Source organism: Aptenodytes patagonicus, chromosome Z, assembly GCF_965638725.1.
Source record: "Aptenodytes patagonicus chromosome Z, bAptPat1.pri.cur, whole genome shotgun sequence".
Lineage (NCBI taxonomy): Eukaryota > Metazoa > Chordata > Aves > Sphenisciformes > Spheniscidae > Aptenodytes > Aptenodytes patagonicus.
Window position 1 is genome coordinate 68,850,071 of NC_134982.1, and position 144,179 is coordinate 68,994,249.

Genomic DNA, 144,179 nt, shown 5'->3' on the forward strand with positions numbered 1-144,179 from the left:
CATATTGACTGGTCAATATAACAAAGGAAAGATGGGTACAAATAGTGGGCAGTATGTCTGGTGTATGCAAGAAGGTGATATGGCAGTGATAGTGTGCAGAGGCAGAGGATGAACTGCAGGTTATCCAGTGCTTGGGCTTTTTCACTTGGGCAATTTATACTCAACACAGTTCTGTGTTTGACAGACATTTTGGTTACAGGGCATGTGCTACACTTCTCATGCACAATTGTGTACTTACTTGCAACCTCAAAATGCATTTATAAACAGAGAAACAAGGTTATACAAAAGCTAATTATGTAACAGGCTATACTTGGGTACAGTTGATATACAGTTAGAAAGACATTTCTGAACTTACAATAGGAAATGCAATATAATTTGAGAAATTATTCCTATTATGTCATTAAGAAACCATTTCATGACAGACAATTAAGCCTTGCAGTTTGACGCTACAAATGCAGGGACTACATTTTTCACAGATCTTTCTGTCAAATTTTCATCAAGTAGGTTTTTAAAAGGCTAAGAAATATTTCAAGGGTACTAGGAGCTGAATCTTAAGTCTACATGCAGACAAAAGTTGTCTCACTATGAGATCCGTTCGCTAATCCATTAATTCATACCTACCATATGATGTGCTGACATTTTACTTTAGAGTATATTGCATGGCCATATTCTGACATTGCTGTAATGGTAGGTGATGAAACATGCAACAAATCACCTCTCAGACAACATGTTTCTGAGACAGTTACCATTTTGTTATAAATAAGTGAATGTTGGAGTATTTTTTTTACTGTTATGCTGTCAATCGTATTTTGTTATGCCATTGATCTTATGTCAGCTTGATGTTACGAAAAGGTTTCTGAAGGACAGTTACAGTGAAATGAATATTAAGTCTAAACTGTTTGTCTAACTTGTCTCCTTCATCTCCTTCATACACCAACTATGATGACTATAGTTATTTTATTCATTAGCAAGCTAGTAAACCAATGTATTTGCCCTCTAATAGGACACTGAAAGGCAAATAAATATTACTAAAATGCTGCTCTAATGCAGGACAAAGCATAGCGCACCATCCTGCTGATGAAATAAAGTACCATACTTGCAGTTTTGATACTGCATGTAGCTATATGCTGCCCATCTCAAATACCTGAAACAAACAAATGAATCAGCCAACCATGAAAAAACAAGGCTCCTAGCAAATGATTTTCATTCGTCAAAAGAGGAGAGCCAGAGATTACATGAAATTGGGAATTCACTACTGCTCTCCAATACCCTATTTATCACCTTTGGTACAGAACTACAGGACAAACACAGAGAGGTCTTATTCTGTCATCTTTGGGGGTGACAGAACATGATAAGCCATTCTTTGTATCTGTGGTGTCCACAGATACAGTTTTACTAGGATACACACTGGTTCACTAGCAAATGACTTCACTACCTTCTTTTGATCAGAAATTTCTGAGTGGACAGGGGAGGAACTTTTCTGCCAAGGGTTGTAATCAGAAGGGGTTTGTGCCTCTGTCAAAAGCTTTGGCTAACTGATATTTTCTGAAGATGTTTGCTGGAAAATCCCTGATCAGCTCTTCTGCCTCTGGGAAATGCTTATGCTTTGCTGACAGAAGCCCGACTTAGACTCATACCAGGAGGGATCTGCCTGGAGGATTATAAACCAAACAGAAGGAGTTATGGCACCTGGATTCTATAGCTACTAAGGATACAAATATGCAGAGCACACGCTTCAGCCAGCTGCAGATCACAGAATCAGCATTTCTCTAATAGGCATGACATCAGAGTGTACCACGTGTAGGCTTTGGGGCCCTAGGTAGGAAAGAAAGTACAAATTAGGAACAATAAAATCAGCAGTTTATACAACATGAGTTCACCATCTCCAGAGATAAAACCCTCCAGACACTACTTTTCATGCTTACATCAAGTTGGCCTCTCTTTTGCGCTAGCTAGCCCTGAGACTGCTTTCTGCCCCAATGTGCTCAGGAACCATGGATAGTCATATGAACAGCACATGTAGTGCTCACTCGAAACACCCACCCCTCCCCAGCTGTATTCAATTATCCAGTTATCTGGGATGGGAGTCTTCGACACAACATCAATTACCTAGCGGATATCTTTAACCACAGACCCTGAACATCTTCTGGCATCCCAATCCTATCTCATTTAGTAATCTCTATTGCCCTACGATACTTGCGTAATTTGATTCACCATGTGCTGTATAAGAATATACTCTGTAGAAACTGCTACCCTGCAGAAAGCAAGTGACTTTTAAATCCTCAGTCTCCAGAATATGCAACTTCTTTCTTCCAGGATTTGACAATACTTACACCTTGGTCTGTTTCAAATCCTTTCACATAAGTTCAGTTTTATCCCCCGCTTCAGCTAGATACTACAGATAGCTATGGCAGACTTTACACATCTCCAGTCAGTCAAGATCACTCAGCAGGATTGCTCCTTCTGCCATTCGCATGACCATAGTCAACACTCTTCACACTCTCAAAAATGCAAATTGCCAATTTGTTTTAAGCCCATCTACCAGACACAGGATATCTCCTTCTTACGCTCTCTTTCAGCACTCTGGCAATTGCAGCACATGTGTCTCTTCTCACTTTGCATTCAGATTTTTCATATGCACACAGACGACAGGAGGCCCAGTTAGAGGTATTGCTGTTCCTGGCTGACAGATATTTTTGGAGGTTTGGTTGTTTCTTTAAACAACACAGCTCAGGTCAGCTAGAGTGCTAGGTTTATTACTTTAGCTCAAAAATCAAAGTGTTGCCAAGTGACAGATAGGAACTGTGGAAAGAAACTCAGAATTTCATTTCTGTAAGTGCAAGCTTTTATTATTTCTATTTGTGGGTTTTTTTGCTGATCTCTCAATTGGCTCCATTTTATCCAGTAGTACTCTGTGCTTATCCAAAGCCTATAAGCAGGGTGCCTGGGACATTCAGTCATCTTAGTCCATGGTGGTTGTATGGCCAAATGTGACATCACTCTGAAGAGTGACTCAAAGACAGACATTTATCTCACTTAATTAAAGGCATTCAAATACTAAGTCAGTCTTCTAAGAGCTCTACTACCTCAACTTCCCCTGTAGTAAGTAGGATGGGACTGGTACTCCTGTAAATGAGATATCTATAATAGGTAGGATGAACCACATTCAGGCAGTCCCTCTCTCTTCTCACTGACCAAGGGAAGCCCAATGGTCAAGATGAACACAGCAAAAAACAGGCAAGAGAAACTGCATAGAAAGCAACTCTATTGTACTTAATCAAAATCCTCTTGAATGTCCACATTATTTACTTGCTAGTTCTGCAATTGCAGGAATTTAATTTGCACAATCTCATAATTTTTATGTCCCTGCCCATTGCAGGGGTGTTGGAACTAGATGATCTTTAAAGGTCCCTCCCAACCCAAACCACTCTATGATTCTATGATTGTCTTTGTGATAAAAATTTCTTTGGCAAACTTCCTATGACTTCCCTATGTTCTATTAGAATAGTCAGTAAAATAAATTCTCATGTATTTGGATCTTTCTCATCAAACTGTAGCAGTCCTCAAATGGAAATAGATCAATATAATAAAAATAAAGCAAATATATACATACATATTTGATATGAATAAATGTGTCAAGTAAAGATTGCCTAGTAGTCTGCTTTTGGATGTTGTGCTGTATGACACATTTGCAGAATGTGCTCATAGTTTACCAGAAATGAAGTTAATTCAGTAAGAGATTGCATTTTCTCTGAGAGATTCAAAGAACATTCAATAAAAGCATCATGATGGCTTTGAAAGAGTATGGACTAGGTCTTAGCAGATTACTCGGTAATTTGAACAGAGCTGACCACATTGCCAGTGTTTGATAAGTAACAATAAATGGTAATTTAAAATTGCATTTATGCTTTCTTTTTATTTCTACACATTTTAAAGCTGAAAAGGGATCACTGAACATTAAAGCAATTCTTGACTCAACTGATTGACTGAACTGAAATCCTGGTACTGGACATTGTCTCATTATCAAATGAACACCAAAAAGACCAATAAAACACCTAAAACTCAGAAGATGAAACAGTGAAGTATGAGAAGTATCTGCACTCAGTCTGTCCTATTAACACCATCTTTATTTCCTTTTTACAAAAAATAGAAATAACAACAGACAAAACATACTCAAAAAAATCAATGCTTTTGCCTTGGTCTCACTGAGGAGCTGAGCAGGCAGAGTCCTGGCTGAAACTTTGACAGTATACGCCATTGACAAAGGGAAATAAAGATATATGACAATATATCCATGCAAGACACAAAGTACAAAATGTGTTCTGTGGCCCAACAAACATTTTGGAGGTTGCCTGTGTCATAACAATTTTCATATTGTTACTTTTACTCACCCATGCCTTTACACAGCACAGCTTACAAACAAGTTACATATACACATTTATCATAAAAAAGTTTTGTCTAACTGCTACAAATTAAGGCATCCTAACAGCTGCTGTTTCGCTGGTGAGGGGTATGTCTCATATTAGTGTTTCAAAAGGATATATTTCAGGTATTTCAAACAAAGTGAGACATCATGAGATGTGGTTTAGAGGAAGAATTCCTGCAGCTCTGTCTCTTCAGTACTCTTTTGACTGTCGGATTTCCAGCTTTTCCTATTGATGTCATCATGCCTGGAAAGGAAAAGAAGAAAATTACTCATGGTAACACTAACAATATAGAGGGATTTGCCTTGTGTTTGTTCACCCTGTTTTATTCCATTTGCAAGTATTGAACTCTGAATTAATCTTTCTCTCTGGGCTTATTTCTCTAGACATGTACTACACAAAATACTTTTAATACTCTGGATTCTTGACTTTCTTGTAGCTCCTATTCTGAAATCAAAACTGGAAACCAATGAGACGATGAGGAGCATTTTAACTCAGGGCATTAATTAGTACACTGTCATAATGTTCTGGTAATAATGGACAGAATGTCCAAAAATTCCTTGTCCTTTAGGGAAAAGTACCATAGTGATAAAAAGATCCACTTCAACAAACATTAGACATATCCTGTTTGTTTCTGACTCCACTTGTAAGGGAATCATCTAGTCCCCATTAATAATCATCAGAGAGAAATAAACACTTTCAGAAGGTGATTCATTGGACTTACTTTATGTGTCTGCTTAAGCAGAAGATGGTGACAAAGGCCATAGGAAAAATGGCAAGCAGTAATTCTCTTTGTGACATAGGGTCTATATCTCTTTTAACATTGCAATTTACGTAAAATCTCAGTTCAAATCATTACGATTTTATTAGATACACAGATAAGGATAATTTCTCTATAGTCTTCATTTCCACACCAGGTAAACTTAAATTAAAAAAAAAAATTAAAAATCTATCTATTGTGTATGAGACTCAAATGATAGCTTGCCAATTAAAGCAGAAAAATTAAACACTAAATATTTGTAACACTCAGTTTCTTCACTTCCATTCATATGTCCTTGTTGTGAATCCCCAGTATGTTCCCTCTCTCTTCAATTAACCTTCCAGCTGAAGGATTTTTGATTAAGCATCAAGCCCACAGCAACTTGCAAGCAGATTAAAAGGCTCATTTTTAGTTATTACTGCTGAACAGTGAAACTCCTACAGTACAGTCGTGACTAGTTGGTTTGTTGCTGCAAAGGACAGATACTAGCGGGAGGTTAAAAACCCACAGCAAAAGGCAAGAGTATGTGTATAAAAAGTTTGTCTTAAACTCACATATTTGTGAGCCTGATTCTTGTAAACCAGAATAGCTTTATTCCAGTCTACAATCACCACAAAGAACCAAATATCCACAAGAGACTGATACTTAGGATGCTTAGATAACCTTGTGGTTACGTCAGGATTTAACAGAAACTGACCTTCTCAGGGACCACAGTTGTGGGTCCTAATAAGAGGGCATGAGGGATAATTTTATTTTAAAATTTCCTTCATTCATCTAAATTACTGTTGCCACATACCCAAAGCAACAGCAAAAGACACAGAATTGAGCTAGGGGAGGTAGAATTTGTAGGACTGAGTTTGAGGTGGTAAAAGAGGAACACTTAACTTTTTGCCATAACTGGTTTCTGGCACTTAACATGCATTGCTGTTATCAACAGCAATGTTTAGTGTTAACCGTGGAACTTTATTAAAGGATGCTTTCTAAGGCTAAGATAATTTGCATCAATTACGTACTGCATTAGCTTAGACTTGCAGTGCTGAAAGACCCTGTGGGTGAGTCCCCCACGTAGAGGCTCACTAGGCACTCCAAAGACCCCATTTTGCAGCTCTACAGTTGCACTGTGACCTCAAATACGATCATTTTTAGCTAATGCAGATGTCTCTAGGTGACAATGCTGAACAGACTTGCCTTTTACAACTGCGCCTGCTGACCTGAAGGAAATGTATTTCCAATATTACTAATTACTAACCAAACTTCTAGTATCTTCTGGTGCCTGTGTCACCACAGAAATACTAAACATCCCCTCATGCAACAGGCACTGATGCATGATCATAACAGTTCACAACAGAACAACTGTAAATTGTTTGGGACAAGGCCTAAATTACTTTCATATTGATTTTATACTGTACTAGTCTGAATCGTAACTATTTTATTAGACATACAGATAAGCATCCTTTTTCTAGAGTATATATTTGAAGTTGTAATTTATCCAGCACTAGGTCTGGCAGTGGGATATCTGTTAGGTTAGGTCCACTTACTATTTTAGAAGCATGCCCAGTTTACTATCTAACAGAAACCTGATGGTAGATTCTGCTGATGGCCCCTGATGTATGAACAAATTTTTGCTGTTGAAAGCTGCAGCTAATACAGGGTTTTGTATTGATATGGTGAGTTAGTGCTTATTTTAATGTACTGCAGATCTCAGATGATTTAAAGTGTGGGAAAGAACCATTCATTGGCATACATGTAAGATGGAAAAAACTACAAGCATTTGCTTGGAGTCGTAATACGCAAGAAACTAGCCAATCCTTCCAAAAGGGGAAAAATGTCCCAACCCATCCTGCACATCTGAAATTTACTCTAGGGCCTTAAGAAAAATAGGGTGTATCAAATTTTAAAAGGACACTAGAAAATCTAATACAATCCTCTACTATTAAGCTGTGACCAATTTGAAAAAGTAAACCACAAAGCCTTGATGTACTTGGGTATTTTGAATGAAAAAATAAAACAAACGAAATAAACAGAAGCTGAAGACAAAGAAGCTGGAAACTGGTAGACAGGAATGTCACCTGACTGAAGGTAGATTTTGTATAATGACTTCAGATTTCAGAAGATGCTAATAAAATCCCCTATATAAGGGTCTAGAGTTAAAATGGGTTTGGGACTGTGTCCAGAAATATAACCCCCTAATATAACAATCTACAAAGGTTTATAAACACCAAAGACCACACTGTCTCCCAGAAAGGTTCTTTTTCAAAATAGCTCTGAAATGGTAATTACACAGTCTCCCCAGACCACCCAGGGAAAATTCAGACAGTATCCAGGGGCTTGTAGTACACGTGATGGTGATGTTCTATTATTTAAATTTCACAGGCTACAGGGCAGCAAGCAGTGAACTAATGACAGGCACCCATTTTGTCATTCAAAAATCACAACACATGCTAAAAGGCATCACGAAGGCTGGCTTAGAAGCTCTGAGAGCCTTCAGGTCTACGTTCTGATTTCTGAAAAGCACAATACATCTTCCATTCTTAAGTGATTTTTGGAAATCTCATGCCACAGACTCTGGCACACAATTTGCCCACTTCTGTCCTAATCTGTGCGTACAATAACAGCCTCCTCAAGGTGTGCCCCTAGCGCAGTCTGCTCCTTGTTTCCTACTCTCTGGTTTTCCACACGCTCACTGCCACAGGGGGCAGCTTCAGGACATGATGCCCGGCTCAGCAGTGCCTGGAGGGACAACCAGGAGTTCAGGCTCTCCCCTCCCATCACCCCCCCAGCAGGTGACTCTGCAGCTCTGCAGTGGCAGCCAGACCTTCCGTCTCTCACTGCTTCTGGAGAAATGCCATGCTGCCAGGGATTTCTCACACAAGAGCATCTACACAAAGCAATACTGAATTACAGCTGGCTACATCCGGGAGATGGCTCTAACATGACGATGAGATTAATGGTTTTGTATTACTCCACGGTCTGGAGAGGCAGCTGGGTGTTTTGACTGGAGGCTGCCCACTGATGCTCCCTCAAACTGCTGCTGTGCAGTCAGTTTTCTGCACTGGAATTTCCCTCTTTGTTTTCAGGAGAGAATGAAACCTCTTGGAAACCTTACAGTTCTGTTTCTGGTTTCACATACACTGTGCCAATGACTTCAGAATAAGACTCCCATTTCCATTACGGAAATTGAGTTTTTAAATATGGGAAGGTCCTGGCATTAGAAAACAAGTGAACAGAAAAAAATTATTAGACATTTAGAAAAGAGTAACTTGAAAGTAATTTAGCATCCCAAACTGCAGAATGACTAATTTATAATTTTCCCAGAAGTATCTTCAAATGTATAATTTTGGTGTGAATAGCAATCATTTCCAGGCCTAATGAAAGGATTTACATCTCAGTTTAACAGAAAAAAAAATATAATCACAAGAATTTGTGAGTGTTAAGAGCTGAATAAAAATGACAGGTAATTTTTACAAAGCATTTGCTTATAAAATAAACACACATTTTGTCAAATGTTGTTTTTTCCAACATGTCTTTATGGACCTTGAGGGACAGGTCTCTATCTGCCGGAACAGTCCTGATGGAACACATCTAAATTAAGGAGTTTAAACACAGTCAAAGTTATCAGACTTTTAAAAAACAGATTTAACTTTGAAGTCTGAGGAAGAGTAAGAAAAATTTGTGAAAACAGGAGAGCACTAGACTTAAAGTACAGCATTCTGCCTCATGTTCTCTGTACTATCGATTTAGAGATGAACTGTGGTCTTTTTTCTCTCCTCATGAGAGGAAATTTAATTTCCATTCTCATTTGGTACTTGACTTCCATTCAACAGAGGCTGAATACTCAGCCAAAGTACGCTATACTCCCTGGTGGATTTACGAGTATGAATACTTTCTATACTGGCTTGGAACTGAAATCCTGTAGCCAGTTCAATGGTGACATCAGCAGAAATCCATCATAACTTTCTGCTTTTCTAGGAATTTAGATGTTCATATGTTCATCTATTTCCCTTCTTGTGCACCAATCAATGCCAGTATTTCAGTTATGACTAATGCTAGCAAACACATGCAATTTGAGAAAACAAAGCAACAGAGATGCTAAACATCACCATGCATAAGCACATACCAAGCATAGTTATACAGAAGTTCTTCATTCAGCATGCTAGAGGAAAGACTGGTGTAGCTGAAGTAAGAACCCTAAGGAAGTACAACATCATATCAGTTAAAAACATGCACTGAGCTTACCACATGCATAACACAGAATTCTACCATAACATGCACTCAAATAGCCACAATAACATTTTAACAGATTTCTTTTTGAGTTAGTAAATGAGGCTGAATCTGTTACCTCTTTGAGATGTGTGCTGTGGTCCTTTGGGTTGGTATGAAAATGTGTTCTTTCCACAATTTTGATGTTGGCAATGATGACATGCAAACATGGCCTTTTCACAGACAACATGCATTTTACATTGCAAGGGTCAATACTGTTAGAATTACCTCATCCATATCTTCAGTTTTCTTAGGGAACTATGAAAACTGCTCATGACCTTGCAATCTATCAGAACATCTTTGAAAACAGACTTTCCCTGTCACTATAAAATCCGAATCATTCTTTTGAAAAAAATTGCCATTGTGTTATGAAAATACTTCCATGTTAAACTGCTGTTCAACTAGACGGTGCATATCTTTAAAGGCTCAAATCAGTAGTTCATACTGTGATTCTGAGTAAACTTTAATAAATGCAGTCCCACTTCAATTTATTGTATTAGGTCTCCTTTGAATTTTTCATTTCATCTCACATTCTGCTATAGCACTACTGTTCTAGCAGTACCCACTAATACGGACTGCTCACTGTTTTCCAGTTCCCTCTTTCCACTGTTTCTTTTCCATACTCATTTTGCCTCCTCTATGCCTAAGATTTTCCTGTGTTTTTCTCCCATTACCTTGTCATACTTTTTACAGTATATAATTCACTATTCCTCCTCCTCTTGGCCTGCCTTATGTTCTTTTTTTAATCTTGAAATTATTCTTTCGCCTCATGTCTTTCCATCTACCTCTTCCCTCCCACCCTGTCTTTCACAGAGGATTAAATCATCTACCATTCCCTCTCACTCAACTCTTTATTGTATCTCCAGATGCTTGCACTTCTCCTCTCCACTCCACAAACACACTGCACTCACAGTATTTCCTACCTCTGTCTCTTTCGTTCAATACCTATTCCTTTCTCTCGGAAGATACATTTGTTCAAAGTATTTTCTGCTTTCTTTCAAACAAGAGAGCCAGCTTCCTAACTGGAGACACCCCTCTTTCTGTTGGGATCCCAGAAAGGGCACTCTGTTGACCGCAGAGAGGTGATGATCTGGATCCAGTACATTTTGCTACAGACCAACCATATGCTCTGCCACAAGAAGACTCTGTGCTAGGAGGAGAGGGGTGGGCAAAGAAGGCTGGGTACTGACAGCTTCAACACCTAGGAGATGGCTGTAGCTCCCACAGAAGCAGGAAAGACCATTTCTGCTATTTTTCCTCTTTATATTCTACCACTTATTTTTATGCTGTTGGCCTCATCAGTTTTGGCTATAGGACAGGACAGGGCTAGTTCTTCACTTATTTACTCCTCAGAAATCCCATGGATTCAAGTGTGACATTCTCATTGTATGACTTGTCATTCAGAACAACATCAAACATGATTTCCAGGTGAATCACGTCTCTGTGGAAAGCTTTCAACACATAACATGTGAACCATGTGCACTAAGAGTGCAGACTCTGTACACGAGCAATATCTGCCATTCCTTGGAAAAGCCTTCCAAAACTGAAACAGTGGATGGGCTTTCTACAGGTCAAATACAGTAAAGTATTTGTGTGCATCCTTTTGCTATAGAAAGGCAGGAAGAAGAAGCTGTCAAACCTATTCATTACTTAAAGAGACGAGAAAAAAAAGGCCCTTCCTCCTTTCAGAGCACTCACTGGCTTGTTTCTTCCTTTTGTGAGAGCTGCTGGACTTCCCTTGCTGTCTGCTGTCTTCCTTCCTAATGAGGTAAAAGGCAGCGTTGATGAGGTTTTGATCAGGTTTGCTGTTTGACAGTTGTTGTTGTTATTTTGGTTGCCACTAAGCGTCTCCATTATGGAACGAAAGGTTCCAAAAGGCCTTTTCAGCTGGTCCCCCGCTGGCTCTCCAGAGCTGGGTGGAGCCCGCACGAGTCCTTTGCCCCGGTCTTTATCCTTTTCCTCATTTAGTTCTGACTCTGCTAACTCCACCTGCACCACAGGCTCCTCGAAAGTTACTCGGAGTTTCAAATTTTGGGAGGTTCTGCGCTTTGAAGATGGAGACTTGAGAGCACTCTTAGGGCTGGTGGCAACCTTTTGAGCAGTGGCACTGTCTGTGCTGGACGGAGAGTTGTCTCCACAAAACTGGTTCTGAGGTACAGTACCAGACTGATACGGGGCTTCACTATCCGGATCGCTGCTCTCTGAAGTAGGGGAAGGACTGTGGCCATCCACAGACTTAGAGACCCTGATACCAAAAGGGAAGCGGCGTCCTGCTGCGGAAGTATGTTTCTTAATCATCAGGTGTAAACTCTCTGTGCTCTCAACACTCTCCACTATGGGCTGAGGCCTTGGTTTGTCAGTTCTTTTCACAGGGGTGTTCTTGTGGTCCTCAGAATTAGCTGAGTCTGTGTCAGACTCACTGAGTGACCTCTGCATCAGTTGCCTCAGTCTGGCTAACTTCAACTCCCTTTTCTCTGGCAAAATCTTCTTCACGTTCTTGGAGGATGCATGAGCATCCTGAAATTCCAAAGTCAGCTTTTCCTGCATACAGACATTTTCAGAGATTTCCTTCCCCAATAACTGTCGTAAGATTTTATCTGAGTCCTCATCTTTTATCTTGGCTCGAGTGCGACTAGAAGTTCCCAAGCTGCCAAGAATCTGAATCCCATCTTGGGTGTTCAATTTACTTTTTGGTGGAGACAATTCATCTGCTTCAGATGGTTTCCACTGGGGTTTGCCAGAAGCAGGAGACGATGGCAAGCTTAAAGAAAAAAAGAGGAGGAAATACCACAGCCAAGTTAATGCACATATAAAATGTGAAACTGCTATTTCCAGTGTACGTGTCTGTCTCAGCTTATTGTTACTTATCCTCTTCATCGCTACTCACATGGAATTCATTACCATGATGCCACAGAGAAGATTACACAGAGAAGGATGTAACCCTGCTTCCACTCCTAATTAGGATTTGAGTCTCTTCACTTTCTCTTACAAAGAAAACTCCTTGAAATTAAAACTTAGAATGGTTATTTCAACGCCAAAGATGACTTTCTAGGAAAACCTCAGAGAAACTACTGTTTCCTATTTGTGGGAGTCGACATGTTTTAAAAGGAAAAAAAAACCTGCAAGGCCAAATGCCTACTATCCAAGTCACATCATAATACAAAAGTAGCTTATTCTAATTACTGCGAAAGTACCGGCTCTCTGCATAGCAATGATTTCATAAATCTAAACTTCATCTGGTATTAATAATAGCCATATAAGACCTCATAAAAAGTCAGGGCCATTTGCACTGAAAACCTTTTCAGATATGAAATACTGAAAAGCATGAGAAAGGTGACATGAATTTATTTCAATACTATTAGAATAATAAATTAAATTTAGAACACCAAATGTTATATAGCGAGGAAACAGCAATCTCAAGTAAGTCTGATTTGCAAAGAACGTAAATTACAGAGACCATTTCTTTCCCTGTGACATATGCCAGAGCTCATAATACTCCACGTTCTTATGTTAAACCACTTTTCCTCTAAGCAAGGGTAAGGTGACAAAATTAAGGTTAGCGTGAGGCAGTGAACTTATAAATTTAATTTCTTTTTTTGCAAGCAACTTCTACTCTGATGAGTCCATAGTTTTCACAGTGTACAAAATTCACATGCCTATACTAGCCACCTCATCTTCAATTCATTTTGTGCTTTTTCTCCTGTGGCAAACCGAAACAGACATTGAAGAATATGCACGTATCTACAATAGTCATTCCTAGTAAAAGGGATAGGTTCTCTTAGATCTGCTACTGGCTCCTTGGATGATGATAATATCCACAAGTGAGTTCTAGCTGGAAGGAAAAGTAGTAGCCAACAATGAAATAAAATTTTAAATAATAGAGTATCATTTTCAGACTTGCTCACTTAACTAAAAAGATGTTGAAACCTACCCTTTTACAGGAATAATGAATGATGAGAGATCTGCTCTCACCTGATCTTATCTGATACTGAAAGTAAAACAGTCCTGGTGCTCACCAGTACTCAGATGCGAGACCACTTGGAAAGACCAGTCAGCAAAAGTCACAGAAACCAAATGAGCTGGAAGACAGCGTTTGGTCCCATTGTCCCTGTTGAGCTGGCAGACAGGGAAGACAAAGACCATGATTCTAAAAAAAAGGACAAAACAACTCTTTCCAGTGTGGTTTTCTACTTCAGCAGGAGTTTGGAGTTTACAGCCCTTTCCTAGCTGAAGTTCCTTTACACAAATGCATCTCCAATCCCAATGTCTTTGTTATCTACTTCTGTAACTATTTGCACTTGTCTGAAACACTGACACATGAAATTCAGGGACAATGGAGCACTTGTCCAGCAAAGCGCTTGAGATTCTGTGAGAATGGAAAAAAAGCAGTCATTGATCCTACAAGTTCATACTTGATGACCCAAAGCTCTGACCACCAATGCCTGCAGAAGCTTTTATGCTGGCTTTATACTTTAACATATATGTAGCTCTGTAACAACCCTGAAACAAGGAGAAGCACTGTATATGTCATACAGAGAGGAAACTAAATTAGAAGGTAATGATAAACCGAGTCCTATTTGCATGTGAGTTAATTTCAAAGTTGTCTTCAGATTGCTATCAGAGAGAAGTCGTGTGTTTGCTTGACTTCCATGCATCACACTGGAAGTCTATGATAGAAGTCAGAGAGATACCTTAGCAGACTCCAGATCCAGTCCTCTGCCTTTACTTTCCTCCTCTTTAATGTTACTCAGCTTGTGTCCATTTCTGGGACTTCTGACAGGATATGTAAACAATACATAAAATTTCTGGAGTTTTAACTTCTTGTACAAGCTACTGCAGGCAAAAGATTTAACGAGAGTAAGGAGTCTTATTAATCTGAAAGCAGGTTTTGTTGGTAACTGGCTTTATGAATTACTGCTGGCAGTAACGTACAGTGGACCACCACAAGGTCAAACTTTACAACTTTTCTAGGGGTTTCTAGGATCCTCTGCTATTCATCTAATACAGAATATATTCTATTCCACTGTAAATCTGATTTTCACTCTGCTGGGAAACAGGGACTATTCATTTCATACTCAAAATTTCCAATATTTATACAACATTACACACTGTCAAATTCTAGAAGCTCAGCTTCAAGCACATGAGGTAAAAAAACACATTTACTTCACAGAACACATCTACTATTTAGACAGGTCACAGCTTCTCCTGATAACCAATGTACCATGAAACTCTGCAAATCCAGGCTGCAGCATAATTCTAGTCACCTTACCTTGGGGACGTTGGCAGTGACTTGCCCTCTGACCGCTGGGCTTCTAAAAGCTGCTGGAGTTGGTTCTGTAACGTCACACGTTCCACTGTCTGCCTGCAAGAAAATGTAAGACTGTTTACCTTGAATTGTAAAACTGTCAGCATTAGTAAGCTACAGGATAACAGATACTACCTTCCAACTTTGTATTCAAAAAAGAAGTCCTCTTCACCTATACTTTACATAGTAAATAAAAAGAGAAATTATAAATAATAGCATAAACAGAGAGTTTGTTCTTGTCTCAATCCCTGTGGACATTTTGTGATCACTGTACAAGACCAACTGAGAGACGCTTACTTGTCAGAGGTTATTTATTATACTTCATATAAGGACAAGTGTGGGATCATAGGCAGCAGTTCATTGGAACTGAGTGACTCACAGAAAATAACAGTCCAGAAACAAAGATATGGCAGAGCAAACTTAGGGCCACTTGGTTCTTACTTGTTTGTGTAAAGGAAGCAGAAAGGTACAGATTAAGAAGTCACTTCCTACATTTGGTGGATGACTTTTACTCAGCTAAATGATAGCTAAGGCAACTGCTCTCTCCTTTTCTATCTGCAAATGAACTCAGAGAGGAGCCATTGCCCGCTGGGAAGGGCTGGTCCAATCTTCGTTAGCTGCAGGATGGAGCTAAGTACGACCTCTGTGTATTCAGGGGAGTAGGAAAAAACACACCTGCTTGCTGCCCAACCTTACCAAAGGTCCTACCTGTGCTCTGCACCCACCTTATACTCAGTAGTGCTGTACCTACCGCAGACTATCACTTTCAGTGTGGTGTTGTGATCTACGTTGCTTTGTAAATAACTTTAGAGACCGATGTTTAAAAATTGTAATAGTAGATATAAATCGTTAGTAATATGAAAGTAACATCCACACCAGAAACTCCATTTACCATAGAACTGTAATCACAGTCTCTGTTGTCCTGCCACATACTTATTTCCATAAGAAGGACTCAGTTGAACAAGATAACCTGGAAACCTTCAAGTAGTTCTATGAAAATGAAGGAATAGATCAATTTGCCACAAAAAGTTCCTCTCCCTCTCCCTGCTCCCATCCAATTTAGACCTTCCATTCATAGAATCATAGAATCAGAGAATCATTGAGGTTGGAAAAGACCTCTAAGATCATCGAGTCCAACCATTGACCCAACACCACCATGTCCACTAAACCATGTCCCTAAGTGCCTCATCTACTCGTCTTTTAAATACCTCCAGGGATGGGGGCTCCACCACTTCCCTGGGCAGCCTGTTCCAATGTTTAACCACTTTTTCAGTAAAGAAATTTTTCCTCACATCCAATCTAAACCTCCCCTGGCGCAACTTGAGGCCATTTCCTCTCGTCCTATCACTAAGTACTTCCACCTTTTCCATGTCCTGTGTAACCAGGTCCCCCATACTATTTCTTTACCCTGTTATCATTCTAACATCAAAACATCCCTTTAGCTTGTCGACTACCACAGATAACATTCAATCTTGTTTAGTGATCTGTAAGTTCCAGTGGCTCTAAACACTGCACAGAGTTATCGGGAAACTACTAGAAAACAAGAGACTTACAGCTTTTTGTTACTGTACATATGCTATCTTTCACCTGGAAAACAATTGGTACATTTGGTTTCATTCCCTGGTCCTGATCAAATGACCATGCGAAAATGACTTTTTATCTGCTTCTCCCAGGCTCTGCTTCTGTTGCTGTAGAAGTAATATGTTTTTAGTACTTTTATTCTTACTGGATCTGCAGAACTAATACAGTTCTCCGCTAATGAGCTGGACTCTTTCCTAGCTTGCATGCCATCAGCAGAAGAGTTAGCTGAGTTCCAAATGCAGTCTTTATAACTGGCAATGTCAAAGCCAGAAAGAATCCAGATGACTTTTTAAACTAGGGGTTGTACTTGCAGAGCTGGCAGAAAACAAACGTTTTACTTTTAACATATCAGAGTGGATCTGAAAAGTGCTATAGAAATAAGGGTGGGATCTTGACATACTGCCTTGCCATCACATTTTACAATACAACCATGGTTTATGTAGATCCTTTCTTCCTTTAATTTTCCATCTTCCTTCCTCTTGCCTACACACTTCCTTAGACTATTTTAAAATTACTCCTACCATCTGCCAACATTGGCTTATATTGCAACTCTCCAGATACTCTCTTTTAAGAGCCAGGGAAGTTTTCATCTGAGATTAGACTGTGATGCAATTTATCTGTTTTATTTGCCTTTCATGCTTCCTTCAACTTCTGTTTCTAAATATCTAAATAACGTAGCTAACAGCTTCTTATGCTTTTAGCTTTAATGGAAATCTCTGACACCTCTTCTGCTGAGTTAATGTTCTCATTCCACTTAAACATTTTATTGTGCTAAAAGAATTAAAGTTTCCTCCATTTTCACAGTTTAACTAGTTAGTAAATAGCTCACAGAAACCCACACATCTTGCCAGCACTATCCCTAAAGACATATAACATACACATATATATCTAAGATAACATTGAAAACAAGGGATCACAACTTCTTGGAATAGCAATATTGCTAAGTATTAAAACCAGACTGATTTAGGAGACAAGATCACTGTAGCTTCAGGGGTAAGAGGGTCTACCTACTTTATGATATTTAATGCCCAGATTCTGAGGGTCTTAGCTTAAGCAACATTCCCAGTAATATATAAGGACCCTTCTGTGTCTACTTAGACAACTGTGGACCCCAGCTACCTCCTAATGAAATCAGGGAGCTCAGTAACTGAACAGGGGACAGGCTGAGGTACTGTGGTCTACTGAAGTATCGTTCATAGTATGTTGCCTCACTTCTCCATTTTGTTTCAAATAAAAGAATGGCCATTCTACAAAGCAGAAAATAAAACAGCTTAACTAAGTAAAAAAGAGATAAACACTGTCAAGTTTATACTGTGTTTCTTACTGTATGTCTATATAACACTTACTACCACACAAAAACCCGCAAACAAACAAACCAGAAACTTGCACACACCTTACCATACCCCATACCACTACAGTAATTTTTTATTCAGCTATTTTTACGGCTATTCCTATGAAGTTTCAGGAACATAATGGATTTTGTTTACAGAACACAGAAAAGTGGTGGCAACAGAGGATATTCAACCACTTTCTCATCTTCATCTTTGGACTCATGGTTTGCTTTCATCTTTGCCTTGCCCGAGATTTTGGCTTGATAGTGTAACAAAAAGTTCAACAAGTGTCTCATTCATTAATTGCTTTGCACATCCAGGTCCATAAATGTAGGACAGTGCAACCCTTTGGGAATGCAGGTAGAACAGTCTGTCATCAAGCAGCGTTGTAAAAGAAGTCTAGGGAAGCATAAATTTTATGTCATTAGTTCTGACTTGGTCTCTTCAGGCCAGGAAAGCCCAAACAATACAAGTCATTACTGACCTGGCTGAACGGGGAGCTTTTGCTGGGACTCAGGAAAAAAAGGAGAGTTTACCGCTTGTGGAAGAAGGGGCAGGCAACTCAAGAAGAGTACAGGGATCTCGTTAGGTCGTGCAGAGAGGAAATGAGAAAGGCAAAAGCCCAGCTAGAACGCAATCTGGCCGCTGTCGTTAAAGACAACAAAAAAAGCTTTTACAAATATATTAATGACAAGAAGAGAGCCAGGGAGAATCTCCATCCCTTATTGGATGCGGGGGGGAACGTTGTCACTGAGGATGAGGAAAAGGCTGAGGTACTCAATGCCTTCTTTGCCTCAGTCGTTAACAGGCAGACCAGTTATCCTCAGGGTACTCGGCCCCCTGAGCTGGAAGACAGGGACGGCGAGCAGGATGAACCCCCCGTAATCCAAGAGGAAGCAGTCAATGACCTGCTACACCACCTGGATGCTCACAAGTCTATGGGGCCGGATGGGATCCACCCGAGGGTGCTGAGGGAGCTGGCGGAGAAGCTCACCAAGCCACTCTCCATCATTTATCAGCAGTCCTGGTTAACGGGGGAGGTCCCGGACGACTGGAGGCTTGCCAATGTGACGCCCATCTACAAGAAGGGCCGGAAGGAGGATCCGGGGAACTACAGGCCTGTCAGCCTGACCTCGGTGCCGGGGAAGATTATGGAGCGGTTCATCTTGAGGGCGCTCACAAGGCATGAGCGGGACAACCAGGGGATCAGGCCTAGCCAGCACAGATTCATGAAAGGCAGGTCCTGCTTGACCAACCTGATCTCCTTCTATGACCAGGTGACCCGCCTAGTGGACGAGGGAAAGGCTGTGGATGTGGTCTACCTGGACTTCAGTAAGGCCTTTGACACCGTCTCCCACAGCATTCTCCTAGAGAAGCTGGCGGCTCACGGCTTAGACAGGTGTACCCTGCGCTGGGTAAAAAACCGGCTGGACGGCCGGGCCCAGAGAGTTGTGGTGAATGGAGTTCAATCCAGTTGGCGGCTGGTCACGAGCGGTGTTCCCCAGGCCTCAGTATTGGGGCCGGTCTTGTTCAATATCAATGATCTGGATGAGAGGATCGAGTGCACCCTCAGTAAGTTTGCAGATGACACCAAGTTGGGCGGGAGCGTTGATCTGCTCGAGGGTAGGAAGGCTCTGCAGAGGGACCTGGACAGGCTGGATCGATGGGTCGAGGCCAATTGTATGAGGTTCAACAAGGCCAAGTGCCGGGTCCTGCACTTGGGTCACAACAACCCCATGCAGCGCTACAGGCTTGGGGAAGAGTGGCTGGAAAGCTGCCTGTCAGAAAAGGACCTGGGGGTGCTGGTTGACAGCCGGCTGAACATGAGCCGGCAGTGTGCCCAGGTGGCCAAGAAGGCCAATGGCATCCTGGCCTGTATCAGAAATAGTGTGGCCAGCAGGAGTAGGGAAGTGATCGTGCCCCTGTACTTGGCACTGGTGAGGCCACACCTCGAATACTGTGTTCAGTTTTGGGCCCCTCACTACAAGAAGGACGTCGAGGTGCTGGAGCGTGTCCAGAGAAGGGCAACGAGGCTGGTGAGGGGTCTGGAGAACAAGTCTTATGAGGAGCGGCTGAGGGAACTGGGGTTGTTTAGCCTGCAGAAAAGGAGGCTGAGGGGAGACCTCATCGCTCTCTACAACTCCCTGAAAGGAGGTTGTAGCGAGGTGGGTGTCGGTCTCTTCTCCCAAGTAACAAGCGATAGGACGAGAGGAAATGGCCTCAAGTTGTGCCAGGGGAGGTTTAGATTGGACGTGAGGAAAAATGTCTTTACTGAAAGAGTGGTGAAACATTGGAACAGGCTGCCCAGGGAAGTGGTGGAGTCCCCATCCCTGGAGGTATTTAAAAGACGTGTAGATGAGGCACTTAGGGACATGGTTTAGTGGGCATGGTGGTGTTGGGTTGACGGTTGGACTCAATGATCTTAGAGGTCTCTTCCAACCTTAATGATTCTATGATTCTATGAGCTGAAAGATGTGAAGACTCTGGCAAAATGTGATTCTATTGTTCTGTTTTTTTGCCTTCTTTTCAGGAATGGCTCCAATGAGTGTGATGGATTGGGATAACCTCTCTAGAACTGCTCTGTGTTGCCTTGATGACTGGAAGAGCTCATAAAAAGAGAATGAAAGATGGTACCTCCTTTGCTTTAGGACCTTTGAAGATAGGTCTTGCTAGGTGCTAGTCTAAGACAGTTTCTGCACTGCTGTTCTTGCACAGTATCAACCATTCCAGTCTTCCTGTGGCTGGGGACATACAGTGTTATCAGAGAGAGGCTCTTATCCCTGGCTAGTAAGGCACCCAGAATAAAAGAAGATTGCATAGTCACCTCATGTTTACAGCAGCTGAGGGAAGGCTGGGAAGCACATATGGGCTTTCTGTGTTGATATTGACCATTCACGTAATCCATCATGATACAGTCATAACTCCTCTGTCTCTAGAACAATGTCCATTAACACCAGCAGAGCTAGGTGGAGAAAGTACAGGAAAGCCAGCTCAGCTTCCCAAGTTGGAGCTATTCCTATGTAACAGCAGTTTGAAGTGACTTAGACTGCAAACTGGACTTCCATCTGTTGCCACCTGATACTTTCAGGATCTTCAGAGGTGCTGTAGCCAATGAATTCTCCTGCTATGCTAAAGGTAAGGCCCCCTGAGAAGCTACCCTAGGCATGTACTTTGTACCATCCTTGGATTTTTATGCAGGATAGAGTTGCAAAACAGGGCAAGAGTCTCCTTCCATCATCCACTCTGGCTCCTGAGCATGGGCCTCTGAACATGGTCCATTGCTTCTATGAGAGCCACTCACGGCCTGAGGCTTGCAGCCCAAATAGCCATGCAGAAGCTGTTCTTTTAAGCACAAAATAGCATATTTCACTGCCTCAGTAAACTACAACAGGGTTGCACAAGAGACTCACACCTCTTTGTAGAAGAGGAAGAAGAGGCTGCTGGTGCACTTACTGGAGCGAAATCGGAAGCCTGAAAAAACAGGCTGCTGAAGGGAAGCAGATTTAACTCCAGCTGAGACAAGCAAAGGAACCCATCAGGAGCCCGGTAAGAATAATTTAAATGACTTCCTATGCATGCAGTCTGTGAGATGACAGGGGGGAGACTTGGAAAAGTGTTAATGCTTTTGTCAGGAAAGTCAGGACTTAGACTATTTCTATGGGGGTAAACAGCCTGCTGACTGACATAACAAGTCTTTCTTTTCCATATGAGAGGTAACACATATCAAGTACTGGGAGAGCACTGAAGAGAACTGAAACATGGAGAATCTGTGGTTGCCATTTCTACTTCCTGGTGTGTGCGGTTTTTTTCTGCTGAGTTATAGGGAAAATAAATTTCATTACATATTGAGATTAGTCAGGTGTTAATACAGGCTACTCAGGATATAGCCTATGTTCTGTTTTTCCTTTATATCAGCTGATTTATATATTTTAGTATTTCTCAGCAAATGAACCGACTACAAAACACCTGGTACTTTGAAATGTCCAGAGAACAGTGTCAGACTGTAAAATTATGAAAACTGAAAACTATAATAATCTTTAGTTCACTGTTTGTATTTATGAGACTATAAATGTAAAAGAAGAGTGAAGATACCACAAAGAGAAAATGACTTTATAATATAAAACTTAGAGGTACAAACATAAAAATAAGCATACTTCAAATGCAGGAAGGTATTCTGTAATGACAGAGATGACTGCTACTACACACTCCTTTTGCTGTAAAAACAGTACAAAATAGATACCTGGTTATACCCAAAGAGTGAATTAATAATACAGATAATTTTTACCCTTATTTTCAAGACACCCGGTTTGAAACTAAAAATTGTATCACTGTAATTGGTTGGCCCCTGCTGGCAGCCAAGCACCCACACAGCCAGTCTCTCACTCCCCTTACCCCTCAGTACGATGGGGGCAGAAAATAGGAAGAACAGAAGCAAAAAGCTCGTTGGTCTTAATTCATTGCCAGTTAGCATAAATATTTCATTACTGATTCAGGTATTAGGAAACAAAAAAGGACAGACATTTAAAACACCTATCCTCCCCTTTTCCAGGCTCAACTTCACTCCCAGGTTCATCTGCACTCCAAGCCCCTCTTCTCCCCCATTCTCAGGCTTCACTCCAGACACCTATCTTACCCTCTTGTCATCATTGCAGGTTACAGCCAGTCTTTTCAGTGAGGCAACGAGCAGCACAGGTCAGAGTTCGTGCGTAGCAGTTTCTCTCTGCTGCTCATTCCTTCTCACTTTTTCCTGTGCTCTACTGTGGGTCCTTTACAGGCTGCAGTCCATTTGGGGAAGCACCAGCTCTGGTGTGGGCTTATCCATGGGCTGCAGTCCTTTCAAGGTGAGTACGTGTTCTAGTATGGGTACTCCATGGGCCACAGTCCCTTTGGGGGTGTGCCTGCTCCACCATGGTGCACGTCCTGCTCCTCTGACCTTGCTGTTCCCTCTGTTTGTCACTCTTCTGTTCCCTCCTCCTCTCTGGCATTTTCTGCCCCTTCTCAAATATGTTTTCGCAGAGGTGCCACCAACTTGGTTGATGGGCTTAGTTGTGTCCTGCAATGGGTCTGTTGCGGAGCTGGCTGGAACCAGTTGTGCCTGGCAAAGGGCAGCCCCTCACCTGTTCCCACAGAGGCCACCCCTGCAGCTCCCCTGCTAAAAGAGTTTTGTAATTTATACCCAGTACAATTACCCACATGCTGCTTGCATAAAAATATATGGTCTCCTCTAAACATGGGATTGTCAGAAGCCATTTTCATGCCTTGTGGTAGCTGACAAGCTCTTGATCATGTATCTAAGTTGGAACAATGTTAGGTCAGTGCTGATGGTTTCTAAGAGTCTTATGAGCCTATTGACATGCTAAGTCACAATAACTGCACCTACAATAAAAGCAAGCAATTGCATAAATTCATGTTTCAAAATAACAGGCTCTTTACAGAACTTTTGTTAAAAACCATACTAAAATATTAAAACCAGCTCCTGTGGAGAAAAAACAGAACATAAGGTATTTCCTGAGTAGCCACTGTGGGCTTTGGTGACCTTCCAAGTCCAAAAAAACTCCTCCAACTGCTATTTCCATTATTCCTCCCAACATCAACTCCCAGCACTGTAACTGGGAAGAGCCACTCACTGTATATAAAAGCATACTATGCAAACAGAAATTATGATCAGCAATGATGTGATCCAAAGGTATGCAAAAGGAAAAGGGACCGGATGACTTCATACATACTCTCTTCCACTCCCACTCCCTTCATCTATGTTCACAGCAAACTGCCACAAAGAGAACAGCTGAAAAACTGAGCTGCTAAAGGTGAAGGGGCAAATGATTGAGAGTAGGAAAGAGTGGAGAAATAACATAGAAATATGACTTGAAAATACCGTATATAAGAAGCACAAAACAGACACTGCTAATAGATAGGGGACAAAGTAGGGTTTTGTTTTAAGAATGATCCCTCTGCTAACAACGAAACACTTACTCCTTCAGCTGCTTAGTAAGCTTCACAACCTGAGAGGCCAATGACATACATGTCTCCACCACCACTAAGTAGCGGGAACACATGGTGTGCCCGTGCCGCTCAGCACTTTGTGAGGGTTTCTCTCCCACGTGGTTTTGCATGGTGACATTTGCTCCGTATTCAACCAATGTCTGTAAAAACACAAAAGGAAACATTGACACCTGTAAGTCTCTGCTGTGACTTCTGCTCAACCACAAGAACGGCTGGACGCAAAGCACTCCTGAATAAAATCCTTGAAAATGTTGGTCTAAGCCAATCATTTTTAAAAATCAGTCACTGACAAGTCTGTATGCAGCTTGAGCTCAAAACACATACCACTAAAATCTAACACTCATATGCAAGGATAACACAGAATAGTGAACTGTGGTTCAGAAGAACTATAAAAAGACTATATTCTTTCTTCCTCTCCCTTTGCAGTTCTGCTCCATTAATTTGTTTCCTGTTTATTTGTTTGTACAGCATAGCATGACTTGTAGCATTCATACAGTGAGTGGGACCACCAAATGAAAGCAGAGGCCTTACATTTAGGCACCTATTGATTCTCTCCTGAGCCACAGTAATAAACTTTTGCAAATGCACCTGTCTATGCATTACTGAACATTGTGCTAACTTTGCACATGGTAGACCTAGAGAAGAAGACACAAGCAAGTGCAATTCAAAGGACATCTATGCTAGATAACATCAGGGTCCAGGGCAGCATGAACACATTGCTAGCCAGTTTACAGAGGGTGGTGATGAGCCCTAATGGCTTACCAGGTCTGGCATCTGCTGTTCTTGGGATCTCCACACTGCAAGGCCTTGCAACACACCCTTAGAATCTCATTTTAGGAATGTCTTTGCTACAATATTTGCTGACTCCTTTTGTGGTTTAGCTCTCAATTTCCTACCACAGCAGAATCCCTGAGCTTAAAACACTCAACGCAGCAGTCACAATGTCCTGATTCCTTAGCCAAGTGATGTTTGGATACGAAAGGTATGGCAGATACTTTCCAACAACTTCTTTAGGTCAGACAGGCACAAATTTCTTTTTGCAGAAAGAAATCTGTACAATGAATTTTTCAATCTGGTTGGGGTTTTGGGGGGTCTGTTTTTTGGGGTTTTTTTAATGCTGAAAGACGTCTCATTGCTTTGCACTTGCTTGGTTACCCCCTATTTCCTTTTAAAGAGATACTCAAATATGTGTCAGTTTTACTCTTTAAGAAAAATAAATAATGGCTCATACTCTGATGTATACCCCTGTGTTACTCACAGCACTAGCAGAGAACCCCAGCCTGCTGCTGAAGAACTGTCCAGGTTGTAAGCATGACATTTGAGTTACCTCTGGGACTTGAATCCAGAGTGTTGTAAGGGCAAAAGAAGTTCTGTCAGGCTGGCCGCAAGACATCCAATAACTGAAGCAAGAATTGAGACCAAACCTTCACTCTTTCTGATCTGTTTGTGATAATCAGTGTTATGTGCTGTTTGCTTTACTGGAGAACCTAGAATAGGACCTAAATGTTCTCAGCAATGTTCAGACACACATTGCTCATAGCACTTTGGAAAAAATTCTGAACAAAACCATAATGCATCCAAAAACTACAGCATCGTTAACATTACACATACAGATGCAGAAGATGAATTGCATGGCTGAGCTCTTGGTTGACTTATCCAAGCAGAGCTGGTAAGCCACTGAGGATTGGAGTGGCCTTGTTGACTCAGAACAGCAGGCACAGAGACCTCTACATCTGCTGACGGAAAAGAGGAATGGTGGTCTGTCTGGTTTGCTAAATCTATACAGAAAGGAAACTTATGAACAGTCTTGCGCTGCATCTCATGTCCATAAATTTGGTATAATTTGCCAGTAAAGAAAATCAAGAAGGGAGAGTTATGACCCTGCAGAAAGCAATCTTACCGTCTGGAACATGATAGGAGTGTCACCTGCTCTTAACCACAGTGAATGAGCAGGCTGGGGAATCACTGACAGCTTGTGACCCTCCATCTTTTGTACTGCTACTTATCATCTCCCTGCCTCCTTTATCACTTCTTTCTTTTTACCAGATCATTCACTGTACATTGTTTTAATTTAGACTATAAGCTCACTGGGCAGAGGGCTTATTTTGTTTCACAGGACAACAAAGTATCAACTGCACTTAAGACTGTGAGGTGTTAATGAGGTGACATTACTAACATTGTATATTTTTGTTGTCATTAGTTATTTTCATGATTTATTTCTCATGGCTTCACGTCAACACAAAACACTTGTTGATCTGTGTGTTTATCTACAACAAAATAATCTTGAAAATTCTAAGCCATTTATTAAGTTTCATTCTTCACAGGGAAAGCAGGGCTATTCTCTTTTTGGTTTAGTTTTATCCATGAAAAAATGCCTGCAGATGTCACCACTCTGTTCAAAATCACCTACTCTCATTTCTCCTTCAAATGCATTGTAGGTCTTGGTAAGGCACTGTTGAGTTAGCAACCCTAAGCACACACCCTACCACAATGGTGCTCCCCACTAGTAAATCATAAGCATTTCTTCTATCAACTTTTTTCCAACTGATCATAGCAATTGTCTACAATACAATAATAAAACCACTAGATTTAGCATGAATGTGATGATTTGTTGATTTTATTCTCGTAAGGGTTTGTACAGGGTCCGTTCCTGACATCTTTAAAAGGAACACATGTCCCATCAATGAGAAAATGCAGAGATGGTCGTGTCCTCCAAATCTATTTGACTGTGTTCTTTTCAAGTCTATTCATTCAGCTCAAATGTCACCTGTTTTTCTTTTTTTATTGTGTGAGACTCTCAAACTGGCTTTTATGGAGTTATGCCCTCTCTGAGTCCAGATATATAAATAGACTGCTACAATAATAATAAGCATCTGTAGATTCAACATAACAGTGTGCACAAATATATTTAGCTCTCTGAAGAGGTTAGCTAACAATAACTGGCTAGCTGTATTTCTTTTAGGGTTGAACAAATACAAATCTTCTGTATTTGCAGTGGCCTAAGAGGTGCTGTGGATCAGTTCATGTGTGGTAACAGGATTAACATGTTTACTGATATATATCTGAGTCCTTAGACTCTGAGAAGTACTACTCCTTCTTAGACATGTTTTCCTCCCCTACTTGACTTGATCACTTTGATGTCTATTTCTTGCCTTTCTGCCATGTGGTTATTCTTTTATCTATTCTTCTCCAATGACTAAAAAATCTGTTTCTCAAATACCTTTCTGCAGTCTCCTGGAATAATTTTATTATTATTTCTTCTCCAAACAGCTTTCACTCAAAGTGACGACAACACCAAATACTGAAAAGTACTCCTGTGACTAATGGTTCTAGTAACTTTGACGGACAGAGGGTACATCTGCAATTCAACGCAAAGTTGAGATGCTTCACCTAGCCATGCAGTTCAACCCTACAGCTTTTTTGGTATGTCTGCATTGAACACTGATACTGTACAGAGGTATCCAAACTGGTTTATTCAGATCTGGCTCCCAAAAGTACTGTAGCTGTGCAAGCATTCTCAGCAGGACAAATTACTCTTTTCAGCAGCTCTATACAACACAACTATATTGCTTTCAGTGGCCAGGCTGATTCATTGAGAATTAGTTAGAAATGACGGTCACGCTGCATTGTTTAGCATAGATACATTCAAAGATTAGAAGTCTGGAAAGGATGGTTTACTCAAGGTGGAAATCCTTCAACATAGAAGAAACTTATCTGTTAGACTTCCCCTAAGCCGAAGAGCTACAACTACTCATTGGAAAAAAAAACAGAAGGAAAATATCAGAACCGTAAGAAGAGTACTCATATCTACACTGGCTGCCCTTTTGTAACATAAAAACACACACATTAGCTGCTTATGTATAAACAATATAATCACGCTTTCTTTTTGCAATACAACAATTACTTTAGGCTAACAATAGTGTAATTGAGAATAGAATCCAAAAACCAGAGCTTTTCAGTATTTCAGTCTGAGTCCTACTGGTTTAAAGTTCTTCCTTCTAGTATATTTTAATGTACCAATAATTATTCCCACTTGTAAGATCTCCTATATTCATTTGAATGGTTGTTGTCATTCAAGTTTGATGTAAAAAGGTTTCTGATACAGCTATCACTCTACCTGTATGCATCCCAGATAGCCATGTTGAGCAGCTATGTGAACAGCAGTATTTCCATCCTGGTCAACTTCATCCAGTGAAATCCCTTGTTCTTGCATAAACTGAAGAAGCCACAGAAGGATTTTCTCCTAAGGGGAGGGGCAAAGTGATGTCACAAAAGATAAGAAATAGTGAAAAGAGAAATGTACTAGAGGAATATTGGTACTGTCATCTGTTACTAATACTGTCCAATAATTCCTTGTTTTCAGTCTCTCTTAACTTTGTAGAACTTAGTGTATCATGGGTCTGTCTCTTTCCCTCCCCCGCCGCAAGGAAATAAGCTGAAATACTTTGTTTTATAAAAAGACATAATAGGAAAAATATGAGTTCTGTAACACATTCTGAGAAATTGTACATTAAAAAGCATGCATGCCTGTATGTTGGAGAGGAGACCTGAGGCAGAACAGCCTGTGTGTCAGTCTGAAAATCAGCTTGTGAAATTTGGTGACACTTCACAAGCCTTTTTGGAAAACTGAAACAGGAGTATCTGCAGATCACAGAGCTGAGCAGTTAGATTCTTCAAATCTATCATCATGCCCCAGCTCTGGGCTCTTGTGCAAGAGGAGAAGCAACACAACTAAAACCAGGAAATCTCTCTATCCTGAGCTCTTAGTGTATTGACTAATGGACCGTTTGTATGTGCCTGCATGTTGGGAAGGACAAACTTGCAAGGGAAAGTCTGGAAGCCAATACTGAGGTGCCAACTTAATTCTTTTTAACATGGCTTTTTGTGTGTGTATGCAAGTGTAATACACATTATATGGGAATTCTTTCCTAACAATGGAGAGTTTATATACATGCACTAAGCTTATTTTATTTCTTATTTTCCCCAGCAGCTTTATTTGGAAAAATCTTCTTCCCTCTAGGAACCTTCCATGCCTCTCCAGATTAAATTTCATTGTGCCCTGTTGAATGTGATACATATTGAAAATCTAGAATAAATCTATAGACTACATTAAAAAATGAGGTCCGTTAAAGGATAGCTGACTACACCTGTACTCCCAGTTTTTGCATCTGAATAGCTGAAAAGAATAAATTAGTTTCTAGGTTAAAACTTTTTTATTTAAACATGTATTTTTTTATTATCTTCCATTGATATCTATCATGTGTTATACTGGCTAGAAGCTCTAGTTCAAAAGGGCTTTGTAGATTCTAGTGTTGGTGAGGCAAACACCAATGGACAGACTTAACCTGCAGCACTTCAGTAGCTTCAGTGATACATAAGTACATAATCGCACACAGTTAGATATGTGGGTCTGTAAGAGTGAAGTGTACCTAAATAAAACAATACTGAAAGCATGTCTAGGACTCTGAGCAGTAATGAGGTAGGAAAGAGAAAGAATAAAAATGAGGAAAGGAAATTCTAGCTAGGAACTTTGGGTATAAATCTCTTTTTTTGTATAAAAGTACCACAGAAACTTTAATGTCAAGGAACAGGAGACGGTTCCTCAGACTCTTTTAGGTCTCCTCCAAACGATTCTGCCCATTCAAGCACCTGGATCTCTGTGTACTGCTTCAGAGGGCTAGTCTGTCTGGAACTTGTCTTCTTTATATTTCCACTTTAACAGCAGTTTTGTTTTTATTACAGAGTGAAGGAATAGGTATTTTTACTTCTCCTTGGCTGAATGCCCAATACAGCTGACAGCCAGCATGGAGAGATGACTTCAGATCACATATCCCTTTTAAAATAGTTTTGAGCAATTTCTCAAGATGCCTGTGGTGTTGGCCAGCAGTGAAGAAGGATTACACTACTCCTATGAATTGCCCTTATGTTTTAATAATTAAAAGAAAAATATTTTAGCAAAACTCCTCTGCAGAATTGGAAGACAACTATGGCTTTGAAATTATATATTTCTTTGGAACATAATAGGGACCAGAATGTTAAGCATGTTCTGTAATTTTATAATCACAATCAGCGTGGAGCAAATGATGGTTTCTAGTCATTTATCTTATCAACACGGAAATCAAGTGCCTGGATGGCTAAATGCAATCATCTGTACTCAGGACTGTCTGTGCATCAACTGTTCACAGGCACAAAGCCAGAGGCCTACTCAAACAGTTTGTGTTTCTCTCAAATGGCTATGTTTTTTAACAAATGTATCCTTGGGAAAAAAAAAGAAAACAAGAATTTTCTTCACTTACATCTAGGAAAAATGAAAACATCATAAATCAAAACATCTCATATATCACTTTAGTAAGACTCACATTATGTATTTGGAAGAAAAGTGTTCTTAGGAATAGGTTTATAATCATCAACTCAATTTATTCAGACAAAATGAAGGATAATAAGAAAATTCATGAGATTAAGATAATGGAAAATAATCACATATTTGTTATGTAACAGAAACTGATAAATACTGACAAATTATTCAGTATATCTGCTAATTTTAAAACCTACAACGGTCTTATGTTGTAGCAGTGGTTAACATCCCTCTGGCATATTCTAGACCTACAATAATTCAAACCTCCCTAAAAAAAGATTCTGGGAAAATGTCACAATACATAATTTCTGTTTTGGGACAGGGTGCAGACTTTGGCTCCATCAGCTGGCTTTTGGAGCAGAAAGAACAACTAACAAAGACCATTTAAATCATTAAATGGACTACAAATGGAAGGATTAGCATGGTGAAGAGTACTGACTCCACAGCTAATCCTAGCCACATCACTCAGTATTAATTAAATAAGCTGCCCTTCCCAGTATCCCTCCACAGTAGAGGAGCAGAAGTGAGTGAAAACAACACATTTTCCTTGCAAAAATGACATTGGACAAGAAGGCAAATATCCTGAGGTGCAAAAAAGGTGTGTTGTTAGGCATTTGCGTACCTGAATGTCACCACTCCTCCCCGCTGCACTCTCCAGCACTACACCACTGCCAAGCGGTGCACAGAACCCCTTCTAGGTCCTCAGTCATGCTGTAGTTCTGGTTCCCCGAAGTCCCCGTAGGCTCTCTGGAGCTCACAGGCAACAGACCCTTGGCATTCCCCACCCTCTGCCTCTTACCTGTGCAGTCCATGCTACCACAGCATCCATGTTGGAAAGAAATTACAGCCCTGTGAAGCTCTTAGTCAGGACCTACTATGTGAACCTAGGAGGACTGCACCACCATCTCCTTCCTGTCACATGGTGTCTGTGCCAGACACAGCTGGTACACAATCTGCCATGTACCCATGACTTATGCCTGGCATGGAGAGGCCTGCCAACAACCACGGTTGCTTCTTGCATAATCCTATGCTTAAAGAAGCCCCTGGTAGGAGGTATGCTGACCAGGCTACAGCTTGACTTTAAGCTCTTCTCCTCTTCCATCAGATGAACTTACACGGCCCCTCTCTCTCTGGACAAATATAATACTGTTGAGATGTCTTTGGAGTCAGGCCATGACTGTGGCTTGATGACCTTTGACATAGGAGCTTTGCTACGAACTCCCTTTTGCTGCCCATTCTAAATGATATTTATTGAAGAAAAATATAGTGCGCATGCCTAATGCCTGGGGAAACAATGGATGGACTGACTCTTTTAGAAAATGATTCAATAACAGGTCTTCCTTGTAAAAATATTACTCTTGTAATTCTGCCAAGACCAGTGTTTACATGGATTATCTCTCGTGTAAGTAATGGTAAAATAGATTAAAGCTTCGAGGATAGCGCCAACTACACATTTGAATTTCTCAAAGTTTTTTTCTTCTTAACACAGTTGGTAAGATAGTCTGGCATCCCTTCAGCCTCAACATTCCCTCATGTTTGCAAGATGTTTATGGATAATAATAAAAAAAAAAAATTGACATTACATGTGAACTTTCTTTGGCATTCAGCTAACTAAGAAAATTTGGCAGCAATTTATATATCACCTTTTTAAATTTCACGGGTGGCTGATTGTAGCTGGTGTTTCTTAACTGGTAGAGCTTCCGTCCTGCTCTGAAAAGAATCTAGATAAAGTGTGCCAGATCTGCTCCTGGCAGTAGACAGCATAGCTCACTGAAAAAAAAACAAAGCTTCACTGGATTTAGTTTGTATAAGTATCTTTAGAGATGAGGACAAAATTAGGCTAATCGATTGAAGATACGAATGTAAGTTCACATGAAACTTTCTCTTCCAAACTTTTTCTTCCCAGTAGCAAACATGCCTGTCTTGAATCCAGTTCTGATCTGGCTCCCAGCCTCCCTATATTCAGTGCTAGGTTTACAGGCCAAACTTGCTACGGAAAGCAGGACACAATCAATCGGTATATCCAGCAGGGTCCTAACTTGCATCAGTAACATCTGTGTAGTAGGTGAGTGGAGAAAAGACAATGGAGGTCTTTGCACAGCTTGAAAACAAGGGTGTCTGTGTGCCTATGGAAACAGCAGGAGAAAGGGTAGACTTCCAGCTCCACAGCCTTCCAAACTTGCTCCCTCTCTTTCCCTCCCCCTCCAGTAAATCCATGCTTGGACAGGATCAGTTAACAGCAGAAACGCACCACAATAATTGTATGGCATTGCATGAGACAACCACACTTGTACAGGAAAGAAGAATAATTCTCCTAGTGGTTACATTTTGCTTGTTCTCTCTTAACAAGTAAGAGAAAAAAAGCATTAGCACAAAAATAGTGGGTTTTCTGCATTTATCCTTGATGTCTGTTGAAGAAACTGGGTGATAAAGTGGTCCATCTGCCAAAGAGATTAGAGAAGAATAACTGATCACTATTCCTTGTGTAGATGATCCTGGAGAAGGTCCTTTCAAAAGGGGTTATTGCAAGGTCTACTTAGGAAAAACAGACTTTGTGGGAAGAGAATGTGGTGCGATTAAGTGGTATATGTTTCTCCAGACATTAGCAAAGCACCGAAATGCTGCCCTTCTGTGGTTTCTCATCATTAGATTTATAGATAAGTTAGGTGTGGAACAGGATTGGTTTACAACATATTTTTAGATGTAATTCTCAATAAAACTGGCTAGAGCTAGACAGATGATGTTCAAGTTTCACCACACTTCACTGCCAATATACTGAATTCCTAAATTGTCACAATTTGCCAAAATTTTTTGAGATTAGTCTCTCCTGGAAAGAGAATGTGAACTATCCCAAAATGTTTGATGATTTTCTGATGTGTCCTAGGAGTCCCCTAGGGATCATGACAGCTAACCTCCCTAGATGTTCTTGGGATTAATACGTTGGCCTAATATGCCAGCTAATCTTCTCCTAGCCATTACTTAAAGCTTAAAAAAAAAAAAGAAAAAAAATACTTAAGAGGGAAAATACTGAAAAAACCACACAGATTAAGTGGGAAAAGATTTTGCTATATTTGAACTAATTAAGAACACCTGTAATTAAAAGCCACAAAATGATAAAGATACTTTAAATTGGAATTCTTGTATGAGCATCTAAATAATCTAGTTGAAAAAGTAAATGAAAGTCATACCTGGCCATAGCAACCTGCATAATGAATAAGGCTTGGGTGGTCTTTTGAGCAACTTAATTCTGCAATAGCTTCTGTTTCGCTCACCATCCACCGAACGCACTCCAGCTGACCATTCTAAACAAATTAAAACAAAAATTTAAATTCCATCTCTTTCATTGCTAAACACATCTACAAACAGGGAAAAGCTTATCAGAATTACTAAAATGTTATGAAATTCCAGTTTGTTTGAAAATGTGTTCTTTTATCTGCCCTCATGTAATACGCTTGTTTATCTTGCTGTCCTGGATCAATTATAGTTTGGCTATTGATTATAGCGAAATAGGCAACATGAAAATGGCAGTCAAATAGTATTACATACACAATCTGGCCCCTACTCTCAGATTGTTCAGAGCAAAACCACAGTTCTGTTTCCATCACTTGTACAGCAAGGCTCAATGACTGAATGATTTGCTGGAGCAGAGTGAACAGTTTCCCTAAAAACTCAAGTCTTCATTGATCACTAATTAAATGCATGCTTCCTAAGTTATTCCTATGTGTGTAATCCTGTTGCAGATAGGACCTATCTGTAATAGAAACCATTCAAACACAAACAAGGAGGTGGTTCTTGCCCTGAACACCTTTTACAGCCTGGTCTCAAGATTCCCAAGCTGCTATGCACACTCCCAGTAGTTTGCAAGTTACTGTGAGGTGGGATGTAGATGCTGTGGAAACAGATGAACATTTTCTTCAGAGCATGCTTGCGGCCCAGTGTAAAGGCAAGAGTTTTAACAGCTTCTCTTGCTGCAGCCCCTTTTCAGCGATGGTACCTTGGTAAATGCTGTTTGGCATGACCTACATTCCGGACTGCTCTTACTTCATTTTCCAACTGTCATGTTCATAAAGGCTATTATATTCTTTATAGCTGAAACAAGTATTTCAATTGCTCAGTCAAAACCTCACAGAGGTCAACATACATAACATAAAAAGCTGTTTGTGTGCATAAAATGGAAACGGCTATCATGAGAAGGAAAGAAATATCCATTGCAAGTTTCAGTTTTATTTTTATAAAAACAAGAAGAATGTAATAAATATTAACCCATTTAAAATTATATGGGAGAAAGAAATATTGGAATAAAATTAATTTGATATTTGTCTTATTCCTTCCATATGTAATGTAGGTATATAAAAACAAAAATGCACACTATTTTACTTTAGTTACTTTCCTCTATTTCTCTCAATTTCAGTAATGAAATAAAACAATGAAACTACTTGTATTCTTTTTATTATGCTAGAAAAATCCTCGTCGTCATCATATTTGGGTTCAAATATTAGTAAGCATGACTAACAATTTTTTATTTTGTTTTCCTTTGTATCGCAACAGAGTAAAATATTTTTGTATTTTTAAAATTAAGGTAAAGAATTAATAAAATTAAGTACCTGCTAAATAAGATAATTTTGCTAATGTGGAAAGGATTTCTCCACAGTTAGTTAAAATAAACTATCAATATGACAGTGCGACTGGCCATAACATACTGCTCCATTTTCACTCTCTAGCCCATAGCTCAAGGTCAGAAAGAGGACTTAAATCAAAAGAATTCATTTTAATTAATTCATTCCTTACTGAGAAATGTTATGCATTATCACTAAATTGTTGAAATTCACTTCCATGGAAATTTATGTTCCTGCATACAAGTTTTCTTCCGTTCTCATAGTCACCATTCTTGTGGAACATAGGTTCACATCCCACATGGTGTAACATTATGGGAGTTACAATGGTATAAAGTAAGAGCAAGAAGAATAAAGTCCATTCTATCAGTGTGCAAAAACACTTTGGGAGTAAGGATCAAGAGCTACAAAGTTTAGTTATGCCAGATTACTTTAAGGCTCTCACAAAACTTTGCAATGATCCAGAACAAGTCCAGCCATGCAGGTCATCATTAGAAACACTTGGGCCTAAGCACCCTCACTTACATGAAGGAGTCCATTACATTTACACACTTCTCTGTGAATGTCAAAGCATGCTCAAGTATTATAGAAACTAAAGGAAACAATTATTAAAAAAGCCAACCTTTTGGAGAAAAAGACAAAAGGTTTTATTGGCTTATAAACACATTATATACCTAGGTTGAAAAAACAAGAAAGAAAACGATTTGCAATTAAAATTGTAAGACTTTAAATTGGCAGACTGTAACTATTCAGTGTGGACACGGGCTGAGGTATTGAAGCTAAATACCTTACTTTTATAATAGCACTTCATTAATGCATTTAATTTTCTATTCATATGCCTTGTCCCAGAAAAATAAAAAAAAATCAACCCTGAAACCTGCAGCAGGGCCCTGGGTCATTGAAATGACATCTCAAAGATGCAAACCTGCAGGTTGGAATCCAGCAGTCCTCTGACAGTTTCTAAAGTTTTCCCAAGAAGCAAATAACAATAAAACCCCAGAAGAAACAGAAACTTTTGTATTATATTTCACCCCTTTCCTTGTTTCTTCTTAAGGTACTTAGTGGCTAAAAGAATGGCATTCAACCATTCAATCTCCCTTACTAAAGAACCAGAATCAGTATGGATAAATTATCAGCCTTCCTGTACAGCACTATGTTTTATTTTAGCGCAGCAATATCAATAATTTTCACATTTTCCTACATAATAGGTTTTCCATTAATTTTTGCAGTTTCTGACAGGTTGTTCTGTAACATGTACATTTTAACTTTGATTCAATTGCCTAGCAATTGTTCTAGGCAACCAAGAAGTTTCACCTCCAGATGTGGGTCAGAGGTTTGTTATGCTTTGTAAACATGTTCTCACAGTTATCTTACAAGATTATACCCGTGTTTGTAAAAAGAACCAAAAAACTGTTACGCTCTCTAAAGAAACAACTGAGCCTGAGTTAAATGAAAGTTCCATAAAATATAACAATTTTTTTCAGAGTTGTGAATGTATATGCATTGACAACAACGTATAAAATGTCAGTGTTATACAGCTGATACTGTATCCTGCATAGTAATCCATTTTTATTTCCTTCTGTGGTACCAGCCAACAGTTCTTTCTGCTCTCACTTAAGAAAACGCTTGAAAAATAACATCCTGCTGGATGTATTACTTACTGCCATCACAGAAAGAAACTAAATGACCTTTATGTCACATTACAGTAGAGACAGAGACTAAGCTACCTTTATTGCTAATCCAGCTGGAGTTAGCTGCTCAATGTTTCGTTCATTCAAACAGTCTTCACCCATCAAAGAAGTGAGATGCTGCAGGCATTCTGCGTGTCCCTTTGATGCTGCTACATGCAACAGATTGTTGTCACATTCATCATGGATCTTATCCAGATTATCTGCTGCTAAATGTGGCTGTTAAAAAAGGCATTATGTTAGTTACAACTAAGGATAAAAAGATACACAGAACATTAAGCCTCACAGCCCAATATACAAGCCAATATACAAAACAAAGATGTTTCCCCATAGGCATGTTCTTTTATAACTCAAACCCAGGAGCTTTTCATTTCACTATACAGAACCTGGCTACTATTAGCAAAAGGATAAAGGCGAGATGCTCACTGGCTTGATTCACTGTGTAGTTTCTCTCCTTCTCATGTAATTGTCATACAACAGTGCAAGATCTTGAGTAGCTTTAAGTCTTTGTACTAGTTTGATCAATGAAGTAGTTGCAAAAATACGCACATTTTCATAATTTCTGTCTATTTTGCAGTTGGTTTCTCTCCTTTTTCTTTTTTTTTGGGGGGGTGGCATTATAGTAATGAGTAATTGAGCGGAAAACATCCATGACTCCTAAAAAAAGTTCCTGATTAATTTTGCTCATCACAAAAGTGGCAGCTTCTGTTAAGCACAGTGTAAAATGTAGTTAAAACACATGACAGAAGACTTCTATTTGGTAGCTTGTTTCCATGAAAAAACTGGTTATTTACCTGAAGTACTACACAACCATGACTTAATACATTATTTCTGCCCAAATCTAATTTTGAGAAAAAACAATTGGATTGAGAAACTCCAGAAGGAAAACGGAAGAAGGAAGACAAAGTTAAGGAGTAGCGATGATAAGTTCCTAGAGTTGCGCAGACCTGTTAGAGTACTGTTTGATGAGTCTACTTTATTCAGAGGTTTCTACCTGTTTGGAAAAAATATGCATTTTCTTTCCATCTATGTACCTATGATGACCTCTTTTTTTCCCCCCAATTCCTATTTCGAGGTGAATTTAATTTGCTTTTATTTCTTACTGAGCCATCTAATATTATCTTCTGCCTATGTCTAGTCTTTGAATATCTGCCTTTGTTCTTGCTGCTATGTTAACAGCGTGCCTTTGTGCTTGAGCTAGACTGGTAAACAGAAGCTAAACAAAAATCTAACAAGAACAGTTCTTACACATGCACTGTGCCTCCACCAGCCATTCTGAGTGGAGATCACATGGTTTGCACCATTGTGTTAACTTGCATCTATTTACTTTGGAAACCATCATTGATAGTGCCTGATCACAGTGCTAGAATTTACTAAAAAACTTCATATGGGTCAGAGGCCAATGAGGCTTTAGAGAAAGCTCCTGCCTGAGAATGCTGCTGCAACAAGACAGCATAAACACTCCCAAAAACTAATCAGAATACAACAGAAGTCCCTCTGTTCCCATCATCAGCCTCTAAATAATAACTGAGGTAAACCAGCAATAATTGAACAAAGTGACCCACAGATGTTGTGAAAGGCAAAACTCGATTAAGATTTAAATTCGATATTTAAATGATCTCCATAGTTAAAACGCCTGCCTTCTATACGATTTTGGTGTACTGTATAAACTAGCAATCTTGGCCATGTTTACATAAAACTAGTGTCTTGGTTTTGCTACATATTTGATTTAAAGATTAAAACTTTCCATTTGGAAGCCCATATGCTCAATTTCTAAGGAGCGTACAAGATAAAAAGGGCAGCGGTTCAAAAGACGCACTTCATCAGCTTTGCTGGCTTAATAAACCACATCACAGATCACCCTTATTCCATGTGTTTTACGAAAAAGATGATACTTACCAGTAAAGATATTTGGCCTTCCTTTACAATGTTTAAGATGCTCTTAATTTTTTTCACCTCTTCGCTCCTCTCTTCTGGGCCCCCCGAACTGCTCCAGTTCATACTCAGTTCCTCTAGTTGCTTGCTTTCTGCCACTGCCGTCTGCAGGTGGAAAGTCCTCAGGTGGCAGTTTGGCATAGTCTTCTCAGTTTTGTGAGCATGAGGATCAACAAATGTCCTGCTGAGGAAGCCCTTGCCCTGGGCTTCAGATTCATGGACTGAGCTACACTTAACTAAAGGCTGGGAAAGCTCTAATTCTTCTGTTAAATGCTTGTGCTGATCAAGGACAATGGGCTGCGTTTTTCTCAGCTGAGAGGCTTTCACAGGAGACAGCACACAGAACTGCGTCCCGCCAGCAGGCGAGCTCTCTGTGCTCCCTGCAGAGCAGGTCTTGCCACTAAGACCATTCACTGTGGAACATACACCCAAAAGTTTTTTCTCAGGAGCTACCTTTGTAAAAGGAACAAGTTGCTGGCTTGATTTAATATAAGGCACATCCAAAATTTCATCCATATCCAGGTCATAATGCTCCAGCTCCCCAAGCAGAACAGCAGGCTCGATGTTTTTGCTTTCAAGGCTCTCTCCTCCTGGGCTCTGGTCATCATTTGGAGGTGCAGATTGAGAATCGCTGCCTTTCTGATATTCTCCCTTCTGGTTCTTCTGGTCATCACTTTCATTGTTCTCAGAGCTTTCTGGCTGGTGCTTTAATGGGGAAACCCTCTTCACTGGTCTGAATTTATTGCATACATCTGCAATTCCTGTTGGTTTCTGTGCATTTCCGATAAGAGTTGAGACTCCACAGTTCCAGCTGCTGCTGGAAACTAGAGAAATAGAGGAATGTGATTTAGAAGTGATTACTACCAGACGTGTGACATAATACAGCATGCTTTAAAGATATACCTGTCCAAACACCGGAAACAAAAATTCATGGTAACATGCCACATTCATATCTAAGCAGATTTAATGGCATCTCTATCAAAACAGCTGAAGAATTTGACACTCCAGAAAAGAAACTTTCTTCAAACAGGACATACATTGTAATCACTTAGAAATAAAGTAATTTTAATCAAGTAATGGACGTCAATAAGAGCCTAGCAGCGTTTACAGTGGTCCTGCCCAACTATGCTAGTTTGCACTCTGCTTTTTTTTATTGCACAGAGATGCATCACAAGAGTAGAATGATTTTCTGGGAGGTCAACAAAAGGGTTAGTGAATACTTTTTAGTGGATTTGTTTTAAGAACAGTAACAACAATTTAATTTTTAAGGCCTATTATCTCTGGGAGATGTATTTTTCATACAAGAACTGGAAATTCGTATGAACAGTGACAGAGCTGGGACTGTTCAGCCTGGAGAAGGCAGGATCAGGAGGAATCTTATCCTTGTGTATAATTCCATGATGGGAAGCAATGAAGAAGAGGGAGCAAGGCTCTTCTCCATGATGCCCACTGACAGGACAAGAGGCAATGGGCACAAAGTTCCCTACACATGAAATTCCATCTGAACACAAGAAAACACTTCCTTACTGTGAGGCTGGTCAAACACTGGCACAGGTTGCCCAGAGACATTGTGGAGGCTCCACCTGTGGAGATACTCAAAATCTGACTGGACATTCCTGGACTTAACCTGCTGTAGTTGACCCTGCTTAAGCAGGGCCGTTGGACTAGATGATCTCAAGTGGTCGCTGCCAACCTAAACAATTTTGTGATTCTCTGATTTGAAAATTAAGCCTACTTATTCAGGTATGATGTTTCCTTTTCCACTCCTCCTCTGTATGCTGGGCTTCTCTGTCAAACATCCCATCCCTTGTATATATAACCTGTATATATACACACACACACGCACGCACACGTGTGTATATAGCTCTGGACCTTCCAGACCACTATTTCAGTGCACTGCAGGATATGGAGTTTGACCAGTGAATATGACTTGCAGAGAAGAAAGGGAGCTCAAGGCACCTGAACTCTTAACCCTACTGAACTTGAACGCAATCCTACTGAACTTGAACTCTTTCACACAGTCCCAGCTGGTGATATTTATGATCTCCATAATCAGTGGAACTCTGGCAAAGAGTTTTCCTTATTTTGTTATTTTCAGTTCAGGGACAGCACTAAAACCACTAAAGCCTTTAGGCAGTTTCTATGCCCCTTTTAATGTACACTAAGAGTTAATGCACTCTGAAAGTCAAGAATACTATTTAAACAAAGCAGATTTATTACACATGCTAACTGCGTATCAGTGGGATCTAATTTGTGGTCAAAACACACAATTTGCCATGAACACCTTCCTAAGGAAACATATATATACACTTTCAGTGCAACATTAATGTCTGAAGTGAAAGATTAGTATAGCTTAGTAGTTACGGATGTCTGAAAATTACCTTAATACTTTTGGAAGCGCTTAAGAATATATTTCCGAAGAAGAAATAAAAATAATAATAATCAAAAGGCCTGTAACTTAGTGGGCCAATACAAAGAACGCACTGTACTGACTTATTTATGTATTGTATAAGATTCTAGGTTCAAAGGCCTACACTTTTATGTTGGTTTTATTTACATGTGAAATTTTTTCCAAGTGATACAGGGAAATGGATACCATATGTTTCCCAGCTGTTTTGTTCTGACAGGAACTATTAAGCACTCAGTATGGAAATGAATTCTGTCTGAGTTTTATGAAAACACTGCTTTCAACGCAGGGGTCTAGACAGAGGAAAAGGCATCAACATTTTGTTTGTCGTCACTTTATCTAAGCTTATATTTATTTTGTTGCTTAGCTTCCTCCACTTTCTAACCTTAATAACATGCATTTACATAAACTGCTGATGATAAAATTGTAAAATCGGACACTGCAAAGAAGCAATGACCTTTGTTACAAATCTGTCTTGGATCATTGTGAAGTCATGTATTTCTCCTTTCTTTCATTACAGTTAGAGCGGAGTAAGGTACTTCCTTTTTTTCATAGTTTTTCTTCCCAACATCTCTTTACACACACTGTTTTTCCAGAAAACAAACTGGAACACCGAGAACAGTTAGCAATATTTTTACTGACTTATGAACTTATTCTTCACGTATCTGTGATGATGAATTTACACTGCATTTAATGAAGGATTAGAATATAGCATTTAACCACATAGCAGTAGGGAAGAAAGCAAGTCAGACTGGTAGACACAATCCTTCTTTGTGCTATTTTCTACTTGCATGCTGTACAGGCTGTATCAGTGCTTAGGCAGTTACAGCATGGTTTCCCCCTACACAACACTGAAACCATAGGCCAGAGTGGACCAGAGCATGGCTTGAATCTCTTCCATTCTGTTTTCAGATGCTTGTTCCCTGAAGAAGAAAAAGCAAGTGCTGCCTATGTCCTCCAAAGCAACAGCATAGCAGGAGTTATGTCAGTAGTCTTCAACAGCTGCTCCAAGGGAAAAGCCTCTTGCTCATCTCTCCACACTTAGGAATTCAGGCAGGGGCCATCAGAAGTCTGGGTCAATAAATACTGTTTGATTCTTTTATAAACGACAGTAAAGGATGGTCTGAGTTTAAGGCAGGGGACTAGAATGTGGAGCAGCTAACTTGATTCCAGAATCTGACAAATAATTCCGGTAGAATCTTGGATAAGCCATATCTCTTCTGTGCACCAGTATCTCAAATGTAAAAAGGTGTTGACAAATTTTTTTTTCCAACTATGTTGTCAAAATTATTTCTTTAACTTTTATTCACTAATACGAGAGATTGGATGATGCCGTTGTATTGCTGAAGTAAAAAGAGAGAACAGAAAAACTGGGGAGACTTCATTCACATCAGTAAAGAAGTGTCGTGCTGCCTGATAGACCTGAGGTGCCAAAGCATTTCCTTGGCACTAAAGAAAATAGTATCTGATGAAAAACTACAAGGGTCAAATTTGCAAAAGTAGTTCTTCACCATATGTTGTGCTCTATGCTGTTCCTGAGGAAGAGAAAATGCAAAATGTGAGTAAAGAGGTCTGTAGGCTTATTTATAGTTTCACTTTATTTAATTAATTAATTGATTGATTGATTGATTTATAGATGTCCTAGAACTACTGGGGGCCAATAATTAGGAAAGGGGACACTTAGGAAGCAACTTCTCTTGCAATTTAATAACTTCATCAGGTTTTATTTTAGGAATCAAAATTTACCTTCAGCTTTCTAAAAAAGATCCTTATAACATGTTTCCAGTTGGAAGCATATGTTGACTTCAGAGCCTTTTTCAACATCATCTTTGTATCTAGGGCATGGGGAGGTGAGAGGGGGAGTTTTATCTGGTATGTGAGTATCTGTAGAATTACAGGGTAACTATATGAGTTTCGTCCAACCATCAAGACTACCTCATGCACAGATGAAACTTTACCCTTGCGACACGCAGTTTCTGTGATACTTACAATCTAATGCCAAACATCAGAATACCTTTAAATTGTCCCGAGTGTAATGAAAATAACAAAGAACTCAGCTTTTACTTCAGCTCTATAAGGAAACTACTACTGAAATTCATTGCTGTGTGTGCAAGAGCCTGTCTCCTTGGCATATGGGTACAGTAACATTCTTTAAATTATGATGGCTTCATGAAGTTTACAGCACTGGTGACACAAATAGGAGGTGGCAAAAGGCTGTGTATCACACATCACTACTATTACAAAACAAACTGACTGTACTGCAGAGTGGTATTTGTAGATGTTGCTATGCCAGATCTTCATGAACCCAGAATGACTCACATTCAAAGAGCACTGACTGACTGAGGAAATGGTCAAACTCCTAACAGTGTGTATCTGTCACCATCACCATGGACTCATTTAGGTTTATGCTTTGACCAATGTTCTGTAGTCATGAATGTTGCTGTTGAACAGCTGGGACATACAACAGGCAGTGGTGCAGGCAAGCAGGATCTGAGTCATTTGCAGATCAGTTGGCAATTGAGTCCATGTGGCTCTACTAGGTCACTTGACACCTACACACCGGTTTAACAGGAATGAAAAAGAGTATCAATTCACTCCTGTTCTTCCGTAGGTGGCAACCAGTGATCCCCATTGCTATGCTACATCCCTCAATGAAATCCTTGAGCCTTTTTAGCTTGCTATCTCTGTTCCTTCTCAGGATGGAGAGCAGTATCTTATAGTCAACTGCATTGAACCACTGTCCAGGAGAAAAACTTGATGACTTCCCTTTATCCAAATGGTTATCAGTCATCAATGCCATTAATGCTTCCGCCTAAGGACCTGACCTTCATCCAGACTGTGCTAACTCTAAATTCTCTGTATTTCAACCTTTCTTTTCTATGAACTCCATACCTGTGCAGTCACAATCCACAGTAAAACTGTGAATAATAGAGAACAATATGCTGCTTGGGCCCTGGAGCTGATAGTCCTGGACTATGGTAAGACTATCTGGTGATTTTATCATGCCTAATAGATCTTTCAATGGTCTATGAACCTCTGAGGTTGAATCACGGTTATTTCTTGCGGACAAAGAAATAGGAGCACTATGGTTACTTCCCTAATAACACTTCCCCAAAGTAACTTGGTTGCAATGTTCTTTATTGCAGCATTCATTTGGAGAATAGGTCCTTGAACAATCCGGTGTAACTGGAATCGCTCTGACCACAGGGAGGTGGACAAGATGGCCTTCAGAAGTGCCTTCTGTCTTAAGTTATGCTATGATGAAGAGGTAACCACCCTGAAAGAATGACGCCTGCCTGCAGGTAGTAGCAAGACTGGAAACAAAGTGCACAACTGACAAAGAAACAAGAGAAGACACTGTCTGGGGGCTTTTACCTCAAGACCTTGTCAGCATGTACTTGGAAACTCCCAGTACACAATACTGGGAGGTACTCTCTAGCCTTGCTGACCACACAACAAGAAGCTTCTTTACCATTTAGGCTTCAATTGTTTACCCTCTGAAAAGGGTAAAGAGGAGGACCTTGGGAATTACTGACCAGTCAGCCTCACCTTTGTGCCTGCGAAGATTGTGGAACAGATCCTCCTGAAAGCTATGTGAAGGCATATGGATGACAGAGAGGTGAGTAGGGACAGCCAATGTGGCTTTACCAAGACAAAATCATGCCTGACTAATCTTAGTGACCTTCTGCAATGGAGTGACTGCATCAGTGGACAAGGGAAGAGCTAGTGATGTCATCTATCTTGAATTCTGTAAGGCCTTTGACATGGTCCCCCACAACATTCTTGCCTCTAATTTGGAGAGATAGGTTTGATGGGTGGACTATTTGATGGAAAAGGAATTGGCTGGATGGCCATGTCCAAAGAGTTGCAGTCAAGAGCTCAATGTCCAAATGGCGATTAGTAACAAGTGGTGTTCCTCAGGGGTTTGTATTGGGACTGGTACTGTTCAATATCTTTATTAATGACGTAGACAGTGGGATTGAGTGCACCCTCAGCAAATTTGCAGATGACACCAAGTTGAGTGGTGCAGTTAGTCCACTTGAGGGAAGAGATGCTATCCAGATGGACCTTGACCAGGCTTGAGGACTGGGCCCATATGAACCTCATGAAGTTCAACAAGGCCAAGTGAAAGGTCTTGCACCCTTACTGTGAGGGTGGTGAGACACTGGAACAGGTTGCCCAGAGAAGTTGTGGATGCCTCATCCCTGGACGTGTTCAAAGGTCAAACTGGATGGAGCTTTGAGCAACCTGATCTAGTGAAAGATGTCCCTGCCCATGGCAGGAGTGTTGGAACTAGATGATCTTTGAAGGTCCCTCCCAACCAAAACCATTCTAGGATTCTGTGATTCCATAAATGACAACAAACTCTGTTAGGTTGACTCTGTTGCTACCAAAGGATGAACACATTCAAACGAATTTCCTTTAGCTGAAACCCTTCCTCCTTGCTTTAAAAATTCCCTTACTGTGGAGTTTACTCCACTTTCCATCATCAACATTAAGGAACCCTGGGATTAGTATTGACAACTGCCCATACCTATTAAATATTTTTTTTAATGCAGTATTTCACCATATTGCTCATGTACTATATAATCATTTGGGGGCCTGCAGTAAGTATATACAAAGTTTCACATTTGGAATTTTACTGTCCTCTGAAAGAAATCCCTGATCTTCTTCCTTGTGATATCACTTCAGCAGAGACTCTTGAATCAATTAAGACTTGTACTCATTCCAGGTCCATTTAGAGCACTATGATTCTGACTTTGTATGCAGACACCGAGGTGTTGTCTACCCTAGGGAAACTTTCAGAAAATTCCTCATGTTTGTTAACACCAATTTATCTCCAACACTGGCAGCAATATTGGGGCTCCAAGAAATAGAGGAAGGGATGTCCCTTACATATCAACAGACAATCAAAATCAGTTCTGAATATCTGTTTACTGTTTTATTAATATCACTGAAATAATATTTAACAATTTTAACTGAAGGTGGCACTGTTTTACAGTTTTAATATATTAATAACTTCCAGGAGTACATTTCAGGGTTCTTTAACGTAAGCTCTGTAGCATGAGAACCTGTATTAAAGAACAACCCTGCACAGATAAGAACAGAGAGGGTTTGTTCTCATTTAAGTGGAATTCGAAGCCACTCTAAAGAAGAAAGGATAAACAGAGTAAATAATAGTTCATCCTTTTAAATAACAATGCATCTTTTCCAGGTAATTCAAACATTAATACGAGCCTCAGTGAATGAATAAGTTTTCTTATCTTGGCTTGAGGAAGAACACTACAAAAACTGTCATTTCTAAAGTAGATAATATAGAAGAAGCAAAGAAATTTTCAAAATTAATAAATTTGGTTTATCCTTGTCCAGACTGATCTAAGGATGTAAAAGGGAGGTAGCAAATAAAGTTCTACTGAAAAATCAGAAGAGGTCATTCTGGCACAAAATGAGTAAAACAGGAAGAGGGAGGATGTGAAAACGAGGTAGGAAAAGAGCTTATATATAGCTATCACAAGTGTCACTGCATAGTAATTATTGTTTTTTTCTGAGAAAATTCTTCAGTATTCTATCAAGGAATTATCCAATCAATTCTGTATTGTTTCAGAGTTATTTACCTGGGAGGTATTTGGAGCACAACAGACTCTGTGAATTTAATGCCATATAACACTGCCTCCAAATCAAATTTTACTTTAATTTCTCTTATAGCTAAAAAACTACCAAAAGCTTGAGACAGAAACTGTGTGCAATTTTATATTCACTGGTTTCTTTCTTTTTCTCAAGTAGGAAACTAATCTGCTGAATAATTTTGTTCATGACAGTTACTGTGGGAATGAATAAAGTGGTGCAGAAGGATAACTGCTGGAGATTAAAGATGAACTTGCTTTTATCAACCTGTGAATAAAGATCTAGAGTAGGATATTGTCTTCATTTGAGACATACATTTAATGACAACCAAAAGCCCTCATAGCTGACAGAATATACTTCAACAACGATATGGCTCAGTGAAGCTTGTTGAACACAGATGTCTTGAACCATTTGCTCAAATAGCCTTAGAAAATCTGCCCAGAAAGAAAGCAACCAATTTCATGCTTAATAACAAAAGCATAAAGGACTGATTTCTGTTTCAATTCCTCATTCTACATTAGACAATGCCAGAAATCAATGGGCAGGCTGGCTAACGCTTCATTTCAGAAAACTGAGTTAGCCAGATCCATTTTTAAACTACAATCTTCAATTTTCTATCATTGAAGAAGAACAATGCCCATCTTAGTAGCTATTGTGCTTGCTAGAAAGATCATGCTCTTGAAGCATGATGGTAGAGAAAACAATTATCCTTAATCACTCTTTATTGTGGATAAACCAGGATTTGCCCTACACCTTTTCTCCAGTCCCATATATCTTTTACCTTGTAATCTGGGGGTGCTGACACACATACTTTGGCTCTAAGGATCCCTTGGAATTTCCCTGAGTCAGAATTCCCTAAATACAAGTAAGGACACAGAGGAGTCAGGACTGAGACTGTACTGACTGCATGACTTTCATGCACGTCTTGCAAAAGGGTGAGGAAGGAACCACGGGACCTTCCCACTGGTACAGATCACTGGCCAGTGCTGTCCAATACAGGGAGGTGACAGTGGGAATTCAGGGAGGAAAAACTACACGTAGAGAAATCCTTTCTCAGACTTTCTAATCTCTCCTTGTCCAAACAAGCAATTTGAGCAAAAGTTACAGGCAGGCAGAAATAGTTAAAAAAAAAAAGGTCTATGTGAAATGCTTGAGAAAGCACACTGACTGGTAAACACTGGTATGTTTGCCTAGGATTAACAGTGCTTAGAGCAATTTGAAAACAATGTAACCAAACACTTTCATATGTTACTAACATATTATTCAATGTTTACATGAACTGGGGAAAGAAAATGGGATTTACAGGGCTATTTACTAAACTTATCTGCGAACAATGAATAGTAAGACTTCCATAATACCAGCCATATAATTAAAAAAAGTAATTCCACAAAGAGGAACTGTCTGGTTTAAATCTGTTCTAACAATCTTGTTGGTGAAAATGGTTGTCTGCATATTTATATATATTTTTAAGTATAAAGTTAAATCTTATTTTCTCTATACTTTTGTCTTAACTGTCTTAGCGAACTAAATATTTTTCTGAGACAAAGCTGACAGAGAATTATTTTTTAGATTATTAAGGTGCCGACATATCTAATCCTATGGCTAACTTATGCTTAACTTTTAGTTCTTTTAAAAAATAATTCTTGGATAGTTCTACTTCTTCCACATTCTTCTCTGTTTTAAAGAAGAAATGCAACCTCTAACTGAGCAGCAGTCAGTATGAGGTAGAAAGCTGGATCAGCTCTTTGTAAAACCTCTGAGTTTTTCTATGTGTAATTACTTAAATTGCCAATGGAATACAGATATAAAATAACATAAATGTCATGCATACTCACGATTTATGATATAATCTATCTTCATCAAGAATAGCACGTAGCAACAATAATTTGGGGAATGTTTTTTTAATGGTCCACAATATGAGGAAGGCAAGAGACTGCATCAAAAGCAACTATGAAAAATCACAGATGGGGCCTTACACAATGTTGACTGATGCAGCTCTGCTGATATTTCAAGATACTTCAGATATTGAAGTCTGTACAGGGATGTAAAGTGACACCTTCCTGTTCAGCACTATATGTTTACTCAGTGATGAAGCAGAGTAAAAATAAAATAGATTTTAGTACTATTTCTAATTCACCAAAACTCATAATGATAAGTAGAGAGAAAAAACAGATTTTAGTACTGTTTCCAGTTTGCCAATACTATTATCATTGCTAAAGACCTCGTTTTTGACTCAAGACTTTTAAACAAAGCTGTGAATTAATTTCCACTGGCAGACTCCCCAGTGCTACTACTGTCTTCCAGCAATGTCTGTATTTGCTGCTGTCAACCCCTTTTCAAGGCAACAGATGAACACAGATGTAATTAAAATCATCATTGAAAAATGTCTGACTGCAGAAGTGACCATGAAACAACAGAGCTACACTATAAGTTGTCGATATCCCACAGTCTTAAGGAAGAGCTCATAACCAGTGCTTCATCCTGGCTATTGGTTTGCATTTTACTTTAAGACTACTATCTGAATTTTAAAAAGAATACACTCTTCTTCCTGAAAACAGATATTGATGCTGCCACTGTGGCTGAGGAGTCCTCATGAACAGACCACCCAGTACAGTATATCTTAGGGGCTATTCTTGCACTCCTTCTCTGGTTCACCTTGCTCTTGGAGCAGCTGAGTGAATTTAACTCTTTTTATGACAAGACGAGATAATGCCCTGCTGCCACATGATCAGCTGCTAATACTGATAGGCAGAGAGAAGGGGGGAAACAGTGGTGGGGAGAAAACAAGGGGAAAGGGGACGTAGAAGAGATGAGGGGGGTACTGGGTGGGGAATGAAGGCGGTGACAATGAGGGGCAGTGAATGGTGGGGAGGAGAACGGTGAGAAGAATGGGAGGAAGAAGGGTCTAGAAGAGTGGTGGGAAGAATATTGGGAAAGACTTGGGGGGAAGACTGGGGGAAAGACTGGGGAGAAAAACAAGGGAGAGACTCGTGGGGAAGAATGGTGGAAAGACTGGTGAGGGAAGAATGTGGGGGAAGAAAAGGTAAGTTCTGGGGAAATGGGGGGAAAGAATGGTGGGGTGAACATTGGGGAGAATGGGGATGAAGAATGGTAGGGAGGAATGGTAGGGGGAACAGGTGGGAAAACAGTGGGGAGAATGGCAGAGAGAATGGTGGGGAGAATGGGGGAAGAAGAATGGGAGGAGGAATGGGGGGAAGAATGGTGGGAGGAATGTGGGGAAGAATGAGGGGATGAATGGTAAGGAGAATGGCAGGGAAGAATGAGGAGTAGAAGGGGGAAGAAGTGGGAAAGAAAGAGGGAAGGAGGAGGGAAGGAGGAAGGAGAAATAAGGGAAGAATGGGGGGCAGAATGGTGGGGAGAAATGGGGTGAGAATGGGGAGAGAGTGCAGAGAATGGGGGTAAGAATGGGTAAGAAGGAGGGAAGGACAGCGGAAGAAGGGGGAAGGAGAAGGGACAGAAGAGGAAGAAGGGGGGAAGAAAGGGATGAGGAAGGGGGGAAGAAGGAGCAAGAAGGCAGGAAGAAGAGAGGAAGGATGGGGGCAAGGCAGGGCAAGGACAGAAGGGTGTAATGGGGGAGGATGGGGGAATATGGAAGGGAGGGTGGTGGAGGATGGGGAAGGACAGGGGGAAGATTGGGGTAGAATGAGATAGGGCAGATGGAGAGGGGAGAATCAGGGGTCCTCTCCTTTTCCACTTCTTCCCTGCCTCTGCTTGCAGCAGGTAATACTATGTGTGCAATCACTGCTGTGCCCTGTGCGGGCAGTAACATGGCAAGCAGGTACGGTAAGGAGAGCTTTGCTTCCTTTTATTGCCAAGGGCAGTGGCACAGGGATGTGATGACCTGGCCTTTAATGACTCTGGTAGAGTAAGTAGCTCTCAGAAAGTTTCAACTTAGTTACACACCTCAGAAATTTACAACTCTCTGAAAGGAAATATAGAAATAAAAGTTGTCAAAGTATAGCACAGTTCTTAAAGTCTTCTATCATCCCACAAATTCCAGGTGTCCCGTTTATGCTATAAAAGTATTTGATGGAACAACATTAACGAAAGTTCAATTAAAGCATCAGAAAGCACAATAAACTTTTCATAGCTCAACAAAAATGCTCCTCTCACCAATTCATTTCTCCTCCATCAGGAAGAGAAAAACAAAAGGGGATTAATCTCATTTACAGAGTGAAAAACAACACTGAATGCACTTTTTGTCAGGGGGGCAGGGGGAAGGTCTCCAGCTGGTTCTCATCTATATGCCATGATTCTTCATTTAGTTTACACTATTAAACTCAAAAACGCGGCTTTAATCTTAACTATTACAGTATGCCTTAGAGTAGATTGTATCATGTAGCATCCTTGATACAGTTTCAGACTCTGGCAAAACATCATCCCTCAAACTGGTCATGGCCATATGGGTAGTAAATGTATCCAACATTTTTTCATTGGCGCCTACATTATTACGTCTTGTCACCAATGGTTTCTCGGGTTTTCAAGTAAATTGTTGCATATACTGTGGTTTGGAGCTGCTGAGACGAAGCCCTACATTTATCTGTATACAGCCAAATCCTTTTTTGGAACTTTTTTTCCTTCTAATGAACTAACATCTGTTGAAAAAAAAAAGTCATGTTTCCAGAAAGCTGTACAAAAATGAGAGAAAACAAAACAACAGAACACTGCCAAGAAGCTATTGTTGCCAAGTTGTACATGATAAAAAGCAGCCTAGAAAATGATGGGTGGACAGACGTGGGCATCGTACCTGATCTGTCTTCATTTTGGGAATCGCACCTTCTACATAATTCTGGGATGGTCTTGAGGGAAGTTACAGAATACTGTAAAAAAGGAAAAAGTGTACGTGAAGTAATTAATTTGAAAAGATAAAAAGTAAGACTTTCAAGAGGTCCTGATGTCATGGGCATAGCCTAAATCTACCAACCCAAGGGTACTTCTGGCAGTCTGATAGTCTTCTCAGGTTGCATGAGAAAAGCAGATGGCATCTGCTTTTGTGTCCCATCTCAAGGGATATCAAACAGACTTTCAAAGCTACAGCAAAGCGTCCCCCCACCTCAGATTTCTCTTTCCTGCAGACTAACATTATTCAAGTCACAAATGCATTTTATATATCCATCTTTTCCATGGGATGCAAGATACATCAAAGGTGAGAATAGATCTAGGCTTCACAGTAAACACTGAGGGTCTCACTTTGCCCATGTGGGCACCTATTATGGTGATTATACTGCAAGTACTTCATACTTAAAAATTAGAATTCAAGCTTTCACAAACCAGTATGTGAAAGTAATGCAGAATATTTGCACCTTAGAGATCTGATTTCACAGAGGGATGCGTGTAGATACACATATCAGACAACAGGCTCACTTCTCTAACCTAGGCCTTGTTAAAGCAAACTTGCATTATTACTTGATGTGACAGGATATGACATATTAATCACTATGTTATTCTCTGAATTCAGCATCAAAAAGGAAAAAAACAGGGATGAAATATGTATCTTACTAAACAGAAATCTTTTTCTTATAAACTTGTGGAACACCCTTGGTAAGATACATGATCCAGTGTTATAAAACTACACATTCTGACATACAGAAATTAAGTTATTTAATAGCAAGCCTTCCTAAATCAAATGCTTAAATGTTACAGGAATCTTCACTTAAACAAATGAAAATCATTATGTCTGTGAAAGATCAATGGCTTTGCTCATATAAAAAAACCTATTAAAACCAGTATTTTGGAAACCAAAACAGAAAAAAGCATTTAGGATTAGCACAACTGAAAGATTTTAAAGAATACATAAACACCATATGTTTTCAAAGAAACAGATATTTTTAGCTGGTGTGCTATTGACCAATGAAGCAAAACAACTACATATAAAACCACATGAGCTTTCCACACAAAAAAGAAACGGTCATACGTTGTCTTGTTTTTTGCTGACAGTTTGTCATTCAAAGTTTGATGTGCTTCTAATGCATAGCTGGCAATCTACTTCAAAATAATCTAAAATTGACCTCATGTGACCAACTGCAGAAGTAATTTACTTCTCTGGTGCAAGTTTAAGACTGTTGCTCAATTGATTGTAGTTCCTTTATTAAGCTTCAAAAACCTCCCATGCCTTACTTTTTCCCTCACTGACCTGATTCAGGGATGTATTGAGAAGCCTCAGCTACAACAAGAATCTCTCATAAGTATTCCTAGGATCAACACTGAACTTATTAATTAAAATGTGTAGCAGCACTCCACAGAACTACCCAGTGACTCCAATCCCCATTAAACAAGGGGTTGTCTATAAGGCTGTGACTGCTCCAGGATGTGACAGCCTAAAGCAACAAAGAGCAGAAGAACAAAGACAGGGAGAAAGATGCTACTAAATACAAATTAATACAAGTTAAACACACACATGCACAAACACCATGTGCTGTGCTTCACTCTAGTTATTGTTTAATAAAGATTGAGCTGTTAAGCTATACATCTCGCTATTTCAGCACAAAGACTCAGAAGGCAATGTTGAACTGGTCTAGTAAGATTCTTAAGAGAATCCAAGGAACATGTCTCCAAGGAATATGGTAGCTTCATAAGACCAGCTGGTGCAGTTTAAACTATTACACAGTTTGTAATTCAATTAGAATGAGGCCTTTTGTATTCCATTGCTATGTGTTTTGTCAGGCAACCTCAAAAACAGAAAGCCATTTTTCTTTTTGTCTTTTTTCCTTTTCTTTCCTGGAAGAACAGATTTTCTTTCTGATTCAACATTGCACTAAAATGTATTCAGTTACCACCTCCCACCACCAAAATTCTATTAAATGCTATAAATTTGATTATGCATTTTAATCATATTGGTTTGATTTCATTAACAGATTTCCTCCCACTCACTTCTGTCCTCAAAAAGACTTCTGTGCAGTTACATTTTTGCCATCTGTATTTTGTGGTCAAGATGTGGACAACTCGCTTTTGGTCCAGGAAGCAACTAAAATTAGTCTTTAAAGTGGACCTTTCCCAACCATGAGCACAATCTATTGCCAGCTCTTCCCTCTAAAACTACTTTCTCTCATACTCTAGCTCCAGCTCTGCTCATCAGTAATGTTTGCTAGCTTTTCTTCAACAAAAAATTTCAAGGTTACTAGCGGTATCACAGAGGGACAGCAAAAGAGGTTGAGTTTGCAGCCCTTCCCTGGAAGAGAATTTAGACTTAATGCTTATTCAATGGCATTTAGAATTAATTATTTCCCACTTTTCATTCAATAATTTTAAATTGTTTTACATACAAAATTAAACACCATTTGTCAAATTTCACCATTAGAGTAATCAAGTCAACCAGAGTTCAGGGCCACGCCCAAAGGCATAAGTGACAATGTGAGAGCTAAGCACATCAGACCACTTCGTAAGTCAGTGCTTACTGTGATCTTTGGTATTTAATCGAAGTGTGTTGTAGTTGACGGTGAAGTTCAGTAACAAAACTAAGGGCTTCGTCCCAGAATAATGCATGTAATGGAATTTTTGATTGCTGTTTGAGGTTTGGGTTCTTTTTTGCATTTAAGGCATGCCTATGTCCAACCTGAAATAGTGAATTTCAGTAAACCCCTTAAGAACTTAGTAAGATGGAAGAACAGTATCAATAGCAAACAAGAGACAAGAAGCAGTAACAAGTATTCCATGCAAATGCAAGATATTCCCAATTTCTTCAACAGACACTATTAATTCAGGGGAAAACAGAACCTCCCTTATCATACAAAACATTGTTCATCATGTAAAACTGTACTACAGAATTTGAATTAATGCAAATGTTAACCTTCTAAATTTCACATGGTTCTCAAATTTTAATGCAATGAATTTTAGACCCAACACATGAGAAAAAAACCTTCAATCTCTAGTAAGGCTGTTCTGTGCTGTGACGCTTTTCTGCCACTTGCAGACTCACTTGTGTCTGAGAAGTATCAGAAAGAAGAAATACTGGATCACGAGTAGTAGCATAGAAATGTATATATAAAATAGTAAAAAAAAAGTAAATTAAAAAGCAAAAGTTATTTTTTAACATTCTGTTGTGGAGAATACCTTTAATGTCTCCTGAAATGGGTGCAAAGGGCAAAGTTGGACACATAGTGTGACTCTCAGACTACGTCATCAGAACCATGACACCCCCAAAACACTAAGGACCATGTCCTGCTCCAAACGGAGTCAGTATCAAAACTCAACAAATTCACCTCCACTGGATCAAGACACCAGTGACTGTGTCCCGCTCTTAAATGCACAGCTCCTTATTTTCATTTAGGTAGAGAAAACAGACACCTTCCTTCATTATAGCTAATTTGTTTCCAGGTGTTATTATTACTGTAAGCTATTTAACAGCCTTATTTCAATTTATTTGCTATAGTGGAAAATAAACTGTTTCATTAAGATTCAAATCCCATTAAATTAATACCTTTATATTACATTTGCTTAATCATTTATAACTGTGCAACACCATCCTTTTTCCTAGACATTTATTTGGGAGTAGCAAGCTACACTGAGAACAAGTAAAGCAACAATACTTGGCCTGAGGTTGCAGGAAGATTTTTCTCAATAGTAGCGTCAATTTAAGCAGCTCCAGAGCAAAAAAGTGGAGGAAAGAGATTAGGCTGGCACAGTGCCTGTGAGAAATAATACCTCCCCAAAATAAACTCCTTACTTAATGGCTGTGGTCAACATCTTCGGAGTACTGGTTAGGTTATTTGTGCTATGTATTGTTTACAGCATCTTATAGAGACACTTCATGTGTTACTCTTCTCTAACTTTAAAGGAGACCTGTATAGACACTAACACTGTTAAAGGTGCAAAATGAATGTCAGATTGAATCTAACACTTTCTTTGAACATTTTAGTGTCCATCTGCATTTTGTTTCATTCTGAAAAGCAAGAAAGGAAAAAAAGAGAATTATCAATGAGTTCATGAGCTGGATAGGAAAAAAATCAACCCACTGCAGTTAGTGACTGTGCCTGCACAGCTATGTAGGACCCTCCATGCTGAGATCTAAAGTCCTCATCGCTGGGTAGGCAGTCTGGCTGCGTGTTGCCCGTACACCTGTGTGAGCCTGAGGGGTGACCCAGCTCCTTCCATGGCCAAGGAAAGGTGACAGCAGGCTCAGGAGGTGCGCCGTGCCAAGTAAATGGGAGGCCAGAAGGTTGGCCATACTCCTGACCATACATAGTCTACATCTGCCCTGCCAGGCGAGGATTGACATGAAGAAGTTTTTCAAGCTGTTTCAAAATACCTGACAATTCCACAGCTGCTTAATTATGTTTGAATTCATTTACTGCACTCACATTTCACAAACTTTCAAATTAGGCCCAGTCCTGCACTGGCACCACTGAGCCAGGCTTTTGTTCATACAGAGCTATTTGAATGATCAGAGCAATAATCTATAAACTCAACCCCAAATAGTTTACACCAGGAGCTCTCGTTATGGCTAGGTCATTTGGTATTATTTCTGTAAACCAAGAAATAAAATAGTTTCAATTTGCACAATTTGCCAGTGCAATAGAAATCCTGTATTTTAATTAAAGGATTAGGAAACCGTCAGGTAACCATAATAATAGTGTACAACTTACAAGCAGGAATAAATTTATGGGCAAAATCAAGAGTACTAATGGGAAAAGGGAGAAAGTTTATAACACAGTTTTAATTTATAGTGTATTTATCATTTAAGGCAACTTAAAGGTCGTATTTTTTTTTCTTCCTCGTGAGTAGTTATTTATGAAGAAATAAATGAAAATACTCAGCTTGGTTGCTTAATGTCATTGCAGACAGAATATTACTTTTGTTTAATGTAAACAAGAGTCCCAGAAACCTGTTCTGCTGTCTAAACTACACTCAAATACGCTATACCAGATGGATCTTGACTAGTACCATCTTAGTTTGCAAAATAAGCATCACATTTGCACTCCAGGGCCCTGAGGGAATTGGTGGATGTAGTTGCTAAGCCACTCTCAATCATATTTGAAAAGTCATGGCAGTCAGGTCAAGTCTCCAGTGACTGGAGAAAAGGGAATATAACATCCATTTTTAACAAGGGTAAAAAGGAGGACCCTGGGGACTACCAACCAGTCAGCCTCACCTCAGTGCCCAGTAAGACCATAGAACAGATCCTCCTGGAAGTTATGTTGAAACATATGGATGACAGAGAGGTGATTAGAGACAGCCAACATGGCTTTACAAAGGGAAAATTGTGTCTGACTAACCTAGAGGCTTTCTACAATGGAGTGACAAGAGCTACAGATTTCATCTACCTCAGCTTCTGTAAGGCCTTTGGCACAGTCCCACACAACATCCTTGCCTCTGATTTGGAGAGATATGGGTTTGATGGATGGACGGTTAGATGGATAAGGAATTGGCCATGTCCAATGAGTTACAGTCAACGGCTCAATCTCCAAGTGGAAACCAGTAATGAATGGTGTCCCTCAAGCGTGCATACTGGAACCAATACTTTTTAATATCTTCATCAATGACATAGACAGTGGGATTGAGTGCATCCTCAGAAAGTTTTCACATGACACCAAGCTGAGTAGTGCAGTTGATTCACTTGAGGGAAGGGATGCCATCCAGAGGGACCTTGACAGGCTTGAGGAATGGGCCCATGCAAACCTCATGAAGTTCAACAAGGCCAAGGTCCTGCACCTGGGCCAGGGCAACCTCCAGTATCAGTACAGACTGGGGGATTGAGAGCAGCCCTGCAGAGAAGAACTTGGGGATATCAGTGGATGAAAAATTGGACATAAGCTGGCAACGTGCACTTGCAGACTAGAAAGCCAGTCATATCCTGGGCTGCATAAAAAGAAGCATGGCCAGCAGGGTGAGGGAGGTGATTTTCTCCCTTGACTACACTCTTAGGAGAACCTACCTGGAGTACTGCATCCAGCTCTGGGGCCCCCAGTACAAGAAAGACATGGACCTGTTGAGTGGGTCCAGAGGAGGGCCACAGAAATGGTCAGAGGGCTGGAACACCTCTCCTATGAAGAAAGGCTGAGAGAATTGGGATTGTTCATCCTGGAGAAGAGAAAGCTGCAGGGAGACCTTCTTATGGCCTTTCAACATATAAAGGGGGCTAACAAGAAAAATAGAGAAAGACTGTTTACCAGGGCCTTAGTGACAGGACAAGGGGCAACTGAAAGAGTGTCAATTTAGACTGAATATAAGGAAGAAATTTTTTTTTACTATGAGGGTGGTGAGACACCGGAACAGATTGCCTAGAGAAGTGGTGGATGCCCATCATTGACGATTGTATTGGGTTTACACAGCAAACTAGCAGTGGGGGCTGCAGGGGTGGCTTCTGTGAGAAGACACCAGGGGCTGCCCCCATGTGGGACAGAGCCGGTTCCAGCTGGCTCCAAGATGGGCCCGCCGCTGGCCAAAGCTGAGCTCATCAGTGATGTTGATAGGGCCTCTCAGATACCATATTTAAGAAAGGGTAAAAAACCTGCACAACAGCAGCTGTGAGAGAGGAGTGAGAAAATGTGAGAGAAACAACTGTGTGGACACCAAGGTCAGTGAAGAAGGAGGGGAGTAGATGCCCCAGGCATTGGAGTAGAGATTCCCCTGCAGCCCATGGAGAAGACCATGGTGGGGCAGATATCCACCCTGCAGCCCATGGAGGACCTCACACTGGAGCAGGTGGATGTGCCCTGAAGGAACCTGCAGCCTGTGAAGAGCGCATGCTGGAGCAGGCTCCTGGCAGGAACTGTGGCCTGTGGAAAGGAGCCCACACAGGAGCAGGTTTTCTGGCAAGACCTGTGACCCCGTGGGGGACACACACTGGAGCAGTCCATTCCTGACTGTAGCCTGTGGGAAGGACCCACTGTGGAGCAGTTCATGAAGGACTGTATCCTGTGGGAGGGACCCCATGTGGGAGTAGGAAAACAGTGTGAGGAGGAAGGAGCAGCAGAGATGAAGCATTGTGAACTGACCACAACCCCCATTCCCCCGTCCTCCTGCGCTGACTGGGGCAAGGAGGTAGAGAAGTCAGGAGTGAAGTTGAGCCTGGGAAGCAGGAAGGGTTGGGGGGAAGGTGTTTTTAGATTTATTCTTACTTCTCATTATCCTACACTGTTTGTTTTGCAATGAATTAAATTAATATCCCCAAGTCTAGTCTGTTTTGCCCATGACAGTAACTGATGAGTGATCTCCATGTCCTTATCTTGACCCATGTGTTTTTTGTCCTATTTTTCTCCCCATCTTGTTGATGGAGGGGGCATGATGGAACGGCTTGGTGGGGACCTGGTGTCCAGCCAAGGTCAACCCACCAGAATGGGGCTCTGAGCAACCTGATCCTAGTGAAAGATGTCCTTGCCCATGGCAGGGGGGTTGGAACTAGATGCCCTTTGAAGGTCCCTTCCAACCAAAACCGTTCTATGAGTCTATGATTTTGGAGAAATGTACAGTTTCATTTTCTTATGTACAAATACAACGTAAACCAAAAAAAAGAAACCGAAACCACTTACATATCTATTTGCCTTTTAAAACAAATTCCTGTCTATTTTCTATGTCTATTACATTTTGGTCATTTTGGCTGAAATGGTCTACAAGGGTCTGGACTATAGACAGTGGCTTTCTAACTCAGGTACATTTATAAGTGCATCATATTAACAGCCTTCTTGCTGCCATTATTTTTAGTCAGTACCTTTCTGCACTGGATTAGAACCAGAGGGCTAACAGGAACAATATAAATTGCTAACACTGATGCTGTGCAGCTGCTCTTTCCACAGCAGGCTAATGACAAAATGTGAAGGTCAGGTATCTCTAAATTGTATATGGTGAGATATGAGTAGAGCACAAGAATAACCATGAATTCTCTTGTTAATCTGGATTCTGGCAACAAATCCTTTGTTCTCTTACCTGCTAAAGCAGGGAGTAAAACTGCTACCTCTATAATTTGTGCTGGTTTTTTACTCAAGGTTCAGTGTCCAATGAAAGAACAGCCTATTAAAACAGGCAGCCTGAGCTGTTCAGCGGAAAAGTGAGTAATCTAACCCACCAGTATGCAGCAACAGCCACAATGGGAGAGACATGGAGAGGTTACATCTATTATGTTTTACAGTTTTACAAACCTGAGTATAGAAACAGATACCAGGACATGATCTAGCATATAACAGTAATAAAAAGAAAGTTGCCCAGAATAAGGCATTCACTCAAGATTGGCTCATTGTCTTATAATATTTTGGGCATTTGCCATATTCCTCTTTAATAAAAATTCAACTTTACAATAGGTAAAAATAAAATCCTTTCCAAAAGGAATCTGTCTGCAAATAAAGCATCTGGAATGTTTTAAAATGAATCAAGAGTCCAAAATGCTAAAGGGAAAACCAGGCCCTTTGTAAAAAAAAAAAAGAAATAAAACTATAAAATTATGAAAAAAGTGGAAGGAGATGGTGGCACACTTTCTTTGACCTGAAAACTGAATTAACATTTTTCTTATAGTGGATTTAATTTAAGTATTCGAGACATTGTTAATCAGACATTCAACATATTAGCAACTCTATTACACAAAAAGCAGAAATACTGGCAGTAGGAGTATTATCATGAGTAATAGAATATACTGTATCAGTGCTTCCTATAAGAACCACTAACAATGCAGATGAACAGTATTTTTGCTTGCAATTACAGCTGCAGTTGTTTTAGTTGTGACACTAAGGATAAGTGCTGTCTGAATCCTTGGAAATCTTTCTGCCTCTTTCTGTACTCTACCATGTCACAGGTACATCACACCTACTGATAAAATATGTGACACCATGTCACATCACACCTATTGATAAAATTTTGCTGTATTTGGAGATGGCTACTGGTGGAAAGGACAGAGTAACAACTTACATGAAAAAGGAGCAATTCAGAGGTGAGAGAGGCAGGAGGTTTTTTACAACCAAAATACATCCAATTTAAAAAAAGGTAAATTTATCATTTTGGTGTCTAAGACTAGCATTAGAGAGCATAGAACTCATTCAAGACAATAGAGTAGATAAGCAACCCAGAAATAAAACTCGTTTATTAATTTGATTTGCAAGTTATTTTTACTACCCGAAGGAGAGGAATCAAGTTTTCCTTCCAAGCTTATTAGAGATTTCCCTTACAAAGCACCTTATATTATTCTAGATCCAACCTATTTAAACATTCCTTTATATGAGGTAAAAAGGAGTGTGGCTTCTAACAATAGTGTTGTTTGTTATATCAGGATTGAGATATCTAAGATTGTCTCAACTTGAGCAAATAAAATAAGACTTGTACTTACCGATATATCATCACTAAAATCTATTTCATCCAAATCAAGGTATTCAGGGGCTTCCATTATTCTTCTATGGACATTTTGGGTGAGTCAGCACAGTAGTAAAGACCTAATTAAGAAAACAGAAATGGATTGTCTACTAAAGAGTAAAAACCACACAGAAATGGTTTAATATAGTTGCTAGATTACTGAGAACATTTAACTTGTAAAGTCTTTCATAACTTAATCCTAAAAGCTAAATATGATTTGCCATCTCTACTCTGCATATCATGAAGAAGCCATTTCAATTTTTAGGGAGAATAGCTAAGTGGTACTTGAACTGGAAATCAAAAATACTTGATTCAGCATTACTTGGTCCTTCCAGAAGCTCAATACAGGTGTTCAATACCTAAGCTGTTGAGCACCCTCATGACCCTGCAACCACAGCTGCATGAATAACATATCTTCTCTTAAGGATACTACTACTTTACTGGCCTGAACACAGCAACTTCTGTTACTATAGTTTTCCTCTGCTCAAGGAGGTAGGAAAGAACTGAGAATCATGCTGTGCACAGAAAACAAAATCCTATCACACCTTATCTCCACTTCGCCGTACAAGCAGACTAACACACAACGCAGACAGTGTTTTACAGATGGATGATTTATCTCTCAGCCTGCAAGTGCACTTCCCCCAAAACAGTAACCAAGGCAAAACCAGAATTATATCAATGTGCACTGATTATCAGGGGCCTTAACCATTTCCTCACAGCAGGGAAAAAGAAGAGAAAACTCTCTTGCAAAGCAAGAAATTTGTCTGGAAAATTCAGTATGTAATTCTGAATAAATTGGAGCTTAAACAATCAGAAGATCAAAGACAATAAAATCCTCATTACTTTCTTAATCCTAACTAGAATGAAAGTGTGCATTATCACTACAGACAAGTACAACAGAAGTAAAAGTGGAAAAGGAAGCTATTTTAAAGGAAGCTGAAAAAGAAAAGTAATAATGCATTTTTAAATAATGTGAGGCACTACGTAAGTGTTAAGTATTATTATGGAAGCAAATTAAATCCTTTTAGTATTTGTACATAACAAAAGGAAATGCCTGAAGGAAAAAAATAATACAAACCCAGTTTATTCATATGACAACTGCCAAGAAATATGTTTATGAATAATGAAGTCAGCTGTGTAGGTCTAAATAAAATCACTGTGTGAAACATTCATGTGTCGTTAAGAATGTCCTAGGATAAGGGGTTTGAAGAAAATGCTTTTCTGCAGGTGTTATACTTATTGGCAAACAAAACCTCAGTCATTAATCTCCTTCATAACACCCCACCCAAGCACAAAGCTGATCTTCAGACACCTGTTCTTGAAAAGTTATTAGAAGACGAACCAAGAGGCAAATCTACAGTTTCAAGCTGAAAGAGCTGGAAAAGCAAATTTTTATTTCTCACCAAGTTACTGAAGGTAAACTTGATGATTCAGCATCATTTTCTTTTTAAATGAACAAAAAAAAGGCATGGGTTTTCCTTAATGTATTAGGATATTTCTGCTCCTTGCAATATGAGAAGGAAGGAACTGCTGGGAATGAGAAACTGGAGAGGAAGGCAGCATGTAAGAACAACCTCAGCTACCTATTATTGGCTCTCACTGTGGCTGTTAGACTTGAGTGAAGCAGTGGGAAAGGAGATGGCTACAAAAAGGTAAAAACTGTGTAAAGCCCTCAGTCCAACTTGATATGAGGAAACAGAAGTGGCTCTAATGTGAAACTAATCAGAAGCTTTTAATTTTGCACAATTCCCAAATGCTAAGTTTGTTCTTAGAGGGAACCACTACAATCAGACAAAATCCTTGCAATGAAGGGAATTAACTGTTGTGAAAAGGCGTGACACATTCAAGTCTACAGATTCTTTTCCACATTAAAGATTTTGCTTTCTTAACAGAAACACAGAATTTCAGTATATTTTTTTAAGGTTTATGCTTTAACGTGTTGCATTTGGGTGACATTATAGCTTAATTCTGGCAAAGTGCACTGTCACTGCATTGGCTTTGCATGGCAAGGTTTTGGTAGCCAGGGGGTTACAGGCTTCTCACAGGCTTCTGTGAGAATGCCAATGCCAGCCGGCTCCAAGACGGACCTGCCGCTGGTCAAGGCTGAGCCCATCAGCAACGGTGGTAGCGCCTCTGGGATAACACATTTAAGAAGGGGGAAAAACTGCTGTGCAACAGCAGCTGGGAGAGAGGAGTGAGAATATGTGAGAGAAACAACTCTGCAGACACCAAGGGCAGTGAAGAAGGAGGGGGAGGGGGTGCTCCAGGCGCTGGAGCAGAGATTCCCCTGCAGCCCGTGGTGAAGACCATGGTGAGGCAGGCCATCCCCCTGCAGCCCATGGAGGTCCACGGTGGAGCAGGCATCCACCTGCAGCCCACAGAGGACCCCACACCAGAGCAGGTGGATGCCCGAAGGAGGCTGTGACCCCGTGGGAAGCCCACACTGGAGCAGGCTCCTGGAAGGACTTGTGACCCCGTGGAGAGAAGCCCATGCTGGAGCAGGTTTGCTGGCAGGACTTGTGACCCCATGGGGGACCCGTGCTGGAGCAGTCTGTTCCTGAAGGACTGCACCCTGTGGAAGGGACCCACGCTGGAGCAGTTCATGAAGAACTGCAGCCTGTGGGAAGGAGTCACGTTGGAGAAGTTTGTGGAGGACTGTCTCCTGTGGGTGGGACCCAATGCTGGAGCAGGGGAAGAGTATGCGGAGTCCTCCCCCTGAGGAGGAAGGAGCGGCAGAGACAACGTGTGATGAACTGAATGCAATGCCTATTCCTGGTCCCCCTGCACCGCTCAGGGAGGAGGATGTAGAGGAGTCGGGAACAAAGGAGTGAAGTTGAACCTGGGAAGGTTGGGGTGGGGGGAAGGTGTTTTATTTTTTGTGTTTGTTTCTCACTATCCTACTTTATTTTTAATTTGATTTAATTTAAAATTAAATTAATTTCCCCCAAGTTGAGTCTGTTTTGCCCGCAATGGTAATTGGTGAGCAGCCTCCCTGTCTTGATCTCAAGCCATGAACTTTTTAATCTTATTCTCTCCCCTTGTCCTGTTCAGGAGGGCGAATGGGATAGCGGCTCGGTGGGCATCTGACAGCCAGCCAAGGTCAACCCATCACAGTGTCCCTCCACGGAGGTAAAGACTAGCTGTCATTTTATCACTGTGACTATTGATACCAGCTCAAAACAAATTATTAAGTCAGTTTTAGAAGCAAGATAAATGCCAACTGTATACATACTGTCCTACACAAATTACAGGGTTGTAGAATCTACCCAGTGATCATTCCATAAGGTGATACATGTATGAAGTAAGAATGAGAATTAAAATATACAAATTTAAAGATTAAAGACATATACGGACCGTATCACACACAATAGCCTAAAAACAAACCAAAGCTTCATTGAGTTTCAGTTTTTCACTGGAATTAAATGGATTAAACCCCCCCCCACCCAGTATGTTTAAAAATCAATGGAAGAGATAAATAAAGCTACCCTAAACATGCCACATAATAAGCCAGAATGAAGAAGTGACCTAAAGATTTTATTTTGCAATTAAAACTGATTTATTCAGGTAAAAAAACCTCCATAGCTTTAATAAAAGAACTACTATTCCTGGTTACCATGTTATCTCAAGATTCTAGAACAAAAAGATCTCAACCTTTCAAACTTATTTTTTAGTTCTAAACTGCAAGAAGCCATTGAGGCAAAAAAATGCTGTATCCATCCATGGCTGACAAAAGGACTGCATTTCACCTAAAGATGTACAAAACTCACCATGTCAGTCCACAGTCTTGCAACATTTCTTCCCTGAAATGCTATCTTCTGTCTTCTCAAAACATAAAGACTATGAAACACACAAAGGCTGAAGAGAAAGTTGGTAACCAAAACAAACACATTTTCTCTATAGACAACTTCTCTTTCTGAAGATAGTGTTCAGTTATATGTAAAGAAAGGGCAAGAGACTCATGCATTCTGTTCTCTATAACATTTTCATTTTTTTCTTGATGAGGTAAAACTGTACAGCAACTCAGTACAAATACTATGACCAAGTAAGATTTCCCATGACTATACTTAGAGTCTTATTCAAGAGGTGTACTTTTTTGATACAATTTAACATAGTAGAACTACACCATGTATAATGACAACCATACGGTAAGGATAGCACTCAGAGTTGTGGCTATTTTGAGACCTTTGCAATGGCTGAATCCAGCCTATTACCAGAAATATAAACAATCTGAATAGCATTCACAAGCAGAGCATAAGCACAACTGATCAAATCCAAGGTAAAAATAATTGCAACCAAAATTGCAACTGCCAGCAATAGATGACATGAGATGAATAATGTATTTCCAGCATCAACACCAAAGCAATATAGATGACTGTCTCTAGCCTGCCAGCAGAAATGTCTGACATTTAACTGATCAATTTCCTTAACTGTATTTTGGAAGCTAGTCATTAAATATTCCACAAAATTTTAACCCAAAAAAGGACATTTCTTGTCTGGCAATTTGGCTTGCAAAGAGAGACACATACACACACATAGACATTTTATACAGGTAAAAGAAATCCTGTCTGCTCTCAGAATTCACAGCTAAAAGAAGAAAACCAGATAAACATCACCCATATGTACTCAAGAAAAAGTGTTTTTTATAGTTTCATGAAACAGTTCCACCAGGAGAAATCATCCAGTTAAAAATTAGCACACAGAAATGTGGTAATAGTAGTATTGGTATAATAACATATTGCACATGTTGCATTGCAACGGATACTAAACAGTGATTAGGTTGTAAAATAAAGAAAAAAAAAATCATCCTTCTCCTTTTCAAGTAACTGCAGCAATCCTTATTGTTTTTCCAAAACAGATTTCCTCTGCCCTTCTCAGCTAAAGCTAGTTGCCTGAACTCAAATCCTGTTACTGACAAACATTCAATACAATTAGGTGAATGAGGAAAAAAAGGGGCAAAGAAAGCAATTCCCAGTAAAATAATAATAATAAAAAAGCAATGAAGTATTAGATACAGGGAACAAATCCATCAATTTCTGCAAACACTAAAATTCCACTCTAGATTGATGGCATGCATTACCTACAGGTGAAATGCTTACATTGTTCACACATTTCTTTTTTAAGCTAGATCAAGCCTTGGATTTGTCTCACCACACAGCCTCAAAGAACAGTCACACCAACAACAATCCCTAGGGGCTGGTGCGCCTTTTGAGGATGAAGAAGACTCAATGTGCAGGAATGCTTTAAAAGCCAGTTCTGCTGCTGACTTTGCATTGTGAAGCCAATGGCCATCACCTTATCCACACTAATACACATCAGGCAAGAACAAGGCCATACAGGTGAGCATTTGCTGTCTGTCAATTAACTAAGTGAATGAAGACACTGGTATGGCAGGCAGAAAGTAAGCAAGCATCAGGTTCAGTTTCTTGTTCTGTTTGCTCAATGCAAAACTGTGGAGTAAAAAAGCATAACCGATTTGTAGTGACCCCTTTGCAACAAGGTTGTAGGAAATTCAGTAGCTTCAGAAAGGAATCTGATCCAGTACCTCAGCCAAAAACAGTCTCAGTGCTGCATGTGAAAGACTAAATCCAAGAGGGAGCACAAGGGAAATGTCCTTTATTGAGCCAAAACAAAACAACTAATTGAGAATGCATCATTTTAATTATTTATGGATACAGAAATAACAAGCACAAATAACAATAAAAAGATCTGCTGTCAATTAAATGTCTACTTCAGTTGTAACGCTAAGAAATCCTGCTAAATGCCACATGAGATTTTATTTTCCACATCTCAGAACTACTATACCAAAATATTTGGGGATTTACTTAAACTTTCAATCAAATATAAAGGAAATCAGATGTAAATACTTCTATAGTGGTTGGCAAAAGGCTGCTTCCCTAAGCACAGTTAATATTAAAAATTTAGGTTTTAAATGCCGGAATGCCATGACGGTTGCTTTTTAATTAGGGGATAAGATTACATTTTACAATTATAGGTCTGAGATAACAAAATAAACAAATTGCCCTTTCCTAAGCATCAGAGGCTATAGTAGCTCAAGATGAACAAGATTCATGGGCAGAAAGGAAAGACTTTACATCTTTAATTTAAGCACACAGTATGTGTTTCAAGTAATGCTTGAAATCTGGTGTCTGAATTTTATTCCCTAACATTAAGAAATACCAAGAGCATAAACCCAAGTTTCTTCACTTTCAAACAAATAGAACAGTGCAACGTTACATTATGTTAAATCTATTTAGCACACAGTGAAAAGCCCAGCACTCGATTAAAACCTACAATTCAGGAAGGCACATCCTCTGTCAGCAGTAGGAAATATCCAGACCTTTGAATTCAGTTCCTCCATCCTCGTATTCCACTGTAACAGTGAAGTTCTACCAAAAATTAATTTGGCCTTGTAACCCTATTTACTGCACAGTATAAGGAAAGCACTATAGTATGTTCAGGAGCGTTGCCATAATTAGGGGATATGGGAGCTGCACTATTGAACGAAAGCAAGAAACTTGGCCGCTGGGTCCTAGCAAAGCTAGTCTGGGCTAACACCAGTGCCTCTCCAGCTACCACACCTCTTACTGCTTCTTATGCTCCCCGGTGCCTAGCTGTGTGTTGTCTTATATTAAAGAGTACATGTTCTTTGAGACAGGTATTGTGTAGTCACTCTACATTTGCCTGGCTTTTTGCTTAGCCTGTGTCCTTGTCTATTAACAGAGCTCTGTGGTACAAGAGTAATCCGATTAAATAATAAACATGATGTGAATACGCTGCAACGGACTGTGGAAGAGGTCGTATTTGAAGCTTTGTAGGACATCCCCAGGACAACTGAAAATCTTTATTCACCAAATACAGATGATGCCTCCACAAGTGATAAATGCAGAACACAAGGAGAAAGTATCGAAGACATAGAAAGCTTGCAGCTTCACCTTTTTAGAATAGAATAGAATAGCATAGCATAGCATAGCACAGCATAGAATAGAATAGAATAGAATAGAATAGAATAGAATAGAATAGAATAGAATAGAATAGAATAGAATATTTCAGTTGGAGGGACCTACAATGATCATCTAGTCGTGAGCAATACTTTAAATTTAATACTATACATACATGCACTCTTAGAAGACCCCAGCTTCTCATTCATATTTACATTCTCTTCATTATCTCTAAGGGGGAAATTACTTGGATATAATCAATAAATATTCAAGCACATGACTTCGAGAATGTAAAGAGCGACACTGCAGCTCAAATGGAGGTTCATTTGCTTTTCAAGCATACCACTTTAGCTTCATGCATTCAAATAAAATGACAACCTGACATATGGTTAGACTATGTTGACACTTTTAAGTCATATAAGGGTTTGTGATACTATAATGCAGTCTGAAGTGCATTGTGCAACCAATTTTTGTTACCTTCTAGGGCTCCCAAACTGTTTTTTCTAATTACGTGAAATAACATTTTTTTTCTATTACTTGTCACGCTCAGTGTCTGGATTGCCTCCTGCTGACTGAGCACCTCTCTTGTACTAGTTTGTTTTATTTACTTTTCTTCCTTCTACGTAAGCCAAGAAAAATATATCATGCAAAGGAAATTATCTGCCCAGTCAAATTTAAAATATAAAAATATAAAAGGAAGACTCAGTAGGAACAGGGGGAGATTTTAAAGAGTACAGATGAATTTTAAATAACAATTTATTGTAAAAAAAAAGAAAAGTTAACAGTAAGGCTGAAAAATGATGTGATTTATTTCAGTGAAGGAATGAATTCTGAGACCAGGATTACCTTATCCCTTATCACATTTATTCAGAAGTTTTCCTGAGTTTAAAAGTTCACAGCTGCAATTCATAATAGTATGATACTTCTAAAGCAAGTCAAAATAAAAGCACTGCTTTTAATCACCACACAAGTACCATCAGTGCACAAGCTACACTGATAGGACAGGAAGAAGGAATGCAGAAAAGCACAACAATTTTCTAAGACCAAAATATGCTATTTTTAAAATTTAACTTCAGAAAAAATGTGCATTCCAGACATGCAGAAACAATCCACCCGCAGCTCTGAAGAGGCACAAATACTGAGCCCATTCTGTTCCTGACAAAGTCAATGCACATTCAGCATTGGTTTTAGATAAGAACAAATGTATTTGTTTCTGGCCAAACATAATCAAACTTCTCCTAGTCATTTACCTGGACCTCAAGACCACATATTCATCCATAATCCTTGGATATAAAGCAATCCTATGGAGTCTTAAGGGAGATGATTTTGAAGAAGTCATGTGGAGGTAGGTAATAGTGTATGGTTCACCTACTCTAACTTCTACCCCCTTGAATTGCACGGAAAATTCATCACAACTTGAGGCATTTTAACATCAAGTATTTTTAACAATTACAGTGACTGACACTATGTAGTCTGTAAGTAATGTATATGTCAGGATGCACAGAGTGAAGATAAAGTATGCTTATTAAGACACAGTTCGTCATGTTTGTTGGGTTTTTTTTTAGCACATTGAATAGTACTCCACATAACTTACTGCAAAAGCAAAGTGTTACTCTAAGGATGACATCTGAGCTCCACTAAAGTACAAGCAACCTTTGCTGTTAATATCTGTGTGACTAAGACATCACCCACCTTAAGGCAAGGAGTGTCTATTTGGCTGTTAGGAAGTACTTCCTTCTTTTTTTCTAAATACTACCACATTTAGTGCTCTCATGAATCACCATTACATTTAATATTAAAAGAGAGTGATTCTACTTCTTCATTCCCAAAAGAAAACAGCAACCTAACAAAAAGAAATCAATATTCAGATTGATTCACCGAGTGATCTGACTAACTGAAGAGTTGTTTTTACTGTAACACAACTTGAAAGACATCTGCTCACTGCAAACCACCCCAGATTTCTCATAATAAAACCATCCTTTCCACCCCACGGTTTTATATTTCCTTCAAGATTCAAGCATAAAGAAAACTGGACTCCAAGCATTCAGCCAGAATATATGCACTTGAGCATTCTGGAAGGAGGCCTAGAAAAATAAACTTGTTTGTTTCAATTAGCCTTGAAGGAGAAACCTTTGGAGTTGGAAATTAATAGCTGTTATTTTAAAACTGAAACAGCATACGTGATTCAAGCATTGTACAAAAGCTAATGCACTGTATGCTTAATTTTAATGACAGGATCAAAACAAATAAGAGGTCAACTGATCTGTTGAAAAAGAGATATTTCATTGGCTGTATTTGATTAATTTATGTTTTTATTCCCTTTGAACTACTACAAGGCTATTTGCTCTTATTATGAAATACCCTGCAGTCATGCAATATTAATATGCTTACTTCATTGTACTCTAGCTTATATAGCAACTCTTTCAGTTATTTCACACCAGCTAACTCTTTCTATGGGCTTTAAGACTGACCGACATGCAGATCAAAACCAGATCAAACAACTCCCCTCTGTAAATGACATATGTACATATATGTATAAATGGAGGGAAAGACTGGACAGAAACCTCACTAGAACACACAGCAAGAATACATGCTGTTCCATCACCGTAACTTATTTCTATAATGCCACTGTTTGCAGTGATCTAGTGACAACAGAGGCCAGATTAGGATACTAGCTGTACTGGACGCTCTCTGCGCATTTGGAGTGGAACATACAGTTGCTGCCTTGGATGCAATCCGCAGCCAAACTGTAAGAAAAGCAGGTGGTGGGATTTACTCCAACTTCTAACACCTTAACTTTTGCATTAGAAGTGGAACCTGGTCTGGCTCTGCCACTTACCCACTTGCCAACTCGTGCTGGTATGAAAAGCAGTGCTTTAACTGAGGTATCACGCACAGAGGTACAGTTTTTACTGAGTGCACTGTAGCAGCATCCTTTCCTCCCCACTGTGACATGTTGTTATACTTCTCGCACACAGGGACCACAAAGTAACTTTAACCATTAATTTCTATAAGATCATTCCTTATTTAGTAATTTTCCAAATAAAAAAGAGATTTTACCTCTGAGGGAAGATAAAATGAAACAATGTTCATTCTTCTCAGCCATTTTTTGTTGAAGGGCATTAAACTAGCCAAGTGTGGAAAATATCCTGTAGTTCTACTTATTTCCAATGCTACTTTCATCCCACTTACCTAAGCTGTGGAGTACTACTTCCTGCCAGCCACTGCCCCTATTTGGGCATGATGGCTGCTCCCTTCACTTGTTTAAAAAGGGTCTTTAAATGGTAACGAGCTTCTGCTTCCTCCTTTAAACTGTTCTATGAATATGTATTTAACCTCATGTTATCTTCAGTTACAGCTCATTCTCAAAACAAATTTGTTCAGTCTTCCCACTAAACATTTTGTGACAGCGTGACTCTAAAATGACAAAGTCTTTCTGCTTAATGTAGATAGTAATAGTTCTCAAATCTCTGTTACAGGAGAAATACTAATGTCCATTTAAAAGTATCTACTTGTAAATTTAAAAACCAGTCATCTAGAGGTATATGAAATAGTCACAAAAAAAAGCAAGCTGCTTAAAGTGTGACGTTCTTATCATTCAGGTATGAAAGGGCCACTTTTTCCACTCACAAAAAAGATCAGCATCTTCTCCATGAAATATACTTGATTTTCTCATATGAAATGTTCCAATGGTTTCAAAAAAATGGACACTTGAGGCAAACAGTGCACTTACAAGCAGAAATTTTAACAGCAAAGACTGAATTTAAAAAATATTTTTCCATCAACAAAAATCAATTTTCAGAAAAGGAAAATTCATTTTCTCAAAGGAAAAAGTGAAAAAATGAACAAAGACATTTTTGACAGCTTTATATAATCCTCAGGAATAACCCATAGATAGATCTGCATTATTCCCCAAAATAGCACAGAGCTGTTGAGGTTAAAGTACAGAATGCCTTAGGCTGGATCTCCACCTGAGGTCATTTAGTCCAACCCCTCTCTCATGCAGGGTCAGCTAGAGCAGGTTAAGCCCAGGACTGTGTCCAGTCGGATTCTGAGTATCTCCAGGGATGGAGCCTCCACAATGTCTCTGGGCAACCTGTGCCAGTGTTTGACCAGCCTCACAGTAAGGAAGTGTTTTCTTGTGTTCAGATGGAATTTCATGTGTAGGGAACTTTGTGCCCATTGCCTCTTGTCCTGTCAGTGGGCATCATGGAGAAGAGCCTTGCTCCCTCTTCTTCATTGCTTCCCATCATGGAATTATACACAAGGATAAGATTCCTCCTGACCCTTCTCTTCTCCAGGCTGAACAGTCCCAGCTCTCAGTCACTGTTCATATGAAAGAGACTCCCGTCCCTTAATCATCTTTGTGTCTCTGTGCTGGACTTGCTCCAGTAAGTCCATATCTGTCTTGTACTGGGGAGCCCAGAACTGGACCCAGTACTCCAGGTGTGGCATCATCAGGGCTGAATAGAGAGGAAGGACCACCTCTCTTGACTTGCTGGCAACACTCTGCCTAAAGCAGCCCAGAAGGCTGTTGGCTGCCTTTGCCACAGGGGCATATTGCTGGCTCATGGTCAGCTTGGTGTCCATAAGGACCCCCAGGTCCTCCTCTGCAGAGCCCGTTTCCAGCCGGTTGGCCCCCAGCATGTACTGGTGCATGGCGTTATTCCTCCCCAGATGCAGGACTTTGCATTTCCCTTTGTTGAACTTCATGTGATTCCTCTCTGCCCAGTCCATCAGCCTGTTCAGGTCCCTCTGAATGGCAGCACAACTCCTCCCAGTTTTGTATCATCTGCAAACTTAATGAGACTGCACTCTGTCCCATTGTTCAGGCCTGTTTAACTGCTAATATGAAGATTTTAAGCAGTACTGGCACCAGTACTGACCGCTGGGAGTAGACCACTAGTGACTTGTCACCAACTAGACTTTGTGTTGCTGATCACAACTCTCTGAGCCCAGCCACTCAGACCGTTTTGAATCCATCTCCCTGTCCACTTATTTCACCCAACCTTTGTCAGCCTGTCTATAAGATTGTTATGGGAGACAGTGTCAAAAGTCTTAGTAAATAACATCCACTGCTCTCCCGCCATCCACCAAGCTAGTCACCTATTTGTAGAATGCTGTCAGGTTGGTTATGCATTGTTTCTCCTTCATAAATCAATGCTGACTACTCTAGATTACTTTCTTGCACTTCATGTGTTTGGAAGCGCTTTGCAGAAAAATTCTCTCCATCACCTTAATAGAGATTGAGGTGAGGCTGATCAGTGTGTTTTTCCCCAGGTATTCCTTCTTGCCCTTCTTGAAGATAGGAGTGATATTTGGTCTCCTCCAGTCTTCAGTCACCATGACCTTTCAAAGATAATTGAGAGTGGTCACGCAATGACATCAGCCATCTCACTCAGCACTCACGGGTGCAGCCTGTCAGGCACCATGGACTTACGTGTGTCCAGTTTAAGTGCTCCCTAATCTTGTTCTTCACCTTGTCCTCCACCTTGTCCTCCTCCTCCTTCCTTGCTCCAGACCTTCCCTCTAATCTCACGTGCCTAGGATTCCTGCAGTCTGTCATACCAGTAAAGACTGACACAAGATATTGGGTACCTTGGCCTTTTCTGTGTCCTTTGTCACCAGTTCCCCCGCCCCATTCAGCAGCGGGTTCATGTTTTTCCTACGCTTCCTTTTGCTGTTTATGTACTTGTAGAAGCCTTCCCTGTTACCCTTCACATCCTTTGCCACATTCAACTACAGGTCAGCCTTGGCTTTCCTAACCCTATCCATGCAAGATCAGACAACAACTCTATACTTCTCCTGAGTCACCCACCCCTGCTTCCACCTCTTGCACATTACATGTCTGAGTTCAGTCAGGAGCTCCTGGCTCATCCATGCACCAAGCAGGACTGACTCCTGCCACCTTTGCTTGATTTCCTGCTTGTTGGGATGGACCTTTCTTGAGCTTGGAGGTGATCCTTGTATATCAACAAGTGCTTTCAGACTCCTCTTCCTTCAAGGGCTGTAACCCATGGGATTCTTCCAAGCAGGTCTCTGAAGAGATGTATGGACTAGTATCGGTGGCTGTTATGTTAACAGTGACTTCCTTCTCTAAGCATTTATTTTCTATTATTTTGCTGGCTTATAAATTTGTGTGAAACTAAATAAAAGGAAGTTTACATTTCAAACACTGGATATCATAATGCTAGTAATGCAGGATATCCAACATTGAGAACTAAACCCAAGGCAGAGATGAAGACTGATTTTAAATTTTATATACATTTTTACAGGTTGGCATGGTTTCAATGCTTTTTCATTTTAGTGGCCTTCTTATACATTGAAGTATTTAACAGAGAAAAGAACAAAAAAGAGACAATACTGTTTAAAGACTTTTTAGAGTGTGCAGAAACAGAAATACCTATCAAAACAATTGTTTGCGTAACCATGATATAAACAAGCTGCAATTAGGACGTACTTATCATTTCATTATGCTGCTCATTATGACCAAGATATCCTGTTTGTTCTGCCTGTTCAAACAGAAAAAAAAAAACCCTATTCATGAAAGCAATTCTTTACAGTGTTTCAAAAGGAAGCTGGAGCTGGTAAACATATGTTCTTATGGGAAATTGCCATAATCCTGAATATATCCCAGCAGGCTCTGAAAATATTTCTCACAAAGTCTCTTCTATAAAATCTAGAACATATGTATGACAGACTATGTTTCACGTCCTTTTAAGGAACTTGCTAGATTAATGAAGAGGACATTACTCTTGCATTTCCTTTCAAACGTCTGCCTTTTGCTACAGGTATTCTGCAATATTTGTTTTCTCTCCTATATTCATGATTTCTGCACTTTCATCAATCTGTGAAAGAGGCCATGAAAGTTTACTTCTAGACCCCCCACTGACAGCATCTTACTGTAGGCTTCTAATGCAGTATATCCAACACATAGTCTATTGATAAATGCATTTCATTACGTTCATACCATTAAGCTCCTACCATTCTTCCAAGACAATTATCAGAGAAATCAATGCAGTTGTTATTTTTTATGTGGTTGCTAAGAGGTTTTGAAATTGATCTCACAGTTTTTTTATTACTATTGACTGATACGTCAAAAAGAACACAAACAGATCAACACAGCTCCCTTACTAATTGTCATTCAGCTAAATACCTATAAGCCATTAGGGACACATAAAAGTCACAAATTTCTGGATGGGGAACACTAACATTGATGAAAATTTTAAAAAACTTCACCACTTGAAAAATGTAGATCACTCTTTACAATCTAAAACAGACAGCATGATTTCCTCAGCTACTTTTTCTTCACTACTTCTTTTCTGAGTTTTCATCCTCTTGCAACAAACAAGGCAATTCAGTTGAAGAAAATGAGATCACACGCGACATGGAAACATTCTGAATGCAACCAGAGAAAAATGCAAGAAGTATCTTGAACTTTTTATTCTCAATATAGTTCTTTCATATTCCAAGTCAGACACCCAGCAATTAGTCTTCCTGAAGAGCTCTGTGATCCAGTATCACCTACTGTAATTATCTATATTTACCAAAACCAGGACCAGCAGCAGTCAGAATTCTGCCAGGGCTACTGTGTATGTTGTCTCTGAAAGCATGTATCATCTCCTCTCTCAACTGCTATTTTTTCCAGAATTGTTTACCAGATAGATGTACAGGCAAGCCTCATTGTCTTCCACTGTCCTGGTTTTGGCTGGGATAGAGTTAATTTTCTTCCTAGTAGCTGGTACAGTGCTGTGGTTTGGATTTAGGATGAGAATAATGTTGACAACGCACTGATGTTTTAGTTGTTGCTAAGCAGTGTTTATACTAAGTCAAGGACTTTTCAGCTTCCCATGCTCGACCGACTGAGGAGGCTGGGGGTGCACAAGAAGCTGGGAGGGGGCACAGCCAGGACAGCTGACCCAAACTGGCCAAAGGATATTCCATACCACGTGATATCATGCTCAGTATATAAGCTGGGGGGAGTTGGCTGGGGGGCAGCAATTGCTGCTCAGGGAATGGCTGGGCATTGATGGTGAGCAGTTAATATTTTTTTTTCTTTCTTTCTTTCCCTGGGTTTTTGTTTCCCTCCCCCCCCTTGTTGTTTATTTCCTCCCCCCCCCCCCCCCCCCCCCCCCTCTTAAATTGTTCTTATCTCAACCCACGAGTTTTCTTACTTTTGGTCTTCCGATTCTCTCCCCCATCCCACCGGGGGGTGTGTGTGTGTGTGTGTAAGCAAGCGGCTGTGTGGGGCTTAGTTGCCGCCTGGGGTTAAACCACAACATCCACTCACTGGAGCAATGCTGACCTTTACGATTTGTGCAAGTTTAAATTATGTGTTTAAAAGATAACACAGATAAGGAAAGGGGGTGGGTGCACTTCTGCCCTGTGTAATTTACTACATTTGTAAAAAGTGGATTTAGAACTCCTCCATTCTGATTTACCAGTATTTTACTCTCACTTACACATTGTATCAGTAGAAATAGCTGCAGAAAATGCAGGAGAGAGAAAGAAAAAATCAGACCTCTAATGAACATACAGAAATTTGTAACCAATGCCCTCCATGTTGAAGTATCACAGATGGTAAGATTAGTTTTTAAACCAGCGTGCTTTCCTTTACCACATGCAAAAATAGTATTGCAATAGTATTTTTAACTTTTTTGGATGTCAGTTGGCCACAATGACCTGCTACTACAGTTGGAAACCAGACCACAGACGTCCTACCGCTAATGTTTAAATCTATCTCTTGGGTTTGACTCCACACTATAAATTACTAAAACAAACTGAAAAACTTTTCATTTGCACTTCTGTTACTTTCCATCCAGGACTCTACTCTCCAGACAAGTATTCAGACTCCATTACATGTGACTCTCTTAAAGCCCAAGATTTTAAGTGCTCTGCATAAAGGACTCTAGCTACTTCTGTGGGTGTCACTGTTAATTAAGGACACATGGAAAGGAAATGAAGGAGCCAAAAAGCAGCCTTGTTGTCTGGAAAAGCAGCAGAATACATGGACATGGGTGACAACAGTAGGAAAAATCAGAGCTGAATAACAGGAAATGTTTGCAGCTGAGAGAAACAGTCTAGTGCCTCTTGTTCAAGCATATGAAGAAGCTGAATGACTCAAAAATCAGCATTGCATGAAAAATTGGGGCAATGACCTCAAAGTTTCAAAGGTAACAGAAAAACAAAAATATTAACAAGAATGAGCCTATCAAAACTGCTAAAACCACATTTTATTTTCTTTTTATATATTCTACTCAAACTTCACTGAACAAGAAGTCATTCATAAAGCTATCAAACCATGGAGTGAGCTAGACAGTGAGAACTAGGAAGTTTAATAGCTGAAGATTATCAGGTAGGGCCTGGTGATAAACCAGAATAGGACAACAGAGCTAGATACACTTATGTATTGACTGGTTTGTAACTATGTTTTTTACTCAGCAGTAGCTTCATTTTTGCTTCACACCAACTACATTTCTGTTCAAGGCAACAAGAAAGCATGTCAAAGCCAGATGGTTCTGATCTCTGGTAACTATTAACTAACATCCAATTCTGATTCCTAGCCGCTAGCCTTCACAAGTGAAATTATGCAACCATATCACTTAGGATGACCTCTGTAAGGGACTGTAATTTAAGATACAGAAACTGTATGCCCAAGCTGCTTATCACACAAAGAGAAGGACTGAGGTCTCACCATTGAGCTATCATCTTCATTTCCAGCCCCCCCAACTCTTCCACCTCCACTGAGATAGCCTGTACTGCACTCTTGAACTCTTCCCTAGTAATGACTATTGGGCCCACCAGGAACAGCTGTTACATTTAGTACAATCTGTTAACAGGGATTATTGAAAGAATGTATGGTTAAATACCACAGTCTCTGTTTTTTCACTAAAAATTATAACAATCAACATTTCTACTCCTAGTTCTATGAGGGTGTAAAAGAATAAAATTAGAAACTGGGAATACATCTATTTACTGAGGAAAAAAAAACCCTGAGAACATTTGGCAGACAGCAGCTTAGCTTCACAAGCAAATATGTAGTTATCTGCAACTGACAAGTAAGCAGAAACACTGATTGGCTAGATTTGGTCTAAAATCTGCAGAAGTAATTTAGCATCACTGTTATAATGTTTAGTTTTTAAGTAAACAATATTGTCATAGGAAAGCTTGTGCTTGTGGATAGTAGCACTATAATTTGTAGTTTTATTAACATAATTTTCTGCATCTATAAAGCACATCATCAGTCTTGGCATGTGACCAAGGTACAAGTGTAGTCACTTTACTGGGAATAAATGCAGTTGGCTAGGCAGTGTTGTAAGACTGTTATTGCATTTTTCTAACAAAGGAGTATTTCTTTTACTGCCTCTTTTTCCCACACACCCACACTGAAACAAGCAACAACACTCCAGGTAGGCTCTGTCCCAGTTTCAGGGAGAGCAGACAGCTTTAATACTGTTCAGAACAAATCAGCGCTGGTTGCAACTGTTTAAGAGATTATTCCTTTTAAACCAGCTCCAATCTTTTCCATTCACTTGTTGCAAGGTAAAGGGGCATTACATCTGGTGAGCAGGGAGGAACAAGGATTTCCTGGTTCATATATCCTACTACACAGAAGAAAGCACTGCCAATTCCAGAGTTTGCACTGTGGAATACTGTCAAAGTTGGGAACCTTATGTGGTCCAGGATGTTCATATGGTGTTTCAATTATACAGATGATTCACTGATCTTTATCATAGCCGTAGAGTCTGAAAAGGAACTCTGGATTGCAATGTCAGTTCAGCACTTAGCTGCTACTGATGAATATGATCTTAGTTTGTGTGTTATCTAGCAAATCTATCTTCCAAGAAGTATATTCTTGCTACTCAAAAGTCAGGTGTTGCTCTCACGAATGCTCTTAGGAGATGAGAGATGCTGTCTTACAATTCTAGAAGAACCCTGGCTGGACAAAGAGAAGAATGCATTTTCTGCAGCTGTCAGAGTCCTCTGCGAACTGGTGATTCAGGCTCACGTAAAATATGAATGTCCCTTATGTCATTGCCATCCATTCTTTTTTGTGAATAGTTGCGATATCATAGTAAAACCTTATGTGAACTACAGTACAGATACTGCACTGAACAGGCAGTTATTCAGACATCTAAATTTTGCAACTTTACTGCCTTAAAAACGATATTGAGTTTAGAGAAGGTAGAATAACATGGGCACATGAATTCTGAATCTGCCTGAAATCCTGGATCTGGCTGAATCTCCAACCCTCATAGCAAAGTTCTCAAAGTTCTGGCCATTTATGAAGAATTTCACCCACTTCGGCTGTTCAAACACACAAAGATCCAACACGGTCACAACTGCAGATGAGCAACTGAGTTTTGTAGCAGTACTGTTCTTTGTGGATTTGCAGAAATGCATGCAGTCATAAGGAGTGCTGGAGAGCCACACAAAGAAACTACTAAGCAGCTTATGGGAGAGTTTCGACAAGAGATTAGGCACATCTGTAGAACCGTAAGTGGTAAAGACAATAATCTATCCTCTAACTGATAGATTCAAAGAGCCCATCACCAAAATACTTACAAAACCACATTCTTCCCTGCAAAATGACTCAGCCTTCCATTTGAATGCAAGTTAGTTAAGGCTTGTACAAATTCTCTAAAAATGTAGCAGGACCTTTTAAGCGGTTATTTCCATGCTAAGGAAAGTGGATCTAAGTCAGATCTAAGTAAGATCTTTCAGAATCCGCTGGCATTCTCACTAGGACAGAAAGTACACTGTTGTGTACTTGTGTATATACAGAAACCAAGAGCGCATATAACAAGCAATTCTACAGAATATCATGCTCTGTCTAACATACTACAGAACCTAAAATTCAGATTTACACTGAACAACCAGACAGGATTTGCTGCTAATGTAACTGAGATTTACCTACCCACCTGAAAACCAGAGCTGCCAAATCAGCCAGTCTCCAAAACTGAACTCAGGGGAAGGTACTTGAGCCCCCAGAAGTCGTGACATTTGTGCACTTTCCAGTTGAGAAATCTGAAAAGCTCCTTTTGAGTCTAGGAAAGAGCAAGCACTGATTATCATCCCGCTTTCACCAATGAATGATGTAACAGTTCTGGCATCAGCTGCGCTGGCTCCAAATCACCACCTCTCTCAGCCAGGACAGGCCGCCTTAGAGTACTCCATAGGGTGTGAGTGAGGGATGCAAAAAAAAAGATTACTATCTCTTTCTTAATGGACACTAAATTTAGTTTTCAAAGCAAGAAAGAGAATGACTTCCTTCAGTCTGCAGAATTATGGTGATATAAATACAGCATTGGTGATTTTTTCACTTTCTCAATTTTATGGATGCAATTTCCCTCAAAGCAGGTTATTTATTATGTTGCCATCCTGGAGGCCCATGTCTAGAAAAATTGTAATCTGCAAGTATTTTTAAAAGATTTTGTAAGTGCTGTAATTTTTCAAGCATCCTGTTTGGTTTAAACCACTCCATTTACGGGAAAAGAATTTTTGTGTCTGTTGGTCCTGGTGAAACTTGCATTTTTCACGTTGCAGTTGGAGATCTAAAATACACTTAGGGAACATTATATTACACTATTTCTGTAGTTAAAACATCGTTTTCACTTTCTCCCCCATCATAGCAATCAATCTTAACATGTTTTTAAAATTAAAAAACGGAGAAAGAAATGCTTTTCTTAATTTGGTTTCCAAACTGTTTCAAGAGCCAAAATTACAGCAATGGGTTGATACTGCCATATTTTCTTACGGAGGTTCTAATAAGATTGAATTTATGATTAATCACACTGCACTATCCCCATAATCAAAACAACCTCTGAAATCGCAAGATCTCAGCAATATGTAAAAAGCAGCTCTGTTAAGAAGGTCTATGAAAGGGCTTTTTCCTTTGCTTACTGAAATGGTGAAAAAACATAAAGGATATAATATCAATGAATGGACTAAAACAAAACAAAAACAACTGAACCAAAGGAAAAAAAAAATTACATAACCTATCAAGCTATGAATAAGATTAAATCAGACCAGAAGCACAATCTGGAACAATCAGTAATAAAACAGAACATGCACAACAGTGGGAAATCTGCCATTGACATATTTTGGAGCACCGAATGTAGAAAGGCTCAAGTTTAAATTGTGCAGCTACTAACAAGTTCATTGTACCTCCTCTGTGCTTTAAAAATATTTTCTTAAGCAGAGCTACCCAAAGAAGTCTTCAAATACATTTGTTTTGAGTATCGGTAATTTAACGCTAACACCAAACCCAGGTTAAAATAATACATTCACATACAGATCAGGAGATTGTGTATAACATAACTTTCCATGGAAAATTATGATTGAGCAGAAACATCAGGAATTAACAATTCTGTTCTTCAGTCATTTTAGAAATGTGAAATGTGACCAGAAAAGCTTGCTTAACAAAGTAAGCTTAGAAGATACTCATCTTTTTTCTCTACTTCCTGCAAAATTTTAGGAAAAACAGCTGCTTCTACTCCAAAGTGTGACTCCTTGGAGAAAACACACATACAATATTTGCAATTACTAGGAAAAGCCCACCGCAAATTGAATTTATGACTTTACAAGTGAAAATACAGCAGCTGAGCTAACAAAATCAGGTTGAGTGTTGATTTTTTTTTTTATAACTACCTCTTATATCAGTAAATTCTATGGCAGAAATAAATTTTATTTCACGTTACCTATCTGTTCTACTTTAAATACCAATGGCAATGCAGGAAGTTCATAAATGTGAATCCTCAGGAGGCTTACACGCATCACTGAGAGCAGTAAAATGAATGGTTACACATCTGCAGTCTGAACTTCGAGATGAATACAAGCAAATTGTGAATGCACATTTTTCAAATGATTGCGCCCATTATTTTCCACTGACTCATGATTGTTGGCAGAAATGAATAATACATTTTAATATAGTATAGAGATTCAACAATCACAAATACAGAGAGTATATATGGGTATATATCCATCTTCTATGCATACATAATACTAAAGCTATAGGTTGTCATCTGTTTTTAATACTAAAACACCAAATGATTCATAATGCAGAACTGTAAAATATATATAGAACACTGCATCAATCATGTACAAGTACTAGTGCTGTTCAACATTTCTGTAAATCCTCCATTAAACTTAGATTTGAGTCTGAACCAAAGACTTATATGGATCAAGTCATGGTTGCTTGGAACACTGAAAGAGAGACATAAAATGCTGTGCTATTTCACGTCAAGATTATTTGCAGTTCACTTCATTATTTCAAAGAGTACTAGCGACTGAAATACAGTGCACTCCACATTAAAGCCAGTGCTTATTCCTTTTCTTTAATTCAGGAGGCAACTACTAAATGACAATTGGGAGATAGCTGACAGGACTCCTAAATTATTTGACACAATCAGTACACTGCTAATGTAAGCAAAGAAAGAGCAGAGCCTTGTGCGGCTATTCAATAACATTGTCCAATAAGAAGGAATTAACTATTTGAATACTAACAATGTCTTGCTTTGCATTTCCACATTCCCTATCAAGCCTCGTAACGTAGCATAAGCCATTAGTCAATACAACAACCACGACTCATTCCTATGGAAAACACAGAAAAATGAAAATTCAACCATTATATCCTAAAAGGTGGCTGAAAGTATAAAGCCCATGTGTCGCCTAAAACCACTCCATAGTAATGTAAAACTTTACCGAAGTAAAGAAACACCACATGAGAAAGTGTGTGTGAGTGTACACACTGTCTGTGTATTTACTTGAGCAAGACTTCAGAGACATGCATTTTTAGGAGACTTAAACATAACACTCAGGAAATTAATGGATACATATGATTCCAAATCAACTTGAGAAGAAAGTGATACATACAAATATGCACGATATTTTGCTTTAACACCAGTTTACTCCAGGTGCAATTTGAAAAGTACTGTGCTGTAAAAGTGTTCACAACTTCTAAAGTCTTTTGGTAAAGGTAATGAATATTCAACATCTGCAGGGCTGTTGCAAGTTCATGAACTACAGAAATAAAAAAGATGCCTTCTTTTGGTAGCCTAGTTCTTGTGTAAAAATCCAAAAATAATACACCCTAGTAACAGCATCCACAAGGAACCAGATACTTGGCCCCAAAGTAAGACAGAGCAGCAAAGGGCTTATGGCAACTACCACTGCTAATGTAGGCTCCAGCACTTACGTTAGGATGAAATCAAGCATAGCAGAGCTCAGCCTTTCCAAACCATGCGCTGGTTTGAGGGGAGGCGGGGAATTCTGTGTCAAGGTCTTTAATAAAGCAGATGTGACTCATTGCATTCTCATTTAAAATCAGAAACTGAGGTCTCTCCTTTTTCCACTGAATCAATGACAGCAGCACTGGGGGCAGCAGCACTGGGGCAGTGATCCTTCATAAGTTTCTGCTCTCAGTACAATCAGTTCAATTAAATCACAGTATCTGACACTGCAGTTTTGTGACACAGTGCTCGAATCCTGGCTTTGGTTTGTTTCCTTAATGCCATGCAACACCCTTATTCACCTTATCTTCTGCAGTGGCACTAATCATAGAAAAATGTGGAATTAATTTAATCAGTATACCATCCCCATAAATCTTCCTAAGCTGCTTTTTTCATTGAAGAACACATTTCATTTATAACTGTTGTTTCAATAAACCAAGTAATCTGAGATATCTTTGCTCAATACATTTCGAATGCTGAAAGCATCTGTTAGGTCATGTTGGGTTTGGGGGTTTTTTTATTATTATTTTTAGGATGAGAAAAAGGCATTTTTCAAACACTTCCCTGCATCTTTCATTTTCTCATTTAAATTCCTCAACCCAAATTCAATAATCATCCATTAGAATTTCAACACCTTGTAGTCCCATAGTGGTCTGTTCAATTACTTTCAGAAATATCCTGGGAAAGAACTAATGCCAAATGGTACTCTCTTAAGTTTGTAACATTCAAATGCTGTATTTGAAGTTAGAAATTTAGAACTTGCCTCATTTACATTTGCCTGCCAAAATATATATCCTGCATTTAGTCCCATGATGATTTTTTGCTTCATGTGAGCTTTAATTATAAATTGAAGGGAAAACTCCTCCGTAAGTAACATTCTCTGCAAGGGTCACAATATGTTAAGTGTATCCACCATTTGTGTGAAGTATATGCACCGCCCTGCTCATGTGTGGAAGGCCTGTTTTCTCCGCAACAGGGGCCAAACGACTTTCCTATTCTGTCCTCCACCTGCACCTTTTTTTTTGCTGTTTTTTAACTTTTGGACAATCAACTCTACTGTCCCATCCTTTGTACACTGAAGTTCACTACGACATTCAACAGCTAAACTCTAACATAAACTGTAATACTCCAAATTTCAAAGTGAAACTTCCAAGTGATGCAAAGTGGGTTTTACTCACGGTCAGGATCTGGGGCACCAGTGGGTAACCAGCATAACACTTCCATTTGGTACGCGAGTCAGCCTTAGGCAGGGCACATCACACAGAGCATATATCTGTGCATTTTGTGGCCATGGGCCAAAGAAACAAACCTTGAAGTCAAAAACTCACTCACAAGAGCTCACTCTCCTTGCCACTCAGACCTGCCCACTCTCATTTGAGACTTCTTGATGAATCACACAAATTTGACTGTATGCATATATTGCAGGTATTTACTTTTAAAGCAAACAAATACTATTAAAAAGCATTTAACAATTCTACTGTAAAAATTAACTTTTCTCATAATTAGCAATGGCACTTGACCATTAACATCTATGCAAATATCTTTATTTTGATAAAATTAAAATTAAGGACAAAAACTTGACAATTTTTCATACCTTATTCCCTAGACATAGCCTATGATGTTGTTTGCAAAAACTCTTAGAAGTTAAACAGTGTAAGCTACTGTAAATTTAAGCACTGTCAAACAAGAACTTTTTATTTCAGTTAAATTTGGTGGAAACTAGAAAATTCAGTGAAGTACAGCTAAATTATTCTTGAGAGACATCTATGCCCCTGTGATCAGAACGTAGTCTTCTGAAACTGTCATTATTTTTTCATTTGAGAAATCAAAAATAGATAACAACTGCACTTCTGCAGCTATACAATGCTATTCTATGTAGAGTACTGCTATCCAATACTATTTGTTTTAAATAATATGGGCAGCAGATATGACCCAATATTAGTGTTCAGTTGTACAGATATTAGTGGTCTAACAAAAATGTGGGATGAGATGATGGCAGAAATGCCAACTACAGAAGTAGTAATATTATTTTAAGCCGTAATTTTGTAGTGTCTTCTTTCAGAGATTCCTAAAACCCTTTATAAAAATTGAACTACATTTTTGAAACTATGTGAAAGAAATAAACCTCACTACATCAAAATCTACAATGTTACAAAATTTATCCATGGGGACAGTCATTTGCTTGTACTGATTTTGATACAGAGTCTAACTGAAGGATCACACATTAATGTTTTACAAAAGGGTATCTACCTCATGCAGGGTACAACAGAAACTACTCAGAAATATCAGGTGGCTATTTCCATTTCTTGTTTTCCCCCATCCAGCATTTATCTAGTCTAAATCTTATTTATTTTAGTCTGTCTAAGCCCTGTAGTGAACGGAAGATCATTTATATCTTTACTGCTTCTTCAAGGATGCTCAGCAGTAATGTCCCAAGTGTTTCACAAACAGTCATTAATTCATTCACAATCTCAATCACAAGATGAGAAAGCATTATTATCCCCATCCAGAAATTTGAAACAGAGACAAAGGGACTTATGGGAAGCCACAGAATAACACAGCAAAAGGGCCAGGATCAGAAACAGCACATGGGAGCACCTGCGTATCTGTCCCTATCTCCAACAGTATTGATTGTTGCTGGAAGCAGGAGACAGGTCTCACTGCAGTTCATTTCTTCTGCCTATCAGACGCCAAAAGGCTCAATGTAGACAACCTAAACATGAAAGCATACAGCTTTCGTGGCTACCTGCTATCTGATCATTTGGGTTTCATGCTTAGCACCATATAAGACCACCATCACAGAGGCAGAGACACAGGCTAGTCAGTGTTGTCTTGTCCGTGTTAATTATAATGATGTCTCTTCTTTTCGCAGTGTTTCACAGAATCACAGAACAGTTGAGGTTGGAAAGGACCTCTGGAGGTCATCTGGTCCAACCCCCATGCTCAAGCAGCATCAGCTAGACCCAGTTGCTCAGGACTGCATCCAGGTGGCTTTTGAGTATCTCCAAGGATGGAGACTCCACCACCTCTCTGGGCAACCTGTGCCAGCGCTTGGTCACCCTCACAGTGAAAGTGTTTCCTGATGTTCAGAAGGAATCTCCTGTGTTTCAGTTTGTGCCTGTTGCCCCTTTTCCTATCCCTGGGCACCACTGGAGAAAGCCTGGCTGCATCTTCCTTGCACCCTCCATGCAGGTATTTATATATATTGATGAGATGTCCCCCTGAGCCTTTCCCCCTGAGCCTTTCTTCTCCAGGCTGAACAGTCCCAGATCTCTCAGCCTTTTCTCACGTGAAATGCTCCAATCTCTTACTCACTTTTGTGGCCCTTTGTTGGACTCTCTCCAGCATGTTCATGTCTCTCTCATACTGTGGAGCCCAGCACTGGACAGAGTACTCCAGATGTGGCCTCACCACTGTTGAGTAGAGGGGAAAGATCACCTCCCTAGACCTGCTGGACATACTCTGTCCAATGCAGCCCAGGATACTGTTCACTGCCTTTGCCAAAAGGGCACACTGCTGGCTCATGTTCAACCTGGTGTCCACCAGGACCCCCACGTCTTTTTCTGCCAAGCTGCTTTCCAGCTGGGTGGCCCCCAGCATATAGAATCATAGAATCATAGAAAGGTTTGGGTTGGAACGGACCTTAAAGATCATCTAGTTCCAACCCCCCTGCCATGGGCAGGGACATCTTTCACTAGGTCACATTGCTCAAAGCCCCATCCAACCTGACCTTGAACACTTCCAGCAATGGGGCATCCACAACTTCTCTGGGCAACCTGTTCCAGTGCCTCACCACCCTCATAGTGAAGAATTTCTTCCTTATATCTAATCTAAATCTACCCTCTTTCAGTTTAAAGCCATTACCCCTTGTCCTATCACTACATGCTGTTGTAAAAAGTCCCTCTCCAGCTTTCTTGTAGGCCCCGTTTTAAGTACTGGAAGGCTGCTATAAGGTCTCCACGGAGCCTTCTCTCCTCCAGGCTGAACAATCCCATGTCTCTCAGCCTGTCTTCACAGGAGAGGTGCTCCAGCCCTCTGATCATCTTTGTGGCCCTCCTCTGGACTTGCTCCAACAAGTCCATGTCCTTCTTATGTTGGGGGTCCCAGAGCTGAACGCAGTACTCCAGGTGGGGTCTCATGAAAGCAGAGTAGAGGGGGAGAATCACCCCCCTCGACCTGCTGTTCACGCTTCTTTTGATGCAGCCCAGGATACGGTTGGCTTTCTGGGCTGCAAGTGCACATTGCCAGGTCATGTTGAGCTGCTCATCAACCAACACCCCCAAGTCCTTCTCCTCAGGGCTCTCGCAATCCATTCTCCACCCAGTCTGTATTTGTGCTTGGGATTGCCCCAACCCATGTGCAGGACCTTACACTTGGCCTTTTTGAAATTCATGAAGCTCGCACAGGCCCACCTCTCAAGCCTGTCAAGGTCCCTCTGGGTGGCATCCCTTCCCTTCAGCCTGTTGACTGCACCACACAGCTTGGTGTCATTGGCAAACTTGCTGAGGGTGCACTTGATCCCACTGTCCATGTTGCCAACAAAGATGTTAAACATGCCCAGTCCCAATACCTGGGGTGATGCCACTCGTCACTGGTCTCTACTTGGATATCGAGCTGTTGACTGCAACTCTTTGAGTGCGACCATCCAGCCAATTCCTTATCCACTGAGTGGTTCATCCGTCAAATCCATGTTCCTCCAATTTAGAGACAAGGATGTTGTGCGGGACCGTGTCAAATGCTTTGCACAAGTCCAAGTAGACAATGTCAGTTGTTCTTCCCTTATCCACAAACGCTGTAACCCCATTGCAGGCGGCCACCAAATTTGTCAGGCACAATTTGCCCTTAGTGAAGCCATGTTGGCTGTCACCAGTCATCTCCTTATTCTCCATGTGCCTTAGCATAGTTTCCAGGAAGATCTGCCACATGACCTTGCCGGGCACAGAGGTGAGTCTGACTGGCCTGTAGTTCCCCAGGTCTTCCTTTTTTCCCTTTTTAAAAATGGGGGTTATGTTTCCACTTTTCCAGTCAGTGGGAACTTCACGGGACTGCCACAACTTCTCAAATATGATGGATAGTGGCTTAGCAACTTCATCCGCCAGTTCCCTCAGGACCCATGGATGCATCTCATCAGGTCCCATGGACTTGCGCACCTTCAGGTGCCTCAGATGGTCTGGAACCTGATGTTCTCCCACAGTGGGCGACTCTTCATTCTCCCAGTCCCTGCCTTTGCCTTCTGCGGCTTGGGTGGTGTGGCTTGGACACTTGCTGGTGAAGACTGAGCCAAAAAAGTCGTTGAGTACCTCAGCCTTCTTCATATCCCTGGTAACCAGGTCTCCCGTTTCCCTCTGGAGAGGGCCCACATTTTCCCTAGTCTTCCTTTTAACACCAACGTACTTACAGAATCTTTTCTTGTTGCCCTTGACGTTCGTATATATATTATATATATCATGGTGCATGGGGCTGTTCCTCCCCAGGTGCAGGGCTTTGCACTTCAATGCAGTAACTTGAGGTTACTGTCAGCCCACTTCTCCAGCCTGTTGAAGTCCCTCTGGTTGGCAGCATGACCCTCTGGCATATCAGCCACTCCTCCCAGTTTTGTGTCAACTGCAAACTTGCTGAGGTTGCACTCTGCCCCATCACCCAGATCATTAACAATGATGTTAAACAGGACTGGACTCAGATTTGACCCCTGGGGTACACTGCTAGTCACTGGTCTCCAACTAGGCTTTGTTCCACTGGTCACAACCCTCTGGACCTGGCCATACAGCCAGTTTTCAATCCACCTCACTGCCTGCTCATCCAGCCCGTACATAAACAGCTTCTCTGTGAGGATCTTACGAGAGACAGTGTTTAAGGCCTCACTGAAGCCTAGGTAGACACTATCCACTGCTTTCCCCTCATCTGTGAGGCTAGACGTTTCATCACAGAAGTTTATCGAGTTGATCAAGCATGACTTCCCCCCTTGCTGACTACTACTGATGACTTTCTTGTCCTTCATGCAGGATTAGCTACTCCAGCATGTTCCCAGGGACTAAGGTGAGGCTGACCGGCCTGTAGTTCCCTGGGTCCTCCTTCTTGCCATTCTTGAAGATGGGGGTGACATTTGCTTTCCTCCAGTCTTCATGAACTTCTCCAAGTCACCATGATTGATCAAAGACTATTGAGAGTGGCCTCACAATGACATCTGCTAGCTCCCTCAGCACTTGTGAGTGCATCCCATCAGGGCCCATGGATTTACCTATGTCCAGTTTGTTGAACTATTCCCTGTCCTGATCCTCTTCCACCAAGGGTACATCTTCCTTGCTCCTTCCCCCGCTGAAGGCCAGCCTTGCTAGTAAAGACTGAGGGAAAGAATGCATTCAGTAGAATCATAGAATCATAGAATCACTGAGGTTGCAAAAGACCTCTAAGATCATCGAGTCCAACCATTGACCCAACACCACCATGTCCACTAAACCATGTCCCTAAGTGCCTCATCTACTCGTCTTTTAAATACCTCCAGGGATGGGGACTCCACCACTTCCCTGGGCAGCCTGTTCCAATGTTTAACCACTTTTTCAGTAAAGATATTTTTCCTCACATCCAATCTAAACCTCCCCTGGCGCAACTTGAGGCCATTTCCTCTCGTCCTATCACTAAGTACTTCCACCTTTTCCATGTCCTGTGTAACCAGGTCCCCCATACTATTTCTTTACCCTGTTATCTATGTGCCTTCTAGCTCCATTAGCAAATGAGCCAAGGATATCTGCTAAACGTCCCTGACCACCATGCAACCTGCCAAAAAGGGGAAGAGCAAGGACAGCACCAGGCGGTTCTCCCATTTTTTAATTTAATGCACCTGACTTCGTAACCATCACAAATCTTTTAACTATTCATGTAATTTCCAATGATGGCTTTTTTTTTCAAGGAGCTTCAACTAAAAGAAGACACCGAGTTCTCCACTTCCAGCACATGACAAGCTATCTGTGTAGAGCACAGCCCAGTGGGAGGACTCCCCTAGCATTATGCAGGACCACTGAGGGCACTGAGGAAGACTAAGTACACTGTGGGAGATACACTCAGCCTCTAGCACCTTCAAACTGTGAAGGTGCTGGAGCTGTTCAGGAAAAGGATGAATCTTTTTCATAATGAAAAATATTAGGCACTATTAAATCTCCATATTACAAAAAGATGTTGCTATTGACAATTCTGCTACTGCAGTTCCCTAATATATTTTCTTCTCATTTTACAGGTGGTTAAGTGAAAAGAGTTAGATAATTTATTCAAGACTACGTGGTACTAGAACCAGGCTTAGCTGGTGCTCCATCCAGTGAACCAAGGCTGTTCTTTTTCCTCAGAAAGGTGTCAAGGACAGTCGTAAGAAATACTTTTTTTAAAGAACTGTTTAAGGAAAGATGAGGGAATATTTTATCTATTTCAGTTCAACCATTTATCTAGAAACAAAATATTTTCTTGGCAGAGAAGTAAGCTGCAACATTCCACCAGGCTGAAAAGCTCAGCTTCACCTTACTCCTCTACAGCGTGTCTCATGTCACAGAAACATATGCCTTGTTAGAGTCTATTTTGTATTCATCTTTGTTTGACAGTTCTAGCTTTTATGTGAAATATTTTTCTGACATGAAAAAAATTTGCATGAATTCATCTTTTTATGTCCTAACTTCAATTTTCAAGCCATGTTTTCTCCCTTGTCTTTGTTAAATAGCATGAAAATTGCACAGTAAAAGAATTGGATACTCGACGGATCTTTTCAGACTATATCCTTAGATACAGATCAGTTTTGCTGTTTTCTGTGGTTTTGTTTCTTTGGTTGGTTGGTTGTTTTTTATCAAGGAAGGGAAAGTCTATTTCTGAATAAAAAATACTAAAATCTGATGTGCAAGTATACTTGTTGTCAAACTTTACTCTTACAACATGGTGCCTTAATTAGAAGCACACTTCATTGACAAGACTGTGGAGTAACTTAACAATTAACCTGACTGACAAAGCAAAAATAACCCTTATTAGATCCATTAAAAAAAACCCAAAAAACCCCAAAAACCAAACCAAGAAACTTTTAGCAGTGTAGGGCTCTTCCTTGAAATGTTCAAAAACCATACACATTACTTCTCTTAAAAATACATTCAAATCCTTTTAATAAAGTTGGACTGTGTTTTATGTGATAACCACCTTACTGTCATTGCTAATATTTTTCATATAATTTCACAATTTTTTTTCACATAATTGTGCTCTGGATTCAATGCTTTCATAAAGAACATTTTAAAATGCTAACTTGCTAACATTGCTCTATCAACCTGGTCTCTCATCTGGATTTTAACACTTGCAAAAACGTGTGGCCTGGATCTGGAGGTTCTTTAAGGCTGAGCTTAACAATCAAACTTGGAACAGAGACTATAAAATGAATTTTTGGAGTGGAAAATTGCCAGAAGTCTCTCCTACACTCTGCTGCCCTTTCTATAATTCCTTACAGAGGGGAATTAAATTGTGAAACAAACAACTAAACTCAGTGGAAAAGAAAACTAGACTGTCTCAGTACAAAGAATAAGGGACACATGCCCAGATGCAGAGTATCCACCGACAACGTTGTAGGGAAGCAGCGGGCATACAGTCGTGAATTTATGTCAGCATGTGTAGGAGTATCCACAGTAGTGCTAATCTAGATAGCACAGTTAAAAATAGCAGTGAAGACAGATGAAAGCAGACTTCAGCATGGCTTAACAATCTGTCCAGAAGGCTTGGACAGCCCTCTTTTAAGTCTAGGCTGGCATGTCTTCACATCACATATAGATCAAAGCTAGTACAGATCTGTCTGCATGTCCTGCGATCACACTACTCGATTGCAGTGTAGACACATCCAGAAATAGTGCTACTGTAGATATGTTCATCTAAAAACTGCATTTGCAAAAAGCAAAGCCTGGGAACATACCGTAAAGCATATGGGACCTGATGAGGAACACATGCTGGAGAGAGTGTCCATTTTGCTAAATTGTATTAGCTGGGCTAATTCCTCCCCCTACACAACCTGCTTCCCTTGTAATCCTGGAGGACACCGTAACACGTGCTGGTTGGCCTTTCCTGTGAGGATTCACAGAGTCAGGCCAGATTAACCTGATCCTTCAGATACAGCAACTCACCTAGCTTTACTGTCTAATGAAGAGACACTGTTACACTCTACAGGCAGCTGGAGGCAACCGTGTCAAGTGTAAATGGCATTCATTCTTCATAAAGTACTAACACCGGATGCCAAAGCCCTAATCTAAGCAGGCACATTAGTTATCTACTGTTTCAAGGCCAGTTATTTCAGAAGCACATCAAGATACCAACAATGCCTTCATCCACTACTGCTGCTACGAGGGGCAGAACTTACTGTGATGCAGCAACCCAGGAGCCAATAAAGTCCTTCAAATTCAGGACCTCCTCCTCTCAAATGGTGGTTTGCTGTACAGCTGCAACACTACATCCTCTACTAGCTACTACCATTTGTCCAGCAAGTGACCAAAGGGATTTACACATGTTCTTAAACTGACTGCGTAATCAATTATCCAATTCAGGGAGATTTTGTGTGCATTTTGCTAAATCACAACCAGAAGACAAGTTAAGAAGGAATGCAGTTCTTCAGCACGCTTAGCTGCCTTATGAGGAGAGTATAAAGACACACAAGCTAGTGTTGACTCAGACAATTAAAGTGCTGGTAGGAATTGGATCACAGCAGCAGGCATTACATATGGGCAAATATACCATGGGAAGAAGCGAGCTAATGAAATACAGAAAGTTCTGGGTGCAGGGATAAAAATCCCATACTGCTGCCTGTCTCTCTGTGGAAACCCTGAGCACGTGCATAGTTGTGCTCCACTTAGCTGTCCAGACCTGGGCATCTCAGCACTCAATCACAGCTAAACCTCCAGTCATTGGGCAGTGCTATTCCAGCCATTTCATCTCAGATCCGATTTTACTTTACATCCGAAGTGCTTTACTAGCAAGTGCAGAGAGGCAACGGTTAAGTCCTCCATATAGGGACCATCACAGTAAAGAGCAGAAATACAATTTCCATTATGCTGTTTGCTAATGTGCTTCATCTATGACCCTCAAGAACAACTGTGAAGACATGGGTGAGAGTTTAATTGCTCTCTGTTCAGTCCTAGAGAACGACAGCTAAAGTTGCCAAGTATGGTGTGAAAAACCTACCCATTAGACTGACATTATCAATGCTTTTGAAAGCACTACCGAGCAGCTGAGATAATTGCTAAATTTGTGTCATATATACCAGTAGCAGATTCATAATGCTTAACAATAAATACTGATTTTATATTAATCTCTCAGATATTGATGCTCCCAAAACTCTGTTTCAATAAATGTATTGAGCTATTTGTAAACAGAGGCTCCCTGAATCTAGAATTGAATCAATTTATCACCAAAAGCCACTATCATTACCATTTATCAAAGATACAACATGATATACTAACACAAACAAACATTAACAGAAACCTATTGAACTAAATCCAAAACCTCCAACCATTAATTTTTGGAACTGCACCATGTGCTCAATAACAGTATGACTGTGCTGGTTTTGGCTGGGATAGAGTTAATTTTCTTCATAGTAGCTAGTACGGGGCTGTGTTTTGGATTTGTGCTGGAAACAGTGTTGATAACACAGGGATGTTTTAGTTACTGCTGAGCAGTGCTCGCACAGAGTCAAGGCCTTTTCTGCTTCTCACACCACCCCACCAGCGAGTAGGCTGGGGGGGCACAAGAAGTTGGGAGGGGACATGGCTGGGACAGCTGACCCCAACTGACCAAAGGGATATTCCATACTGTATAACGTCATGCTCAGCATATAAAGCTGGGGGAAGAAGAAGGAAGGGAGGGACATTCAGAGTGATGGTGTTTGTCTTCCCAAGTAACCGTTACGCGTGATGGAGCCCTGCTTTCCTGGAGATGGCTGAACACCTGCCCACCAATGGGAAGTAGTGAATGAATTCCTTGTTTTGCTTTGCTTGTGTGTGCGGCTTTTGCTTTACCTATTAAACTGTCTTTATCTCAAACCATGAGTTTTGTCCCTTTTACTCTTCCAATTCTCTCCCCCATCCCCCCGGGGCAGAGTGAGTGAGCGGCTATGTGGGGCTGGGGGTTAAACCATGACAGTTCTGTTTGGCGCCCAATGTGAGGCTCAAAGGGTTTGAGATAACGACAGATTTGACTGGAATATGCTCGATCAAATTTATATCTGTTATTGCTGTTTAGCTATTAATTGGCAGGCTCCTGTGCTTGCCATGGGCCTTGCTTGCCTCACCGTATATTAGAGTCTGGTGCTCGTTAGTAGCTGCTTTTTGCTTTTGCTGCTTGCTGTACTGCTTATCACCTGACTGCTGTGCCTGGGAACATTTTGATAACAGCAATGGTGATGCTCCTGGCCTGGCAGATGGCCAGGGCATCGCTGGTGCTTCTGTGCTGCTGTATTGGGCAGGCTGGAACTCCAGTGTGAACTCAAGTTGAAGGGACTGTGACCTGTGGATGAGTCCATGAGGGAGCAGGACACCCCAAAGCATCTGTGGCCGTGGTTATGTGTGTGCCGCAGCAGGTATACATCTGAAGGGATTGTGGCCCAAGGATAAGTCCACACTGGAGAATGCACACCTCAAAGCATCTGTGGCTGTGGATAAGTCCATGCTGCAGCAGGTACACCTTGAAGCATCAGTGGCTGTGCATGAGATCATGCTGGAGCACCTCAAAGCATGTGGCCATGGATAAGCCCATGACAGAGCTGGTACACCCCTGGAGGGACTGCAGCCATGGGTAAGGCCATGTTGGAGCAGGTTTGCTTCTGAAGGGAATGTGGCTGTGGGTAAGGCCACGCTGAAGCAGGTATATCTCTGAAGGCATTGTGGCACATGGATAAGGCCACACTGGAACAGGTGCACCTCAAGGCAACTGTGGCTGTGGATAAGTCTATGCCACAGCAGGTACACCCCTGAAGAGACTGTGGCTCATAGATAATGCTCCACTTGGAGCAGGTACACCCCTGAAGTACTGCAGTCTGTGGATAAGTCCAAGCCGGAGCAGGGGCAAGGGGAGGAGTTCATTGCAATGTTAAACCCTATGGTCTGGTCCAAAGGGACCAGGGGTGGAGATTGTAATGGAAATACCTTTAAATTGTTGTAACGTGGGATTTGAGTTGCATGTTCTAGGAATTACTATAGCAGGAACCACCTGAACCAATGGAGGACAAGCCTTACAAGAAGCAGTGCAAGTGCAGCAGTGACCCGACCTGAGCTGGCTTTGGTGCCCAGTAACTCCACACAACACACCACCTCTCCTGTCCTGAGTGACCACCATAACAGATGGAGCCCAAAGTCATGGACTAAATGAACTCAGTGGACATTCTGTGGACATCTGTGGACATTTTATGGACGTTTTACAAGGGTGGTCCATAGACTAAGGGAATGATATCTGTGTATTATATGAAAGGATGGGAAGGGGGGTGGTGGTTAATGAGGATGTATTGGATAGTGTGGCACCTGAGCATGACATAAATGGTATGGAATAATGGGTGGAGAATGTGCTGGTTGTAGCTGGGATAGAATTAATTTTCTTCATAGTAGCTAGTACGGGGCTGTGTTTTGGATTTGTGCTGGAAACAGTGTTGATAACACAGGGATGTTTTAGTTACTGCTGAGCAGTGCTCGCACAGAGTCAAGGCCTTTTCTGCTTCTCACACCACCCCACCAGCGAGTAGGCTGGGGAGGCACAAGAAGTTGGGAGGGGACATGGCTGGGACAGCTGACCCCAACTGACCAAAGGGATATTCCATACTGTATAACGTCATGCTCAGCATATAAAGCTGGGGGAAGAAGGAGGAAGGGGGGGACGTTTGGAGTGATGGTGTTTGTCTTCCCAAGTAACTGTTACGCGTGATGGAGCCCTGCTTTCCTGGAGATGGCTGAACACCTGCCTGCCCATGGGAAGGAGTGAATGAACTCCTTGTTTTGCTTTGCTTGTGTGCGCGGCTTTTGTTTTACCTATTAAACTGTCTTTATCTCAACCCATGAGTTTTGTCCCTTTTACTCTTCCGATTCTCTCCTCCATCCTACTGGGGCAGGAGTGAGCGAGCAGCTGTGTGGTGCTTAGTTGCCGGCTGGGGTTAAACCATGACAATATCACAAATTTGGTTCTCTTTTAACTTGCAACTAATTGCTTTGACAGCATTTTTCCCAAGATCTGGCCTGTTCAATCATAACAGCAACTACTGTTATCATAATTAGACTTTAAAAGCTAGTTCTCCTTTTCCTATGGAAAACTTAAAATGCCATACGCAAATAATACAAAGAAGTATATAGAGGAATACAAACAAACTGAGCCTCCTGAAAATTATGCTATCAAATTGCTTTAAGCAAATATCGCATCAAGATGTTGCAGAATGTATCATATTCAAAAGGACAGTGAAAAGCTGAATCCTCCTTTTTCTAACTTGTTGCTTATTCTATGGGTACACTGCCTCACTCCATTCACATCTACCACAAGGATGCCCATTAACTTAAACAGGAACAATGTTAGTCAAGGGGCTCAGGAAGCCACGATTCTGCAGATATGAAGTGAAAAGCATTGGCAGAGTTCAAGATTACAGTATTTATTCAAAGGTGCTTACATTTAGCCACCATAAATTCCTTTAACTCTAATTTAAAATCTGGTTTAGGTTAATGAAAAGCAAATAATTAATGATGTAAGTGTAACTCAATTTCCTGGTGATTCCATTCTGTAACTCAAGATAAGTTTTTGCCCATGTCCTAGCAACAAGCAAAAATATTGTGCTTTATCCAGTCTTCAACATTTGAGTTTGCAAAATGATAATATCCCAGCATTTAACACAATTAGGACACATACCTTGAGACTCTCTGAATGTACAAGAGGAGAAATGAGTATACTTAAGACTGAGCACAATAGAAGCGTGGGTCAGGGAATGTAACATGCAGCTTATTTACCTTGCTAGCACTCTTCTGCTTCTGTGTGCACTATATTTCCTGGTTTTATTTTTCTTTATTTTGTTTGTTTGGTTGGTTTTTATTTTTAAAAACATCTTGGACAGAGTATTTACAAATATTCAAATAAATCTCTCACCATGCTGACAACTTCAATATTTAAAATCTTGAGCCAATTCAAAAGCAATTCTTGGGCTCTTCATAAATTTACTACTGTGACTCAACTGGAACTGACAGCATAGCATACAAAAGGCAGAATATTTACAGTTGTGTTTTAGTAAAAGAGAACACAAGATATGTACATGCACATATAAACATGCCAGCAATTATATGTTGTTAGTCTGGACAGTTAAAGGTATTTCCTATTTCTTAAGAAAAATGCCAGTCAGTATGGCCAAATCCTGCAAAAGAACTACATGGATGAATAACCAGCAGAGCAGTATAGCTTCAAATCATAATCATGTGCATACCCTCGTCATGCACATGTGAGAAAGCTATGCAGCACAGCCTGATTTTCACTCACAGATGTAAACAAGTTTGCTAAAATGGGGGGGGAGATGTTGAAGGGAAGTGTCAAGTTCCTGATTAGAATTTAATTTTAAATGGTAAGTTCCAGATTGATACAGTAACAATAAAACAGATGGGGGAGAGGGGGGAGGATTTATACACAAGGAGAGGTCATGTAATACACTGTATTGAGTTTAAAAGGTAAGTGAGACAATGCCTTTTTCTCTTTATAAACAAAGAAAAATAATGCCAGCAGTTTGACTGCAAACAAGAACTGGGGAGGAAACGGAACTGAAAAGGAAATGCTTACAGAAAACCTTATGAACCTAATGCTACGTTTTAACGAGAAAAATACATTTTCAAGCATTACTCAAGGATTCTTTATAAAGTGCAAATCAACCACATTCTTATTCAAAATAACCTTTTGTAAATGCTCCTTAACATACAAGAAAATATACCTAATGAAGGACTGCCCCAGCTGCCAAACTATGACAGCTAAATTGTACTTCTCTTTGATATCTCTAAGATCTTCAGACCTCTGAATCACTTGGAGCTTTATCTTAGAAGATGAAATTACAGTTCCACCTTAGACAGGTAAGCAGCAGGTGATATTTCTACCACAACAATTAATTAATTACTTCTTTCCTCTCAGTTAAAAACTCTCTTGGGACCTTAAATCAATAAGGTGTCTGTGCATATGTTCTATTTTCTTGTTTCCAGTAGTTCCACTGTGCATATAAATCTATTGTACAACCACATTTGCATTTAAAGAGAAATTCCCTTGTGTTTACTACGCACCTGCTCCATGTAAGCCTATCTTCTCTGCCTCCTTTGAGAAACAGACAGATCTGCCAGAAAAAGAGAGAGCACAGACACAATGCTCCGGCAAGTCCTCTTGCCAATTATCTAAGCATCATTTCCTTTAGCTTAGTTATGGTCCTATTCTGACAACAGTTGAAAAAAACAACTACTTGCCCTTCCAAAACCCAATACTTCTCAACCCTTTTTAACATATTTTTCATCTTGACAATGAACGTACACATTTCAACTGTACAAAATCACTGTATTTTCTAAGCAATAGACAGTAAAGCATTGGCAAATGGGTTCCTTACAAAGACTTTCACCTGAAAAATATGAACTTTTCTTTATTTTACTTAGCATTAATTAACATGGCTGCATAAGGAAGAATGAGAATATTCTCCTTCTGGCATTTTACCTTCAACTGTAACCTGAAATAGATGTAGGTTTATTCTAATAAAAGTGAAATAAAAATGGTAATTGCTCCCTTCTCTTCCCCTCCTTGCTCCTGTAACCATGCTCATGATTCATGGGTTGCTTCTGGAGCTTCATGCAGGTAATCAGAGACAGACAGGGGTGGAAATAAAGCTCTGCTGCACATCCCATCTAGTCAGCTGAAATGTTTAAAAACTGGGTGAGGGGAGATAACATGCTGCGTCCCACAAAGGCTGCTGGAACTACTGGTCTTTCTGCTTGTGAGGTGCAGCATCACCACTTCATGCACACATGAGACCAAACGATGCCACAACTACAAGTACCAGCATCCCTGCACTATTGCCAACGCGACTTTTGTGCTGCTGTCCACGACTGTGGAGTCCCCCCCACTGGGCTGCCTCTGGCTGTGTGCTCCCCTTTCTTGCTGGCATCTCATCACAGTGTGGAGGCAGCGCTACCCGCATGTCTCCATTTCAGAGGACAGAAACTAGAGCGGCCGCAGCAGGGCTGTCACGCTTTCCCCTTCCTGGTTCTAATCAGGCAAGTGTCCAAGCAGGACAGAGCTGCTGTGGGTGTAGAGACAACAGGGGCCTGGGACATCCTGGAAGAGGACTATGCAAGAAGGACAGCCGTACCAGTGTGGGTGGTATCCCACCTCAGGTACGTGTGGGAAGAAGACTTCTTGCACCTATGGAGTTCGCATGGGGACAGGTCTTGGCTCACAACAAGACCAGACAGTTGGGAAGCAGAGGGGCAGTAAGGGGCACTTCTTGAAGTTTCTTGAAGTTCTGCTCATACCTTGTCAAAAAATGGTTACAAAATATGTAGATATTTAGGATTATGGTTTTCCAATCATGAAAAAAATAAATGCAAAGTGACCTATCACTTATTCACAGTACTCAGGGGAGGGACTGCATCTCCAAAGGTACCACTCACGTCACCTTGTCCAATCAGTCTACCTTTTCCATGCAGTTCTTTGTAAACTCAGAAGCTGGCCCCAAAAAAATCACATCACACTTATTTACCATGTTGCTGTCATTAGAGAAAAAACATTAAGAAGAGGAGCAGTTTCTATCTAATATAATTTACTATCTTCTATAGGACTTCCTTACCTGAAAGACCGCTCATGTCCTTATGCCAAAATGCCACTTAAAGTATTTTGAGTAGCCCACACTGGACTACTCGCTCAAACAAGGAGGTTTTTTAACAGGCTGGTCTCTTACAGGCTCCTCGGATTTGGAGATAACTCTTCACTGGCCCCTTCCCCTGATATAGTTCTGTTTTACCCACTTTTTCAACAAGCTACAAGTCACATTTGCTTTCTGCCACGCACTGAGTCAATGACACAGACCAGAAATCACAAAGATCTGAAAAATGACTGAACTGCTGGTTTAAGATACCGTTAGTGACTGGGTGAAGTGGAACAGTCAGTTTGCGTCAGTCAGTCTTTGACACATGGAAGCATGCAGAAATGAAACATACCACACTTTACAAAGGGAGCTTTTTCACACCAGGCATGGGCACTATGCCTCTGTGTTAACTGAAGGAATACCTGCACGAAAAGTTACTATACAATTTTGGAACTGTAACTATAGTGGTGAGGCAAATTTCTTCTTGACAACTGGACAGGTCAAATTCTAGTTGTTTTATTCACATGAAACCCCCTTCTCACTGTGCTTGAGTTACCCCTCAAGCCTGCTTTCAAGACCAGGTTTCCAGCTTAGGTGCAAAATCTTCAAAATATGGCTCCAGTATGACACCAGGCATACTCACAGGCTTAGCAGAGAGAAGTGGCTTACCACGTCCACCGGGCAGCCCATGAGCTAGTTGCAAAGGATTTTAGGGCGAAGAAGCTGCTCATGTTTATGGGTGGTAGTAAGGCAACAGGTCATATTATCTATGGTTCATTAGGGGTACATGCAGTACATACACCTACTAAATTCAGTAAGTGCAGGACACTATGAAAGTCTGCTACAGCATGCTGCGCAAGGCTTAAATACACGCACATCATTCAACATAATTCCCGGCTGCAGGATCAGAGCTATTTGCACAAGATATAAAGTGATTTTGATTTTCCTATGCTACGACTGTATCCCTTTCTTCAGCCATTTACATATCACAGAAAGGGTCCAACAATCAAGTGATTTTCTTCAGAATAATTTTTTTAAAACTTTTCTGTTACCTTTCATGCTTGGATCGCTGAGGTGTACAATAAGGCCATGCTTCCAAGATTTTCTATGGAACCATAGGCACTAGCAGGTTTTTGGTGGGTTTGGGGGGTGGGTGGGTGTGTGCTTTTTGAGAAGCAGTTGTGACTGATTAATATCTAAGAGCTGTGGCTTTAAGCCAACCATTGAAAGTGCCATGAAGTGATAACACTGAAAATGAAGACTGAGACTATTTAGGAGCGGGTTTGTGTCCAGTACCATCAGGACCTGATCCTCGAGCTCTTCTTCATATAAATTGCATTTGCTCACTGATAGGGGTATGAAAAGGGTTTGATCCCTGGTGCTGCAACAACATGATCTTGGACTGACCCAAGTATAAGCCAAGGCGCAGTTTTTCTGCCAGACAACTTTGCATTTGCTTCCCCACAGTTACAAACATGCAACCCCTGCTTGATTTTCTTCCAGATTTCGGCATGCCCCGGCGGGACGGGAGGGTGCTGAAGGCTGCGTCCCCGCCAGGGACGCCCGGCTCCGAGCGGAGCTGAACAGATTTGCGTCGGCTTCGGGTGTCAGCGGGTTTCGCTGCGCTACAAGGGGTTTTGCAGCGGCACTTCGCAGAGCTGACATCACGTATGTGCTCAGCCCCAATAAACCCCCCCGCGTTCAGCCCTGATTTCATGCGGAAAGCACTTCACCGGGGCGGGCTGGCGGGGGCCGGGGCTCGCCCCCCGCCCCCCTGCTCCCGCCCCCCGGCCGCCTCTCCCGCCGCCCGGGCACCCCCGCTCCCGCGCCCCCCCCAGGGGACGGCCCGGCGCGGGGAAGCCCGCAGTCGCGCCGGGCGCCTCCAGCGCCACCCTCACCCCCCGCGTCCCCCGCGGGGGACCCCGGGCCCGGCTCCGCGCCCCCCTCCCGCCGCCCCGGGGGACAGCGTTGTCGGCGGCAACAAAGCCCCCCGCCCGCTCCGCTCCGCTCCGCTCCCCTCGCCTCACCTCACCCCTCCGCTCCGGTCGGCCGCGGCCGTTTCACGGCAGCCGCGGGGTGATGGAGACGGGGGAAGGACCCAGGTGCCGCCTCTCGGCTGCCGCCCCCCGCCACTCCCCGCCGGTGCAGGCAGGGCTCCGGCGGCGGCCCGGCTCCCGCTGCCCCGCCCTCCGCCCCTGCCCTTCCACCGGCCAGCGGCCGGGAGGAGGGAGGGGGCCGGCCCCGCCGCACGCTCGGCTCCCCGGCCGCCCGGCGGCGCGCTCCCGGGGGCGGCACTCACCCGCCCCGCCGCGCCCGCGCCTCCCTCCCGCCGCCGCGGCGGAGGCCTGCTGCGTCACAATGCCGCCGCGCCCGTGCCGCGCTCCGCGGTCTCGGGGCGCGGGGGGCGCTGCCACGTGACCGGCGGCGTGGGGAGGGAGGGGGTGGCGGGCGGTACCGGCGGCGCCCCCCCTCTCCCCCCCCTCCCCGCGGCGGGGGGAGAGGCCCCCGCGGAGGCGTTGGGGACCGCGGCTGCCGGCGCGGGGGCGGGATGGCCGGGGCGCCGCGCCGCGGAGGCAGCCCTGCCCCGCCGGGAGCGCCGGGGCGAGCGCCCGCCCCGCGGCCGGCGGTGGGTGCCTCCTCCCGCCCCGCGGCTCGCGGGCAGCACCCCACGCGGGTTTTACGCACGTGTAAAGCGATGCCCGCGGCATCCGAAAACGCTGCGCCGTCGCGTCAAATGCTAAGCGCGCGGCACTGTGCTGCGCTAAAAATACCTGAAAATACTGAGTTCAATTCGCCCACATCTGTTTAAAATAAAAACTTGGTGGGTCTGGGGTGGGTTTTCTTGGTCTGCTATAAAACCTGGAAAGCGTCGCTGCTTCCCTGTGGTCCAGGCGGATGGAGCCGGTGGCACCCTCGAACACCTTCCCGCTGAGCGGGTCCCCCCTGCCCTGGCGAGAAACCTGTGTTTTCTCTCAGACTGCCGAGGGTCAGCGGAGCTGCGAAGGCTGCTCTCGCAGCCAGCCCCTCCGAGCGCTCGGTAAGCCTGCCGGAAAACCGCCGGCTGCTCCCCGGACGCTGCGGGGGCTGCCTGGAGAAAGGAGTCCTCCCAACAGGTCGGCCCGAGTAACGCCCTGCCACCGCGGCGTCTGATGGCAACAGGAGAAGAGCAGAAACGTGAACCTTTGCCTGGCTTTCTTCTTTGTGATTTAGCCTGTTCTGTGCCGTGCTTTCACAGCATTGACAGGGATTTTTTCCCCCCCTTACTGTTCATAGGCACATTTTCCATCCTGTCTCTTAAACGTATCCCTTTATATACCTTTCCCTCTCCCCCCGCTTTTGTGTGCTTTCACGTTTCAAACACAGAATTTCTTGGATTTCATTTTCTCTGATGAGCAAACACTGCATAAGCCCAAAAGATGCACGTAGGAAATTAAAGTGAATTTATGCTAGTTTGGCATTTTGGAAAACTGTTGCCCGCAGAACACATAGAGCACGCTCAGCAGTACCGCAAGTATTCCCACATCAGTCAGCGCGTAGCACTGCTCTGGACGAGTATCTCTGGCAACGGGAAAAACAGTTCGGTCTCCAGCTCAGTGGGTCTCTGTCCTTTCTATAGGGATTTCTAGTGAAAGTGCAAAGCAAAGTGTGGCTACTGGACATAAAAAATAACTCATTCTGCTTGATCCTGAGACACAGTCATCAGGCAGTAACAACCTTGAGAAGCTTTTCAACTGAACCCGGCGACTTGGAGATGACAGGAAATACAGTCCTCTGTGATACGGTCCTTGAGCTATCTAGGTGCTGCAGCGTCATGCATTTTCAAATATTTTGCAGCTCATTTGACATATGTGCCCAGAAGTGGAAAGCTATTATATTTCTTTCTTCTTAAATTGCATTTTTAAGATGTGTAGAAAACAAGCTTGAATATGAATTACAGTGAATTCTAATCTTCATGTGCAAGGCCAACTACATGGAGCAATACTGTCTTAACCACCTTAAAAATATCTGTGCTGATTGAGGGTGAGGGGGGGAAGGTTTACTTTGGAAACATCTTTTGCTTTTATGTCATTTGCTTTTACGAAAGGGCATATTTGGACACTGCACGTTTCACACTTGTACATATATGGAGATTAAGTAACCATTTGGGGTATTTGTAACGCATTTGATTAGGTGGTTTTATACAGGAATGTTGGTCAGCTGTGTGTGATTAAATGGTTTGAAAGGAATGCAGGTCAGCTCCAGAACACAATGTCATATAGGAGTATGGCCTACTTGACGAACAGCGTTGATGAAAAACCAAAACCAAAAAAATCTTATTTTAATTTAGCGGCTATAAATACCATCCCTATGCAAATACAGCTTGTAAGATAAAAGCTTGCCAAGTGTCTTTGTATGTGTTATATATGATAGTATCTCAATTAGAGCTGATAACGCTGTTTATATATCTACTTCTGAACTCATTGCTGGAAATATTGTTTGAATGAGAAGTGCTGATTAGGGTATATGGCTGTACAAAAACTAAATTATGATATACAACTTCAGTTCTTGTAAGAATTTCAGGATGAATTTTTACTGCCAGTTACATGGCACCATCATTATTTTTTGTCTAAAACAAAATCACAGAATACTAGCTCTCTTCTTACTGTGTGCACAGATACAAAATTTTGCTGAAAAAGAAACAACTTCTCATTGGTAATCCTATTCCCCATGGAATACAGTGGTTTGAAAATGTGTTGCACGTTGTTTTTCTAGTACGTTTCTCCAGGATCATTTAATGGCCTGTTGAACCTCAGTATTCCTACTTGATGAAGCCAAGGCTGGTATTTGAGTCAGAATTGCACAGCGTATGGTTGGATGCACATGGGAAAAGGCAGATCTTCCATGGGCTAGTTACACTTGCAAAACTGAATTCTGTGGCTCCCATCAAGGGCCCATGGCAGTCAGCAGCAATCACAGCATCCACCAGTGATCACATCCATTGATGTTAATGAATACAAGATAAAACCCTCTGTTACTTTTGAAACTCCTCTAAGAGATGACCTTGAGACAGATTTAAAAATGTGGTGCTTGATAATACTGCTCATGAAGACATGACCACATTTTAGTTAGGCACAAAGCCCATGGAGATATGTACTGCAGCAGCTTTTCTATTCCTGTGCAGGACCAACTCTGGTGCCTCTATACTAGTTCCTGGAAATGCACAGTGATGGAAAAGGCGGCAGGAACAGAAAGGAGGCAGCAGGAGCCTGGAAGAGATGTGTCCAGTAAGGTACGGTATGTTGCCATTTTTTTCAGATCAGCAAGGTTGGGAATCAGTGTTCTGCTGTACAGGTAACTTAAACAGTCGGTAACATTGTAGGGTTTTTAAGGTACTTCATATACAAAGGCAGCCTGTGGACTTCCAGATGGTGACCTAGGGTTGCTGACATGTGATATCTCCACCAAGAAATCACCAACAGTATCATATTAAGCAAAACCTAGCAATTTCAGAGTAAGTGTATCTCCTGAAATAACAAAGAGCAAGTTTTAACTCAGTCATATGATGATCCATGATGACTCACAGCCATTCAAAGCAGTCATCGGGGCACTTTCTCTTTAAAAAAAAAAAAAAATCCCGTTCAGCTTTGAGGACCAGTAAGAATAACTACCATTTTTAGAGCATGACAGAATTTATGTACTCATTTCAAAAGAGTGAGCCCAAACCAGGTGCCTTGTTCCTATCTTCACCTTCAGATTTTGAGTGGAGATAAATGGGACACAGAACAAGTCAACTTTGCATCTAAATTTCAAAAAACATCATTCTTAGTTTTTCCCACTTTCAGTTTGCCCTACAATATATTAAATATTTTACTCAATTTGGAAAAACTTTTTCATTCTGAAAAGCAGGTAAAAATATAGCAAATATAGGTATAGACATAATTCTGTTAGACTGAGAGAATGACAACAGCATTGCATAGGCTGTTAGAAGTACTGACTTACTGTTTTGCTTTGATAACGACAAACAGCACCATACACGTACTGACTAATAAGTCTACCATCTTAGATTCATGAAATTGCTACGTCTGAAGGAACTGTGAGATGGTGTACCTGGGACTGCAGTAAAAATGAATTGTTTTTCTGCTGTGTTTTTGTACTGTTTTCAGTGTTTATAATGTCTGAATCTAATCCATTAGCCCACAATGGGGCAATCTGCTGTCAATAAATTTCAGAAAGCAAGAGGTTGTCTTGAAAAGAATGCAGATCAGATCCTCATCCGTAAGAAGAGACAAGATTATGAAAACTTGAATAATTAGTTCAAAAACATCTTTCAGTGCACACAGCTTTGTTTCTGGGATTGTGCAGGAAGGTATTTTCTGTGATCTTAAGAGGCCATTTACTTGGCAACTAACATGAGGGGAGAGGAGTCCCAAGCCTGGGCTTTATTAAATGCTTATTGATTTGATCTATTCTGTTGGGTGAATCACACAGAGAATTTCACAATGTGGCATCCAAGGTCCTGCTCACACATTCAGCACAACTGTGCAGAACTGACCATAATATGTATGGTTGGAAAGCTAGTACGTGGCATTACAGAATCAAAAGGTCAGGGACAATTACCATAATCAGCTAGTCTAGCTTCTGGCATAAAGCCCCATAATTCCTGGTTGAACTAGAGAATGTTTTTCAGAAAGTGATCTAATCCTCATCACTATGCCCCTAACAACATTGTTGCAATAGATAATTAGCTTCACTGTTAAACTATGTATGCTTGGTCCAGCTTCTCATTCAGCTATTTGAGTTTTGAAATTCTGACACTGGCTTTAGTTTTGCCTTTGCCTGCTATAAATAAGAAGCTCTCCATTCTCATAGATTTTCTTACCATCCATGTATTTCCAGTATCTTTTCAAGCCTCCTTTCAAGAGTTTTTTGGATAGATTATAAAGGATTTATTTTAATTCCCTGAGATTTTGACAATAATACAAGCCCACAACTTTGAATTTGTGAATATTTGACGTCATGGATTTTCATTCTGAAAATTAATGTTGGCAAATTGGAAAGCTTTTAAGTGTGGTCCTCAAAACAAATTGCAGATGGTAATACTTTTTTTTTCTATCTGTTATTCCTCTCCTATACGTACAAAGACCACCTTTGGATATGGCCGCATCAACAAGTTGCCACAAGGTTAAGATGGACTTTGAAGTAGCAGATTACATCCTCTGCTTCATAACTGCCCTGGTGTAGCTCCTTCTCCCTCCTGTGCTGAAGTCAGATCACTTGCTAAGGGAATGTGCTCTTGTAAGGGGCAAGTGAGCTTGCACTCATCAGAAGGCGAGAGCGTGCACAGAAGCAGATCCTACAAAGTAGCTGAACCCCACCGGTTCCTGTGTTAGCTTATGGCATTATAGCTTGCTTGTGAGATTACTCAGCTACTGTTTTATACAGGGAATGCACATGTAGTCGGCTGTCCAGAATTACACTCCACGTTTGTCCTATCCTGTATGTGTGACCTGCATTCTTTCATGTGACCTCATTAGACAAGAAAAACAAGGAAAAAAGGAACAGTTGTTTTTTTTATATGATTAGAATATAAAGATGTTGTATGGTGCCAATTTAGAGATAAGATAAAAAGTCAAAAGTCTTGGACTTTAAGTTCAATGTCAATTTACACATATCCTTTTCAATTCAGTAGGGGTATGAATGAGTCATTAGAGGAAATCCTGACTGGGCAACACATTAAATTGGATTAAGACAAAATATTATGTTTCACTTGAGCCTTAAGCAAAATCTGCACCACTGTAAACTTAGTGTAAGAGCTAGAAGTGAATGCTAATCACAGCAACCCTATGATTTAATGAAAAACTTTACAGCTATAACCAATACATCACTACTAATTCAACTGTTTTGAAGATGCCCCCATTAATAAGATTATTCTGAGAAATTTTAAATCCATGCTTACTGTCAATCTCTTGGCAGAATGCTCCATCTCCTGCATTAGGTCAAAGCAAGACATTTCAATCTTTAAGTAATTGCTAAAATAATGACATGAAAAAAAGTCTGGAGAAATCCCTGGAAACCAGCTGACTGTAATAAAGGCCTACAAGGAAGGCAAAGTAAGACTTCTAGACAACTTCATAATAAATATCTACGTGAGAAAGCAGGACTATTTCTCACTAAAAAGTTAGGGCAGAAAAGCTTCAACTTTGGGAGTTGACCAAATGCATATATTAGGGCCTGGTACTTCTCTGCTGAAATGAAGAATTCTGCAATAATTCTCAGTGGAGGCAACTTGGGGGCCACAGAGACAAGACGAGGAGTTTCTAAGCAGTTAGACATGTGGCTGTTTTCTGTTTTCTTGTCCCATTGGATCTAGACAACACATGCAGACACACAGATGCACACAGACACACACATCTAACTGCATATCTATCTATATGAAAGGAACTTGTCACAGTGATAGCTAAAACTAGCCCTGAAAATCAGTCCTTGGAAGTAAACACCAACTCTTTATCCCTCTTAATTCTCTGTGAATCACTTCGAAGACAGGATTCATCTGTTGGGTTAGCTCAACAAATGAGAGTATGCAATGGTCTGCTTTGCTTCTTATAAAAGTAAGGGTGCTAACAGTGGCCACACTACACAGTTACAGATCACTCTCATTGTGATGCCTTCTTAAACAACCTCTCAAAATACTCCTGTCAAGATCAAAGGCACTACTTTGGGTAAAAATAATAATGGAATTTCAATATATTGAGAGGGATGATAGCAAATGAACGTGGCAGTTGCACAGAAGTTGAGTACAGGCATTTCGTGGATGAGTGTCAACAGGAGGCTACAGCCACATTCACTAAAGGTGCTGCTTTGTCCTGGAAAACAGCCAGTTCACCTGTAGCATCAGAGAAAAGAGAGTCTAATTTTTGTGATCAAGTGTTCAGGGTTTTCACCTCCTCAGTGGTTGACAAGATGCTCCTGAACATTAGAGTTCACATTAAGAAAAAAAATTCCCATTCACATGACTTCTTATTTAGCAAATCTGTGTTCACTAGAGCTTACTAATACCAAATCCCTGCCTGAAGTCCTGTGTATAAGATCTGAAATAGTAATGTGAACAAAGAAAAGCACAGGAGAATCGTGCTTTCATTTACCATAATTAACATTTCGAATTAAGGATTTTTATGTGGTATTATACATTCCTAGTGGATAAAGTGAATTGTTTTGTGAATCTTCAAACTGACTTAACCTGACTGCTTGATAACTGTGTAGGGAAAGCCTGTTTTTCTTACCTTTGTACAGAGGTAGTTACAAACAAGCTTATTTCAGACAGCATTTTCCTTTGGCTATGCTATGTTGTGTTTCACTGTTGTTTTCTTTCACTGTTGTAATTATTTATCTGTTTGCCATCTCTGATGTCTAGCACATAGCTATTTAAAGTACTGCAAAATAAAGAAGAAACAATTTATGTTTTTTTTTCTACAACTCTGCCATTGCTTCTGGGTAATACGTACTCCAATTTGTCTGCAATAAATCATTTGTAAAAGAATCACAATTATAAAGGCGTATTGGATTGTGGTACTCTTTGTAAATGTCCTTGACAAGCAGATAAGGACTGTGGGCAAAATAGACCAAAAGCTAATTAAGAAACAACATGTTGTTCTGCATAAGGAAGAAAGCATATTTTCAAAGCAAACGCTGAACTGAAGTCTAAACTAACTCCCTCTGAACTCAGAATACCAGTTCTCCTGACATGGTCAATGATAACAGAATTTAATTTCTCCCTCTCCCAACACTCAAACATGCAATTATGAACCAGCAATAACACAATTTGGTAATTATCACTTGAAGTCATCATTTAGTTGTTCTGATACCAAATAGGGTTTCTGCCAAAGAAAACTTTGTTAGTTATTCAAATAGTATTGCATTAAGCATTCAAAAGACTTCGAAAACTCGAAACAGCAGACATGTCCCATGGGAGTCACAGCTCATATTGTCAATCCATCCTCCGTCCCATGATCATCACTGTGATTTACAAAAATAAAACCAGAAAAAAACCCTAAAAAACAATACGAGCCAAATAACAGCTGTTCTAAATTGTCACAGCTTTTTGCAGTCAAGGAAGAATGACGCTGATTTACACCCGTGGAGATTCCAGCTCTGATCTTTCATTTTCTTCCTTCCAATATGTCAATAAGGATCATAATAGTAGCCAATGATAACACATCTTATGTAGTATTCATATTTTCTTTGTATTTGTCCTCTTAGTATTGTGTACTACATTAGAGTTATTTTTCTGTTTTCTCCAGACGTTTCCTTTTCTCCTCCTCTTTCTTTTGTGTCTTTTCCCTTGAGATATTATTGTTATTTGAACTGGCAAAGAAACAGGTTCCAAATTTTTTCTCCAGAAGAAAACAGATTTATTTGAATCTCTCTTGGCAGCATGTTCCCCACCCATGGGCCACCATGGAAGTACCCGCCTCTGCGCTTAGTGACAACTCCAATGTTCTAGATATTTGTTGTTATTGTGGTGTGCCTGCATAATGAGGACAACTCCAGAATACTTAGCCTGTTGAGAGCTTGGAAAATGAAGATGTGAAATTATATCTTCTCTCCTTCTTCTAGTCTCTTTGCTGTATGTGAAAGGATTACAAAGGGGCTTGAAACTTGTCAGCTGCCAGAACAGAATTTCCTAATTTCCAAGGAAGCCTTATGTTAACATCTAGCTCATTTCTTACATACAATTTGTCCTCCCAGTGCAGGAACTGGAAGCTGCATAATCAAGGCATGACTGCACTGGGATGTGCTAACCTGGCAGATGGTTCCTCTGGAGCTGCTAGCAGCTGATGTAGTTTAGAAATGCCTTTTGGTCGCTTTAAACTGTTTGGAAGCTGGCATTGGACCAACATGAGGATCAAGCTATTGAGCCCGCCTCCCCCCACACCCCTTTATGTGATTGCCAAGTCCAAATTGAATGCCTCAGAGAATCTGCATCAAGAATTTGGAGTTTAACCCAGAAACCTACTGGATTGGATGCTGTATCTGTACTATCAACATTTGTACAGCAATAGGCTGTCACATCCTTCACCCTGTGGGAAATTATTCTGGGCCAGATATGGTACACTGCAATAATGAATCCTGAAGGCTCACAAGCTCATTGGTCATCGTAGCCAAATATCCATCTGCCAAAACAGGCTGTCTCCTGGCCAGCCACAAAAACCAAGGTACTTTTCCAGCTACTGCTTTTTGGGTATCTAGTAATGGTGAAGCATGAAAAGGCCAAGTTTAGAACCAGACCTAAGAGTCTGAGGTCAGTTCTTTCACTTAAGGATGGTATCAGCAAAAGTAAAGTGTAAGTGAAAGTTCCAGCATTGGAGATCATGGTGGTAACTGTGAAATAGCTAAGAAGGATTTGTGAATTTCAAGGATAAAATAGACAAAACAAGAGTAATTGTGATCTGACATTGATAGGTGCCAGAACCCCGCATCTCCCTTTGAAGCCACCCCATTTAAGGAAAGCAGGGAAATTTGCAGTCTCAGCACCTGTCAAGATTAAACACTCTGACTTCACAAAATTTTTCCAAACATAGGTTGGAACATGAAAGTGGAGAGAATCCAGAAAGCAGAAAAGGAAGGCACAATGAACAGAGAAAAACAGAAAACATTCAGGAGAGGGATCATGCTGGGTCTAGTGTGAGTGGGTGAGAACTTTATTATGGCATGTAAGAAGACTGGGAGTAGAGTCAGCAGATCCAGAGAGAAAATAGGTCAGAGCGGTGTTAACTGCAAGAGAAATACCTTCAAGGAATTTCAGACCATATGGAGTAATTATAAGATGTATTGTTCTTTTGTTGGAGAGAACAAAGAGTAGTGCTTACATAGGTGCCCAACTGACATTTATAAGGTAGCGAAATTCTTCCATGTATTCTTTTTGTTTGTCTTTTTACACAAAAATCCAATGTCGTTGCCAGTGTCAGCTTGTTGTTAACCATCTATTCTGACATTGCATAGAAATACCACATGCCCCTGGACTGCTGGATGGCTTTTCAATGCCTTATTGACTTAAAGGAAATAGTAAAACATTTCATGCAGTTGAATATGAAGTAATCCTGACCCAGCACCGAGATGCATATCTCTGGCATTGTTCTTCCCCTTGCCAAATGTTCTCTCAGCCAGCTGCTAGTTTAGATTTGATGTATCCCTTCTGTTTGCTCTATTTGCTTCTTTTTTTCATGTAATTCTTCCATATGTAACACTGACCAGGGATAAACAGCAAGAAAAGAACCTCAACAAAAGTATTGTCAGGAAAAAACAAACAAACAAAATAACCTCATCTGATCCAAAATCCTGTATATAACTACACAGGTAATTGTTGTCCAAATGAAAAGAAAATTTACTTGCAGCATCTAATTTCCCTGAGGTGGACGTGATCTATTCATCACTCATCTTCTCTCTCCTTCTCCTACTTTAGCTCCTTGCATTTTGATATATCAATTGTGGAAACCTGCATTCCCATACTTTTATTCCATATCTATCCTGCATTTTCCCTCATGGTCAGCATCATGAAGCTATGGCAAGTAACGACAAACTTAGAGCTGAATCTCTACTTCATTCTGATTGCAGAGTGGCTTAAGCTAAATGTGCTAGGGAAGCACAGAGTGTTTGGTGAACATGCTGCAGTGGAATTAATTTAATTTCTAACCTGCTTCAACTATTCCATCAACTATCCCATCAACCACAGACAAAGGCAAATTTGTCGTATTTTTAGATACTCATGTCCATTGGAAAGCACTGTCCATTATTACCGTTTCTCTCTGAGTTAGAGCCAAACTAGATTTCTAACATAAGTAGTCAGGAATACAGAAAGTATTACATATATTATGAACATCATGATACACTGAAAAACTATCCCATCAGGTAAGTGGATGAAGGTTTAAGGTCACAGTTATGGTTGGCTATGGAAACCTCACTATTTTTAAGCTTTCAAGGAAGAAGTAAGTACACAAAAATAATATAAAGTTTCTTTGAGTTCTCTTCATCTGCAGTTAGTGAACTTTAGTTCACCGCTTCTGAATATTTTCATGCTTGAAGGTAATGGAAGACTTTTTTCTTTTTTTTTTTTGTGGATGAAACATGTAGTAACATATCTCCATCTTCAATAATGTATGGAGGAATTCAACCTCTCAAGGACTACCTACTATTAATTTTATGTTGTTAATTGTTATTTGCTTTGGTTTTTGACACAGCTGTTCAGAGTAAACTGCACACTGTCACTAAATCCATCGTGAAGAGAAGTGGGTCAACTAAGTTAAAACAATTCCTTTCAGTGTGTTTCTTTTTTTTTTTTTTTAAAAGATGTACAGTGTTCAAAGTGGGTTGTCAAAGTGTTGGAAGCTCCCATGCAGAGCGTAATTCTGGCTCTACTGAAAAGAAAAAGACAAAATTTCCACTGGCTTCACTGGGGTCAGGATTTTGCTTGAAAGATGCCATGTTTCCATATTGCAAAAGTCAACTCATCTGCCACTTAACCTATGTTTGCTTTTTGCATATCCTGTGATGCAGACTCATAAAGTTCAGATCTTTTTGAGGGATTCAGAGAGTGCAACAACTGCTAAAATAGGGAATCTTTTATATGATGTAGTTCTATACTTCTGAAATGAAACTGTTGTCACTGTTTAAAATAACAAGATACATTCAGGTTTGTAGGAACGGGGTTAGATTGCAAATTAGTCCTAAAGTATCAGATCCCTCAGTTCTGCTAGACAAACAGTTTTAAAAGCAATGCTTTATTTCAGGGTGGAATAAGCCTAGGCTCTAGTTTCTTTTTTTAGATTTAGGGAGGACATTATGTGGTAAGACAAAAATGCAGATAGTTGATGGAAATAGACACTTATTTATTCCACTAAGCTGTCATTCTTAAAACCAAGGAATAAGTTCATCACCACTATATATTTTTGTTCACGTGCTTTTGCTGTTATTGCTCATTTTCAATGTACATAACACAGCCTACAGTCTCACACAACTACAGTTATAAATATCTATGTGCCTTGTTTAGCCAAAGCAAATTGTTTAAAACCCGTACCTTTATGATGTTTAAGAAAGGTAAAAGAATAGGTGGGTGTTGTTCAAAGAGATGAGCATTGGAGAAATGCTGACAGATTTTTAGCTACAGAAGTATTAGGGAGCACTGCCATGGTAATAGTATAAGCTGTGCTAACAGAGTCTATAATAGGATCAAGCTGGATAAACCTTTCTCCTTACGCATGAAAGAACACCTTTATGTCAGTGTTTTTCTCAGTTATAATCCTGGAAGTCCAATTCATGAAAAGTTTATCATGTAAGATTTTCACTCAAGGAGACTAGCACAGTCTGAAAAGTAGGGCAGAAGTTAGATCTATCAGCTCATGTTTGAGCATGCAAGTAAATTCATTTGTTTTAAAAAGAAAATTTTGTGGTAAATAAAGGACAGAACATCAGACCAATCTTTTCTTTTGCTGCAATGAATTTTGCTTGTACATAAGGAGAGCAAACTCAAATACTTGTACTCTATGCTAAGCTGAAATATTTGCAGACCCTAATGGTTGGGTGCATTACACGTACTGTTATTGGGGGTGATGAGAAACAGGTAAAGGAACACAACTACGTCCTCCCCCAGCTCCCCTCCTGAAACGCTGATACCCCTGAGTGTATTAAGGTGTTGCAAGCACAGCAGAATTCACATACTTTCTGGTCAGCTGTAACAACCACAGCAAACTGGTATGCCTTTGGAAAACAAAAATACAACAACGGAAATTTCACCTGTCCTTTGTGATCACCTTTTCTGAAATTATAAAATATCCAGTAACATTATCCAAAAAGTCACTCATTGTATCTTTCACTATGTTCTCCATGAAATTCGATGCAAAGTGAGATCCATGAAGTATGCAGTCACAACTAGGTTATTATAGACCAGAGAAGAAGGGCTCTCTGTTCATAGGACGGTAGAGAAGACTAAAGGGATAAGCAGCCAAAGTAAGCGGGCTGCAGGCAAAATGGGCAGTAAAATGAAGGAAAAGATACCAAGTAAGAAATGCATTATAGAAGAACTCAGACCAAGGTTGGACAGTACAGAGATAAAAATATCCACATTGCTGTTTGTGTACTACCCTTTGGCACATGGAATAAGATTGAGGCATGGGGGGTTATTCTCTGTTCCTATAACCCAGCTTTTCTTCATGCCTGTAACTGGAACGAGTAAGGCTCTTCCATATTTCAGAACCTGAAGGTCTTTGCTTCTAGAAGTCTTTCACAACATGTTTTCTTTGTAACTTAAATCTCTCCTGTTACTTCCCCGTTTACAACGGCAAATTTAATGGGATCTATTTTTTTTTTCTGTAAAGATTGTCATGCTACCTCCTTTATATTCACGAAGAAAAGATGATGAAGTTTGTCTTCCCTCTGCTGCTGCTGGACAGTCTCCATTATTTATTTATAACAAATAACCATCAAATTCAGCTTTTTTTTATTGGTGTGCATTTTCTGTTAAAAACCCTATGTGAACATGCCCATTGTTCAGGCAGTAACTAATGTAAAATGATTTGTAAGAAGATACTACAGCCAACAGCTTACCTGTGAATTGTCCTCTGTAAAGACTGCTGTAAGCATTTGACAGTCACAGTCTGGTGTTTGAGTTACATGATCAGTCAGAGGGCTAGAGCATTTAAGTGAGATAAAGCAGAGGTACAGGAGTACCAGAAAGAATACAACGTGCTTTTCCTTTGCCTTTTCTGCAGGTGTACTATATGCTGTCTGATGATGTGGTTACCAGAATCAAAAGCACCTTTCTGCCTCAACTGAGAGAGAGGCAGAAAAAATACAGAAAACATAGAGAAAAATGTAAATTAACTTTTCTCTTGTCAAATTCATGAAAAAGGGTACCCCTTTCTGAAGGTGTTTGGTCATTTTTGAGTGAAGTACTCACCAATTTATGTGTCTCTTGATTCATCTTTTCAGTACCGTGCCTCTGGCCAGAGGCTGGGGTAAACTGTCTTCCTGTTCCTATGTAGGTTAGCACATGGTTGCCTCACTGAAACTTCCCACTCCTTCCACTGCTTCTCCTCCTTAATACAGAGATATGTATATCTATCTGTCTGCATGTCCAAATTACTTAAAGCAGAGATTTCTTAAGAGCTGGCAAGCCTAAAAAACTCTTCATGTCCACCTCCAGAACTCATTTCCAACCTAAATTATTGTCTGTAAACCCTTTCCAATATTCAAATGGCTTCTGTCCTTTCTTACTCCTGGGAATATCTGTGATGGAATAGTTGCAATTTCTTAAAGTTAAAAATACCAAATGAATGGCAAAATTAGGACTAAATTTCTGAGTTTGACTCTGAGAGCATGCCTGTATGAGAGGCTGCAAGGAGACCAATACTTGCTCTGGTTACTCTGGATAGCTGAAGCTATATCGTCCTTTAGCAGGGCAGTGAGCCTGAGATAATACGTTAGCCTTTCAGCAAAACTCTCAGCAGGCCCTACTGAATTAGTTACAGCACTTGACTACCACTACTAAAATGACTTCCAGATTGGAACAGACCCATCCCATCTAGCTTGGGGCACAGGCAGTGGGGTTTGCACCTGTGTAAGAAGACACGCTTCTAGCTTCTTTCTAATAAGCGTTACGAGCATCTTCCATTTCCAGCTGCTACTTTTAGCATACCGCATCATGACACTTTAACCTTATAGTAGACACTAATTAAAACAGATCATGCAATTTTATTGCCATTTTTCTTGTCATGATATTTGGTAAAGACAAATTCTCACGCTTAAAGAAAAAATATTTTGAAGGAGTCAGAGTTTCGACTAATGTCATTTCATGAATTATGAGGACCATGATGAAGAAAGTGGTGAAAAAGCATAATAGCAACTGGTCCAGCTAGTACCTACCTCCTTCCAAAATGGCGATCCTGAAATCATCTCTTTCATTATTTAGGACTGACGTTAAGAATTCTCATGTAACTCCTGAACCTGAAATTCTCAAATTATGCTTTCTTGACACAGGGTTGCCTTGTCAGCTTAATTTTCTGCCATTGCCATTAATACTTAATCTCAGGGATTCCAGTTCTGCATATGTCATCGCTGAAGTAAGTGGGTCAACATATGCAATGAAAATAACATTTTCTAAATTCTTTCAAGAAAGCACAGTTGGCTAGCCCCTCTCACTCCTTTTCTTTACACAGCTTGATTAAATATAAGAATTGACACCATTTGTATAACAATGACAGTCTGATGAAAAATTACAAGTTGCTTTTGTTGCAATAAACTTCTATGGGTTTTGCATGAAAAAGCTTGATTTAAAAGAAGCCCAAGTGGATTTCACTTCTTAATGTTCGATATACTACTTGAAATTTGACTACTTTAAAAAAACTGACTTGAGCTGACTTGTAAATCTTATAACAATAGCAACAAAATCAGTCACCAGTTTATTCATATAAGGCAGAATTCCCAGTATTACTCTTTAAGCCCTGTTTTGAGGGCTAGTCCTCTGGTCATAGGTGATGGGTACATTTCAGTCGCACATGAGTGGCTGAGCAAGTACATCAAATGAACTCTAATGACAAAGGCCTCCATTCTCTGCTGGCTAGTCTCTGCTAAAGTCTTTTCACATGGCACAGGGAAAGCAATCAGTGTCTGGACTTTTCTGATACTTGCAAAGGTGGCAAGGCTTTCTACCAAGAGAGGACTGGTACAGCAAGTCTTCACGTTATTCCTGATCTTTTTAAAGTTACTTTGATCTCGTGCTTTATCTGCTGACAACATTGTTATAAAGTGGACAACCCCTGCCAGTAAGACTATCATATAAAAAACAACTGACCAGCATCAGCTTGGGTTAGACAGAGCCAGGGATGCTTTGGTACCATGGATTATGAAGGAAGGGAAACATTCAGATCCAGATTGCATCCAGAAATAACATACTTTGTTTGAATTCCCAGGGGAAGGGGAGGCGGGGGGAAACCATGACCTTCTGCTTTGCCTGCTTTTGTACAACCTAAATTCAATCTATAAGAAGGAATGAAACAGTCAGCATTTCAGAAGCTTACCAAATAAATTACTAGTGCCACATCTATTTGTAATTATAGGTCAGTTCTTAATACTGTTGTAAACCACACATTCCAGGGCTTTGCAAGCACTTAAAAGCATATTTTAATCTCTTTGGATAAAAGAAGCTGCCATTGGCAACAATAAAAGAAATGCAGACTAAGTCCCTTAGTTCTTACTACAAAATGATGCTTTTCACTACTTTAAACAACTCCCCCAGCACACAAGCTGTGTGCACTCACATACCACCCATACTAAGCTATTTCTTGTGACAGTTTCAGCTACGTTATGGAAAAATTCAGTGACATACTGTATCACAGCACCACACTGACAGCATTCTCATGATATCATGTCTGGAGAGTCTGATAATGATATCAGAGGCAATGTCTCATAAAAGGCACTCACTGCTAATGGCTCCACAGATGCATCAGATCCAAAGAAGCTGCAGGCAGGATATGGTGTCAATAGCGGGGGCTTTGCTTCCTACAGATATAACCCATCCTATTGGATTTTGGAAGTTATACAAGGACAATAAGAGTTGTTTTTGTTTTACTGTAGATGCTATATTCAAAAGTAAGGAAAAACTATATCAATTAAAGTTAATTGTCTCTTTTAAACCTAAAAAGGCAAAACCCTATCCTTAATTCACCCTGGTCTGGCTGGGTATATACAGTACATACAGTATATACACTACATAAAATTACACCCTAACTGAGATACTTTTAATGCCAATCATTGTGGTACTTGCATGTGGAATATCTACAGTGCCTGATTATATCAGGGCAAGTTAAAGCAGCTTTTAATTCTTTTTTGTGTTACTCACTACGTTATTATATTGTTATTATTTGCCATGTTTTAGTGCCTCTGACCCAGCACAGACCAGAAATCCCACTGTGCAGCCAACACAGGGACAGATCCATAGATCAAGGCAGAAAGGATGAGAGCAGGAGGAGATGGATGGTATGGGAAGCATGCAGCAACAGCAACAACTTCCTGCTAGTACACTGAGACTTTCCTTCGCCCTGACCTCCCTTACCTCCTAAAATCAGATATGGGAGGCCACAAGGAGGACTTGTTCTGGGCTTCTCTGGCTCTGTCAGATGCTGCTGTCGCTGGTGGGGAGGGAAGGGTGGGAGGTGGTCATTACGCCCATCAGCTTGATGAGGGCTCCGGATCCTCAGTGCAGCTCTGTCTGACACCTTGTCTGCTTCCTTGCGCAGGGTCAGTGCTCTGTGTCTGTCGCCCAGGACTGTGGCTGCCCACCTATTCCTGGTGTGAGGCAGCCTCCCAGCGGGGCTCCCCCTGCACATGGGCATAGGCTGGGGCTCTGCTGGCTGGCAGGCAGGGCTTAATCAAGACCCTCATCAGTTTCCTTTGTGTTAAGAGAAAGAAGCACTAAGTCGATGTTCTGGCTCTTACGTTAGAGACTTACTGAAGCCCTGAACACAGGAAATGAAGGAAAAGATGGACCTTGACATTTTAAACATCCACTTTATCTATGCACTGCATATTTAATAATAATACAATAATAAAAAAGGAAAATCATAGGTTTTCAACTACATTTGAGGTCATGCAAAATCAGAAGGAAAAACAAAAAGCAAAGTACTTTTCTATCCTTTGTTCGTTCCCCGTTTCCAAGGTTCATTGTGCCTTTCCAGCGTCCTGTAAGCACAGGCAGCCTGGCTGCTGCTGTTATTGGCTAGTAGGCCAAATTCTGGAGATTTGGTCAGTGGTTGCAGTGTCACAATTTAAACTGTGTGGCACTAAGCGAGTAGCACCATCCTTTTCCCTCAAATATGAAATAGCTCATCCTGAAATGATTGATGAGTTCAGCTTGACATTATTCAGGCAGCAGACAGATTTGAATTCGGGTCCAGCTCAGAAAGGATTAGCCAAATGAGACAGTTCATCTCCTCCTAAGAGTGACCCTTCATGTTGTATGAAATGCTTCCTTCGCAAAGGAGGATGTAGTGGCTGTTTGCATTGATGGATGCCTTTGACATTCTTTTTGGGGGAAGAACTTTTGTCTTTCAACAACTATCTTGTGCTTTATATGAAGTGGAAGACTTTAAAATAAGACTGTTCACAAACCCTTTTCCAGCCTTCCCAGGTATTGTATTGCATGGTGGCTGGGATACTCTAAAGGGAACCGTTTGTTTCCATCCCCACAGACAGACGATGTGACTGAATCTGGAGCTGCCATGTCTTGGTGGATTTTCTGATAATTGAGCTGCCATGAAAAAAGGATGCTGTCAGCCAGTCCAGCCTGTCATATCTTTTCCTGTTTCATTATTTTTTAAAAGTGCTCCGAAATGGAAATCTATTTTTTTCTGACAAATGTGGGTTTTTGGTTTGTTTTGCGTTTTTTTAAACACAAAACACACCCTGAAATATTAAACACAGAGTATGAAGGGTTTGTTTGCAAGAAAACTCAAAATATATTTATCTTTTTTTGGTTCACCTATTTTAGGTCCATTCAGGCTATGATGATATCAAGTCTTGACCATCATTCTGAACTACTAGAGGTTGGGCTTGTGTCACAAGCTACAGCATCTTTAGAGCTATTTTGTATCAGTACTTTGACACAAAGGAGCTGCAGGACAGGTTTTACTGTCCCATCTTACTGTTTTACTGTCCCATCTTACTGTCATACCGTAAGTTTGATTCTGTTCATACAAAATACTATTGCCGCTCTAGAAGACACTAGCTGGAGTAAAGGTAGCTGCATGTGTCTTGTAGCTTAAATGAGGGTCATGGCAATTACATAAATTCTCATCTAACAAGCTTGGAAGTGGTTTCCAAATGCAGAAAAAAAAAAGTAATTTATTTTTGTGAATTATTTTCCATATAATTATTAATGAAAGTTTGCAAAATGCAGACATTAGTCACAGTTACAAAACTTTTTATTCATATACTGTAAATGGAGTGTTTCAAATATGGCAGACTAATGTAGGTGCACAATACTGAATATAGAGAAAAAGGATGCTATAACTTCTGCTCTGCTAACATTCGCTTGTGGGTTGCTGTCTGAACACAGAGTGCTGCAGAACTGAGGTCTTAGTGGGCATAAATTCAAATCATAAGAAAGGAACATTTAATCAGGATGACTGAGCACTGAAATCAGGTACTTTCCACAGAATGTTTATATTTTTATTTTTGTTGATGCTGCTTCCTTGAAAAATGATGCTGTTTGGTTTGTCCACTTCACTGAAGGAAGGACAAAGTGCCATTATCCTTTGGAAACAAGTATGCTTTGGATAAACATTCCAAGACAGCATAAACACTGTATAAGCATAAAAGGAAAACAAGTCATATTCTTCTCCAAGCCTTTAATGAATACAATTCCTATACGCACTGGTAAATTAGGAATATAAAAAAGCCTAATAAAAAGGATGAAATCAGAACTGTATTTTACAGGCTGGCATGAGTCATACAGGGCACTGGTGCATTGGGAGAATGCTGAGATAATCTTTCACCACTCCTTTTCTTGTTTTGCCTTTTAAAAATGTTCTTTTTGAAGCTTCTTATTGTGCCACAAAACCATTTTAATACAGACCAGTATTTTACATTTATTTCATATAGCAGTGACTCTTTTGTTTGTGTTTTATTACAAAGCACTTTAGGAATTATAGCTATGCAGCATCACCAGTTGTTTTATTCCTCTGCCATGAAGGAGAGAAAACTAACGCACATGAAATATGTTAGGCAATAAAGAGAAGAAAGGAAGATTGATCAAAGGTACTGAAAAATCTCTTGCATAAAATGCCAGAGAATAATTAATGTAACTCATCGTCTTCTAACAAAGAAAAGGGCATGAAATTCTGATTTGATTTGGAAAGAAGAAGTGAATTGATGCTGCTAGGATTTGAATTTGTGGCTTAAAGGAACAAAGTATTCACTTAGGCAAAAAAATTTACATCAAGCTAAATAAATTGTCTTTTAGAGGTAAGATAATTACAGCAATTTTTAAAAGACTAGTTGAAATTATATGGCAAGAAATCTGGACCTACAGGAAAAAGGAGAATTTGAGCCTTCAGAAATACCCAGATTATGGGTATTGTTTTGCAGATCTAAAGAGTTGCTTCACTTAAGCATTTATTGCTAACACATCATAACTTTTTTTGTGTAATGATCCAAGACTGTTTTGCAACTCCATGCCACAGAAGAAAATGACAGCAACTTCCCTGCTAGAAACACAGAATATTATTTTAGTGTTCACGGAATAATCAGCTAATACAATACAACTCAGTTAAAGAACTATGTCAGGTAAATGCCCCAGAATCTTTTGGCTCCAACAAAATCAAAGGCAATTTTTATATTGGCTTCTAGGGTCAGGATTTTAGCTTTAGTTTTCTTTGCTACAAAGACTGATTTACACAAAAGCACAACAGATACAAAGATAAAATGCAAGGCCCTGAAGAATGGAAAAGGTCATTTCAGTGGCACTAGAAAGCGGTTGGACTTCGTTACGCTTCGTGACTAACAGCAGCAGCACTGTAAACTGAACTTCTGCAATCCCCTCATTAACGTACATGCCTGAGACAATGAAATAACATCACTGGGAAGGCTAAGTAGCAGTATCTCACTTGGAAGCTGAAGAACTACATTTCTGTAAAGTTACATGCGCACTAGTGACAGAGCTGAGATCAGCCCCTCCTGGAGTGTTCCAAACAACTAAACTTAGTCTCAGCAAACAGTCTTTTGCTTGCTGTGCAGCTTTTGTCCTTGTTTTCAAACTACAGTATCCCTTCCCAGCAACGGCACATAGCTCATGTTCCAACAGAGCAAAAATAAAATGGAGTTGGTATTGTAAAAATTAATCCACTAGGGAATGATAATCTTTTGGCTACTGACACCTTGCAACTTGCCAGGTTTGCCCAGTCCTTGTTTTCAATAAAATCCATTCTTGTGGCATTTCCTGGTACTACATACCAGCTTCTAAAGAATGACACATTTGTGTTGCACCCATAATTGGGAGTACATTTCATACTTTGTGAGGATGCAGTAAATTAACTATACAATAAACAACCTTGGAGATGCTGAAACAAAAGGCTACTATACGTATTTAATCTCCTTAGTTCATTTCTGAAGTAATCTTTGGTTCCTTCCCTTCTTTGCCTAATAGACACACCTACACAAACACACAGAGGCACACTACTGTTGTGGAATAGCTTGTTTACAGGGGCATATCTATTAAGTCTGGAAGTTGGGTGATTTTCTCTTCAGATATGCACTGGCTTTCAGTAATGATTGATTAATAAAAATACACATTTTAGGGAAAAATTTCTATGACTGTAAAGAAAAAATATTTCTTAGGCATGAGATAGAGAACAGAAAATAACACTTTTGTGTGTTCAAAAGTATTTCACGTAAAGTTTTCCATATACCTTGCAGATATTAAATACATTAGTGCTGCATAGTACCTGCACTTTGTTAAGTAGTATTATTCCTAGAACATTTCACAGATACAGAGACTGGAATTCGAGCTTGTGATATGGACAAAGATAAAAGGCAAGTGTTTGGCAAAAGCTAACTGGTAATTCAGTATTCTTAATTTCCGGTCTCCTTCTCAGTTGATCCTTTACAAAATATTTAACTGGTTATCACTTGTAAAACCCTGACATTGTCCATTATATTTGTGGACATGTTCTTTCTTCAGGAACTCTTATGATGGAGTTAGAAGTATTCTTCTCCACATCAGAGGATAGGTTTTGTTCTCAAATGTGTTTTTTACTGGTTAGGTCACTTAAAGTCAACATTCTTGTGGAGGAAGAGGATGCATTTTATTTTAAAATATTCATTAGTTCTTTTTTGGAATCACTTTCAAATTTTATAGCCCTTTCTTTTGTCTCCAAGTTAGAAACCTGACCTGAGGGCTCTGTTCCAGTGCTGGGTCATCACAAGAGCACGTGGAAAGCATTTGACTGTGGGAGACAGAGCCTGACTGATGTGTGTGGTGAGAAAAAAGCCCAGCTGAAACCGACATACTGGCTTTAACGTCAGGGCAAGGTTGACGCAGCAGATAGAGGAGGGTATTAGTTCTTTGGACACCTGGTGAGTAAGAGAAATGTCATCTCCCTAGAGGAGACTCTGGCATAGAGATAGAGGCCGTCCATTCTCCTCATTGAAAACTGGTGACAGCTCTCAGAAGTGAAGTTGGTTTACGCACGCCTGTCTCCAACAGCTGCAGCTGCTCTTCCTGGCATCCTGAGACACTGGAGAGGAAGGAATACAGAAGGACTGTTGGGAATTACCACTAATCCAATATCTAGCAGTTACTTCTTCTAGCTAGATACTAATCCAGTATCTAGCATGTTCTTCTCCAAAGCCAGGTTCAGGGGTTTTCACCGTACATGCTCAGCTTTTTTAGAAGTTTGCATCTATATTCTTGCAAGCAGAGGCTGTGGGGACCTGCGCTGGCCCTGCCTGTCTTCTAACACATCACAGCAACCACATCCTCAGTTCCTGTCTTCAGTAAGGAAACAGGGCAGAGGTTGGGAAGGCTGCCTTTTAACTTTAAATGCATCTCTCACCACCCTTTAAAATAATGCTCAGCCTAGGGTTTGCTGCAGGTATTAAGAGGTGAATTGCATTGCCAGGATAAAAATGATCCATCTCTATGCTTCAGTACAATGCAAACATTTTCTTCTCTTTGGCATTACTGCACAAGACATGCTGTGTTTCTAGTAGTAACTGAGAACCTGTAGAAGCAAATATCAGGTGCATACAGGAAACAGTGGAAATGTGGTCATCTTTGACTCTATCCAGTTGCTAAAAAAGGAGGTATTTCTTTAAATGAACCACGTGCAATTTTGTACTGGCTTGCATCAAACTGCAGTATGTCACATCTGATATTTACAGTAGTTTATGTACTGAAAAAGGATGAGGTGAATTCAGGGTCAGGAGGATACTGTAAATGCTATTCCTGCTGTTCTCTGTAATCCTGCATGCATGTGTGGGCAATAGTCCAATTTCTTTTTACACTTGTGAATACTCACACTGGGCCATACCTAAATCGGTGCTGAGCACCTGCAGACATTTGCAGGTGCCAAACATCTTCCCCCAATCCATTTCTGCTCCATATTAATTAGATGAGCAGAAACCTTATAACCAAACCTTCCTTCCCAGCCCCAGTTCTTACCACGGTCTAGTCTGGACTTGAACTCTGTGGCTCATCACTGATTTTGACCATTAATTTCTTCCTCATGACAGAACAGCTCATAGAGACTGGGAAGTTTGCAGATCTAGTAAGTCAGGTACTTGGGGGGAATAAACACATGATATGACATTGTACCACCTGCACAGGAAAGGCAGCCTGATGGTTATAATTGACCATTATCCCGAAGGTGACTGTGGTCTTCTGCCTTTGACAGAATACGTGGCTACAGCCAAAGTCTGATCTCAGTTACACACACAGAAATCACAAATAATTTCACTGTATTCTCTGATGTAAACAAGGCCAAGGTTCAGGCTTCAGTCTCTTTTTTTCTTTTTTTTTTTTTTTCCTTTTGCAAATATGATATTCCACCAAGTTTCTGATCCACAAAAATCCTGAGTCTGTGGTAGAGCATACACAATGAAACTCTCCCCATCAAGATTTGGCAATGTTTAAAGTATGTCTGCTGAAACTTAAAGCAAGCTAACATAGACATGGTTGGATAGATAAATAAATGAAAATAGGAGGTAGGAAAGAAGAGATGAAACAGAAGGGGCTCAAAGAATGTAGTGAGAAAATAAAATCAATACGTGCTAGAATCCAAAAGGCTCACCTCCTTGCCTACATTACTAGTATGTCTTTTTTTTCAATAGACACCCAGGTTTTTAAACAAATGTAGGTTGGACACTGAGAGATTTGAGCCTTATGACACTACTCTGATGACCATGACTTGGATTTCCCCTTCTTAGGAAGAGTAACCGATGGACTTTGTGATCCTGTGATATATTTCAAAACTTGGGAAGCCGAATCTCTCTTAGAGATGTTCATCTGATCCCTTGTGACTGCTCACTGTGCAGTCTCCTGTGTGTGGGATCGGTGCCAGGTCTGCGGCAGGCTCTGGACGCCTGTAAGGGCTGTCAGGGAGCCCTGCATACAATGGAAATCATCGCTGTCACTGTGTGCATCACTTGGGGCTGAGGGGAGCCAAACGGTGACGCAGCGGTGGCAGTTCTGGGCATGGGAAGCTTCCACTAAGCCAGCAAGCTCCTCCGTGCAGCCTGTGGGTGGTACACAGCAGGGAGGAGTGATGTGGGAAAGTGCTGGAAGCTGCTGACAGTTCCCATACTCCACCCACCACCCCCCAAATGTGCTTCTTCTCCCACCCACCTCCCACCTCCTCTTTCCCCAGGTTGAAACACATGTTAGTCAAGCTGCATCCGCACCAAAGCAGGGCTCCTGCCTCGTAGCTGAGGGTCCATGTAACATTGGATAGCTGGGGAAAGGGAGGTGCCCGTGCCCAACTCTTACTGGGTGGCCTCGCCTCTGAGTTGTTTTCATCAAACCCAGATGGTGATGGTGGACCAGAGTCCTGGTGCTTTTCTTCCACGTGGGGCCGCATCTGAAGGCCAGGCCCCAAGGCCAGAGAGTCACAGACCACGAGTAGCACCATGACGCAGTGCTGGCAGGAGACTTTGGCTCGTCAGACTGTGGTCTCTTCCCATGAGGGGCTGTCAGACAGTGTGTCTTAGAAAAAAGATGGTCTTAATCTCTCTCACTGACAGGGCCTCAGCTCCTGTCGTAGCCAGCAGAAGCAACCTGCTCAGGTTCCTGATGCTGCCTGTGGGAAGACTTCTTAACTCTAAAACCATGACCCCCTCCTGGCATAGCCTGGCCAGAAGGCAGACAGCAATCTTCTCTGGACCCCATGTATGACTAGGACTGGGACTGGGCCTGAGACAGCATGTGTTTTTTTTTTTTCTTTTTTTCTTTCCCATAATTAGAGGCAAAAGAGCAAACAGTGTACCAGAAAGCTAAGAGCCAAATGTTAAGAAAATTGCTGTGCAGCATGTCAGATGTAGGTATTTATAGCATCCTCTGAATTGTTCTCATATAGCATAAGGATAGGTCCTGGCTTCCCTGGCACGTGGTGGGTTGGGAAATTATTGAAGGATTCCTTCTTGAGATGTAGGGGCATCTGGAGGAATGCTTGGAGTGAACTAGTCTCTCATTCGTACATGGTTTGTCTGCGGTGAAGGCATCCTTCACTCCAGATGCATGACATGAGTGTAAGTAGCAGGTATCACATGAGTATAACTGGGGAATAAAGGACCTGTCATTGTGCAGGTTACTCAAGACATTTCTCAAGCAACTGTACCACTGTAAGCAGAAGCAACCAGTTCTGTTCTCCATAATCCCTGTTTGGGACCACATTTGCAAAGACCTGTTCCTCCTCAACATCACAGAAAATGCCAAGGATTTTACATAGACAGATTGGTCTATCTGCATCTGACATTCTAGAACCAGTCTTGCAATATGAAATATGAATTTTAATTTCTAGATTGCCTGCTATAGTTCAGAAGATCAGGCTTCTGGCAAACCTCAAGTTCCTAGCAAACAGCTTAGTCAGGGTCCATTTCTTGGAGGCCAGGGTGAGCAGAGGAAAACAGGATTGATTTGTAATGTTGCACTGCAGCAATCAGTTCCCCAACTTTAAAACAGTGTTAATGAGCCTCGCCTGGCAAAGTCTGTAAGCCTTAACTAATGGCTGGTTTTAAAGTACTTGGAGAGCTCTGAATGGAAGGTGCAATGGGAGTGCAAAGTATTACAGTTATTAGAGTCTGTCAGATCTCTTCGCAGTCCTTGCAGAGTTCCCAGAGGCTCTCCAGCACTTTCAGTTCTTAATTTCACCCTGGGGGACTCTCCAGTTACTTCAGTACCCAGAAGCCCGGAACAAAACTTGATGTCCACTAGGCTCACTTTCTCGATATATTTCTCTAAGCATATACAGATATTCAGGTCACTTTACGAAAGTAGTTTATAGCTAGAAACACCTTCTTTAAATATATCCTTTATAACCTACACATACCTTTTTCCATGAGCTTTTTGTCTGAGTCTGTTTAGAAGTAAAACGTTCTACTCTGATCTCAAGTATTTTCACTGATCCCTAAACAGTATACAGTCATGCACAAAAGTAACCGGCAATCAGTTAGCCATCAGGAGACTTGACCTTGAAGTCATACTGAGCTTTTGAAGGAAGTTGATTAATTGCAGATAGAGCAAACCTTTTGAAACCTTAACCAGATGAGAATATTTACTTCATGTGACTCATATCTAAAACCCGCTTAGAACAGCATTTCAGGAGAAATCTCTGATCAGAGCTCACTCTGTCAACTTACAGAAATAAAGACAATATCTGAAGTGTGTTTCTAAATGTAATCTGCTCTCAGCAACTGCAAGACACTCTGTTCAACCTGAGATGAATGTAATAGTACTTGGTAAATCCCAAAGACACAAGAAGGATCCAGAGATGGAAAGAATGCCAGACTCTCACACATGGAATTTGCATTATTTTAGGGAATAAAATAATCTTCAGTGTTGAGGCTTATTTTCCATGCCAGTCAGAGCTATAAATGACTAAATCATAATAATGCTATTGGACGACAAGAGTTTAATGATTTCAAATTCCGAGAAGTGCTTATATTGCCACCTGCTGGGCTTTGTCGATTCACGAGCAAACAAGGCAGATAAACAAGGTCTTTCACAAATGTGCATTGTTTTTCAAATGCCTCTTGCAGATACAGAGCGGTCAATCATTTAAAGTTGAATGAACAGAGAGAGTCACGGAAAAAAACCCAAACCCATCAGTGTTAATGGCTCCAACAGACTACTTCTCGCTATTTTATTCTTGGGCTAGTCCCCAAACATCAACCCCTCTTCACAAAACTTATTAATTTTTTAAATTGTTTTTTGTTAAAATGTAAGTAATTCCATTTTTAAGGTGCATGTTTGGCAACTCTTACCACATGTGAAAGTATCTGTTTACAAGAAGGGACAAAATATATTTGACATACTGAATAGTGGGGTGTTCTTGCTACAGTGCAATATCTAATACTACGAAGATATGGTAACAACAAGCACTTGAATCTTTTTTTCTAGAATAATTGACACCTCCTCTATGCTGAATATTTTAGTCACTTCTGTGGTTATACAAATATTGTAGAGTGCTGTGTGTGCTACTGTGAGATTATATCAGTTTCGAACTGTAATCAACTGTGTCAATGCAGTTATTGTTTAGTATTATTTTATGCAATGCAGCTCATCTACAAGATGATGCAGCAAACTTGGTGTAGATGTAAGTGATGGCCAAAATCGGTGACAAGTTTGCAGCAAACAAAGTGCTTTCCAAACACCTTTTCTCTCTATAGATTTAGAAAAATCATGAGAGTGGGGACTTGTAGGAAACTGCTGCATATGGGACTTTGCCATTAAAATGTCATATATTCTGTAATAATAATATTCCTTCTTCCACAAAAATAGCTTTTAGGAAACAAGTGAAATTAAATCTAAGGAGACAATATATTTGGGGAATTTTTGAACCTGAAAATTCTTTGGATGAAAGAAAAAGTAAGGTGGGAAAAGATATTTTTGAAACTCAAAACCAAAGTTGTAGAAATGGTTCGGTCCTCTATTTTTTATCCTAAACTGATTTTGCTCCCTTCATCATTATGCTATTGAACAGGGACAAAAAAACAACTTCCTAAAACTAGCAAAAGAACCAATCCTAAAAATTGTTCAGCTTTCATTTGTGTAATTGCTTTGTTTCTCTCCCCACTCCCCAGGTTAAAGGATTTACAAATGTTTAACTAAGTTTTTCTGGGAAAAGATGTAATTGAAAAAAATGTTTCACATATATGTTTGGCATTCTTCAAAGGGTTCTAGCTTGCTATTGCTCCTAGACTTAAGGTGACACACACTGAGAAATGCAACATGGGTGGAAATACCTGGGGTATTTTTAAAGGGGTTCAGGCAGGAGCAGTTCAGAACTTGACCTTAACAGCAAGGAACATCACACATGCTGCAAAATCTGACTGCAAACAGAATATATTAGCCTATTTGGACCATCATGGTTAGACTACTTTTGAGATCAGATCTTGCTAAGTTGAAATTAGCTGGACATTTGAATGCAGTGCTGCAGACTGTAGCATAGCCATGTTGTTGGTCAGCTTCAGTTACAGCGTTACCTCTCAGAAAGTCCCAAACCTCCTTGTTGGCCCAAGCAGAACTGATCAGAAACATCTGTATAACCACAGTGTGGAAAAGCAGTTGGTATGTGCTGGAACTCTGCTCTCAACAACTGCCATCCTTTTCCTGCTCCACTCTTTATTCATGACAAACATCTTGCCTGCATTGGAGACCACCACTCCCAATGCCAGCGAAGCTGGGTTTTCATGATAGTTTTCACTAATGAAGGGAGCAAAACTTTGACATACCTTCATGCTGATTTTGTCAATAAAAAAAAATCTCTAAATGATTCTGCAAGGACTGGTTCATTTTACTGGTATGGTACAGCAGCTTTTGGATGCCAAGGAATAGCTATTTCATATGGTTGTTTTAAACTAATTAACTGTATCTGTGTAATTGTACTGTGCAGAACTTTCTATGGAATTTTATTTAAATGAATGAAAATACATGATGAAAAGTAAATTTGAAAAGAAAATATGAAAGTCTACCCCATAAGTGAGCCAATCAAGTCAGCAGCAAAACAACCATCTGTGAAGAGAGGTGTTGTAATCAGGTTTTGGGCATGAAAACAACTGCAGGACTCAAATGGTTGATGATACAGAGGAAGCTATAAACTGGACTAAGGGAACTCTCAAGAAGCAGAGAAAACAGAATAAGGGCTGTGTTGTGTTAAACTTTGGCTTCAGATAACTATGAGTTGATCTTTCCCTGTACCTCAGGCTAGATTGCTGGAACTGTGTTACAAAGAAGTGCCAGCTATTAAGGATGAGAGTCCTTCTCCTTGAGCTTTTCGAAGTGCTGTGAAACCCATAGGCTTGCCTGGAATGCTCTGACATTCAGCGTGCATCCCGGACATGGAAGTTAGCACTAGCATTCCTGGTCTGGAGTCACTGACCAGGGACCTCAGGACCTATGCTACCACCTCCCCTTCTCTGCACACAGGTTTTCCTTAGAATAGCAGAGTCTACCAACATTTGAGAGGGTCACAGTCAGGAAGAAATCAAACTATAGCTCTGTGAAGACTCCAGAAATCTTTTCTTAGTTCTAATAAGAAACCTCAAGATATCCATAACATATATATCCTTGCTGTGAACTCTACTGGATAGGACCTCCCTTCCATTCTTCACTCTTAGAAATACTATGCTGCCTGACATTATACTTGTCACTTGTTCATCATCAAGTCCACAGACCATCTTCAGCTCCTTCCTAATATGTGACAAACCTTTGCACAAGCCAACAGCTCGCTCCATCATTTAGACAGCTTACAATTCTCTGTTTAAACACAGCTGGATCTCTTGAGGTATGTAAGTACCTGTATCCTTTGACCACAGACTCACAGGTGAAGTAGAAAGGCCTCTTACCTCCCTTGAAAAGAAACTGCCTGTCCAGACTGCTTCATACCATAGTCACATTTTTACCAACTGGCTGGGGCTAGTCTCTCCAGCATTCAGGTCAGCTTCATAGACCATAATGTATGGAAAACACTAGAGGACCGCAGATACTTCCCATTGGCTGTTTCAGAAGAGCCGAGTTAAGCTGGCCTGGGTGTCCTCCCTTGTCTTTTCAGAAGTGTAAGTTTTGCTAAACCAGATATTCCGGAAATTATACTGGGTATTTTTAGTGCCACATCAGTGAGGAATTTGGTATCTAGTCAGTTACATTACCTAAATGAGATGAGTTTGTAAAACATGCACAGGATCCTGGGCATGTCAAGATTAAGCATGCAGAACTGGAATTCTGTGATTGTAAGTGCTCATTTCTACCCTTGAACTTGGTTTGTTTTTCAAAAATTCAGAGCTGAAATATAGCATGCATGACAGATCAAACAGCCTCTCTGTCTTCCTTTCGATAAGCTGAACAGACTAAACCTCTTCATTCTCACAGCCACGACTGCGGTTTTCAAGCTGCGTGTTCTTTTTAAATCTTATCTTCCCAGTGATATAATGTAAATATTACATATTAAGGGATTAAAAACCCTCCATGTGGCTCTGCTATATTATTTGAGTACATCCAGTTTACCACTTTGTAACATGGAGTGTGCAGTGTGATCCGTGTTTCTGACTCCTGCTTCTTCCATGTTGCACATATTTTGCAACCTCATGGCAATATACTGAGAAGTGAAACTTCTCCAAGAGGTATTCAGAGAAGACACCTCTGTCCAAATGCATCAAATAAGGCTAAATGGTTGAGGAGGGGATGCAGGAAGGAAGACAAGTACAGGGAAGGCTATGGTAGCTTTTTTACAGCACTTTTTGTACTCACCTGAGTCTGGGCTACACGGGGCCCATGGGGTTTTCTTTTACAAGTAAACTATCCATTGCCCAATGGACTGCATCACTACCAAGGTCTGGCACCGTAATCTGTTCTCCAATCTTGCTCCTGAAATATCTCGTCTACCTCCTAGATGTTAACAAACCCAACACTTGTGCAAAGAGGGAGTAGACTGGAGAAGGAGGTCTTGGAAATCTGCTTTTATCACAAGCTGCATCTGGCGGTGCCCTTTTTTCACATCTTTCCAGCCTTTAAACCTGGTGTAAATAGACAGTAGTAAGTATAACTTGTTTTGAATTTGATGTATTACAAAAATAAAGTGTGAAACTAACCTGAAAGAGCCAGTTTCCTAACCATTTAGATTTACAAGTCTTATGAGCTAACCTAGATAAATCTTTCTCCCCTTAAGGCACCAGAGAAAGCAAGGAAGGCAAAGCACTTACTTGTTTTGAAATCATTCTCTTCTTTCTGACCAGACCAGCAGCTTATCTTCCATTTGAGACGGTATCTCAAAATTTTGTGTCCAGAGATCTCTCTCATTGCTGCTCTGAAGACCTTCTGTTGCTGTTTAACCCCAGCTGGCAACTAAGCACCACGCAGCCGCTCACTCACTCCCCCCCGGTGGGATGGGGGAGAGAATTGGAAGAGTAAAAATGAGAAAACTCGTGGGTTGAGATAAAGACAGTTTAATAGGTAAAGCAAAATCCACACACACAAGCAAAGCAAAACAAGGAATTCCCATCGGCAGGCAGGTGTTCAGCCATCTCCAGGAAAGCAGGGCTCCATCACGCCTAACGGTGACTTGGGAAGACAAACGCCATCACTCCAAATGTCCCCCCCTTCCTCCTTCTTCCCCCAGCTTTATACGCTGAGCATGATGTCATATGGTGTGGAATATCCCTTTGGTCAGTTGGGGTCAGCTGTCCCAGCCACGTCCCCTCCCAACTTCTTGTGCCCCCCCAGCCTACTTGCGGGTGGGGTGGGGTGGTGCGAGAAGCAGAAAAGGCCTTGACTCTGTGTAAGCACTGCTCAGCAGTAATGAAAACATCCCTGTGTTATCAACACTGTTTCCAGCACAAATCCAAAACATAGCCCCGTACTAGCTACTATGAAGAAAATTAACTCTATCCCAGCCACAACCAGAACACCTTCTTATCCCAATCTTACTTTGCAGTCTGATTGAACTTCCAAATCCAGGTGCAAATCCTACCCCAGGTCAACTGTGCTTGCCTTCAGAAGTAGTTTTCTCTTGTTATTTACATGTTTGATGGGGTCTACATTCTTGGAGAGATGGGGTTAACTGAAGATGCAAAGACTTCTAAAAGACATGCATCTTTCAGTTTCTACTTAATTGCTACCTTTGAAGTCTTAACTACCTAATTCAGAGATACCACTGGCTACTTGTAATATATTTCTTAGACTTTTGCAAATGGTTTTGTGTCCTGAAAATTATATGTCAATTATTATATTTCATTATAATCTGGAAGAGTCTTCTAGTCCACTGTTCCACAGACTATATTGTAACACAAGGCTGGCCTGAATTTATTCATATTAGACCTATGCATAATTTTTTTTTTAAAAGTTCGATTAGTTTGCAAAAATCCTGCCATAGACTATCCACTGCAAATCTCAATAAAATGCTCCACTGTTTGAAAGTTCTGAGCTGCTTATTTCTGAGTTTGTCTAGCATCAAATTCCTGCCTTGGAGATTGTTAAATCTTTTCTTCTGGAAAGAAAGCTCTGTAATCTGGATATATACAGGCCATCTGTGAAGCACTTCTTAATCTTTTTTTGAAAAGTTAAATAGTCTGAGCTCCTGGAGTCTTACTTGTCAGGTAGATTTTCCAGTTCTATAATCATGGCTCTCTTCTCAACCTTATGCAGATTGTAACAATTTTTCTTGAACTGCAAATGCCAGAAGTTTGCTAAGAAATATAGATTTAGGATGAGTCCCTAACCCTTGCATGCCCTAGAGTCAATAATACTCTGTGTGTGTCAGTTATGATACTGACTGACGAGCAAGGGAGTAACAGCATGCAAGAATGTAGACAGTCCCTCAGGCAACTTCTTGGAGGGTGTTCCAGGCTTGTAGGTGTTGTTTCCTAGTGGACATCATGCCCCTGCTGAATCCTGCTTTTACATGATCCTACTGTCCTGCTGAGTGTGGCATGTCTCCAGATACAGTAAACTCATTTGGACCCACTTTGGTTGACACAATTCAGAAATACAGAATTCAGGATACCCTGTCCCACTGACAGTGAAGCAAAACTAACCACCTGGGCAGACAGGAGCCCCAGAGAAAATACCGATTCAGACAAGACCCTCCCTAGAATTCCTTCTGCATGGACCAGCTCCCTGAACTGGGTAATAAAAACAAACTTAATTCCCAATTTTGAAATTCTATTGTTAAACAAACATAGGCCATGAAAGCTTGTGTGCCATCATAAAAACCTCCAGGAAGTTATTTGATTAAGACATATATGTGTCAATATCTGATTGATCCCTTAGCTTTTCTAGCTCCATCCTGTACCCATATGCTAGTGTGGTACTTGGCTTCAGTGAGTACAGAATCAAATTTTATGTTTACAAATACTGAACCAAAGCTTAAGCATACGAACTGTCAGTGGTCAGGAAGCAGTGCTGAAAACATATTTTCTATACAGTGCTATATATTTTCCAGGTCTATGCCACACTGAGAGAATTCACAGATTCACAGTAAGTTCTAACTATCTTTTAGATAGAAACTGACATTGCATTAACAAATTTTTTGTTCCTCAAGCTGTGGTCTGCTAAGTGCTGGTAGTCTTCAAGAAAAAGGGTCCATGAAACTGTTTTGTTAAGGCCTGCTAGGCATTTTTTGCTACTGCCCTTAAAGATGTGGGACCTTTTGAAGCTTGTATGGTAACTAAAGGACTGTGACATTCTCAACTTGCTAAACTATACCACTTTACATAAAATATTTATCTGCAGTTATGAGTTCTTTCATTAATGTCCAATTTTTGAAATCAGTTAAACTCATCTAGCTTGACTATGATCTTCAGGATTGCTTTTCTAAAATGTCTGATTTTTTCATTGGAACTGGTAGGTTTAACTGGCTGAACTAAAACATCAGTCAGGGATTTTATTTATGGTCTGAAAGTGGATGCTCATTTGTTTAATGTGATTGAACTTGTCAATCCATGTTCTGACTTTCTGTATATTTTGTCCAGGAATAGTTTTAGCTGCTATCAGAACATTGGTGGCAAACTAGATGGAATGTCATTGTTTTTGAAGTACAGGAAAACATTTTTCAGCTCTTTAGATTTGTTGTGCCAGTAGAAAACATGGGATTGAGCTGGAAATCACAGTGAACCAAAAGTGGACAAGATAAGGTTAAGTGACAAATCACTAAAGTACAGAAACAAAGGAAGCAAAGTAGCTCAATTTCTCATTTCCTTTTCCTCTTGTGCAAAAAAGTCAGAATGATAAATGCCAAGCAATAATGAAAAATGCTCATAAGATCTCATTTTAACTCTGTTGAGAGCAAATCATGAAGGCACCATCAGTGTTTCTCCCAGTGAACAAATCTTGCCACAGAATTCACCATCATCATTGGCACAAACTAACGCAAGAGCTGGTGAACTCAGCAGAAAAGCTCATGACAGAGTAACCTGGAAATGTGAGTGACAGTGATATCTTGTCAGTGTTTGAAATGGGATGATATGCAGTCCCATGTCAATGCTTTTGATATTTCTACATATTTTGAAAATCATTGTACCCATGGTGTTATGGAGTAAAGGGGATGTTACAACCTCTGAGATCTTTCTGAGGGCTGTTGCCTCCTGCTGAGTTCCTGCATGCTCTGGTCTCACCATCAGCCCTCTCAGCCCAATGTTGACTTGCCTTTGTGAGTGGTAAGGCTCACCATTTCACAGATCCCACGTTAAGTTCAGAGCTCAGAAGCAATCACCTATAAGCAAAGGCAGCTCTTAATTTGCCAAATCCTCATTTGACTCCATCAAAGGCTGATGTGGAAACCATACTTCAGGCTTATGGCTTCAGGAGCTCCCATACAGTGGTATTTCTGGGCACGACACAACAGCACACTAAAAGTACATATCAGTAATTATTAATTAATATCAGTAATTTTGTGATTGTTTATAAACACTCTGCTTAGCTCATCAGGCAGATTTTATAGCTTTTTGGGATAATAATCCAGAAAATAAAAAATAGACAAGAGTAGAGCCAACAATGAAACACAGAAAAACTGTTCCGGGTGAAATTTCTGACAGATCTAAAATCATCAGGACTCCGAGTCCAACTTTCAGAATGACACGGGGACTCTGACATCTGAATCCCACCAAAAAGCAGGGCTAAATTTTTAATGCCAAAGACTGCAGTGACTCTGCAAAAGCTGTTTAGTTTCTTTAAAACATGTTTCTGCTCTTGAAGTGACTCTGTGAGTCTTGATGACTCAGTGAGGCAGAGGTAGCCAAAAAATGCTTATCATATCTGACAAAAGGAAGAGGGGTCCAAGAGGAGGAAGAGTGGACACAAAGGTGAGATTGCGTGACATCCATAATCCTCCAATTACCAAGCCACTCGTCAGTGGGCCAGCACTTGATGTGAATTACAACAGCCTCCAAGGTCTTGCAGTGTATGTTGCCTGCCAACAGCTCCTAGGAGCCAGTCTAGCAATCACAAAGCAGCGCCCCTGTTCTTTCCTCAGGCCACATGCCTTCTCCCAGCCAAAAGGAGGAGAGATGGCACTGGTCCAGCTCCGCCAGCGACTCTCCTTACATTGGAGACACTAACAAGGACAGATCTGCGGGGTTTACACAGCTTTGCACTGTAGAACAGAAACTGAACCTTTGACTCCTGAAGATATCTATCTTCAGACAATACAGTTCTCATTCTGAAGATGAAAGGGCTGCTGAGGTGCCATTGATTGTTTTGGAAATTATTTTCATCAAAGAATGCTGGTACCTCTCCCAGTCTGAATTAACAGCCCGCCAGGGCTGGAGCCAGGAGCGTTCCTCTAATAACAGAACAATGATATTACTTCTTTTTTTCACTTACGCCACAAATCACACAGCTTGATAGCTTGGAAAAGAAAAGTTGCTGGTACCCATATTTCATTTTCGTGTGTATGAAGACATCCACTTCATCTGATTTGTGAGTACAATAGTAAGTATGAGTGCTCTGAGAAAAGTCACATCGATCACACAATACGTAACAGCCAGCTCTAGGCCTTAAGCCTGAAGGTGAAAACATACATGAGGTACAGCTTCTTTCGTGATATCAGGAAGCCTATATTGCTGGTTAACGACTTGTATTGGATTTTGTCATACCTTTTGAATAACCTCACTGACTACTTAATAAAACACTTCAGAGTAAGTAAAATAATAATAAAAAGTGCTCTCTGCTGTACCTTGTTAAAGTGAGTATTACTTCCTTCATGTATTTAACCTATTCACTGATGTGTTTTGGCACTGATTCTGCTACGTAACATAATAGCATTTTTCAAAATAGCACATTCAAACACCTTCCCCACTGCTTTCTTGTATAATACCTACCCTTCTTGCCCATACTGGCACTCTGTTATGGTCACATTTGGCACAGAGGGCAGGGTGGTATTTTATTCCAGCTATCTGACACACCATGCTTGTTTTGGCTTGACATAAAAATATGTTTTCTTTTACCAAGTTCATGACAAAGATGTGCTCCTCTGACTTACAAAATTTTTGGCATGATCGGTTTACTGAGCTGAGGATAAATCACATGGTCAGTATCATTCTCAAGAAAGAAATGCTCAAAGAAGAGGGCACTTTTGGGGTGTTTTCTAAAAACAGCCAGTCTCTGCTTCTATCCCATGGCTGGATCCCTTTATATGGGAATGTTTCACTTGTAGCAGTCAAGGGCTTCATGAGCTGCACTGTCCCACAAGGATATGAACACTGGATTGCTCCATGGATTTAAGCTCTGTGTGGAAGTCAATGAATAGTCTTGTGCCAAAGACAGACAAGGACACAAAAAACCCGTCAAAAACAGCAAACCCAAAGGAGCTACTTGGTTTCTCCGATTAGTCAAGTTCAGCTGGAGGTCCTTACACTAACTAGACAAGTCTTCAATAGAGGGGAAACAAAATTTTCAAAGAATTAATTTTCCTGATCAACATCACTCTGGCTTTGCTTCCACTGAGATTCAATGAATTACTCCTCATCGAAACTCTTATTTCCTAAAAGTTGCCTGAAGCTTCAGTTTCTGAAACAGTAGGTGAATATATTCACTGAGCAAGGGACGCGTAGCCAAATGCCCCTGCAGACAAGGAAGCTCCTGACAGTCTCATGAATCTGTTGAAAAGCAAAACCACAAGATGGATGCCTCTGTGATACTCTCTTGGGGATCTCTGAGGTGAAAGACCCCTAACAGCTATGGCTCATTTCTTTCTGTCCTTCGCTGAATACAAAAAACCAAACATGCCATGTAAAATGGGAAATGCATGCAGAAGGCCTAACTTCTTTCAAAGGTCCAGATAGCTAAATCTGAAAGGCTGTGAAATCAGTGGGGCTGAAGAACATCCCACATTTGACCAACAGAGACGAAGACAGCACAGCGATTCAGAAAGTGACCTGGGAAGATTCTTCACTTTGGTTCTCCTGCACCCAACAAAGCACAGGATCAGGAGAAGGAAGATGATAGTTAACATTACTTTCAAGTATTCTTATGCCATCCCTCTCAAACTGTGGTTTCAAGGTGACGCTACCTGAATGACAGAAATGAGGAGGCATTTTTGCTACTACTGGGCTAAAAAATCACCATATTTGACCTTACACTACAGTAGCAACTGCTGATTTTACTCTGGAGGCTTTTGGATCACATGATCTGACGACACACTACAGTTTTGATGCCTGTGGCTCTCCAGCTGGATTTTATTTCTCTCATGGTTTGGCTGGAAGGTACGGGTGCATGTGTGTGTGTGTCTGTGTGAGCATGCATGCATATTTATGCATGTGTGTTACATCCACTTCACATTGCAGGTTTCGGTTTACAGGACTGCTGGTGGACGATCAGTCTGTCTGGAAGAAAAGTACGCCCACAAATATCACATGGAACTAGCTGTTTCTGGGCGCTGATCCAGGCAGCCTCATTTAAAGAATCAAGATCATAGAAACCTTTGGCTGGAAAATTAAAAAAAGAAAGTATCAGCTTTCATTCTGGAGACCCACATTCAACTCTTTATGGAAAATATTTTCAGGAAATACCTGTTGACTGAGCCTTTCAGTTTAACCAAACCATATTGCTTTTGCAAATGAAAAAGAAAGAAAGGAAAGAAGCAAAAGAGTAAAAAATATATAAAAAAGACTCTGCTTTTTGTCCCATGGGTTGAATTAAATTAACTTAAAACTGAATCATTCTGTATTGTATGAGAGTACAGAGAAAACATCATGCTGTGTGTTATGATATGCATTCTCAGCTAATTATTAACATCTTTGCATACATACTATTATCAGCAAATTTCACTTTTTGGCTTTACTTCAAGTTCTGTTTAATGAGCATGTGTTATCTGACCATGGCAATGGGTTGGAGCATTATCATACTTGAGAATATGCTCTTTGTACTGTTCTGAACAAGGGGCCCAATTTTCTTCCTGTTGAAGTCTATGCAAGTTTTGCCAATAAGTGGAGTAAAGCTTAGGTAAGCGTAAAACCTTACAGACAAAACCTACAGTTCTTTTAAGCCACAACTTCCAGTGAGGTCATTGCACCGATGCATCCATTGTCATCTAAACACTAATCCAGTCTTACCCTCAGTTATTTTCCACTGTGGGAAGAGTGACTGCTCTGAAAGCTCAGGAGCATTCTTCAAACACTCACATCAGATATACTTTCAAGATTTTATTTAAGTATAAAGAAATCTTGTTTACTTTTATCTTGAAATGGACTTTCACATAGTGTTGTTTCAAACTGATTTCCAAAAAGGCCAGGTAGGTTGCTTAATACCTGGATTTAGATCTTAAGAGTTTTCATTTGAAGTGCATGCAGAAAAAAACGTACATGCCTTGATTTGAAGATGTATTTGCTTCGCCCTTCTCAAAAGGTATGACAATACAGAAAAAGACTAAAAAACTGCTTTTGTGAACCGTTAACAGCAGACAATTTTTAAAAGAAAAGGATTTGTGCATTTAAAAATATTTCATGGTTTCTGTCATTGGCACATGATAGAGCTCTTCATTAAAGGCCCATACAGTTTTAATATGATTCATATCCAATGGTTCACATAACCACAATAAGCCTTAGATCTCTTAATATGCCTGTTCCTAATGTTCTTTTTGTTAGAAGAGCAACCAAGTAGTGTTTCTTTTCTTGGCTGAGACAAATATCCCCTTTGCTTGCAGGAAATGAATGTGTATTTTCTGTACTTTGGAAAGTTTATTGAATATGAAAAAAAAGAGAGAGAGAGATGACTTTCTCCTTGCAGGCATGTGTTAGGCATTCCACAAACAAAACACTGTGTAATCAGGGCAGCGGTTGTCTTCCCGTGACACTTGAGTTTTCAGAAAAAGATTTATGTAAGTTATAAAAAGTTTTATGTAAGCAGTTAATATTTCTGAGCTTTTTTTGAACATTGCCTGTTCCATTCAACAACAGGGGTAATCCCTCCTCCCTAAGTTGAGAAACTATGAGACATGCAGTACGTGTATGTGGTCTCAAGGTCAGTTATAGAATTTACCAGATGATCGAGAGTAAGTCTTACGGAAAAAGAACAACACTGAGATTATTTTCTTGAGGCCAGGAGCATGAGGCAACTGCAGGGGAAACAACAATTTTAGCTCAAGCTACAGAACTGATCAGACTTGCATCAGCAGGCATTTAGGGACAGATGCTGGAAGCAGGTCAGTATCCCCTGGGGAACCGTGGGCATACACCACCTCATAAGAGATGTGTGGCGCCTGATATGACTCATTGCATAAATGAGACAATTTTCTGATTCATATCTGGGAGCCTTCTGCTGGATTATTCTCTCAAAGAGTGGTTGTCTTTCTGCTTCCACTCCTTCAAAATAAGAATAGTGTATTTCAAAATAACCTGATTTGTCCTTTTGCATCCTCCGCTTTCAGATGGAATTCTCATTTTCTCCATCTTTTTTTTCCACACAACATGTAATAATTAAAAAGAGCTTAACAACAAAAAGAGCAAATACAATGAAAATGTCTTTTGAACCTATCTTTTACTGCAGATTCAACTCTGCTGCTTGGCATCCATTAACCAAGTCCTGATCTGGTATTATTTGAGCTGTGATTATTATTATTTTGAACAGCTGGTTAGTGCTCTCGGTGATCTTGCTCTCTTCTGTGTGTGTCTTCTGGGGACATATTTCTTTGTACTGCTGTAAACTGATCTAGTGTATGACTCTTTCACAGTCAGTTGTAGGAGAATTTGTCTACTTTTCCAGACATTAGGGGAAGCTGTGGGAAATTATGGGGAATATAAAAAAAAAAAAGTGGGTGAATTAACTGCCTATAAGCAAGTGGTCCAAACTTGGCCCAAAGTAGCTCAGACTAGCTGGCAAGGCCAGGGAAAGCATCCAGATGAAATGGTGAAATAACTTCATGTGGGAATGGGGAAGTCCTGGAAGCAGCTTCCAGGCTAAGCACAGATGAGATTTCCTTTTGGTCCTACAGTAAGCACACACCCCTGGGACACATATGGGAGCCCAGCTCTCTTGGGTGCTGGGGATCATCAATTTTCATTGATTTGAAGAAGTGGGATCTAGGCACCTTACAAAACAGAACCCTCAGCACAAACACATATAACTGGCAGAAATAAAATGTTTATTTTATATTACATATATTTTTTCCCACTGTGTTTATATTATAACGTCTCACAAAGAAAGCTTCTAAGGCTTGTAAATAAAAAGGGATCAATAACATCCACGATGTTCATCGTAGAAGATACTGCATTTTTATCTATAAATATATTTTAATAAAAACCTGAAACTACAGTATATGTTATAGGTAGATTTTAAAAATACCTTATTTACTACCAGTCATCATCCATCTAGTATTGTATTTCTTATTTTACCACAGAATGCCTATTTTCGAGGCCACTCACTGTTTACCACTGCTAAGTGCTAGTGCCAGGCTTTTTTTATAACCAACGCTATAGGTGCAACACCTGGCTAAAGTATCTATCCCTATGTTGCCTGAAGGGTATTTTATTTTAATGACTGTATCTGTCAAGTCTGCACATGATTCTTGGATGCTTTAGCCCATTTTAAAATACGCCTTTCTACAGCGTTGAAAGTAGTCAAAAGGTAGTGATGTAGCTGTGAAGCCGGTTGCTACTCTTTTTGTGTTTTGATTCAGAACATACTGACACATAAAGAGGACTGTCGCAGGAGGCATGTCCCACAAGGCAACGACTGCTCTTACTTCTCATGGATGCAGCACAAAAGGAGAACAGGATACTTAACAGAAAGCTTAAAGCCATGATGGCTACCTTGTCTTCAGAGTAAAATGGAGAAAGAAGGACTTGCAAACCGTTAAGCAAGTACAGTGCTTAACGGCAAATGAAGAGCTCTATCACGTGCCAACGACAGAAGCTTAAAATTCTTTTTTTTTTCTTCGTCCCACTTTATTCCTCCCATTTCCTCATTTGGTCTGTAGCTTACCTTGTATGGGACTGACTTCAGGCTTTTTGGGCTCTGACCTTCTCAAGTGCTTGGGTAGCAGGTCATTCTCCTGGTGCCACTTTTTCAGGCATTGTGGCTCATGGATACTAATAGATTTTGTTCCGTACTCACGGCCACATATGTAACAAATCACTGCTGGTGGCCGTCTTATCACTTGTGCCTGCAAATAATAATTGTGAAGAAGAATAAATATTGTTTTAAACATTAATTTTGAATCAGAACAACTTTGGATGAAAACAATCATGTAGATTAAGAAACCGATTCGTATCTGTGAGATCAGTGTAACTGTTTCTATCAGTTTCATTTTGTCTGGATTCAGTCTTGAAGCCTGTAAGAGATACTGCCTCATAAATTGGCCACCTGGAACAGGTAGGCTCCTTCTACAGATACTGGGCTGAAAGTTCATGTCTGTCACCTAATTAACACTTAGCTATGTAGGTTTTAGCTCTTTTATTTTCACACCATCAAGTTCACGGAAATACTGAGTCTTCACGTGCAGAAACAACTCCTCTGCTTGATCAGGTTGCTGCAGCGCAGCGTGATCTTAAGTGTTGAAGCCCTTTTTTTATCTACCAAACAGAAGTAACATGGAAAGCAGCAATAAAATCTTCCTCAGCTAACTGCTGATATCTAGTGCAGTAGCAGAAAGACCCCATCTTCAGGTAGAACACAGTTAAAGTGCTGTGCCCAGTCTTAGCATCTCTCTTAAACTGGACAGTGAGGGCAGCTGTCTCAAGTTTGTGATTGTGGTCCCTAACCCCGTGTTACTTCAGTTAGCTGGTGGAATTCTTGGCCTTGAAGGATTAAAACCAATCCAGGGTATTTCAGGATAGGGGGGCAAAATAGGAACTGTTGCTTGTTTATCCCAAAGGCCTCCGTGTGAACTTTGCCAGTGACTGCAGCAGGGGCAGAACTGGACTCTAAGCAAGTCATTGTTTCTGCGCTGCAGATCTGCTTTTGTTCACAGAGAAAAACAGCTCAACGGAAGAAAAAAATCCCTCAACCCCAAACCCCACAAATACATATTCTAAGCTTGAAAAATATATAATTACTGTGGTATTGCAGATTATGGACTTGACTGTGTCCTTCGGCACGTCCTGGGCTAGGCGTGGTGTCAGTACCAGCCCTGCTCCAGGAGCAGCGTAAAAATGTACCGCAGAGACAGAACTTTGAGGCGCACTGAAGGGTCTCACAACTGCCAGAACTTCCTGCACTCCTGACTGCAGAATACCAGTAAGAGACGAGCTATTCCCTGCCCTCCTAAAGGTCGAGGGACAGCCATGCCAGACCAAACACGGGAAGCCTTTCTCACTCAAACAAGGGAGGTGGGGATTTCATTTTTTTCCTCTGCTGCTGTGTAAGACAAAGCATAACCTGTTCCAGTATTTATGACTCTCTCTGTCAGCCCATCAGTGTATTCAAGA

At 40.6% G+C, this 144,179-nt stretch overlaps 2 protein-coding genes across 3 annotated transcripts in view; both read right to left on the reverse strand.

The window, feature by feature from the left end:
- Nucleotides 1-4,112: 4,112 nt before the first annotated feature.
- SNCAIP (synuclein alpha interacting protein) lies at nt 4,113-101,681 on the reverse strand. 2 transcript variants are annotated; one of them, XM_076362826.1, is made up of 12 exons: nt 101,615-101,681; nt 60,557-60,659; nt 51,056-51,128; nt 38,220-39,079; nt 36,360-36,539; nt 33,208-33,321; nt 27,782-27,907; nt 23,635-23,804; nt 14,714-14,806; nt 11,143-12,205; nt 9,302-9,372; nt 4,113-4,670 (listed from the first exon to the last, which is right to left on the reverse strand). In XM_076362826.1, the coding sequence occupies exons 2-12, from the start codon at nt 60,611-60,613 to the stop codon at nt 4,586-4,588; spliced, it is 2,892 nt and encodes a 963-aa protein (XP_076218941.1). In that variant the 5' UTR covers nt 60,614-60,659; nt 101,615-101,681; the 3' UTR covers nt 4,113-4,585. The 2 variants fall into 2 exon arrangements, with proteins under 2 accessions (XP_076218941.1, XP_076218942.1); XM_076362827.1 differs by lacking the exon at nt 9,302-9,372 and having other exon boundaries at nt 4,603-4,670.
- Nucleotides 101,682-139,089: 37,408 nt separating this feature from the next.
- Nucleotides 139,090-144,179, reverse strand: part of ZNF475 (zinc finger protein 475) — an 11,755-nt gene continuing 6,665 nt past the window's right edge. The window contains exons 2-3 of the mRNA XM_076363338.1: nt 142,735-142,915; nt 139,090-139,241 (exon numbers count right to left, since the gene is read on the reverse strand). Coding sequence (XP_076219453.1) covers nt 139,090-139,241; nt 142,735-142,915 — 333 coding nt within the window. The remainder of the gene's footprint in view (nt 139,242-142,734; nt 142,916-144,179) is intronic.

Bases quoted from the DNA above. Each gene is read 5' to 3' on its own strand.
- SNCAIP (XM_076362826.1), bottom strand. From the start codon at position 60,613: ATGGAAGCCCCTGAATACCTTGATTTGGATGAAATAGATTTTAGTGAT. The intron at 27,908-33,207 runs GTATGACTTTCA...CCCTCCCCTTAG, and splicing joins ATGCAGGTTGCTATGGCCAG to GAGAAAATCCTTCTGTGGCT. The intron at 14,807-23,634 runs GTAAGTGTTTCG...ATTTTCTTGCAG, and splicing joins CTTACTAAGCAGCTGAAGGA to GCAGACAGTGGAACGTGTGA.